The following is a 144,179-nucleotide window of genomic DNA, read 5'->3' as shown; positions in this document are numbered from 1 at the left end:
AGCCCAAATGCCCATCAACTGGAGACTGGATAAAGAAAATGTGTTTTTTTTTAATAAAATGGAGTACTACTCTGCCATAAAAAATGAGAAGTTAGAGACATGTATAGTTAAGTGGATGCACATTGAGGTGATACTCTTAAGTGAAATAAATAGGACACACGTGTAAATTCCGAATAGTTTCTCTGGTGTGAGAAACTGAAAGTGTGAATAAGGACTAAATGTATAACAGGTAATTTGAAATAGGAAGCAAAGGGGCAAAGGGGAAGGAAGTGGGAGGGCTAGGGGAAAGGATAGTAGGGAATGGGATTAATATGAGAAAATGGAAAAATAGGAACAAAATCTTTGTAAATAGGGAGGACTGGAGGGGTTGAAGGGAGGGCTGGGCAAGGGTGAAAAATAAGAACCAAGAGAGACTATGTAAAGGTGCAAATTTCCAATGATGAATGTCATTATATTGTATACCTAAAATGTACCAATGATTAGAATGAATAATCGATAATGTAAAATAGGAAGAAAAGGTCCAAAGGGGTAGGGGTAGTGGGAGGGGCAGGGGAAAGGAAAGAAGGGAAAGGAAAAATGCTGAGAAATGGAAAAAATGGAAATAAAGTCTTTGTAAATAGGGAAGGGTGGAGAGGGTGAAGGGAGGGCTAGGAATGGGGAAAAAATAAGAACCAAGATGTATTATGTAAAGGTACAATTCCCAATGAGAAATGTAATTGTGTTGTATACCTACAAAGTACCACTAAAAGCATTTAATACAAAAAAAAAAAAAAAAAGAATGTAGCACCATATGGCTTTTAGAGTGATTCCCATGTGTCCACCAAAAATGGCCATTATATCAAATCTGTGGCCTGGCTGAGGGTAATTATGAAAGATTATCAATTGTAAAAAGGCATCTTAATTCCAGAATTATTAAAATATATTTTATTTTTAAACTGATGAATTAACACAGTCTTACAAAATTTATTTTAGAGTAACACTTTCTTAACAATTGTTTGACACTTCTCTAACAAAACTCAGAAGTTAATAGTATAGAAAAAATGAAACTCCAGAAACTGACTCATTAAGAATATAACTTAAGAGAAATACAGAAGATGATATGGAGTAGGGCTAATGACTGGATCAGCCTGGAGAATAAAGTCTAGTAGATCCATTCTGGCGACGACCAGAAGTGATCAATCAATCACATGGACACACACAAGCACACACAGAAAACTAAGACTTTTAAAATATCAGACATTATACATACTTTATATAAAATATAAAATGCTTGTAAGAATATTTCATAAGAAAAAATAACTTTTATAATGACAGAAACATATCAATGAAATATTACTACAACATATCTCTTGGCTTTATAATTAATATTTGCTTAAGTATATAATAATAATTTTGGATTTATTTAAAATAATGCTATAATCATGTAGGAGGAATGGAAATAGACAGATAATATTTGTATAGAAGGACAACAAGAGCAAAGCAAGAGACATCACCACCCCAGCCTTATGTAATATTACAAAGCTACAGCGCTAAATAGAACATTGTGTGGACAGAAAAACTGACAAGTGGATCAATGAAACAGAATAGAGCCTGCCGAAGCAACCCCAGGCACATTCAGCTATTTGACTTTTGACAAAGATGCCAAAAACATAGGCTGGAAGAAGGACAGCCCTTTCAAAAATGGTGCTGAGAAAATTGTCTGTCCATACTCAGATTTAATCTAGACCCACATCTCCCACCACATACTAAATTAAAACTAACATAGATCAAAGATCTAAACATTAAAACAGAAATACTTACACTATTAGAAGAAAAAATAGATAAAATTCTTGAAGACACAGCCATAGGAAAAGAAATTCTGAACAGAATCCCAGTTGACTAAGAAATAATATCATTATTCAACAAATGGCATCATATCAATTTAAAACATTGCACTGCAAAAGAAACAATGAAAGGACCAATAGAGTAATGAGACAATCTACAGAATGGGAAAAATGTTTGCCAGTTTTTACTTGGACAGAAGATATATATATATGTGTATATATATATGTATATGTATATATGTATATATATGTATATGTATATATATATGTATATGTGTATATATATATATACATATATATATGAAATAATTTGTATTAGCCTAACCTGATTGATTCCTGCAATCTTAATTTTCTATCTGAGGCAGGAGGATCACAAATTTGAGGCCCCTCTGGGCTACATAGCAAGTTCATGGCCAACCTGCGATGTACTTTGAGACCCTGTCTCAAGAAATTTTATTTTACAAAGTACATCAATTAATTTTCATACTCTAAAACTTGTTTCAAAAATGCATCAAATTTTTGCATTATTAGCAGTAGTAAATGTTTACTCACAATCTATTCCACAATTATTGTAATCTAAGTTTAAGAATTTCTTATACATTCTATATTAGAAGCAAGTTTAGGAAATTCGCATACATTTCTTTTTCTTTTAGGCATTTGATCGAATTAAGATTTTTTGTTGTTTTTTATTTGCTATTAAGGTAGGGAAATATTCTAGGATTAATTATAGTATAATTTCTCTATGTCCTCTTGAATAAAAATGAGCAATAATGTAATAGGAAAGATGTTTTAATATTAATAGTATTTTATTGATATCTTTATGGTTTGTTACTTTTTCTAATAATGATTTGAGGGCTGTGGTGACAATATATTAATAGTTATATATGGATACACATTATAAAGGAATAGTACAAAATATTGTTTTTATAAAAGATTAAATTAAAAATTTCTGTGTTCTCTTCTCAAACTTGCTATTTTATTGCTTAGGGGAGGCTCTCCATGACAGTGACCATGGTTTGCAGCCATTCTTTGCTGTTGGATCATAAAATCCCTGTAGGGAAAGTACACATGTGCTTAGTGCCAATGTATTTTTGGCAGCTACAGTTTTGGCATGATAAATGTTGCAATTAAAGCTAGAGTTGTGCATATAATAACCTTTCTCAATTTTGCTTCAAATTTATCTGAAGGCCATTAAAATAATCAAAGAATATGGAGTAGAATTTTCAAAGGAGGAAGTGTATATATTTTATATAATTTAAAACATTAACATTATTAATAGCAATAACATTTCAAAAAGAAAACTTTCTTTGACTAAAAAGGGGATATTAGTTTGTAAAATTCTAAAAGTAATAAAATAAAAGATACATTAGAATAATTTTGCTTGATTGTTGATGAAACTATGTTATAAAGTGTATTTTGAATATAAAGATGTATTTGTCTATTATTTTATAAGTAGAGTGTAGCTGAATCTTTGGAAGGAAGAAATCACATAAAATGCTATTTTTCTTTATAATTTAAATCTTACTGTTTGAAATTCAATTCCAATACACACACATATACATACATATATATTTATATGTATGTATGATCAAATTTTCTGTTAATTAATATACAACTTTTCTTTTTTAATTTGTTCTACTTTTCTTGTATTCTCTTCTAGTAAAGTACATTTATGCTCCCCAAATTATACATCTATCATCATAAGATGAATCTTCTTTACATTTAATATTATATACATAAAATATTATGCATACATAATAATATTATACATGTCTAATATAATAATATATATACATACATATAGATAGATAAAAATGTACATATATCCATGCCCCCATACACCTATACATTGAGATTTGCAAGTGTTTCTTTATAAAAATGGAATCTTATTATACTTATTCTTTTGCGTTGCTCACCAACATTTTCTAAAAATTCTCTTTAAGTCAGTGTCACTTCCCTTTTAAAAGTAGTCCATGAGATCCCATGATTTAAACTCATAATAGTACATTACATGAATCCATTCTTTTGAATGGATACCTGATACCCCATATGGGATGTTCCATAATATTTCTTTTCCAAAGTCAATATGTTTTCATTTTGTGCCCATTTTAAACTACTAGGACTAATCCTGCAGTCAATGTCCTTGAGTATTCTATAGAAGACCTTTGACTTCTGCTAAATAAATTTCTAGGAATATCATTTCTGTATTTGTGTCTTTGTATTTATTTAATTTAAAAGGTATCACATATTTTCCAAAGATACAGCACAATTTTACATTTCCAACATTTGATAACATTCAAGTTTCTGTCACCAATATATGAGAATATTTTTCATCTTCCTACATCTTTAAAATTCTGTCTTGTTGATAAATATTAAATAATAACATTATGCTAATTTCAAATAAAATAAATAATAGTGTTATAAATTTCTTATCATGTGACTGGGAGTATGTATTCCCTAGATGAAGGTCTTTATCTGTTTCCTAATTTGGGAGGTGTTTCATAGAAATTAGGGTATATCTCTTTAAAAAAGTGTTTGGGAGAAATTAAAAAGATAACTTGCCTAAAAGAACATAAAATTTGAATCATTATTCAAATTAAATATGAACACACAATCCTACCAACTACAAAAGTAATGGGAAGTCTTGTGAATGTATAGAAAGAAAAATAAATCCATCCCATCTTGATTGCCTGGCAGCTATAAAAAACAAAAAGGAATTTAGAGTCTCAAGTTGAGCACAAATGCCTGAGCTTTTTTTTCGTATTATTTGGAAACATAACATTTCAAGCTTGTATTTATTGGCAAATCAGGTGGATCAAATTGTGGCTATATATGATCAGACATTTGTTTGGATGTAACTGCCAGTTTGCACTGAAAGGAAAGAGGAAAGGCAGAATGAAAGAAGGCTGACCTGTTGGATTCTATAGGACAAGATGACACAAATATTTGCTGAAAATGTGTGCTATCCTTCAACAAAAGGATAAATGATTGCAAGATCAACATTACTGCCACAGGCCTAGAGTTCACAGGTCCGGGGAGCAAGGCTCCCTCCACTTTGATTTCAAAGGGCAGTACAGGGTTCAGGATTTTCTTATGTGGTGGTCTCACAGAGAAAAGTGTCAGTGAAAACACTCTGCTACCGCATGTGGGTGATTCTACAACTCTAGTGATTCTGGAAAGTGGAGTATCAAGGTCAAGGGAGCATTTCTTGAGATTAGGAACTAATGCTTTTGAAACTACTTACTGTTTTCTTATTTCTTCATTTTGGAAGCTCAATATCTATGCTGTCCTCACCCCATACTTGCATTTTGGAAGCACTTTGCTGGCTTCTAAGGCTTCCAATCTGGCTTCATAGGTTCACAGTTAGACAGGAATTTGGCCTCAGAATTAATCATTTTTAATTTCATTTATATCTTATTTAGATAATAATTATATGATACTTTGAATTTCAGAGTTGATCCTGAAATTCTTTAAGGCAGAAATTGTTTGGTTGAAAGTAACGTGTTTGTATGTGAGCATATCATGAACTTGCGGGGCCAGAAACAAGTGGTGTAGACTGAATTGTTGCCTGCCAAAATGTATCACTGAAGCTCTAATTTCCAGGGAGAAAATATGTGGAGATGAGGCATTTGGGAGGTAATCAGGATTAGATGAGGTAATGAAAATAGGGCCTCCAGGATGGGGTTGGTGACTTTGTAAGCAGACACCAGAAATCTTGGACTTTTGTGCTCTTTCTCTGTCTTTCCTTCTCCCTCTCCTGAGGTGTGTAAGCATACAGTGAGCATGTAGTCACTAGCAAGGCGGGAAGAGCCCTCACCACAACTGAACGACACAGGGTGCCCCATTTTGGAAGTCTAGTCTCCAGAATTGTGAGAATATGCTTCTGCTGTTTAAATTATCCATTTTATGTTATCTTACAACAGTAACTGGCTTTGATAAATATATATATTTTAAAACTTCATGTCTTAATCTTGTGAAGTATCTGAAAATACTAAATTGAACTTCACCACATGTAATGTCCCACTGATATTGACTCTTTCAAGTAAAACTTTTCAATTTCCACACAAATCATAATATTAAAAAAAATCAAAACTCTCAAAAAATCTTGAAATGTTTTGGATAATGAGGAATTCTAAAATGTCATGATTAGTCATGATTAGTTTGATCTACAGCCCTTTGCATAGGGTGCTTTACTTCAAAATGCTCCCCTTTTCTGTTTACCTAACAAAATCACTCATATCAGACCGGGTTAAAAAAGTACTCCTGCACAGATATACGTCCTAATTTAAAGGCTAATCAATCTTTTCTTCATTCTAACTTTGTCATAATTACTATGTGGTGCTATGACTTATTTTTTGTGCCACTCATTTTTTGTGTCATTTCTTACATAGCTAACTAGGCTGGACTGATAATAAACTTATATCCATGCGTTACTATGAATGATTCAGCAAGCCATATTTACTATGACAGTTTTGTCTCTGTGTGTCTCTGTCTCTATCTTTGTCTTTCCCTCTCTTCCTCATGAATGCATATGCATATTTTGAGCTATTACACAACCTCTTATCTCTTATGTTGCCAATAACATTAGCTATTTCTTCTTCTTTCCACATATTTATCAGTACTTGTTCTAGTCACCAATAAAAAATAAATGAATTTCCATATAGACAAATATTAATGTGAGGAAAAGGAGAAAAAGAGAAAACTCTCCTAGAGGCATTAACCTTTGTTTAACTATTTCTAAAATACTCACTTGATCTTCCTGATTATGTAAACCCACTAATCCCCATTTACTCTGAAGCTGTTTGCAGTGGGTTTATATCACTTGCAACTGAAAAACTTCTGTTGAATATACATACTTATGTTAAGATTAAAATTTTGTTTATCACTGGCAAAATTTGGTTCAGCCAATTAAAACTATCTTAACAAGATTTTCTTTATGATCACTTTCTAAAATACTAAAGTAGAGGATGTTCTTTTAAAAGCTTTGACTATTAACTAGGGGGTACAAATATTCATATACTAGTGAAAGAAAAAAATTAGAAAAAGAGAGAAATATATAGTTGAGGATTTAACTCAGCATTTAACTTGGCTCAGTATTTAACTTGGGGATCAAGTTCATTGAGTCTAAACACCTAAAAGTAAAACAACAGGAGAGAAAGAGAGATCTTCATCTGCCTTTGGTGTACTTCCTCTCCCATTGTAAATGCACATAATAGGAAAATCCCATTTAAAAAAAAAAAAGCTAACAAAGAATGCATTAAAATTTTTGATGTTTTTATAGTTTCAATTAAAATGTCTTTGTTATTGTTATAGTGAGAAGAGTATTTTCAATTTCTTACATAATAATAATGAATAAGGATCTACAAATCAATTACACCATATGGAAAGCTAAGTATTTTAGAACGAGTCTTGCTTTCTTTCTGGCATATGTACCTTTGTATTTTATAAGGCATCAGGAGACTGCATTATACAGAAATTTAAAAAAGAGAGGAACTTACTTTTCATTCCCTGGTGCCTTGCCAATGTGTACTCTTAAGTGAACAGTATTTTCTTCTAAATGAATTAACTAATAATATGCTGCCACAAAATAGAAATCTATCACTAAAATGTACATTTCAATATAATTTTAGGTTGAATCTTTTGTTCTAACTTGAGGATGATTTGCAGCAATAATACTATGAATACTAATATATTGATACTCTGGGGAGCCAGCAAAGCAGGAACATATTGTGTATTCATATTTAGCAGGAGGAAACTAGGGAGACCTAGATACATAGAAACATATTCACAAGGAAGTACACATAAGCTGACTCAAACATTGTGTTTGTACATTAAAATGGATTTCTCATATGGTGGCATCTGGTTAACAGGCAAGGGATAACAGAACCATACAAGTAGTGCAAGTGAAGAATAGTACTCAATATACTATCAATTAAAATAACCTTGTGAACAGAATTGTAATGGAATAAGTTTGGCATCTATATTAAATAGTTTTCTCTCTTTCTTTTTCTCTTTTCATTTTTATTTTTTTGCAGTGCTAGAGATTGAATCCAGGTCCTCATGCATACAAAGCATGCACTCTACCACTGAGCTATGTCCGGGCAAATCCATTTATCTTTTTCAAGTTCATTCATTCTTTCCTTAGCTGATATAGCTCTAAACAGTGCTGATATGACTTGCCTTTCAATCAACCTGAGTGTGTTTTTATTTATAAAGTGAAAGGGAGTAGTTCACTTGAGGATTTATCTGTGACTCTTGTCCTGATACTTTCTGTATGCTATCAAAAGAGACAAAGTTCCTGATTTTCTGCTACCTCATAGGCTCTATTATCTTTGCTTATATATATTCAGGCACTTTTAAGTGATGAAAAAGGAATGTAAATGGGTTTTTTTTTTGTTCCATTTCACCATACTTCAGAACTTTTATTTACAATAAATAATTCATTGGGTACCTTTATATATACTTATAGTATTTTCATGTACTTTACTAAAGTCTTGGAATTGGGATATTTGTAATATTTGTTGTCCCTTTAACACTGCAATGAGTAGATTTTTAAAAAGAAAGAAAAAGCCTGAGAAGTTTGAAGCCCAATATATTCATACATTTTCTAGCACACTGTATTTTTAATCAAAAAGAGAAAAGATAACTACTTTCAAAAAGACATTATAACTACAAAATATAGAGCAGAGTTTGGAACTGGGAAAGATTTGACAGTTCAGGTTCTATAATTGAGATAAAACTATTATAACTATTGAATCAACCATAAAAATTTCAAGAGCTTTAAGTTTTAGAGTTTGATAGTTTTAATGTTGGCAGAGTACCAAACCTGCAATATGCGATGATAAACTATATGTGAAGTATTTTGTAGTTTGTGTACATCTGGACAAAGTTTTTCAGAGGAAAGAGCTTGACCTACAGCCACTTTAGATTTTATATTTTTGACACAAATTAATTAAATCAAAGAGTTTACTTTCATCATTAATTTTCTTGACCCTCTATAACCAAAATATCCTACAATTATTTCTCTGATGACTCTTCAATAAAACATAAAGACAAAAAACAAACTGACTTGGTGAATTTTTATCATATTGAACATACTTTCACAGAAAAACTTCAAATGGAAATTTCTTCCAGAGAAATAGAAAGCCTGACTAGTTTAAACAAGCTCTTATATGAATATTTTGGCAAGAAACATGATGCGATTGAATACACATGACTACCCTACAATGGGATACATGTTAATTGATATGATAAGCATGTGATAAATTTGAAAGTGTGTATCTTTTCCTGACATGATTTTGTGGGTGACTGAGTTCTTTCACTTTGTTTTACTGTGTCCTTCAGTCGATTGGATACTGTGATACAGAGTGTGGAAATACATTTTGTTAGTTCAAAAAGGTAATCTGAAAAAGTATAAGAATTTTTAACTTCGTCATCCTCATGTTATATAAGCTGAAACAAGTCTAAGTATTGAAATATTCCAAGGCAATTTTATATACCCATCACTCTCATTTTATGTAGTCCATTAAAAACTCTTATTATTTCTTATATGATTATAACATGGAAATATATTTCTAAAATATAGGAAAATATAAAAAATTATCCTGAGGAAAAAAAATTATCCTAAGTAGTTGTTTTAGTTTTCTGTTGCCGCAACAAAATATTTGAGACTGCAATTTACAAAAGAAAGTGGTTTATTATGACTCACAGTTTTGGAGACTGGAAAGTCTAGAAGGACGGTGCTGGTGTGGCAGAAGTTGGAGGGTAAGAGGGTATATTTGGAAGTGACAAAATACAAGGTGCAGCCTACTTGTGGTTTCTCTATATGTCTTGACCTTTGTTCTCATGGCATCATGACTGTCTATCAAAGAGAATGAAATTATTAATGAATATTCCTAGAACATGTAGTAACTACAAGAGTCTTAAAGCCTTAGATAAGAAAAGTATGTAGCATCCTTCTGACATTTTCTATTATTCTAAGAAGGCATACAGACTAAGGGTAATGAGACATAATATATCTCTCTTCTAAATGGGAAAATGTCAAAGAAATTAGAGGCCTTCTATCTTTAAACTATGACTGGTAAAATTTAATAAAGCTGAATATATACACATATTTTGTTACAATAAATTTTTATTTCAGTATATTCCACTAAATACAAATTACATGGGCTCCAAAAACACATAGATTGAAAAATTTAAAATATTACCCGAGATTGAATATAAAGGAAAATATCACATGCTCATCAAGAATAAAATTGATTTAAGAACTTTGGAATAGTCACACAAGGATATAGAGCATAGACTTGAACAATGAACAATCAACAACTATACAGATAAATATAAATTAAATTACTAATATAATAATAAATTACTAATATAATAAGAAGTGAAGGGTCAGAAAAAGATGGCATATTGTATAATTCCATTTCTATTAAGGGAAAAAAATAGACTGGCTATCTATTGGGGTGTATATTGATATAATAATTGAGTATGATCTTTTGGGTTAAGTTACCTCTTCCTTTTACTAAGTTCAGAGTTATGTTCAATTTGTAATTTTATATATATACATATATAATTTAAAAATTTTTCATTAGTATATGTTTGAAGTACATAATGATTGCATTCAATGTAGGAAGGTAGTACATATACATAATGCATCTTAATTATTTGTACTTCCCCTCTTCTCCCTACTCCTTTTTTATTTGTTTTATACTAAAGAAAGTCAAAAGTAAGAGTACAAAAAAATGATAACTTATTAGCTGCTATGACAAAGTACCATACAGTTAGTGGATCCTAACAACATAAATTTATTAGCTTACAGTTCTTGGGGGAAAAATATAAAATCAGTCTCACTGGGATAAAATAAAAGTGTTGCCCAGGCAAGATTCATTTCCTGGAAGCTCTAGCAGTATTTTGTTTTTTCATTTCTTCTTTTCTTTTTCTTTTTCTGTAGGTTATCTGCTTTCTTTGGCTCATGGCCATTTTCCTTCATCATTAATGATAGAAAATAAAGTCTTCAAATATCACTCTAACTGTGAAGGCCCTGCTTTTTAATTAAATCATCACTTCCCAGAAAATCTGGCATAAACTTCCCACCTCGTGGGTTGTAAATTAATCATATCTGGAAAGCCCTTTTGGATAAGTAAAGCAATATTACATTTGAGAGGTCATTATTCTGCCTACCAGTCATATTTTTACATCTAATTTATACCCATATTCTCTTTTTGGGTTCCTGTTACTTCCTGTTTGTACAGTAAAAGTTATGGTTACATTTCTCAAGTGGGTCCTTATTAGAACTTTTTCTTCAGAATATTATTTGTGTGTAAAAGATAATTATGAATGAATTAGTTATATAGTGGATGTTCAATAAATATCATGTTATTTTGTCAAATAACAATGAGTATTGTCAAAATATATGTCATGACAAAGTGACCCTGTGTTTCCCAGTATTCATCAAATAGAATAAACAAAAGTCCAACTATTGGAAGCAGGAAATAGTACAGTGTATACAGTGAGACACTCATATAACTATTTTAAGAATAGTGCAATCAGGCTCTTAACTGAATCTCATGAACATAATCCCATGAAAATAGAGACTGTACCCTGAGAGTTATAGGTATTTCTGAATTCTTCCTTAATGTTAAGCTGAATAGAAAGTGAAATTCTACTGCTGCCTCACTTCTTAGCTAGTAGCAACTGCCAATAAACATAAGAGAAGACATCTTTCTCACTTCTGCTTTCCATATCTTATGAAGAAATATATAATGGACAAGATAGCTACTAGTATGTCCAGGGAATGGACTTTTACTTCCACTACCTTCCAACAACAAAAAAAAAATAGAATGCATATTTATTTTAGAGTGTCAACCATATTATAAGATGATTTCAGTATATGTCTTCCCTACACTTTTTCCATCCATTATTTCTCTGAGTTTCTGCTGTCAACCTCAAAACATAACTCTGATTATGTACCTTTGCACCATTAAAATATTTGTTCTGTTTTGGGTTTTCACAGAAATTACATTTGTTACAAAGTCATTTTAATGAACCCATTGAGGAACAGACTATACTTTCCATTCTGATAACAAAAAAATCTATTTTTTAGCAAGTTGAATCTTTCAAAGGAAGGCTAATTTAAGTAACTGTGAGAGGGGCCTCTTAATAGTATTGTTATTGTTTTAATCTCAGGAAGAATTTAAACAAGTCTATATGATTGTCTACAGGGAAACTTCCATTAAAATTATACAAAGATATCATTCCTTTAGAGGAATATAAACACTGGATATCATATTATTGAGACAATGTTTACTTTTAGTTTAGAATGGTATGAATTTACATCATTGGTTTGCATTTAGTACTTGCTTTCTTTCTGTTAAACTTTACATAGGTTGTTACTTATCGCATCTCTGAAGCTCAAAAATAGCAATTTTAGGTGCAACTTTTCCTTTTGATTAAAATATTTGACTTAAAGAAAGAATTAATAATACTGCTTTTAAAGTGTTTAATATTGATTGTTTCTATTTATTGACTTTATTTTCTTGGTACAAATTCAAATGTAGAAACTTCTTGATAGGAAGAGAGTCAAAGTTAATTGCAAAGAGGAATGAGTACTAGAATACAAATATTCATCATAGTCATATTCAAGAAAACTTTACCCCATTCCTTTAATTCTAGAAACTCACCTGAAGAGCCACTATAAGATAATATGTAACTAAAAGGTCATATATGTTAATATAATCTAATATTTCCTGAAACAAATATGGAATTTTTAATTAAATGTACAACATGTAAATGGAAGCAATGTGCAACGTGAAAATTAGCATGCTTTTATTAATTTATAAGTTTTTATTGGTACACATGTGTAGTACATGTTTACATTCCTAGTGGAGATTGGTACAGATACATAATATATCTTAATTCCTTCTTTTCATCCTCTTTTCCTTCCATCCCCTTCCATCAATCTCTTGATCCCTATTAAATGTATATACATTTATCCTTTTGTCCAACCATTTCACTTACAAAATTTCTACCAAACAAGCACTGTCAAAACCAAGAAAAGACACGTACTCAAGGGTATTTCTTGTGACCTCATTTTTTTTTTTTTTTTTTGATACCGGGATCGAACTCAGGACCTCGCACTTCTGAGGCAGGCGCGATGCCACTGAGCTAAATCTCTGGCCCGTGCCCTCATTTGTAATGGCAAATATCTGGTAAAAACTGGAATCTTCATAAATAAGGAATAGCTTCGTGAACTATTAAAATCCTTAGGTGAGCATGGTGGCCCACTCCTGTAATTCCAGCACTAGAGAGGCAGAGGCAAGAGGATTGCCAGGGGTTCAAGGCCAGCCTGGGCTACACAGTGAGTTCAAGGCCAGCCTGAACTACATAGCAAGAAACCTGTCTCAAAAAAAAAAAAAAAAAAATCAAATCCTTACAGTGCTAAGCAACTAAGGAAGGAGAAGTTAAGAGAAGTTAATTTATATTTTATTAAGAAAAGAAAGCCAGTATTTTTTGTTTGCTTGCTTGTTTTTTTGGTCATACTAGGTATCAATGCCAAGGGTCTTGTGCATGCCAGACCAGAATTCTACCTTTAAGCTACATGTACAAGATTCATGATATTGAAGTTGCTTAAGAAGCTCCAATATATACATGTATGTGTTTCCTTGTTAAAATATCAAGGAAAGGTAATCATGGTTTTTAAATGTTTGCATATGGAGTAAAGAAGAGAATATATTGGAGAGGACAAGATTAAAACCTAGCTTTTTAGAAAAGTCTGTAACATTGTGAACATGACTTTGGAAGCACATAAACATTACACAAGACTATAAAACAAATTTAATCTAAGAGAAACAAGTCTTAGAAATTTAAATTGGAACAAATGAACCTGTTTAACCTAGTCACTATTGGGGTTTAACTTTCTGAAGTTTCACTTACCTGAAGTCAGTCTGAATCTTCAGTCAGAAAATATAAATGGAAGATTCCAGAAATGAATAATTCACAAGTTTTAAACTGCATGCCATTCTGAGCAACAAGATGAAATCTCACTCCATCGCTCTCCCTCTTGCAGTATATGGGAACCATCCTTTTACCCAGCTTATTCCCACTGTATACACAGTGGCTAGTCACTTAGTGGCCCTGTTCGTTATCAGATCAACTGTCACAGTGTCTGAATGGTGGCATTCAAGTAATTCTTATTCGCTTCACAATGCCCCTAACACTCAAGATTAGTGATATTTGCAATTTGGATACAGCAAAGAAAAGCTGTAAAGTGCTTACTTTAAGTGAAAAGCAGAAATGTTTCTAATAAAAAAAGCTTCATGTTGACCTTGCTAAGATATATAGTACAATAAGATTTTGAAAAAAAAAAGAGACTGAGAGATGTAGGCAGGGGGAACATAAATTTGAGCATGGCCTGGGCAGTTTAACAAGATCCATCTCAAAATTTAATAAGAATATAATAAAATAAGACTGGCCATGTAGCTCAGTGCAAAGATCCTGGGTTCAGTCCCCAGTACTGGAAAAAAAAAAGAGAACACATAGTATGACTTTTATTATATTGTTATAATTGATTGTAAAGGGTTTGTTTTATTATTTTTTAAGTCTCTTATTGTGCTCAATTTACAAATTGATTACACTGAGTATGTATGTAGAAAAATATATATATACACATATATGTATGCATGCATATATATTTGTGTGAATATATACATACACACACTCAGATAGAGCCAAGTACTATCTGAAATTTCAGCCGCCCAGTGATAGCCTTGAAATGTATCCTTCAAAGATAAATGTGAAATATTCTATGAAGTTATAAACCTGTGACATAACATTATTGTGAGATAGTCTAAATTACATTAAAGCATATATTTTGATTTTACACTCAAGACCAATTCACCATAAAGACATTCAAAACAATGTTTATATTAATATCATAGCTTGTCTTTAACTAGCTGCATTACTTTCAGTGCAATCAATTTTGAGACTGTTAAAGGAGACAGGAATTAGGTTTGCACAACAAATAATTACACTTTTGTTGTGGAATAATAGAGATGAAAGGTAAACACAATGAGATAAATTAGGATTCATATAATTTAGAAGTTCAATTAGAAATGTTATTTCATTTTGTTTAAATGTACATTTTTGCTAAGTCTCTTAGCTAAAAAACTAAGAAATAATAACTTCATGTGTGTCTATGAACACACCTATTGCAACTTGCTCTCCAAAAACTAATAACCCTGAGATGAAGAGGGTATCTTAGGAAAAGGCTTATGTATAGCAAGGGAGATGGATAGGCATCAGATGTGCAGGAGCTGAGTGTCATGGCACCAGAAGAGGCTGCTTGGGCCAAATCCAAAGAACTCAAGGGTCAATTTGATTAAGTTCCAGGAACAAATCTAGATGGTTTGACAGTTTTCAGGATAATAAGTCTAATATATTAAAATTAAATATATAAATCCATGATTATGAATGGTAAATAAAGGGAAAATAATCTAGGGATTTACCCTATCTTTCCTATACAAATTCTAAACTATGCTAATCAAAGCACACTGTTAAGAAATGTATAGGAATATTCCAGCTAATAAACAAAGCAAAATTAATTTTAATTTCGAGTTTTGCAACCTCAATAAACTAATCTCAATAGCAGACAGCTTTACCAAAAGTTAAGATGAGCAGACATGTAGTTTCTGAAAGTACAAACTTCACATCTTTATACATACTAAACTCATATAATGAAAAGACCTAATCTAATAACTAATTTTTGAGAAATACAAGGAAATGAGATACATGTTAATAATATCATTGGGAAGCGACTGGCAGAATTCAGGAAAAATGACAAGAGATTTAAAAAATTATAAAAATTCAAAAAAATGAAATTATGTAGGAAGAAATTAGAATGGAGATGTAGAAACAAAAAACTTACATTACTTTTATATTCTTATTCAGATATATAGAAAAGTGAGCACTGGCCGGATATTTGAAAATATAAAACAGTTTTTAACATTTGAGACCGATACTATTATTAAGGTTACATTTTAGGAAAGATATATTTATCTTTTAGGAATATGCGTAGTGAAATGTTAACAGACTAGATGATATTGTTTAATTTATTTTATAATATTCTGGAAACACCTGAAGTATAAAGGGATATACTATTGTAATCTTCATATGTTTAAAAATTTTAATGTTACAAATTTTTGTATCTCAAAATAAATCAAAGTGGAGGAGGACGATAATTTTAATGGACTACTGAACTTAGTAATAGCCAGATTATATTTTTATACAGGTAATTTTGGTAAATTTCTATTTTTAATATTTAACAAAATTGATAATTCCAAAACTTGGTTAAGAATTTATTTCCATTATGTTAAGAATGATCAGCAAAGGCTAAGTAGGTTGGAAATGTCAAAGAACAAGGTAGTGGTAAACATCAGCCTGGAGAGCAGAGACAGAAAACGTTACTTTGCCTATCTTCCAAAAACCTTAGACTTTGACACGTGCAGCTTCTTTCAAGGTGTCTGGCTGCTTTTCTGGGTCTTGATCATATAGGATATATTCATGAACATGTCTTTACCTAGCTAAAGTTTAGAATTATGACATATAAATGTGAAAATATAAATATATTATCTTGTATGGTGCATGAGATTTTCTTTAGACAGAATATCTGAAAAATATTAAAGTAATTGTAAGACTTTCCTAAGTATACTAATTTTTTTACTGTTATTAAATACATTGGTACATATATTGTTTTAAAAAGAAAATGGAAGAAGCATATAAAGCATGAATGATATCTTTCTTAACAGAAGAAAATGATTTTATATATTGATATTTAAGCAGTGTCTCTAGGTAAACTCAGTTGAAAGGAAAACTGAAAAGCTTGAGATACTTTACATGGAAGCATGATGTTATTCAAGTTATTGAAGCAAATATCAGAAACAGCTCAGGCAAACAGAGGCAAGGAGATTTCTCCTCTCAGCAAATAAGAAACAAATTTAGTGATATTCTCAGAGGATTTTTCTGCTAAATCTTTAGTACTTCAGTAATGCAAAATACTGCTAGATCCAAGATTGACTACAAACCTGAGAGTTCTGTTAATTTTAGTTGTCATAGTCTTTGAAGGTGTTGAATTATTATCAAAACTTTCAAAACAGCTTTAAAATAAGGTTCTAGTTGAGTAAGAGAGAACTTAGAAATATAAGTCCTATTCTAAACCTTTCGCCTAAACAATATCACCTCCAAAACTACAAATAAAGCTACTAAATTATTAGAACCCACTTTATTATGTATTTTCCCCACTGATTTTTTTGTTGTTGTTGATCTTACCTTGGTCATTTTACAAGAGTATTCATTACTTTTTAAAGATTTCTGTGAGAGGAATGGCTAGGTTAATATGATACTGTCAAATAGCTTCCTGAGAAAGTTATAAAGGATTGACTATGCGGGTTGGGTAGAAAGATTCTGCTTAACCGTAGTGTCTTGCCTTCTGCGGATGTTAGTGTTACAAATCAAAAAAATAGAAAAATGCTGTCAATATATTTATGGCCCCAGATTTCATATCATAAATGCTCACACCTGATGTGATAGGAGGTGTGAGTTTTGGATTTTACTTAGGCCATAAGAGTTGAGTCATGAGTGGCAGGTATGCTCTTACCAGAAAATGCAGAAGACTGATGCTTTCTTCATATCATGTGAAGAAATGAAGTGAAGAACTGAGTGAAAGCAATTTATATTTTTAAAGGTAACCAATCTATAGCAACACAAACTGACTTAAGACATTTACTAACTTAGATGTTATGATTATTTATTTTTTAAGAAAGGTCAGACTTATTTTGGAGGTAGAATGCTAAGGCCATTGAGGAGAAGGGAGGCTGCAGGACAAAATGAAAAAACCGCAGGAGGAGGTCAAAGTTACAGCTCCAAGGGAACTTTCTGTGAAAGTCCTACAAGGGTTTAGTGAATGCTATGTATACTCAAGAGAGTCACAACTAATTTGCAAGGGTGACAGAGGACTTTCTGTGATAGGATTACATGGACCTGCATCATTCCAGAAATATTTGTAAGCATGAGGTATGTGGCAGACTCCTTTTTAAATGATGGAGAAACAAAATGTTATTGTGCTTATTTTCAAATAGTTAAATAGCAGAGGGCCTAGAATGCAGTCATGGTTATTTGTTTGTTTTTGAAATTATACTCCTTTGAGTTGGTGAAAGCCCAGTTAATTCTCAAAGTGATGAAGAGTTCAAATTTGGCATTTTTCTGGTGCTGTTCTGTTTTTGGAGGATAAGAATTCCAGAGTTTTTTACTCTACCATTTTGTATATAGACAGTCAACATAATTTGTCTATTTCATTTAAAAACACTGACTCTTTCAATGATTGACCTTAAAAAATCCAACACTCTCTACCCCCAAATTTTTACTTTAAAGATTATAGAAGGAATGATTTACACATGAAACAGTGAATGAATTTCTGAAAGGTTATACTCAGCATATGTACATTTTTTCCAATAAAGGATTTCACCAAAAAAAAAAAAAAAAGATTTCTGAGAATAGTCTAAGTCTTCCACAGTGACCTGTGGACAATACAATAATAACATATTGTAGCTGCTGTATATCCCTTATACAAAATGCTTATGACAAATAGCGTTTTGGATTTTAGAGATTTTTTAAATTTTTTTTCAGACTTTGAAATATTTGCCTATATGTAATGAGACATTTTGGGATAAACCCACATTTAAATAAGAAATTCATTTATGCATCTTATACACTTCATGCACATAGTTGAAAGATAACTGTGTCCAAAAATATTACTGTCCTATGTTACACCAGCAACCTGTCACATGAGATCATGGATCAAACACATCGGTCTAAACAATTTTCAGATTTTTAAGCATTGTGGGTTTTAGGTTTTCAGATTAGGGATGCTCAACCATTATTTTACATGTTGGAATAAGCAGTCATGCAGAGCTTTGCCCACTGCACCACCAGGTCTCAGTGGACTTGGCCTGGGTTTGGCATATCACTTTGTAAGGGAATATGTTGCTGTGGTCTGAGCTTGATGTGCACGTATGTCTCTGTGTCTCTGTTTTGCATAAGTAACTATGTCAAGGCTCTTTGGAATGCATTTCAGACTCCACAAAGAAAGAGCTGGGGAAGTTTAGGTAGCAGCCAGAACTGGGTAGTGGAACCACAAGTCTCCCAGTAGCAGCTGACTGGACTCCCTGGAAATGAGAAAACCAAGGCATCAATGGAGGCCCATCCTGTGAGTGCTGTCACTACTCTTACTGTAAGTAAATATTGTTCTGTGGGAGCCTGATGTGCACATTATCTGTTCTCAGTGACCTGAAATTGTGTATTCACGTCTTCTTCAGGGACACTTAATCTGCCTTGTAACCTTGACCTTCCAACCTGACCAATCAGTGGAGAGTAAAACAATTTACATTTACTTATCACTCATTTATTTAATTTATTTAAAATAGCATATAGTGTATTAGATTTGATATCGTGGAGGTGGAATTTACAGTAAATTTCCAGTTCATATTAAATGATCATAAAACATTATTTTTATGTCCATTATTTTAGACAGAACATTCCTGAAATAATGGTAAAAGCTGATTAGAAGTAAACATAATATATTAGGGTGTTAGTTGAAGCTTTCAGATATTAGTAAATTACAATCTAAACTTTAATAATACCTATATCAAATCTTTGTAAAGTGATTTGTTCTCAGTTTCTTTTTGTGTAAATAAAATATAATTGGTAATGACCTCATCTGTTTATTATGAAAATAAATGTAATGATCACAATGAAGTGCCTTAATTTTGTGCTTAGCACAAATTAATCACTAAATATATTTTAGTTACTATTATCTGTACTCTGCTGCAATTCTTTTTTTTTTTTTTTTTTTTTTTTTGGTACCAGGGATTTAACTCCGGTCCTTGTGCTTGTGCAGCAGGCGGTGAAACCACTGAGCTAAATCCCCGGCCCTCCGCTGCAATTCTTTAAGCTTTCTGTATTGTCTGAATGCTTTCTACCACTATCATGATGGTTTTTGACTCTGCTCGCAACTAATCTGATTATTATATGGAATATATGAGCTACTGAGTTATTTTTAATTTTGTTGAAGAGATTATTCATAAACAATTTTGTGTTAAAGAGCTGAAATAGTACATAAATATCCTTGTTAACAAGAGAAACAAGCATATATAATATTTTGAACATATGCATGAAGGTAAAATCCTAAATACCATATATTTATAATGCAACATTAGAAGTTGATGGCACATAGTTTCAAGATCATTTGAAAGAATAATGAACGTAGTAAAATGAGAAGCAAAACTATGAGACAAGATAGAGCAGGACAAAGAGAAAAGCAATAACCGATAACAGAAATGCAAAAAAACAAGAGAAATTCCAGGAGGGACTTTGGTATAAACCACTAAACTTTAAAAATTTGCTAGCTAAGTTGTATGACAAGAAGAGGAGGTGCATGGGCCATATACTGAGTAAATATGGGCATATAGTGTGATATTCAAATAGGAATATTTATTGATTAGTCAAGTCAATGTAGAGAAAGTTCAGAGTCTACCTGATCTCACTCTCAAAAATCAGCTTTAATGAGACCTTAATGCGTACAAACAATGCACACGTAATTGAAGTCCAAGGAAAGTTTAGTCCAACATAAGGAAAATGCTTATTTTTACTAAGTACAAGAATAGCATTGTATATATGAGTCTCTGATATATGGACAACTTCAGTAAACCCTTAGGGCTCTCAAATAAGGTCTAATTTGATTTATCTAAACAAGCTCCAGTGTAGTCATTCAGAATGAGTTAAATTCAAGGATGAATGATTTACTCTTCTTTCTTTTAGTTTGTGGTAATAAATTCATAATCATATCTAATTTAATTTAATCTTTGAGATAGCTCAAGTTAAATTTTAGGTGCTATTTAGAGGTGAATAACATCAACTTTTAAACCTTAGAAAAAAATCTATATTCTCAGGGCCTTTGGTTTTCAATGAAGTCACTTTTGCTTTAAATTCAAATTCTTTAATTTTGACTCATTTTGACCTTTTGCACTTGAATGGTATTCTAGCTCTTTAATCAATTTTGTTCCTGTCTTTTGAGTCCTGAAATATAGTTATGATAAAAATAAATTAACTTCTGTTAAAGTAACTCTTTCTAATTCTGACAACTAATTAATGATCAAATAGACTAAGGAGGACATATCCTATGCCAAATGATGTGAAACTATGTCACGCAAATGTTTAAACCTGGCACAATTAAGCCTTTTCTCATTAGCTTCTTAGACAGCATAGTGAGCTGTAAGATTATATCCCCATCAAATCAGGTTGACCTTCATTCAGTAAGCAGCTTTCTTAAATTTTGAGTGGGTGATGAAGTTTTGTTGTTGAAGGAAGCAAAATACTTCTCAGGTCCAAATGAATTGAAAGTGGAAGTGTCTTTCAATTGGCCTCTAATGCAGAAACTACTCAATTGTGAGTTTAATATGAACTATAAATACTAAAACTCAAATCAGTATGGAAAGAAAGCAATAACCTGTAGCAATCTTAGCATCAGCTTACTTTTCTCCAGAGAAAAACACTTTTAAATTTTCATTATATATACAGTCTATTTTCTTTAATATTGCCATTCACTGAATTTCAGATTGACTTACCTGAGATACATCTAACAAAATAATTTTCAAGTTAAAAGAATTTTACCTACTTGATCTCTTATCTAGTACCCATGCATAAATATATCTATATCTAGCCATCTCTCTATAGGTAAGTAGATAAATAGGTAGCTAGATAATCAGTAACCTTTTTGTCATATCCAGGGGGAACAGAACTGCTGCTGCTACAGGGCAGGGCAGGAGCACAACTATTTTGTTTGGGGACAGCTCTCCTGTATTCATACCAATAAAAAATTAGAGATATAAAATTTAAGGAAAAGAAGACATTTTATTACATACTGTATTGGAAAGCAGGAGAGACAGCTACCATGCTAAAACAGAGTAGAGAGCTCAGAAAGATGGACATTTGAGTCTGGTCTGTTTTTTTTTTTTTTATTTTATTTTATTGGTACATTTTAAGTATACAATATAATGGTATTCATCATTGGAAATTTGCACTATTATATAATCTCTCTTGGTTCTTATTTTTCCCCCTTCCCCTGCCTTCCCTATTTACAAAGACTTCATTTCCATTTGTTCATTTTCTCATATTAATTCCATTCCCTTCTTTCCTTTCCCCTACCCCTCCCACTTCCTCTCCCCCTTTGCCCCTTTTCTTTCTACTTCATATTATCTATTATACCTTTTAGTCCTTATTTACACTTTCAGTTTCTCACACTAGAGATATGGTTTTGATGGATGTCCAATTCACAATTGTTCTTTGCTTGATTAAATTATTAATTAAGTTTAATTTGCCTGAAGATTTTCTTTTACATATATGCATCATCTACATGCAGGGAATAAGTTCAGGTTTTTTCATTAGATTGGAACTCAGTTAAATTTATATTTGTCTAAATGGAACAAATCTTTATTTCATCACTATTCTGTCTTATAGCTATAGAAATAGTTAAGTCTTCAATCTTAGACACAAAACTTGTTGTATCTGGAAGGTGATACAGATTAATTACTCACACTCTTCCCTAAGTATCATGATCCATATACATTTCAACATAAGGGCAAAGGCTCCTTTCTGCACAACTTGTTTCTTCTTAATTTTACGTGGTTAGAATATGAAGTTTAATGATACATCAGGCATAGATGATAGCAGCTAATGCAAAATAAATTTTTAGCTTATTAATCTTGATATAAATTGTGTTCTCCAACTCTTAATAACTCTGGTGTATTTATTGTATTTCTGCCTTGAAAGTAAAATACAGTTATAGCAGAGCCTAGTTGATTTAATAGAAATGGTTTGGACTGCATAGTAGTGAACAGCTGTGCATGCCTAGAAACAGATTGGTGTTTATTTCTCTACAAGTTAAAAAGTGCCCAGAGGTGCAAGCTGAATGGTTTTGCTATATCACCTCTTTACTCTCCCTTCACAGAATGGAGACTTTGCATTTGTGGATTGCTGCAGATCTATTTCATCAGGCCTTACTTGAATAAGCTCTAGTTCTAGTTCTTACATAATACATTAAAACTCACTATTGAACCAATTTTACTTATTTAAATTATTTTAAATATATGTTTGTTTAGCATTTGGTTTAGAATCTTGGTTGTATTTTTTTAGCTTTTCTTTTCATTGGTTTGTGATTATACCATTACATGATTTTATTCTTACACTTTTATTCTATAATTCCTTCTTTTTTTCAAAGAGCAAAGAGGTGTAAGGATAGCTTTTAATTATGGTTTTCCCCATACTTAAAGGATACTTCTCTGTAGTAGCCACTTCAGCCTGTAATTGCAGCCCTATACTTTGTAGATCTCCCTTATCACATTCACAAATAATAAATCCTATAATCTTAAGCTTTGAAAGAAGGCAGACTACACAAGTACATTACTATAATTTTGTTACTATCTGAGTTTCATGTAGGTAAAAGTTTTACCTTTTGTAAACTTCCATAACATATTTTAATAAATATATTAATTTATCTGTTTAATCTCTACAATATATTTTCTTTTCAAGGATAATTTTTTACTGTCCCTACTGTAGGCTCTAAACAGAAGAATTACTGGAGGATTTATATTTTCATATACATATTGACAGAGATAGCAACTTTAGTATTCGGTAAGTGCTAGATCACAGAAATGATGAAACATCATTTACTATAAACATAGAGCTTCAGAAGAATTTCCTTTCACATGTAGATTTTGCTAATTTATTTATCTTATATCAAAGTTACTGAGGACTTGGGCAATAAATTTCAAAACCCCTACTGTCCATTTTGATAGCTTCTTAACCTAACCTTTCAAATAATACAGTTAACCTATTTTATTGTCATTTATATTTATACACCTTTGAAGAAGTTTAATTAGTTGACCTTGTAACCTTTGTCTGCTAATGAGTCTTTTTATGCTCAACCATTTTCTTTTTTCTCCAAAATCTCCTTCTCCTTGAATCTTGCCCCCTCTCCTTGATTACTCTACTCTTGCAGTATGTCTCATGCCTTGGATTCTCATCAATTATATGCTCTCACTAGGCAAGATCCTGGAACAATAAGGAAAAGTAAGATCCCAAAGATTTATTCAGTTTGTCATTTTCTGTGACCTGGGTCCATGTTACCTTGGAAGGTAATTTAACAGCTATATTAATTGGATAAGAATTTTATAATTAATTAAAATCTGAGCTAAAAAAGGAAATGTTCATACATTTAAAGAATCTTGGAACATTCCAAAATGAGCTGAAATGTTTTTAAATATGACAACATAACAGCAATTGTAAAAATGTTAATCTATTCATTTTTCTTTTCTACCATACTTTGGCTTATTGTGACAGATAAAGAATTAAACAATTAACACTGGTCCAAAAGGTAATATAATTTACTGATAAAGTTATTTATCAAAAAGATCTTGAAGGAAGTAACAAGTTCCACATATATCATGATTAATGTTAGAAAAAAATATTCTATCCTCACTGTCATGCAACTGAAAATTTATATAGTTCAATTAATGATTTGGAATGTTTATTTCAATTTCATTTTGTAAGCATTCCTTTTGTTGATTTTAATAGATCCTGTTTGCTTTCAAGTGACAGCATTTAAAATCTACTGTATACTTTTCATTAATTACCATAAATATTGACTAAAATGATTACAGAATTTGAACTTCTCAGTTAATAGTAATTTCTTACAAAGTCTATAGAAAATATGAATTTGCAATTTGACTTTTTTAGATGTAAAATTTATTGTTAATTTGATGGTATTAGCATAGCATTTTCTTCTTCATGTCTAGTTTTTAAATCATATGGATGCTATGTAATCAAAGAAGTTAAAACTAAATATCAGTTCTCCAGAACACTCAGAAATACATTGCAAGTATATTGAAAATAATCATACAAATAGTAGTTTATATATTTGAGATTTTAAAAAGCATGTAGCATAAATAAAATGCATAGTATTGTACAGCATATATATCATAGAAAATATTTTTAATTTAAATCACATTTAACTCATTACAAAGGCTGAAGAATTATAGATTACATCATTTCTTATTTATGTGGGGAAGAACTTTTTTCAGTTTGGTATTATTCACAATATAAAACTTTATTAGAATTTATCATCAAGAAAATAGATTTCCTAAATATACCATATTTTGTTTTTGATAACACACATATATTCACATTTGTCCTGTGAGTTTAAGGAACTACAAAAGTTTTATAGTCCATTTGAAAATGAATTAGCTTGTTTTGTTACATAATTTTACATTAGCATTTTAAAATTTCCCTTGGCCCAGTATTTTATTCTAATGTTTTTACAGAAATAGATTTTGTAAGTTAAAGAAATAAGTACATAACTTTATGTAGTCAGGTTCATAGAGTAGCTTCTTTGTATCAGTGTCATAAAAGGAAAATCAGGCTATAATCCAAATAACAAATCGGGCATTTTCATCATAGCAAAAACATATAATTCAACATTTAGTAAAAATTTATGATGTGTCAGATACAGTCAAATACTGCATAATCCTTTATCTCAATGGACCTTGGGATTACAAATTTGCACCACAATACAAGAAAAATGATTTTTAGGATGAACATTATTGGCATAGGGTATCTAAGAAGAGACAAGTAATCCCTTCTCTGAGGAGGCTCCTTTAGCCACATTGTCTTTGTTGGTAAGAGCTTGGTGCGAGTGAATCACAGTGGGAGCATAGGAAACACTGGGGGTGAAGTATGCAACATCCAAAATAAAGAATCCTTGAATAAAATGATAAATGAACTCCTTCAGAATGTTTAGACCAAAAGTAGTATTTGAAGGAAGAACAGTGACTGAAGAGAGAAATGTACTTAAATACTGAATTGTCTTGTGTATATAGAAGACAAGCAAAGAGCATTTAAGACAGGACACCCTCAGCCTCGTATTACTTACCTGATATCCTCTGTCATGCAATCATTGACCCCAGGAACTCTCCTCCAAGCAACATTTTGCAAACTGTAATTAAGGGCATTAGTTGCTCTTTACCAAAAGGTTTCCTGTTCAAAGAGCTTTTCAGTAAATTATTTAATTTTCCAACACCAATCACCGGAGTTGTTAAATATTAAACCCAGGATAGATGAATCTCCTATACAATTTTATTGCTGATTATATTATTCCATAATAGTATCTATTAAAACAACTTTAGATTTCAGTTTCTTCAAACAAAACTTTATTTCTTGTTTATAGACCCGAGGATATGTGGCAATGGTTTTGGAGGGGTCCAAGGTATTCCCCTGGAAAAGTGTAGGAGTGTAAATGTTCACGGCAAACCTCCAAGAACTTGCAACTTATCTGCTTGCATGTGAGGTATGTCACTTCTTCCATCACATTCCACTGGCTAAAAATTATATTCAATATTAATTGGAATGAAAATTATATTACTTCCACAGAGTAAAACAATGGAAGTTTAGATATTTGCAGAAAAATAATAGAATGCATCACACTGATTTTGAATAATACGTAGAAATTTTAGGAAAATACTTAAGGACAACAAGCAGATAATATATTGTATACAGAATGATCCCATATGGTGTTAAATTAAAAAAAGTTCAGTAAGTACTAACGAAGAAAATAATAGATCGATCGAAATTCTCAGGGCCGAGATGAACATTGAAATTCCAATTGCTATCTCCTAGAATAAGAAGGTGACAGATGAAACATAAAAAGAAAAGAATATAAATCTTAGATGTGTTATATTTTCCCAAAATCAATATGGGTTAAGTAAGGAGGAATACAACAGTGAAGGAAATGGAAATGGTGGAATGAACAAGGTAAGGAAAAAGGAAGTCACTATGTGAAAAAGACATACTCACAGCATTAAGGCTTGATCTTCAGCTTTAAAACAGGTTGTGAACTTGATTTGAAAGTAAGGTCTCTCTACACAGCAAATATAAAAGCAAATACTATTCAAAGATTATTCTGAATTCTTAGAGAAAATTGCTGGCTGATTATGGAATCATAGTGAAACATACATACTTAACATTAAACAAAGTTCTGTGGAGGAATAAAACCAAAATCATATAGAGATATACAAAAGAGAATTTATTATCGGCATTGGCTTTTGTGACTATCAAGGACCAGAAATCATGTGAGATGCCACCTGTAGGCTAGTGAATAATTACACAGCAGTGATATAATTCAGTCTGAGCTGAAAGCCTAGGACTCAGAGAATGAATGATGTAACTAGTCCCAGGCTGAAGGCCCAAGAACCAGAAATTCTTGTTGTCCAAGTTCAAGAAAAGACAACAAATAAACTGTGTAAGCTTTTGCTTCCATCTCGGCCCTTAAAAGATTGGATGAGGCCGATCCACATTGCTAGTCGTAGGTCTTCTTTCCCAGTCTATTAATTGAAACGGTAATCTTTTCCAGAATCATTATCAGAGACATAACCCAAAGCATTATCTTTCTCGGCTATGTAGACATCTCTTAACTAAGACAAGTTGACACATAAAATTAGCCCTAATGAAGTTAGTAAGTTTTAATTTTATATTCACAAGTTCGTCCCTTGTATTCATTGACTCCATAGCTCCAGTTTACTAGTTTGAATACACTCACATTCTCTTAATGGTTTTTTGTTTTTGTTTTTGTTTTTTTGTGTATTTTTTTTTATTGGGGATCAAACTCAGGACCTTGCGCTTGCGAGGCAGGCAGCGGAACTGCAGAGCTAAATTCCTGGCCCCTTCTTTTAATGTTTAAGGAGACAAAATGTTTAAGTGACAAAATACTGAAAAAATCAGCAAAATAAAGAAAATCATTTATTTTGGGTCACAGTTTCAGAGGTTTCAGTCAATGGTCTCTTGCTCTTGTTACTTTGGGCTTGTGGTAGCACAGAACATCATGGCAGGAGCACATGGTATAGAAAGCAGCTTAATCCATTGCAGTAGGAAAATATTAAAGAAAGAGGAGAAGGGGTGATTCCTGATTTCTCCTTCAAAGAAATTTCGCCAACTTTTTGTTCACTGGGCCCCACTTCACATCTCCCAATAAAGCTACAGGCTGGTGACCAAGCCTTTGATACATGGCCTTGGGGCCAATCAAGACTTGAGGTATAGCAAACCTTAAAATTCTCCACTTATAACTGATATCATTTTCTAGACTCTTTAAAATTATTGAGGTAAAAATTGAAATATAGGAAGCAGTACATATCAAGTGTCAACAAGTTACATATCTTAGTGAGTTTGTGGACAAGTATACACCTTGGAATCATCTCCTCTTCTAGGCTGCAAATATGTCCATAATCTAGACTCTAAATATGTATATTTTTTTCTAAATATATTTTTAAAATGCATACTACTCATAGTCAAATATATCCATGTGCCTTTGATAGTAGTCCTTGTGAATAATTAATATTATTTTCTAAACTATGCATCAAATAATACAAAAATTTTCATAGTTTAAATCAATAATTTATCAAAAGTTTAAATCAACAATTCTGAATACAGTGCTACTATTCTGTGGTATATATTAACATACCTCTTGAACAAAGGGAGAGTTATAAGTATATTGCCAACATTTATAAAGACATGTTATTTTACCCACATTGAAAATAGTGAATGATTTGAATAATTCTGGAGTGTATCTTCTGAATTACTACTTAAAAGGCTGAAATAAGCCCTAATTTAGAATGCTTGTTCTACCAAATTACTAGGTATGCATCCTTCAGGAAGGAAACTTCCATCCTCTGAGCTTGGTTTTCTATGAAATAGCCACAGTGTTAGAATCTGCTTCATCATAAGACTCTTTGAAAAATTAATTGTGACAATCTATGGAAAGTGCTAATTGGTATTCTTAGCAGGTATTTTAAAAGAATATGATAAACAAGATAAACATTATAAGTCTTTTCAAAGTCCTTAATCTACAGTGGTACCAGAGATAGTTTGAAAAGTGTGTTCTCTACATTTCACACTGTAAGCTTTAATAATAGCTTTTATACCTACAAATTACATGGTATTTGTAAAATTTTGACAGGATTTTTCTCTCACATAACTTCCTATGATATAATACTGTCTCATTAGTGTCTACAAACTTGCCCCTCACTAATTTCATTTGTACTATCATATTTTCATGTTTGTATTTCTTCTTTTTATGTTTTGCTTTTATTTCTAATAGACAAGAAAGTCTGTGTATTTAAATTATACGATTTGCTTTGTATACTTGTATATTATGAATAATCACCACAATTAAGCTAATTAAAGTATTCTTCATATCACATTGTTAACATTTTATTGTTTTTTCTATATTTTAGACAGTAAGAACATTTCAGATCTACCCTCTCAGAAATTTCAAGCACATGATATAGTATTGTTTGTCACTGTCACAGTAGATTTCCAGAACTTATTAATCTCACAAAACTGAAACTTGATTTGATGTTTCACAATTTTTCTCTCCACCCCTTCCAGAGGCAACCAGTACTTTACTCTCTACTTCACTGAATTTGACTATTTTAGATTCCATATCTAAGAGAAATCACATTATATTTGCATTTGAGAGTTTGGTTTGTTTCCCTTAGCATAATGGCCTCCAAGTTCAACCATGTTGTCTCAAATGCAAGGGTTTCTTTTTTTAAAGTTAAAAATAATGTATTATATTCATATATGTTTGTTTCCTCTTTTCTCTGTGCATTCACCCATTGATGGGAATATAGTTTGTTTCCCTGTTTTTCCTATGGTGGATAATGAAACAATAAACATGGAGTGCAGATACTTCTGCAACATGCTGACATTGTTTCCTTTGGATGTACAGCCAGAAATAGGATAGCCTGACCATAAAGCAGTCCTATCTTTAATCTTTTGAGACTCTTTCATACTGTTCTTTATATGGCTACACAATTTATATTGCCCTCAACAATGTTAAATGATTTTGTGTTTTCCACACACTCAGCAACACTTACTTGTTTTCTATTTGACTTTTTGATAATATACATCTTAATAAGTGATATCTCATTGTGGTTTTGAATTTATATTCTTGCGATGATTTGTACACCTTTTCACTTCTCTGTTGACAAGTTGAATATCTTCTTTTCAAAAATACCTATTCTGCTCTTTTTGCCCAAATTTAATCTGATATTTCCTTGTTTTCCTTTTCCTATTGATTTTTATGAGTTCATGGGCCATTTTATATATTAATTCTTTATGAGATGTATGGCTTACGAATATTTTCTCCCATTCCTTAGATTTCTTTTCAGTTTTTTCATATTGATTTTTCAGTACAGAATCTTTTCAGTTTTCTGCAATCCACCTTCTCTAACTTGCTTTGTTTCCAGTGCTTTTGGTTTACATAAAAAAAAATGAGTCCTCAGACCAATGTCAAGAAACTTTTTCACTATACTTTTTTAGTTGTTTTAGAGTTACGGAATTATGTCAAAGTCTTTGAGGTATGTTGAGAAATATTTTATTTCTTAAACAGTTAATTTATCAATTAGTGCTCTTTATTTTTATTTCCTTTATAGGTCCAAAGTATTTCATAAAAATAATATAGGTAATTGGTTTCATAAGAACAATAGTGATATAAAAATAAGTTTACAATTTAATATTAAATTAAACATCTACAGTAATTCTATATAACAAGGAAAGCAATGAACTAAATATACAAATATAATGTAAAACTGATACAATTATTTATTATTTAATAGTCAGAAAAACCTCTTACAAAATGTGAGAGAGAAAATGAACTCAACAAGGCAATCCCAAGAGTTAACATAAATAGAGAAGTTAAAAGAGAGTGAACTTTGATAAACAATAAGAGAGAACAGACAAAGATAAGCACAGAGGAATAAGATAAGAAGGCCATGGTGGCACAAACCTGTAAACCCAACACTTGGGAGGCTGAGACAGAGGATTGCCATGAGTTCAAGGACATCCTTGGTTACATCGTGAGTTCAAGTGCACCCTGAACTATGTTGTGAGACTCTGTCTCAAATAAAGAGAAAGAAAATAAAACAAACAAACAAAAAACCATAAGATGAAACAAATATATAAGGCTGAAGCCATGAAGTAAAAATCAGTGCAGAGCCTATTTTGAACATTATTCCTGATATAATGCTTGGAAGCCACTGATTATTGATATTGCCTCACTCTTAGTCATTTTAGCTTTTGTCACCTGAGCTTTGATGTCATGTCTAAAACAGTCATACCCAAGACTACTGTCAAGCAATTTTTCCTCATATTTCTTCGAAGTGTTTTACAGTTCTCAAGTCTTACCTTTAGGTTTTAATCTATTGTGAGTTGATTTTGGTGTGTGGTCTAAAATAAAGATCCAGTTTCATCATATTGTATGAGATACTCTGTTTTGCCAAAAAACACTTTTGAAGAGATTATCCTTTCTCTGTGACTTTGTTCTTGGCAACGTTTTAATAAGCCAGTTGGCTGTAGATGCTTGGGTTTACTTCTCAGTTCTCTATTTTGTTCCATTTGTTTGTGTGTCTCTCTTTATGGCAGTGCCATTCTGTTTTGATTTTGTTTTGATTATTATAGCTTTGTAATATAATTTGAAGTCAGGAAAATTCATGTATACATATTTGTTCTTATTTTTCAAGACTGTTTGGACTATTCCTTTTAGTTGTGGTTCTATATAAATCTTAGAATTTTTTTAATCTATTTCTTTGAAGGGTATCATTGAGCCATTTAAGTATTAGAGTGACTTGGGATATTGTTTGGGTAATGAATATTTTAACAATATTGATTGTTATAATGCAGTAATATAGTATACCTTTCCAGGTATATGTGTCTTCAGTTTCTTCCATCAATACTTTATAATTTTCAACATGTTCCTTACTTGGCATTCCTTCCATGTATGAGATCTTAGTGCAAATTATTTCAGTATTTTGCTAATGATTTTAAGTTATCTACACATTTTTCATACATAGCCAATCCATTTGATTGAAAAATTTTCTTTCCTCTTTTAGTCATGAAAAGATAGTGAATGTTGCTAAGACTTTTGTATCACTGTTGATAATCATGTGGTGTTACATTAATAGTGTATTTTGAACCAATCTTGCATACTAGAGTTGAAACCAATTTGGTTACAGAGTATAACATTTTGATAGGTTGTTGAATTTGTTTGTGAAAATCTTATTGCAGATTTTGTATCTCTAGTGTGTGAGAAATATTACCATGTAGTTTTCATTTCTTGTGATTCCTTTCTCTTACTTTGGTATCTTGATGATCCTGATCACATAATGTGAGTTCTAGCTCTGTTTTATTGGCTTTGTCCAGATGTTTATTTTGATTCTGTTTTGGACATTTGGATGTTTCTAGAAACTAATCCATTTCCTCCAAGTTACCCAATTTTTTTTTTCTAAAGTTTCTCAGATTGTCTTCCTGCTTCTTTGGAGGCAAAGGGGGCTTAGATAATTTGAGTTATTTACCCATAGTCACAGATTTACCCAAAGCAAGGAATAAACAGTCTTATATTTTATGAAATATTTCAAAATAAAATTGTACATGATTTCTATGGCTGAATACCCAATAACAAATAGAGACACATAATTGCCATGAAATGATAGTAGTATCCTAACAGTTTCAAGATAAATCTGATAGTTGTTAATGTTCTTTTCCTCTCTTTTCAGTAATGTGTATCATTGTTCAAATCTTATCCAGTGGAGCAATTATTCTGACACAAAAATTATTCCCTGATGGCAATAAAAATCATAATATAATGATGAACTCATATAAAATTTAAAATATCCTTAAGCACAATGTGAAATTTAAAAGGCATGTACCTTTCTGGGTTGGCAATATTTTACATTTTTTCTCTAGTGGTGAAACATCCCTTTATATTTGTGACCAGAGCAAAAATCTTAACTGGTGGCCAATCTTGGAAGCACTTGTAGATATTTCAGAGAGTTTCCCCTAAGTTCTATTACATTGCAAGCTTTCAGAAACTATTTTTAGAGATCAAATGAGGACCACTTTGAAAAGCTCAGCTTGATTAAGAACAGGCAACATACATTTAGAGAATAAAAAGAATCACTCACTACTTTTGTGAAATTCTTCAGGGACTTCACTCCAGGTAGACAAATGTGGGAAGAGAGTTAAAGAGGATTTTATGCTTAGATGTTGGAAACCTTTTGACGAAATTCTTTACAGTCACACAAGATCAGTGGACAGGATCAATGGAAGTAATAGTAAATTGGCCCACTGTTCTGCACAATGATTTTTGGAGGGAAAAAAAGGTGCTAGAAATAGGTTTTTTTGTGGTATAATGTAATTTAAAAACTCTATGGTTTTCTAAATGGAAAACAAATGCACAATTTTCTAAATAGATAAATAAAATAAATGGAGTTTAATTTGATATATTACTGAAGTATATATCTTATAATAAATCAAAAACAATTTAAGTTTATGTGACTCTTAGGTAATGACAAACAGAATGTATGTATTTTTCCAAATATTTTGGATCTTTTGCTTTAAAATGGAAATAGATTTTAGGACAAAATAAGAATGCATTGATACAAATATAAAAATATTAAACCAGTGCTAAGAATTGATTTCTCAAACCACCTCTCTAAACATTACCTTAAGAATTGTTTTTACTGGGCTGGGGATTTAGCTCAGTGGTTTTGCCACCTGCTGCGCAAGTGCAAGGACCCGAGTTCGATCTCCGGTACCAAAAAAAGAATTGTTATTACTTACTTTACTGTAACTGCTGCATCAAAAATAGCTGTTTGTTGAGAAAAGTGAAGGCATTTGATCTGACAAATTATATGAAATTAAAAGCAAATCTAAATCTAATTTAATATATTTAGTCTAAAAATATAACAGTACTTAATAAAAGTATGAAAAGTGAATAAATGACCAAGCAAATGATATGTGTTGGCTCTAAAGTAGAAATGGATCCTTGAAGTATCAACTGGTTCTGCCGAAGAAAGGGTTTACTATTAAGTGTCTCCCTGTTTCATCTTCCCTAATCATTTATAAAGGAATGATTCAGTCATGAAAGTCAAAAGTGCATAAACTCATTAAAATACATACTCTTATTTTAAGAAGAGAAAAGAGTGTTCACTAGTCAAGGTGAATCTCACCAGTTAGTCAAAAAAATTGCAAGATCTTTAAAAATTGAATTTATATACATTAGATACGTTCTCCCAGATTTTGAAACTTAATTCCCAATACAATAGTGTTAAGAGGTGATATTTTTATAAGGCAGGTAGGGCAGGAGGGGTGCATCAGGATGAGTGAATTCAGACTGTGAAGAGCTTGAGGATAGGAGTTCTGTTTCACTCTTGCTCTTGCCCTCTGCTTCCCCCCATTCTTGGCCAAGATGGTCTTCATCAGATGCCTGCTCCAGAATCTTTAACTTCTTGGCCAACAGATTCATGGACAAATACATTTGGTTCACTATAAATTACTTAGTTCATGTATTCTATTATAGCAGCAAAAATGAAAGCCGGTGAATACATCCCAAATACCTTTCAAGAATGAATTTTTGATTGGCTGTGTAGGAAGCACCTCAGAATTCTTAGACAAAGATACAACATTCTGTCACTCAGTATTACATAAGAAAATAAAAATTTATATTGTAAGTAAGAAAATAAAGTGTTTATTTAAAGGAGTTTGAGTGAAATCAATTATGTTCCCAGTTCCTCTATATCCTTTATATGATCTATAAAAATATATTCTTTGTTGAGGGCAGTAAAAATTAAAGATCTTTAAAGGAATTTCAGTATCTGACCAGTAAGTGAACCATTACATTTTCCCGTTTTGTCAGTATTTTTATAATATTCCATTTTTAATGATGAGAACATGATTCCTGAAAATATGAAATAATGAAAGTCGTATTAAAAGTATTTGGAGATTAGCAGACCAGTTATTGTATAGAACATTTCATGTGCCTTGCATTATTACTCCTTAAAGTATTCTATGAACTAGGTCATTTGATTATCCACATGAAATAGTTGAGAAAAATGAGCTAATAGGAATTATAACTGGGATTTATTTCCAGTTCCTTTCTCATACTTATCCCATGTTTTTACACTCTTTGCTACCCTGCCTCAGCATTTTCTGTCAAGAAGGTACAGGAAATTAACACAAATAACATACTAGTTACATGTGGAATGGTCTGAATCACACATTTTACCTAACTATTAAAAGTCTTTAGTGAGGGATAGTATTGTTTTAAATAGGCAAAACTTTTAAATGACTCCAGGCCCATTGGCATATGGTGATAGTTAATTGTGGTGACAAATGTTATCTGCTATATTATTTCATTTTTTTGCGGCCTTCACAAAATCCCTGGTGCTTAATACTTGGTTATTTTCTTTTTTAAAACAGACTTATGGCACTCACAGTTCTGAAGGTTCAAGAGCATGCCTCTGGCTTGTATTCAGCAGCTATCTGGTGGCATAATGATAGGAGTGTATGTGAGAAGGAAAAGTCTCATGGTAAGACAGGAAGACATGTCCTGAGGCCTGGCTTGCTCTGTTTGTAACAACTTGCTTTGTGAGAACTAATCAGAGCTCCTCAAATTTACATCAGTCTTTTCCAAGGGCTAATGACCTCTACCACTTTCTACCAGGCCTGTTGAAAGTTTCCACCTCCTCCGCACTACTGCGCTCGGATCAAGCTTGCCACGCGTGAACCCTCAAATCTTACTCAAATCCTAGAACCCTCCACGATTTTTCTCCAAAGTTTCTCAACACAGAAATTCTTTCCATCTCAATTAAAATCAGGTAGAGATCTAAAATATTTTAGGGTTTTAGTAATTCACTCATTTTTGTTCCAAATATACTTTTGGGGTGATTTTTTATGCTTAACATTGTGTTAGTTGCTAGATATAAAATGATAGGCAAAAAGCTATATTGTCCAGCTTATTCATATTTCTAGATGCCTAAAATTACTACTAGGACTCCAGTAGCATAGTTGGCCTGATATTTGCTGATAGGCACAGTAGCATCTTTCGAAAGATCTAGTTTATAGTGAAATAATTCTTTTAGTATATACACAAAGATCCAGTTTCGTCATATCTATTTCCATTACCTATCGTACAACCTTCACAGAAATTTCTAGATAATCCAGGGTACAATTTTCTTGACTGTGAATTCAATATAATATTAATACCACTGAAATGTTAAGAAGAATTAAGGGAATACATTTATCAAATGTTTTACATTGATATTACACCAGAGGCAGAAAACGGATGGACTCATTCAACCCCTCATTCTCCTGTATAAGAAATATGACTCTCTACTGAGTGCAAAACTCTGACAGCTCTGAACATAGAAAGCACAGTTTAGAGATGGACTATCAGCTCTTCTGGACTCACAGTCAAGTTTAGGAATCAGATTCATCACAATAATTACACAATATGTCATTTTATTAAAATTCTTTTCATTGGTAGTGTTTTACTATGATGTTAAATGAGGAAATAGTCTATGAGAGAGAGAGAGAGGAATCAGAGGTTTTGTTCACCAAATGATGCTTAATCTGTGATCAGAAGATAAGAATTATAAATTATATAATTTACAATATACATGGAGAAAAGAATGTTAGAGAATTTGGCTCCTAGGGAGGATATTATTTTTCCTTTGCTGCTGTTTTGACAAATTGCAACAAATTTGGTTCCTTGAAAGAGACAAACTTTATTACTTTACAATTCTGAAACACTGGACCAAATGAAAGCATTGACAAGTATGTTTCCTCATGGAGGCTATAGGAGGAAATCCACTTCAATTTTTTTCCCAGTTTCTGACAGCTGCCCTGGACTTTCCTTGACATTCTTTAGCTCCTGGCTCCTTTCTTCTACTTTCAAAGCCAGCAGCACCAAACTTGGTCCTGATGCTTGATCTTTGATGCTCCCTTCTGACAACCTTTTCCTCTTGTAAAGACATATGTAACTATGTTGTGCTCTCTCACATAATCCAGAATGATCTTTGTATTTTAAGATCTGTTGAATATAAGCTTTTATTAGATATAATTTCCAGTGATTTAGGTAGGACTATCTGTAGGAGTACATTCTTCTTATATTTAATAAGATGTCAGTTGTCTGAATCAATTACAGGAAAGGCAGTATATACATGGAATAGCTGTTATGAGGCTCCTCTAGCAGGACACTTGATAGAAAGGTGTCCTGTTCTATGAGGTGGAAATGAAGTAAAGAAAACTAGATAAAAGAGATTCTTTTAGAGGAAGAATCATTTGGTTTTAAAAATTGATTTATTGGTGATTGCTGTCAATAGAAAATAGGTATGAATCCTATGTTTGTGGACCTAGAAGCTGAATAAGGGATAGTTTTTATCACTGAACCATTAACTACCACAATGAATCACATCATGGAAAGAATATTCAAGTTCAAACTTGCATGGGTTGAGTTTGACATGTTGATTAGACTAAAGGGTAATTTTATTTGTCAGTAGAATATGCATTGCTGGAACCAAAGATATTAATTTTGAAACTGTCCAAATGAAGACACAAAGGAAAGCTCAAAACTAAATCTGGTTCATTAAAAGAAGGTAGAGTTGAAAGCGAAGAAAGCTTTGAGTTTTCTAAATATATTTCATTCATTTAAAGCATTGTAGAAAAGTATGAGTTTTAAAAAAGACTAAATAAGTTTCAAGTTCATAGGAGAAATAAAAGAAGTAGAGAGAGAGAAGCAAAGATAGGGATAGAATTATGAAGAGTATGAAATATAAGTTTCAAGGAAGATAAACACAAAATCCTCTGGAAAGTATTTTTTTCTGTTAAATTCTATTTAACCTTCTATATGAACTAAATGTAGTGCTCAATGCTAGTTACAAAAATGAGAGAGACTTTAAAATTTTACCTAATGGATCACTATGCGTAATTTTATCTATATATTTTTTTCACCATAAGGTAACAAGGTAAAGTTGTACTCACAGGATGTAATGAGAACACAGAATAGGGACATATTGTCAAGACTAAAGAGAAAATGCAAGATTTTTTTTTGAAATATGATGATATACATTTTGGATGAGAAGAAAATAATTTCCAGGGAATGGAACTGGCATTGAAAAATACATGAAAGAATTGTGACTGAAATAAAATTGCCACAAATTAGCTTTCAGTTAGACAGAGGTAGGTATTAGTTCATCCATCTGTTAGTATAATGAAATTCTTGAGTATAGGTAATTTATAAAGAAAGAAGGTTTATTTAGCTCACAGTTCTCTAGGTCCAAGAGCATGGTACCAACTTCTGCTCTGCTATGGGAGAGGCTCCAGAGTAGAAGCCATCATGATGAATGGTGGGAATACCAACACAAAGAAAGGCCACATGGCCAGACAAGGAGACAAGCATGGGGAGGGACTAGGTTCACTCTGTTTTTGAGAATTAACTCTGGGGTCCCATAAAAACTTTATTGATCTATTCCTGGAGAAAAACTCCCAGTATTTTAAGATTTTCCAACTACCATACAACTCTTAAAGACCTCAGTACCTCAGTGCAAACACTGAGGACCAAGCCTCTAGCACATGATCACTGCTGGGATGCGTGCAAACCACAGGAGTCACAACGGGTAGAACTCTGTTTTTAAAGCTAAAGAGCTTAAAGTTCAACTTTGCATGATGGAGACCAATTGACAGATTATAAAAGTTGATATGAAATGCATTTGTTTTGCTCCTGTTTGCAGGTGACTGTCAGAAGGCCCACCATAATGAGGAGACATAAGAAGCCTAGTTATAATTTTTACACAATCATTTGAGATTTCTCAATTTCACTTCTTTTCTCAAAAAGAAGTATTAAAAAAAAACTTCTGTAACACAAAAATCAGAAGGATATGATTAACTGGATTTGAAAAAGGGGAATGAGTGGCTTCTATGACTGTCAATGTTCTGGATTGGGCAACAAAGTTGAAGACATTAATGTGAAACAATAGAAGATGGCAAGAGTAGAAGTGAAAAATGAGACCAATTATCTGAATTTTGGATTTCTGTGGAAAGACAAGTTATCAATATCTAGCAAACCAGTAGATACTTGTTACAAGGGAAAGAATAGGACTTGAAGCAGAGATACATGAGATGACCAGAGAATATATATTGAGGGAAACGAATAATGGATCCAGTTTGGAAGATCTGATGAATGCTAGTGTTTAAATAACTGTTGGGAGGGACAAGGAAGGAAAGGAATAAGGAGGAAAACTGGAAGAGTCTGGTGTGAAATGAGGTTTAAAAAAATGGTTCAGGCAGTTAGGACTTACAGAAAAAGATGGAAAACAGTGAGTAATGTGAGAAGAAAAGCAAAACTAGGGTGTGAAATTGTGAAGCATGTAACTTTATTCACTCCTCTTTGAACCTAAATAGAAAAATAAATATTTGTGTTAAAACAACTTCTAAAGGAGAATGAAAAGAACATCAAAATAAAAAATAACACTTCTTGAACTTGATATTGGGTAACTGCTTCAATTACAATAAACAAACATGCAAGCTTTTAAGAGAAGAGCACCAAGGGCATCATTTGAAAATATTGTATAAGTAAAATAAGGTTAAGGCATAAGAGGTCAGATCAAGTGTTTCCAGTGAGTAAAAAAGGAAATAAGATAAAGGCAGCAGGAGTCTTTTACCTACATCTCAGCAAGATAGTTGATAAATTCTTGTATAAGATGCAACTAACGAAAAATCAAGGACTTTGAGTCAATGGGGTAACAAGCTAAAAAAAAGATAAGTGGATGCAAAGATTTACAGAAAACGGCAGTTAGTTATAATTGAAGGAAGAAACAGCAGGATTCCTTTGTGCTCACTGTTATTATGCATTCTGTTTAGTACCCATAAATCAATTGTCAGAAAAGAAGGACAATCAATGTTGGCACTAATTTGAGCCCTTGTTGGCAGCATCAATAATTGTAATTGACTGACTAAATTAAGTCCGTTAGACTATGTTTCTGTGGACCAGTTCATCTTATATTATCATATTGTGCTTTTTATTTCAAATATTATTGTGGATCTGTAAAGTAACTTAGTTGATAGCTGTTCTGATTTAGTAAACAACTACAGAACAATGTAGTGGTTGTAAATATTATAGAAGAGCATTTTATAAGATGCTTGCCATGGCCCCGAAGTTTATTTCTGGACAAAGCAAAGGGACAAACTCAGAGGCTGTTGCTCAGAAAGTGAATTACAAAAAGGGAGGCCAATGATTTAAATAATTATTATCTTAAGACTTTAAGCCAGAAAGAATAATGCAAACAACAGCTAAAAGAATAAAGACTAGGGAAAATTAGATGAGAGAGGTTAGGGAATTTTCATGAGAATAAATGGAATTCAAAACTATGTACATTTTATATATAGAGAGATAGATAGATATAGATAGATAGATCAATGTAATTCCCAATAATTTGTCTGTAATCTGAAGTTACATCTTAAAACATTTTTAATTTTTTTCTATATTTTAACATTTAAAAAGAGGATGTGTTTTGACCTAGTGTAAATCAAATGGCATAAATTTTCTCTCAAATCTGTTCCTTCCATTGTCTTCATAATTCTACAAATGGCACTACATATATCAAACAGATTGACATATACCTTAGATCTGTCTTCATCTGATCTTTTCTCCAACCCAATTCCAACACCTCTACTCATATATTTATTTACTCATCTTTATGTAAGCCTACTTTATACTGGCCACTCTCCTAGATTTTGAGGAATCAGCAATGAAAAAAAAAAAATCTCTATCGTTCCTAGTTTATATTCTAATATGAAACCAACAGAAATTTACAAAGCAAGCAGATATATAAAACATGGCTAATAGCATTAAGCACTATGACATAAAGATTTTACACAATAATAGGTAGATATTGTTAACTGGGTGATTTTTGATAGTGGAAAGAAAAGGTGTGTTTCCTGAGATAACATGGAACAGGAATTGATTTGTAGTAGGTGAGTGTGTAATGTGGATGTATGAATTCCAAACTTTCCAGATAGAATTGAATGTGCAAAGATATTGAGGTAGAAAGTTGCCTTATCAGCCAGAAGAAAAGCAGAGACTATTGTGGCTGGAAAATAGTACGATGGAGCAGATCAGGAAGATTTTGGTGGGAATAGCAGGTACATTGTTCATATAAAATTTTGTAGGGCATGGAATGATGTAAAGACTTTAGATTTTGTAATTTTTTTTAAATTTTCAACCAAAATTTTGTAATTGTAATAATTCGAATTATTTGTTTGAAAAAAATTCTCTGGCAACTGTATTTCAAATAAATGCTAGATGGTAAAGGATGGAAATAGGGAGTCCAGTTAGGCATCTAGTGTCAGCAGTCTTGATAGCTTTCCATCAAGTCTTTACATTTATTAAGTTATTTGGCAGGAGGCACCAGTTTTCAGGTTCAAAGGACAAATCACAGAATACCTTGGCTCCATTTCCCTTTGTACCCATTACCCATGAGTCTGATATCACCTATTCACACAGGTGGAGATTGCACATCCCAAGGGCATTCTCAGATTATGCACCTATGAGCTTTATAGATGACTGGTTCATTGGTCTTTCCTGATCTGCAGAAAGAGGAAAAAAATACTTTGTTCTCCATTGTAAACAAATAACCTCTGAGAAAGAGGAAATGTTCATAACTCATCATCATGAAAGAAAAGCCTGTGACTCTGAGGAGAGAAATTTAATATCGTAACAGATGCCTCTCTCTTTGGAGTTGGAGTTGCTTTATAATAAATCTTTTAACTCATATTTCAGTGCTCTTTGCTCAGAAACACCTGATTTTGCAGGGATGTGAAAATATTCATGGAGCTTTGTTTTTACATCTTCCATTGTATTTTCTGCATATCTCCATTGCTCACTAGGCTGTGGCCACAACTGCTGTACCTTCCCTCCCATTTGAGTGACTTTGCTGTGGGTTTCCACTATTGAATGCCCTCTCTGCCAGACTTGCATGTGGTTGTCTCCTAGATTTCCCTTTGGTCTCTGCTTAAAGTCAGCCCTTCTAAGAAGGGTTTACCTAGTAAAACAAAGTCCTCTCAGAGCCCCTCTGCCCAACCTGCTGCATTTTATCTCTACTTAAAGTTTCATCATACATTTTTACTCTTGTCCACTCATATGATCCATATTCTAGTGATAAAAGATGTCATTATCTTAGGCATATCTGTAGTCTTATTGTACCGAAATATTTACTAATCAAATGATTAGCTTCAATGTTTGAATAACTGTCTTTTGTTAGACAATTTGGCAGGAGGGATAGTTCTGAATTTTTAAGCAAATTGTTACCACAACACTATCAATTAATGTTAAAAATGAGCAAATCAAAAAAATAAAAACCAAGAAAATAAATGCTTAAACTAACTCAAAATGGGTAGAATGCAAAATGGAGGCTATTACTTGGTTCTATTGGGCATTGCTCCTCTTAATTAACATTTGTATATAGGTCTCTAATAATATTCTCAAATAAATAACTAGACATCAGCTACCTTCATATTTTACATGTTGTCATATATAAATATAAAATATATATTTATATCTATCTGTATAGTGATGTAAAATATAATGTGACACTTTATAGATATTACTTTGAAACTTTATTTTATTTATGAACATTCCCTATATAATTATTGTTAAATATATGAAATAAAAGAGTTATATATTTAATTCTTTGTGGAATTTAATTCACAGATTTTTTTCTTTGATATTTAAACTACTTGATTTATTAAAATACAGTCCATTGTTTTGTGTCATCCAGTAACATGAAGGTCTGAAATAAGTAAAGTTGGCTATGAACTTGTGTTCTACACAAAGGTTGCATTTTGGCTTTTGTATATATTTGCCTTAGACTAATAGCATCAATCCACAATCATGAACATGCCAATCTACTTGCAGAATATTTCAAATTTAATTTAATAGGTATTATAACTTTATCCAGCCTTGATATAGTACTCAGCTTTGTACATATCTTGAGACTAAAGAGAGGAAAATGTCACTGTGATCAAGAATACTCAAGATGACATTAAAAAAGATAAATTGAGGGCTGGGGATTTAGCTTAGTGGTTCTGCTGCCTTCCTTGCAAGTGCAAGGTTCTGAGATCGATCTCTGGTACCAAAAACAAACAAACAAATAAACAAAAAAGATACATTGGACAGAGGCCATAGTAGCATTAGACTATGACGTGTGACTTCTGATATACCTATATTATACCAGACAAAGATGCACAGAAAATTCAGTTAGATACAATTCTAGATTTTACAGGAAAGCATGGCTAAAATATATGCTCATAGTGGTGTAGGAATTAACAATATGGTGATCTATAAAACTATCCAGAGTAGACAAAATAAACCAAAAGTTGTATTTCTGAATATTAAAAACATGTAATTTTTGTAGCATAAGCAGAGAAACACTCTCAAGATAAATAAGAGAAGAAAGGAGAGTGAGATTTTAAAAAAAGTGAACAGAATGATCAAATTCATTTGCAATGGGCCATCTGACAATGTAAAATACAAAGATTCAACTATCATACAGATTGAAATCTGTCTAATCATCTCACCTGTGAGTGCTCTCTTACTGAATGTGACCACAGCCCTTCCAGCAGACTGGTTGAGACATACGCCAGACCACAATTAGATGTGCAGTAAATTAGAGGTAAGAAATGATCATGGTCATTATAGGCAATTATTTCAAAAAGTTACCTGTGAAGAGAGGTACTCATTAACTGAGGAAAGGCCTTGGCATGTCAGAGGAAAAGAGATTCTAATGCAAGTGGATGGAACAGACTGAAATTAAAAAGAAATCTCATTCCTTGCATTCAAAGAAGGAAAAAGGAAAGAAGGAAAAAAACCACAGATACGTGAGACACTGAAAATTGAAGACAACTTAAAGATAATGTTATGTCTGCAAAGAGGAACACTATACTGTAAAGCATCTGGTGTGGATTCTGTTTCTATGTAAACTCAAAAATAATTGTGTAAACTTCTTCCTTAAGCTTCAGGCAAAAAAAACAATAAAACAAACAAAAAAAACACTACACATGCACATTTCAAACGTACAAATTTTACCATCCTATCCTTGTGTAGTTCATTTTCTGAATTTCTATATTGTGTAACATAAAAATATAATTATCTCTATTTGATCAAAATGGGTTTCTTCTCTTACACCTAAATTTCCAGTTGTGCTTATATACTGATAACTTTAACTTCGTTACAAATCAAAATCCTATTACCTATGTCTGTGTCTCTCAACCTTTTCTGTAAACAGCCAGATTGTAAATATATTAGGATTCACTATTCATATGGTAAGTTACACCTACTCAATTCTAATATCATAGCAGGAAGGCAGTAACAGAAATTGTAAATTAATGAACAGGGTAGTAGTCCAATAAACGTATATTCACTAGAATAGGTAGCAAGTGGAAGTTGGTGCCTGGGACACATTTTGTCAATCCTTAACCTACATGATAATAATTAAAATGAGATCAAATATACATAGCTTACAGAATGTGGCTTAATACATAATACCTCTGGAAATATTATATATTATATTATAAGAACCACTGGAAATATTAGATATTTTTAATATGCTTCACTATGTTTGGACTTTTCAATTTTTATGAAAGGAAGATAAAGGATGGGAATTACTATTTTATAGCTGATTATTTTCAGTGACATAATTCTGTATTTATACAGCAAATGTGTCTTAGGTGTGCTACAAATATTGCTCTGTGTTTTTATGCTCATTAAAATAATTTAATGTTTTTAGCAACTAATATTCATCTACAATAGTTGGAATTATATGTGAGAATGAAGAATGTAATATCATGTAAGTCTTTCACAGTTATTATTTCTTATATTCATGCACTGGTCTTTATTCATGGCACCAGCACCTGATAATTCTGTAATGGTTATACAATGCAGTGAGAACTATAATTTGGTGTTGATGCCTTACGTGTTCTGGTATGACTTCAACTGTTGTTGCTTGCACAAGTGAATGCTTTGTTTTTTCAGTAAGTTTAAAATAGGTTTTATTTTTTTCATTGAATAGACTTTAATTTTGTGCTCTGCATTCAGCAAAACAGGTGGAAAATGCTTCTTTATTTAAAATTTTTGTTAGTGTCATTTTAACGAGTCTTCATTTTTTGACAATTTTATCAAATTTATTCAATAATTTTTCTGTGTATGGTATATCTTAAAACATCCAATACACAATGCAATATTACAGTCTGGACAGTAGCATGCAGTTTCTTTGTGAATTCTTTTTGCATCGTTGTCTTTCTTTGAACAACACACTTCACATGTTGTGTTGGCCTTTCTTTTTTATTCTGTGGGTGGTATAATTTCAATAAAATATCTACTCACTAAATGTAATGGTGAAGATGGATGTCCTGGGTGGCATTTCGCTATCCTGTATTTTTCAATTATTCTGGTCTGTTAGCCTAATCTAAATTGTAAATGACTTTTTGAATTCACCTTTTTTGAATAAATAACAAACAAGTTTCATATTATTTGGACAAAAACATGTACAATATTTTATAATAACATTTTTTTCTTGCTTTTTGCTTTCAGGAAGATGTTGGTTAACTCTGTCTATACCACCTATAGAATTATTATAACCATCGACCACTATTAGAATTTTTTTTCCTTAAATTCTTTTATTGGTTCATTTTAGGTATACAACACATTTGCATTCATCATTGGGTGCTTGTACCTGTACATGATGTATCTTGGTTCTTATTTTTTCCCCAATTCCCTGTCTTCCCTTCACCCCTCCACCCTTCCCTATTTACAAAACCTTTGTTTCCATTTTTTTTCCTTTTCTCATACTTTTTCCTTTCCCTTCTTTCTTTTCCCTTTCCCCTTTCCCTCTCACATCCCTTACCCCTTTGGACCTTTTCTTCCTATTTCAAATTATCAATTATTCCATTTCTCACAGCATATTTAACTAGTATTCTGTGTTACAAAGTAAGAATACAATTTTTAAAATTTCATTATTTGCCACTTTTTGCATAATAGTTGATTGTAGATTTTTAGTTGTAACCACTAAAATGTAATATTTTATGAAATTTCACAATGGTAATTATTTAATCTCACTAATAATAATTGGTAATTTGTAAAAGCAAAAAACTGAATTCAATAGTTAAATCAAATGGGATGTAGTTGTTAAGTCAAATAAAGAAAATTTAATTCCTACACCTTGTCCCCCCAAACAAGATAAATATTATGCATTGAAAATATACACCAAATTAATTAATTAATTAAGAATTTGTTTATATATATGAACAAGATATAGATATTATGACCATACAGAAATATGTATATTTATTTTGTGAAATTTCAAATATTGCTGGAAAATTAAATTTTAAATTAAAGTTAATGATTTAATTAATTGCATTTTTATTTTTTTGTTGTTCAAGTTCTCTAATATTCACTTAGAAATGTTTCCATTTTTAAATGCTACACACAAATAAGTATTTGAAGATATAATTTTCAGTATTTTGTAGGTAAACATAATTTAATCTTAAAGATACTTATCTTCCAGCATAATGAAAAATGCTTTTGCTTAGTTAGGAAACTTTCTATGTAACCTTGAGGAAGAATACTGATAAAGAAATATTACAATACTGCCTCACATGTGGATAATTTTACTCCAATGATTGTTTTAATCCTCAGAACAATCTATTGGAATGGAAATGTTATGCAATGAAACATTAGTGTTAAGAGAACTACACCGGATGTGTATTTTGTAAGAAAAATGTTGAAAATATTTAGCTCCCATAATTATAAATAAGAAAAAATGCTGTTTAATAAGATCAATTAAAAAGGCATAAGTAATATTTGCTGTAATTTACCAATCATTTAAAAATATATAACATTATTTTGCAGGATTAGATTATTAAAAATAAAACTATAAAATATTCAAATAAATGTACGTAGAATCACATTTGCTATCAGGTGCTATATAAATCATATCAGATAATATGCAAATCAAAGCATTTGAAAATTATCATGGAATTTAATTACCTAAAATGGATACGTATTTTAAAAGCACTTCCTGATACATTATATTGGTTCTTGCTATCCTATTAAAAATCTATAATTTAAGTGCAACTGCTGGAGTACCATAATCATGTTAATAATGCCATATCTACAGCAACTGCTTTACCCAACTTCCTGAGGGAAAAGTCACGTGCTTAGTCCCAGATGTCTCTGCTATTTGAACAATTTAGGCCCATGATTTAACAGAAATACTTTAAAATTTGTTCAAATACTGTTGAAGAAAGAATTGGTAAATACAAGTTATTTTAAACACTTAATTCTGGAGCTATATTAGGGAGGTGGAGCACAAGGGAATATTAATGGCAGAGGCTGAGCTCATTTTAACTCAAGACTGTCTCAAATAAAAATGCAATAACTTTTTTATCCACTATCCATGTTGAACTTCCCTTCAACACAAAAATTTCTATTTAAAACAATTCTTTGAAAATCACTCACCTCAATGAATATTTTGGATGCAACTGTCTCTGCATTTAAAAATTTTTTCTCAATTTCATCTTAATTGTTCTCTGTGAAGCTTTTTAGAAGAGAACAACACAGGAACATATAACAACAACAAACATATACATAAGTAAAAGAACACATATTTCTGCAATCCTCTATGCCATGCTGGCCTTCAAACCTCGTGTCCCTCTCTATAAAATACAGTTCTTTGCTTCTGCAAATCACCTTTCTATTCCCTATTCTGAGGCAGTGATTTGGAACCCAGGCTGTGAATTATCCTCCTGTCTTGTAACCGGTTCAGGCTGAAAAGGTTGACTTGTGATTCAGGCAGGGGGAAGAAGAGACACAGAGTTGTGAAAATGCCTGGACCTGGCTTTATTCTGAGTGGCTCAGGCCAGCTCACCTGACCTATCCAGGAGTTCTTGGGGCTCGTAGCTGCTGCACATGCACAGCAGTCCTTAGTCCCCTAGCCTGCCTAAAGAGTCCTCAGCCAGAATACATTTATACCAAAATACACATGGTAATTATGTGCTGGACACTCCCCTTCATATCCTGAACCACAGTCTTGGCCATCTTGGGCTTTCCTGTTTCCTCGCACTTCCCATATGGCACCGGCCAATGTCTGAGTTTATCATTCGCTCCAGCTCGAACACTAATTGTATTAAGGTAAATTACCCATCTGATTGGCTTGAGATCTGCGAAAGGGATGAGTAAACCACACTACTGGTTGTATCTGCTTGGGTCACGAAGGCGTAACCTTGGGTTATATCTGTTCCCTAACCCCTTTCGCTTAGGGATACTTGCCCTGCTCTTCTTGTCTGTGGCAGTGAACTAATCGTCTTTCTTCCACCGACTTTTGCTATGATGATCTGCACTATGAAATAGGTATTTGGTCCCAGCAAGGAAAAGCTGACTAGTACACACGTGCTTTTAAAATTAGGTGAGTGTAAATCTAAATTGAGTAATGTGACAGTGAGGTCCCTGGAGCGGCTTGGAGCCATGCCATCATCTGGTGCTCCACTTAGCCTCACTGCCACTTGCAAGGCCCAATTCCATCCCCCCCGCAGCCCGTACCCTGCCTTCCAGCTCTTCTGCTACCTGGTTCCACACTACAGAGGCACAGGGGATTATACTTCACATAGTTAAATGTGATAGGTTAATAACTACCACAAAATGTCATTTTCTAAGCTGTGCTTGATGCTATGGTATTGCTGATTGTAACATTTGGCCTACCATGTTGTGATTGATCTAATCAGTTTTCCTTCCTGGTATAAGGAAAATAAAATAGCCTAAGAGTCATTAGAGCCTCAAAACCTAAACACAAGCCATATCTGGAAGACACCTCTGAAAAGCAACCATTCCACAAGGGTTTTAAACACAAGCAATAAAGATAGCTGCATTAAGTAATTTTGAAATATCAATCCAGGAATTAAATCAAGGACAGTACATAAAACAAAAATGAGAAGACATTTAAGCAAGGCACAAACGCAGGCTTCCATGCCACAAAAAGGAAATTCTGGGGGAAATGAGGTAGAAAAGTCTGATAATCAACCACCTGGACACCCTGAACTGATAGCACAGGAAGTAACAAAGCAGATACATGAGGCTCTAGAAAAATTCAAAGCAGAAATAATCTCCCAGATAAATACAGAGATGCTCAGTAGAGTGAAAGACATGATTAGAGGATCTGGAGCAGAAACAGACAAGAAAATAGATGATATCAGAAACATGTTGGAAGCCAGGAATGCCCAACATAAGAAAGAAATGGAATCCAAGAAACAGATTCAATCAGATATTCAGGAGACTAAAAACTCCATTGAAAGCATGCAGAGCAGACTAAGAGAATCTGAAGACAGAATATCAGATATAGAAGACAGGATTTCAGTTAAGGACCATGAAAACAGAGATTTCTTAAAGATAGTAAGGGACCATGAGAAATCAATCCAACAACTGCTAGATGATACAAAGAAGAATAACACAAGACTGATAGGAGTCCATGAAAAAACAGGAGAAAGTACAATTGACATAAACAAACTGTTTACAGAAGTAATAGTAGAAAACTTCCCAGACAGAGGTGGAGAATTGGACACACAGATAAGTGAGGCATATAGAAACTCCACCCAGCCACATTCAAAAGAAATCTACATCTAGACATATAACAGTCAAGATCCCAGAAGCCCAACAGAAGAACAAAATTCTATAGGCAGTTAGAGAACAGAAACAAATCACCTGCAAAGGAAAGCCCATCAGAATCACAGCAGATTTCTCAACACAAACTCTCAAATCAAGGAGAGCCTGGAGTGAAGTATTTCAAACCCTAAAAGAAAATAACTTGCAACCTAGACTGTTGTATCCTGAAAAATCATCTTTCAAAATCAATGGGGAAATTAGATACTTTCATGACAAAGAATACCTGAGAAATTTCATGAACACCAAACCAGCACTCCAAACAATTTTAAGTAATATCCTAGAAAAAGACAATGAAGTTCACAACTCCATGAGCGGCAACAGAGAGAAGACACCACGCAAGATAAGGCACTGAAGGGAAACAAGGAAAAATAAGAAAAGAGCCAACAACAATAAAACATCATGGCAAGAACGAGTCAATATCTCTCAATTATAACTATCAGTGTAAGTGGCCTCAATTCACCAACCAAAAGAAACAGACTGACAGAATGGATTAACAAGCAAAACCCAGCAATATACTGTATACAAGAAACACATCTAACTCAAGAAATTCATAGACTGAAAGTAAAAGGATGAAAAACATTTCTCCACAGGACAGGATCCCACAAAAATGCAGGGGTAGCAATCTTATTTGCAGACAATGTAGATTTCAAACCAGAACTAATTAAGATAGACAGAGATGGTCACTACATCCTTGTGAAGGGAACAATTCAAGAGGAAGAGATGAAAATCCTAAATATTTATGCACCAAATACATATGCTCCCAACTACACAAAACAAATATTAATGGACATGAAAAAACAAATAAACAATAACACAATTGTAGTGGGGGACCTCAACACCCCTCTATAACAAATAGATAGATCATCTAGGAAAAAAATTAACAATGAAATTCTAGAGCTGAACCAAGCTATTGAACAAATGGACTTAATAGATGTTTATAGATTGTTCCACCCCACAAAATCAGAATACACATTCTTTTCAGCTGCACATGGGTCATTCTCCAAAATAGATCACATGCTAGCTCATAGGGCAAATCTAAGTAAATGTAAAAGAATTCAAGTTATCCCCTGTATATTATCAGACCATAGTGCAATAAAATTGGAGACCAATAACATAAGAAACCACAAAACACCCACAAACACATGGAAATTGAACGACACCCTCTTGAACAACCAATGGGTCACAGAGGAAATTAAAGAAGAAATTGGACAGTTTCTACATGTAAATGATTATGCCAGTACAACATACAGGAATCTGTGGGGCACAATGAAAGCCGTTCTACACAAGAAATTCATAGCAGTGAATGCCCATATTAGGACAACAGAGAAAACTCAGTTAAATAACCTAATGCAGAACCTCAAGCTCCTAGAAAAAGAAGAGCATAACAAACCCAAAGCTCATACAAAAAAAGGAAATTATAAAGATCTGAGCAGAAATCAGTGCAATGGAGACTAAGAGAATGATACAAAAACATCAATGAATTGAAGAGCTGGTTTTTTGAAAGAATAATAAAATTGATAAACCTTTAGCCAACCTTATCAAAAAAAGAGAAAAAAAAGGCTCAAATACATGTAATTAAGAATGAAAAAGGTGAAGCCACAACAGATCCAGCAGAAATTCAGAGGATCATCAATACCTACTTTGAGAACCTGTACTCTAATAAAATGGAAAACACAGAAGAAATGGATAGATTCCTAGATACATACAAATTGCCAAAGTTAAATGAAGAAGATATACAAATTCTAAACACCCCAATTACAATGAGTGAAATTGAAAATGTAATAAAAAATTTACCAACAAAGAAAAGCCTAGGTCCTGATAGCGTCACTGCTGAATTCTACACGACATTTAAAGAAGAACTATTGCCATTACTCTTTAAACTCATCAAGGAAATTGAAAGGGAAGCAAGGCTTCCAAATTCTTTCTTGGAAGCAAGTGTTACTTTGATTCCAAAACCAGGGAAAGACCCAACCCAAAAAGAAAACTACAGACCAATCTCCCTAATGAACATAGATGCAAAAATCCTCAACAAGATACTGGCAAACAGAACACAGAGGATCATCAAAAAGATCATACACCCTGACCAAGTCAGATTTCTCCCAGGGATGCAAGGAGGGTTCAACATCTGTAAATCAATAAATGTAATACACTATATTAACAGAGTCAAAGATAAAAACCATATGATCATCTCAATAGATGCAGAAAAGGCATTTGACAAAATCCAGCACCCATTCATGATAAAAACGCTACATAAAATTGGAATAGAAGATCTTTATCTCAACCTGATTAAGGCTATCTATGAAAAATCAACAGCCAACATCATACTAAATGGTCAAAAACTGAAAACATTCATGCTAAAATAAGGAGCAAGACAAAGATGCCCACTATCACCACTCCTATTCAATATTGCTCTAGAAACATTAGCCATAGCAAATGGACAAGAGAAAGAAATAAATGGTATAAAGACAGGAAAGGAAGAAGTGAAACTGTCATTATTTGCTGATGATAAGATACCTTACATAGAAGACCCAAAAATCTCAGTCAATAGCCTTCTAGACCTAATTGACAGATTCAGTAGAGTAGCTGGATATAAGGTCAACACTCGAAAAACAATAGCCTTCTTATACGCAAATAGGAGACCCATTGAGAGAAAAATTTGGGAAATAAGCCCTTTTACAATAGCATCTAAAAAAATGAAATATCTGGGAATCAATCTAACAAAGGAAGCAAAAGACCTCTACACTGAAAACTACAGCACTCTGAAGAAGGAGATTGAAGAGGATATAAGAAAATGGAAAGATATCCCTTGTTCCTGGGTGGGAAGAATCAATATAGTGAAAATAGCCACACTTCCAAAACTGCTATATAGATTTAATGCAATACCAATTGAAATTCCAACAATATACTTCACAGAACTAGAGAAAACAATCCAAAAGTTCATTTGCAAGCAGAAGAAACCTAGAAGAGCAAAAGCAATTCTGGGCAACAGAGACATAGCAGGAGGTATCACAATCCCCAACTTGAAACTATACTACAAAGCTACTGTGATAAAAATGGCATGGTACTGGCAAGGAAACAGACCCGAGGATCAGTGGAATAGATTAGAAGATGCAGAAACAACTTGAGACATACTTTCCCACCTCATCTTTGACAAAGGAGCCAATCACCCTCACTGAAGAAAAGATAGCCTGTACAATAAATGGTGGTGGAAAACCTGGATTTCCACTTGCCAAAGATTAAAACTAGACCCATACCTATCACCATGCACTAAACTAAGATCGAAGTGGATGAAAGAGCTGAATATCAAGACAGAAACAGTAAACTTGCTGGAAGATAAGTTAGGTAGAACTCTTGATGACATTGGCAGAGGAGAAGACTTTATGAACAAAACTTCAGTAGCGCAGGAGCTAACACAAAGAATCAGCAATTGGGCTCTCATCTTATTATAAAGCTTCTGCACTGCAAGAGAAACTACCAACAGAGCTAAGAGGCAACCTACAATATGGGAAGAAATTTTTAGCAGCTGTACCTCAGACAAAGGTCTACTATCTAGAATATATAAAGAATTGAAAAAAATCAGACCCCCCAAATGCAAAGACCCAATTCAAAAATGGGCATCCAAAATGAATAGACATTTCTCAGGCAAGGGAGTAAAAACAGTAAATAAATATATGAAAAAATGTTCAACATCACTGGTCATTCTAGAGATGCAGATGAAAACAAAACTGAGATTCCACCTCACCCCACAAAGAATGGCTGCTATCAAGAAATCAACCAATAACAAATGCTGGCAGGGGTGTGGGGAGAAAGGAACCCTTCTCCATTGTTAGTGGGAATGCAGACTGGTGTGACCACTATGGAAATCCGTATGGAGATACCTCAAAGAACTAGGACTAGAGGTCCCATTTGACCCAGCTATTTCCCTACTGGGTATCTTCCCCAAAGAATTAGAGAATCATACCACAGTGATATACGTGCACCTATGTTTATAGTGGCACAGTTTGCAATAGCTAAGGTTTGGAAACAGCCCAAGTGCCCATCAACTGGAAACTGGATAAAGAAGATGTGTTTTTTTTATAAAATGGAATACTACTCAGCCATAAAGAATGAGAAACTAGAGTCATTTATAGCTAAATGGATGCATATTGAGGCCATACTCTTAAGTGAAATAAATAGGACACGAATGCGTAAATACCGAATAGTGTCTCTTATGTGAGAAACTGAAAGTGTAAATAAGGATGAAAATGATTAAAATGAATAATTGATGATTTGAAATAGGAAAAGGTCCAAAGGTGGAGGGGTGGCAGGAGTTGAAGCGGAAAGGGAAGAAAGGGAAGGAAAAATTATGTGAAAGAAAAAAAATGGAAACAAAGTCTATGTAAATAGGGAAGGATGGAGGGGGTGAAGGTGGCACAGGTAATGGGGAAAAAATAAGAACTAAGATACATCATGTTTAGGTACAAACTCCCAATGATAAATGTAAATGTATTGTATAACTAAAATGTACCAATTAATATATAAATTTTTAAAAATTGAGTAATGTGTTTTCTTTTATATTAAACGTGTCAAACATGCATAGCAGAATTTTTAGTGTTAAAATATTGATGAAAATAAGATTTTAAAAATTCAATTTTGAAATGGGCTAATTTTCAAAAATATATACACTTGCAGCACATTATATTTTAATGATACTGCAGCCAAATTCCTATTTTAAAGTTATTTCTTAATAAATTAAGAAATTTGACACTTTCCTATTGGTTTCATTATGATTTATTTTGTTTTGGCAACAGTAGTCTGACACCAGGTGTATAAAAAAACACCAAATCTGCAAGTTCCTATTTGTTCTTTTATGTGCATATTACTAGAATTGTGGCTGATATATAATTTCTTTGGCTTTTTTCATGTTTTTTTTTTCCATAGTGCAAGGTTTTTTTGTTTTTATTTAAAATTAGAATTAGTCATGATACCGGATATCCTAAAAATAAACGGGAAAAATAATAGAAACCTTTTCTATTCTCTTGTGCCTCAACTTTTTTTTGGTACTGGGGATCAAACTTGGGACCTTGCGCTTGTGAGGCAGGCGTTGGAACCACTGAGCTAAATCCCCGGCCCCCTTTTCTATTCTCTTAACTAACATAGGGCACCTTGCATGTTAATAGTAATACTTTATGGTTTTATTAAAAATATTATCATTTTTAGCAAATAACTATACAAGCACTTTGTATCATTTCCCATGGTTACTATGTTGTACTAGCCAGAATCTGAAAAACTTGCATAGTATTTTGCTTTTTATTTTTCTACCATTATACACATCTTAGGTATTTTATTAGGTTTTTTTACATGTGGGTGAGAAGTTGCAAAATGAATATTTCATCACTATCATTCTTAGAAATTTTATTTATTTGGAGGATTCATTAAAAAGCATCATAGATCAAATTGTAGACACGTGATAAATTACATTATATAATTTTATGATTTAAATTCTCATTTGTTTGTTTCAATTTTTCTTGTCTTAAGTAATATGAACATGTTTACTGGCAATCAAGGCTAGATGTTTACTCCTACATTTTATTAGCTGACTCAAACTTTTTTTTTCACTTTAGTTCCTGTCAGTGAGAGTTGTCTTAATCTTATTTTCTACCATAGATCTGAAAACAGACTTATCTTCAACTTCATGGTCTAGACTTCACCCCTATGATAGTTTAGCTATTTGGTAAAGCACATGGCTTTGTCATTAATGATCAGAGAGAATTATCTCACTTAACTTCTCATTTCACCAAGTACCCCCTTTAATCCAGTGCCACACAATACATATTGAAAGAAATGAAAGAAATAATGGGAAATGTGATTGGAATATACAGTCACTTTTTAAATTAAAAAGATTACACCAGCAAAAAGACACATTGCCATAATTTCCCTCAAAATATTTCAAACGAACTTTTCCCATCTTTCTTATCACATTCTGAAGCAGTTCTGAAAGTCTTCTTTCATGAGTGTCTTTTGTTGCCCTGTCATAGATATCTTGAGGTCCTGAATTGATTCAAAATATTTGCCTCTCATGATCATTTTGACTTCAGAGAAGAACCAGAAATCTTCAGGGTGCCAGATCAGGTTAAATAAAGGTTAAATCAAGTAGATGAGGACAAATTAACATATTTTTATGAGCCTGCCTTTCTAACATATGGCATCATTCAGCATGTGTTTTACCATACTTCATAAAGAGATTCTTGAAAGTGGATTTCCAGAACTGCTTCAAAAAGTGACAAGAACAATGGGACAAATGTGTTTGAAATGAGGGGGAATATTTTGGGTGGGATTAATTGCATTTGTCTTTTACTTTAATAAATATATTTAAACATCTATGTATATTTTGATCACCTTTGTATTTTTAGATGATCTATTACAAACAACTTATTATTTTATAAATAATAATAATCAATATTTCCTGTTTAGTTTACCATATTCATAGCTGAGTGTGTTATTTAATTCTTTGAACAACTCTAATAAGTATATCTTATTATTACTTCAACTTTAAAGATAAAAAACAAAAACAATAACAACAAAACACAATGAATCTGTTGTTTCTAACCTCCATTCCCTGAACTTGCTCAAGGGAGTTACTAAAGCTAAATTATGTGCTGGGATTTTCCTAATGAATATTTTCTTTAGGTAGTTTAAGAAACATTGCAGACTCATTTTATGTCATAAGTATTTTTTTAGATAATTTTCATGACATATATTTGATTGAATACATGTGCCCCAAAGAAAACTGAGTTTATTTTAGACTACTAGCAAGAGAGGAGTTGAGATTCTCTGAGTCCATAACTGATTTGTGTTGTTAATGTTATTGTTTTAATTTTACAGCATGTAATTATTTCACTTCTTCTTTCTTGTATTTTTTGCTAGAAATGTAAGGGTAACTTTACACCTCATACAAAATATAAATTTAATCTAAAATTATGTCCTTTTATATTGAAACCTACCTTCCGATTTTCACTTTGTTTTTTTAACCCTTTCTTTCTTCTAATTAATGTCACTCCCCCACTGTCTTATTTTGTCTTGCATTATGTGTATTTCTGAAAATAGCATCATAACATTGTTTGGAAAAATATTTGATATATTTCTGTGAAGATTTTGGAACAAAATCGTATTTTGACTCTGTATTAATATAGTCCTTTCATGTTTTCTATTTGCCTATGGAGATTGTACTCCAGAATATGGGATATAGCAGAAAACATTTAATTTTTAATATAATAAGCAATTGGTTATGTTAACTAAAGTTTCTAAATATATGTATGATACTGGTTCTAGTTGTCCTATTGTCAACACAAAACTTCTCTCCAAAACATAAATAAACCTTTATTGCTTTTGGATGATTATAAAACGAATGAATAATCGGGATAAATTAGATAAACAATGGAATGGATTAAGAATAACACAAACGTAATTTATAATACCAACATTTAAACTTATTTTTCTGTGCATTGCATGCATATATACATGTTACTATATGAGCTATTTTTCTCCATTTTCATTTTGTTCTTGGGACTTAATCAGCAGTTCCTGTGTTGTAAGATCTGTTACTGAGTGACACTTTTCTTTTCTTGTTTAAACACTAAGGTTTGGAATACAAATGCTACCACTTTGTTAACCAATAATTAATGTGAAGGTGTGAAGGAACATCAGTCTACTGTAAATAATGGGATATCCTCCCATCACATTTCTGCTTCAGTAGTGTCCAGCATGCACTCTGAAGAGAAAGGAAGGGTGAGGGCAGGGAGAATGTTAGACATTTTTAACAAGGATCTGCTATGCAATTTTCTCTGACGAAAACAACACTGTGTTCTCGAATTTTGCAAGAAAGACATTTAGCCCAGTCAGCACTGCTGTAAATTTCCAAACATCAGCTAGACAGAATTGAATTCAGTTGTTTTATGTGTCTTGGGATATATCCAACGCATTTCTGATTTTCCTCACAAATCCTGCTGACTTGGAGCAGGTGTGTATTAAAATAACAAGAACTCATCAAGGCACGATCGTTATCATACTGATGGCTTCATCTTAACTCCTTCCTGTTGTGCACACCTGGCCACATAAACACCATGCATTCTTTGGAGCATGCAACAGGCAACCACACAGAAAAAAAATTTTTTCATTGTTGTCCTTGGAGATGAAAAGGAATTGTATTAACCACCTATGATAGATGTTGACACTAAAACTGAACTAAAAGAAAAAATTTTCAAGGCCAAGAATCCACCTGTGCTTTTTTGTGACTGGTCTCCTCTGATAAGTGGGTTTTTTTAGAATAACAAGTGTTGATTTCTTTTGAGACATAAGTTTTTTTACATAACCCATAATGTAATTCCTTGCCTTTAATTAAAACATGCACAGATCTACTTAATATCAACATCAAAGTTGTTATTGTTTCTGTTTATTTTGACATTCTGATTTTGGCTTATGAAAACAGTTCTCTGTAACTTTCTAATCAGGATACAAAGTATGATAAAGTACTAAAAAAACTTTCAAAATAATATCCTTATGAATAGATATTATTCTTTTTCTCTGTATATGAATTGTATCTAATAAGCATAAAATACATTGAGATAATTTAATCTGTATATGTTATTTACTTTAGACCTATTTTGATTATTTTCTACTTTCTTAAAATTTAAATGAATTTGAGTTTCCATTTTATAAATACTAACAAAAATTATTCTTAATTACATTGTACTTAAGACTCAGTGTTCCTTATATTCCAGTCACTTAATCTCAACTTGCATTCATCCAAGCGTATGTGTTTGTGTGTGTGGGGAGAGGTGAGCATGTGTTTATAGTATTCACAGAGTGTGGTTATGCATTTTTATATGTATATTGACAACACACATAAAGTAAAAAGAAATTTTCAAACACAGTCTAACCACTTGGGACATTAACTAGCATAATTTAGGTAGCTAACAAATTATATAAAATGAAAAATTATTTTAATTTATACAAAAATGTTAAAAATATGGTTGTTTTGATGTTACTGATATTAAACAATGGCTCATTGAAATTTTTGTAATAGACGGGTTGAAGAGGCTGAGGAACATATGATAGCAGTAAGGAGGGAATAGTAGTAATTTGTAAGTGAGGTTCTACTTCTAATTATATAAAGATACAGTGTAAATGTATATATTACCTAAAACATGTTCAACACTTTCCTTCATACTCAAGATTGCAAATACAGTAAGATAACTCTAGAAAATATTAGAAAATTATGGAAAACAAAGTGTGTTAACCTTATTAACTGCATATGGTCAATGAGTTAATTTGTTTTATTAAAGATAGAGACTACAGTATTATATTGTTAGGTTGAATTCATACTTTGACAATGGAAATAAACTCTCTTTAATATCCTTAGAGGGTAGTACACCTACTCTGGGATGTACTATTATTTATTAAATGTTTACCTAATTTTGTGTAGCAAGAATCAACAAATGAGAGTATATCAAATTCTGCCAATTATATCTTGTATTCTTTATGTCACTTGAAGTTATCCACAGAAGGGGACCTTTTTAGTTTGAATTTTTAATATTAATTTAGCATGAATTTTGAATGTTACATTGGTTCATGTATCGGTAGTTCATTTCTGTTAATTACTGAACTGTATCCCATTTTTATATCCATATAAATACACTCATACAAAGATATATTTATCCTTTTATTTGTTGATGGACATTAGACTTCTCTCAGTCTGGGGATATTACAGAAGAGGTGATTTTAACATTTATACTCAAGCACTTTCTGTAGACACATGCTTTAATTTCTTTTAATAAGACACCTGGGGAAACTATTGCTGTGTTATGAAGTGCATATAGATTTAATTTTACATTAAACTGACAAAATCTTTTCCAGAGTGGTTATGCCATTTTACATTTCTCACCAACAATGGTTGAGAGTTCAATTACTCTACAAATTACCAACTCTTGTTATTGTCAAGAATTTTCATTTTAACCAACTTAATGGATATATTGTAACATATACATTTTCATTGGAACCTTTTACTCCTAACCTAACTTAGAAGGGCTAGTGAGTAATTTGCTTAATCTTTAGGAATTTTATGTAAGCAATAATGTTGTTTTTCACTAAATAGCTTTTATTATTTTGATTCCAAACCACACAGTAGATAGATAGATAGATAGATAGATAGATAGATAGATAGATAGATAGATTTTTTTTCTCTTGTCTTAGTGAAAAGAGTAAGAACTATAGCAGAAGGTTGAGCAGAACTGGAGAGTGCACGTATCGCTGAAAAATCAAGGAAAGCCATTTAGTTTATTATAACTAGGTATGAGTTAAACTGTAGGCTTTCAGAAAATGCTTTTTCCATTCTTAGGAGGTTAAATCTTGCTTCATGTTTCTTGAGATATTAATTTTGAAATCATGCAGAATACTTTTCTTACATCAACTGAGATTATATGATTTTTATTTTTAATCTCTTAAAATGATACATTATATTGCTTACTTTTAATGTTAAGTAATCTTTGGATAAATGTCTATTACTCAAAGTGTATAATTCTTTGTATATAACCACATATCTGATGAAGAAAATTTCAAGTAAATATAGATTTTTAAAATATTTACATTGAAAGAAAGTATTTTGTTTTCTTATATTTTTCCATAAGTATTTGAGGAAATTTACCAGGTAAATCACTTGGGACAGTTTTCTTGGTGAGAAGATATTTCACTTATATATACATTAAATACAGGACTTTTCAAATTATTTGAATAACCTCAATTTGTTTTGGTAATTTACATCACTTAAGATGTCTATTTATTTAGTCTTATTTGTTCAGAAAAAAATTTGAGTTTCGTCAACATTTTCTAGGTGTTCTTGACTTTCAGTTTTATTATATGAGTTTATTATTACTTCGTATGTAGTTTTAGTTTTATCTGTTTCATATTTTTCAGCTTATTCTGTATTCATTGATCATTTATTTTATTCTTCTAGCATAAAATTTCAAAGCTATACATTTTCCTGAAATCTCATTTAGCTACATCATGATAGTTTTGATGTTTTGTTATTTTATGTTATGATTTTTTTTCTTTGGCCTATAAGTTAAGTTAAAAGGTGTTGCTAATGTTTCAGATATCAGTATATTTCTGATATCTTTTGTTATTGATTTCAGATTTAATCACTTTTTACTTAAAAAAACACTGTATGATATTGATTTTTTAGAATAAATTTGTGAATTTTGCCATAATCTAGCATGTGGTCTATCATTTTCAATATCTTACAGACAATCTTCAAGAATATGACTGAGTAGAGTATTATATAAATGTCAGTTAAGACCAGTAGTCAATACTTTACTTTGTCATATATTTCAGGGCCAGGGATTTAGCTCAGTGGTTCTACTACCTGCCTTACAAGTGCAAGGTCCTGAGTTTGATCCCTGGTACCAAAAAAACCAAAACATGTATTTCATTATTCATTTTTTAACTTCTATTATTTAAAATGAGAAATTTAGAAAATATGCCAACATTGCACTTCTTACATGGATAAAGACAATTCACTGGAGATGTATAGATGTTTCATAGATGATCAGGTTTGTAAACTGTAGTGTTCCAGCAGAAATTTATATTTATGGTTCTTTGGATGCAGTATACTGACTTTCCTGATGGCTAGGAAAGATCTAATATGATAAATAAACCATTTTTCTTGCCATGTGTGTTGTTCTTTCCCAAGAAAGGAAGACTGACTCATCCCCACAAAACAATCTAGTTAGATATTGAGAATGGTACTGCCTCACATGTATTATAAACATTCAATATGCAAAGGAAAATTTCTCATATCATGAGCTTTGTATAAAGATTAGAGTAGACTCCTAAACTGGTCTTATAATGGCTTGAGTGAACACTGTGTGAAACTGTTGTGATGTTCTTCCTCCAGGCCAGAATTTATATGTTTAAACTTCCTTTCTCACCAAAAGAAAGAATGTGGGCAATCTCATCATCTTGTCCAGGTGGGGATTGGAAGGAGAGACACAAGGGGGCCAGAAGTCAATGAGATGTACATACATTACAACATCTGTTACAAATTGAACAAAAAAGTCCTAATTTTAATCCATTAACACTGTAAATATCAGATTGTGGTATTTAACATGTGGTGTATATTTAAGGAGAAAATAGAAGCCCTCTGTTAGTAACATGGTTTTCACACTTTAGAGGATATATTTGGACCAGGTAGTTATGCTTAACTCTATCTTTTGTCGGATGATTGAATAGAAAGCACATTATCATGATAAATAACCATGTTTCAAGCAGGGCATTTGTGTTATTACTGGAGACATAACACAAACAAATTATGTGACCTTGACTAAGATCAGTTTGTATGGAAGATGTATTATTTATATGAGAGAATAAAATATGAAGGACAGCTATACAATGTTAGAAAAAGTTTAGGTTTATTAAAATTTAACAATTAAATGTATAATTCACAGACATAAGGCTTTGAAATTTTCAGATATAAATTAATACCATATTTTTTTGTTATTTTTAGAAATACTCTAGTGAATAATTTCAGCAAATATAACCCAATTATTTAGAAAGTAGGACATATAATGCAGCAAGTAATTATAGGGAGGTTAAACTTTCATCATCCATGGGAGAAAATGGTAAAAATTATTTCCTAAATTACCTAGAAACATATCTCAAAAATATGATTTAATTAGAAAAAATCAAAATTAATTCATCGGAGAGCAAAGGTTATGCTTTAAGTATTGTTGAAATTATTTATATTAGAAGATGGCTATTTTCATTTTGAAGTATTTTTAAAAAGCTAAGAAAAAATCTGCTCAAATATAAATGCTAAAGAATAATGATATAACACCAGATTTTTCTATATTCTTCATTACTCCACAGAACATTTAGATCATTCAATTAGCAAACAATATGTGGAATACCAGAATTCTACTAAAACTATTAGAATTAAAAGTATCAGATTTAGGGCTTAAATCTTTTAGTTGATTTCATAGTACATACAAACTCAGAGTCCTAATAAAAATAGTAATTAACTTAGAGCAAGATACAAAACAGAAAGTGTTGCCAACCAAAAACAGATGTATTTACTTAGTGTTAGTATTTTGCACTTCAGACCATGGCTATACTTCATGCTCATAACCAGAGCAATAAAACTATGAACATAACTTGTTCACAAAGGGTATAGTGTAGGAATTATGATATTTTGCTATAAATTCTGTTATATGACTTTTTCTTACTAAGAAATATATTCTTTTTCTCTGTTTCTTCTTCCAGGATAGAAACTTTAAAAGTCACCAGTATACAAGATAATTTTTATGTTGCCTGGAAAAGGAGTATAAATTTATGCTGTCTCAATGAAATATTACAGGGTTGAAAATAAGCTACCACTTTTACAGGTTATTCTAGCCCAAATAAGGCTTGTTGTGAATTTATGATGGAAACCTTGATGCTAGGTCCTCTAACAAAATTTGTAAAAGTAATAATGATGACATTCCAGAGAGAGTAAGATGTCTTTTTTCAAGAAAAAACATAGATGCCAGTTATGGTTATTTTAATGGTTAAAGAAGCCTTTTTAATGTGACATTTCAGTGGAAATGAAATTAATGAGAGGCTAATTGCCCCAGTGAGAAAAATTGCTGTTCAATTCTCCCAAAGCAGAGAGAAAATCAGTGGATATAAATAAAGTGGAAAAACAATCACAACTCAGAAATGTTAAGAATAAGTTTCCTCCAGGGGCCTTTGTTTCTTACCTGGGAAGCTAGAGCTGCTGGTCTGGAGTTCACCTTGGGAACACCACCATAAAGTGTAATGAATACTCACTAATAGCTCTAATGGGAGACTCATCTGTTTAGGGTTTAAGAAAACAATGGAGGTAATCAGTAAAAATTCATGACAGATACAATGAATTTTCAATTCATTGCCCATCATTTCCTTCATATTTAAAAAATTATCTGTGCCATATACGTCACTGAAATGATCAGATAAAACACTAGAAAATTGAATGTATAGGCTTGAAAATTCAAGAGGAAATTTAATTTTCTTCTCCTTTTTGTGGCTTTTCATTATAGAATTTACACTTGGGATTACTTCACTATCTCAGAATCAAAATATTTATACAGCATTATCCTAAGGCTACTTGATTATTCATAATAATTATACAGTGGTACCTTGGGTCATGAATGCTTCTGTTTGAGATCAATTGAGTTCATGAACAATTTGGTTTGCAAACAGAAGCATTTGGCAAAATTTTTCTTCCTCTCCAAACTCTGCCAGAGGATGACGAACATGAACACTGCCCTCTTGGAACAAATTAAGTTTGTGAACCAAGGTACCAATTCAATAGGCTACATTTATTGGTTACTTGATCTATGGTTACATTTTTCTAAACTTTTAAGCCTCACAAAGGCTTAATGCAACAGTTCCTTTTTTACCTCCATTGTACTATTAAATAACTCAGTGTTTTATATAGGAAATTTAATATTATTAACAAAAAGCGCTAATGAACATTAACATCTAATGTTGCCATAAAAATATAGTAATATGAACTTGAAAGATTGAAAATAACTAATTATTTTGAATAAGTTGTTTGACTAAGTTGAATAAGTTATTTATAGAAATGATTGGAGATAGTCAATGATGCTGAAAATAATTTTGAAACAGAACCTTATATGTATTATATATGCAAATGATAGTGAAAATTTAAAAGTAGCGGCATAGTAAGAGACAAACCTTATTAAAACACATAAGTGATAAGAGCTCAGAATTTTTTTAAAAAATGTAACCATATTTGTCACATTTTTGTTGTTGGGACAAAGTAATTGACATAAATGGTGTGTTTGTGTGTGTGTGTGTGTGTGGTACTGGGGATCCAAACCAGGGTGACTTCTTACTGAGCCACATCCTCTCCCCTTTTTCATTTTTTTATTGAGACAGTCTCTCTAAATTACCCAGACAGAACTAAGAACTGAGATCCTCCTCCCTCATCCTCTGTCAGTGCTGGTATTACAGGCATGCATCACCATGGTCTGCCTTAAAAAATGGTTTTAGGTTTTTCAATCTGTGTTTGTCTCACCCCAATTCATTAACAGCATAGCAGCAAAGCCTAGTAGAGGAAAGCTCTTTACCTCATGGCAAACTGATCCATAAAAAGAGCCAGAGAGAGAGAAAGAAAAGGACTAGTGACAATAGTATGCCTTTGTAGGTCACAGGTTTAGTGACTTACTTTCTTTAATCAGGTGCTTCCTCCTAACACCACATTGAACTATGACCTTATCATTTCATGCCTTAGTTATTTTCTTGTTGCTGAGACAAAATACCTGACAAAGTTAAGAGAGAAAAGGTTTATATGACTCACAGTTTGTAGAAGTTTCAGTCCATAGTCAGCTATCTCTAAGGACAGGTGGCATGGCAGACAAACATTGCAGAGGAGAAACAGTTCATGGGAGGAAGATGGCAGCAAAGCAAGCAAACAAAGGACAACAAACACTTAGTAAAATCTGTTCTTTGTACAAGGATAATGTACTAAGAAATCTTTGGTAGTTTGAAAGCCTTTTTTTAGAGTAAATTAGTACAAATGCACGCATGTATAGATGTATATTTCTGAGTTATTTCTATAGATGCATGAGGTATTTGGATGGATGTGTAGATGCACACAGATGTCTGTGTGTGTGTGTGTGTGTGTGTGTTGTAATTCTATGCTGTTTAGCTCTCTTCAAGCCAGTATAATAAACAGACAGGCCAGATAAATAATTATCAGATTTCTTAGGAAAGAAATATACAAGAGTTGATACTTATCTTTAAAAGCTTTTTACTAAAGTTGTCTACCTCTGTGGGACATTAACAAATAAGAGTTTGATTAGCAGTTGATCTAATTTTGAGCAGCAGTGTTATTATCAAGAATTGCTGGGCCGGGAATTTAGCTCAGCGGCACAGCCCCTACCTGGCAAGCACGAAGTACTGAGTTTGATTCCCGGTAACAGCAACAACAAAAAAGAATTGCTATGGAACAAACATTTATGTTCCTTCAAAATGCATACCTAAAAACCAAAATTCTCATGGTGGTGGTATTTAGAGATGGAACTATTTGAAATCTATGAAGATATTTGGTGGAACCTTTGTGAACTGATTAGTGCCATTTTATATGAGTGAAGAGGCAAGAATTCCTTTTCTTTTTTTCCCCACTGAAATACAAGATGTCAATATTCTAGAAAGCAAAAGAGAGTAGCAGGAAATTGATCATGCCAGTATCATTATTTCATAATTCCAGTCTTTAAGACTGTGAGAAATAAAGTTTTTGTTTAAAACACCCATTCTATGCTATTTAGTTATGGCAATGTATTGACTAAAAGAGGTACGTGATAATTTTTTTATTTACAATGAGAGATTTTCAAACGAAGAATGCTAATATGACATTTTATCAAGATGTAGAATTGATAAGTATATTTTAAATGAAATAGACACATATTCATTATATGAATATTTTAAAAATTTACATGGCCAAATTTCAATATCACAATTAATAATTGGAATAAACATTAACTAAATTTCTCCTAGCTACTCTGTTCCTTCCTGAACTTCTAGAAATCAATTTAGAAGATAAAATATTTTCACTATTTCTTCTTTTTAATGCACTTTTTACATCTTTGGATGTACATCACTTTAATTCTACTCCCTACTTTTAACCTTTGATTTTTGAATGCTATTCACTTTGAAGTCATAGCAGCATCCAATAACAACAGTGAAGAGGTTTTGCTCAGGCATCAGTGGAGACCATCATGGTAATGAAAGGGATAATTGTGGCTCCCTGCCTTTGCTATAATTGAAAATCAAGTACAGAGCCTTTTCCATTTAACTTGATTTCCTAAGCTCAAACCATTGTATGAAAAAGAAAGCAACACTAGGATAATTCTTTTAATGTTGCTTTCCTGTCCATACAACTTGAAACTTAGCATTAAAGTTAAGCAGAAGAGGCAATTAGATTTATTCAATTACATCTGTGTGAAAGAAGTATAATTATCAGTTTCATTCTTACAAATGTCCTGCTTACCTAATATTTGCTTCCTAGCCTGGATACTATTTCATCTATCAGACTGACAAACTGATAAAGAGTTGATAGAATATTCTTGTTATGTAATTTAAACTGACTTCCAGTGAAAACAATTTTATGTCATGACGATTACAATAGATATATTAGTAAATTTTGAGAATAAATGAGCAGTCTGCCTCTCATAAATAATAGGCACATTTCAGCCAGTGACATTGAGAAATTTTTGTAATGTACATTGCATATCTGGGAAATGTTTTTATAGTATCAGTATGAGTATTAGTAACATTGTTTCAAGGAGTAAACATGATATAATACAGTGAAAAGAAAACCATGTGTGTTAGTTGTTGTTGGTCTCTCTGGAGGGAGACCTGGAACCCCAGAAAGCACCAACTTTTAAAGAAAAAAAAGGAAACAGCCTGGGGGACGAACAGCAGTTTAATTCCTCTGACACTGTTCGACAGTCACAAAGGAAAGAAGCAAGGCTTTTATACGTGTAGGAAAGCAGCTTAGTTATTCTGGCTATCATCTTTCTGATTTTAACCTCTGGTGACAAATGACTTTAAATGACTCATAAAAGCTACAGGCGAATTCAAAAGTCCCCTGTGTCTGTTCACCAATCCCATACATCAAAGGGCACACTGCAGCCTTCTTCTTATCAGATAGTATCAAGAAAGCAGGACAACTCTAGCCAAAATCAAGCCCACCCGCCCACCACAAACATCACAAATGTGCATAGTGAGTTGTATCTCTCTCGCTACCTGTAGAGTCATTGGGTCGCAGTCCTCTGAGCCCAGAAAATGATAAATAAGAAAACTAGGAAAACCTGTTTTTCTCCCATGAGACTTTTATAAAGTCTCTTAAAGTTTTCTGGCATTCTTTTAACAAACAGACTTGTGGAATTTCCCAGAAACTACTTAATTTTCTTAGTTAACAAACTTCTTGTGATCTATTCTTACAACTAGTTAGCTGAATTCTACAATTTCCCCACAGTTAGTAACCTTTGATTTTTAACAATACCTGTAAAACTTGTCACAGTCTTTCAAAAGAAAATATTACAAATTTGGATATTAATGATGTTCTAGATTTAAAATTCTTATTACCTAAGACTTATGATCTTAAGTAAGCTACATAACTAATTTTTGGCTCATCATTAAAATAAGTACCAAATTGTACACAAAAGTAAACATGAAACTGCAGAATTTTGTTTATAGTCAATATGAAATAACAAGGGCTGGATTAATTCTCCCACTAGAAAAAAAACTACAAAAAAGCCCCATAAATTGTACCAAATCCACATTTCAATATGCTGTATATTAGGCAACAAAAGATAATTTCCTCTAAATCATGCAAATAAAATGAAGTGAGCAATATAAATATTCAGCCATTCTGCTTAGAAAGTATCTCCTGAGTGTGGCATAGGGGAAAGAGGGTGTTCCTTCACTTTGACAAATTAAGCTTAGTTTGGGAGAATCCATGACTTCTAGGATTAGCAAAGTTGTGCAATAAAGTATAGAATTGCAAAAAAAAAAATTCTGGAAATGTGCATAGTGTCTTGAATCAGGTGGATATTGATTTGCAGTACTTTTCTTTGTATTACAAAGTACCTTTACTAGTTTCTGTTCCCTATAGTCAATATGAAAATCCTCATATGTTATGGAATACAGATTGATTACTCAAAAGCTTTTGCCTCAATAATGAGGTAAAATTATTCTACACTAAATGCTTCAGTGCTTTTGTACAACCTAACGAAGGCATATAAACAAGAAGTAAAATGCTCAAATTTATTCATAATAAAATTTCTGAATCCAAATCCAAAACTCAGTTGTTTGAATGCAAAATAACTAGTAACCAATAAGTCAAATTTCATTGTACAACATGAAAGCAAAATTTACTAGTCATCCAAAAAAGCAGAAATTATAATGTAATAAGAAAGAAAAAAATGAATTAAATTATTCCCAAAGTGAAATAGTTATTAGGTCATTGTTTATATTAGAGAAGTTAGAAGGAAAAAATATGATTATATAGAGAAAGGAGCACATAAAAAAGACCAAAGCAAAATTTTTAGAAATAAAAACTTCACTGTAGGAAATAAAAAATGAGCAGGGTGTAAGCAGACAATGAATAAAAAAAAGTAGTGAACTCAAATACATAGCAATTAAAAAGTATTATGAAATACAGTGAGAAAAACTATGTTAAAAACACAAGAATATTAATTATTTGTGTTATCATTCAACATACCTAACTTACATAACTTAGTCTAATTTGCTTTTAGGAGGTGGTGCCTGCTTCAAGATGGATAGATCCCTGGGGGCATGACCCAGAAGGATATATTTCCCTCCCCAGGTCCTCCCTTCTCTCTCTGCTTCCTGGTTGAGTTGACATGAGCAGTTTTCCTCTAGTAGGCCATTCTACCATGCCTTTCCAGTCTGTGTGGCACTGAGCAGAAAATGTGTGAAGCTGTGAGAATGAAGTCAAAAGTGCACTAGAAACCCTAGGAAGATGGAGAAACCAGAAATGTGGAACATCTGCTGAGAAATGCTGCAGGCAGTGAGCAAATACACCCTAAGAGGAAGCCATGAGGACAATATCTAGCAGTGTCTTGGGGTGGGCCTGCCCAAACACTTCGGAACTGACATCTTTGCCCAAAGTGTTGGGTGCAGACCTACAAAATATAATATTTGCAGTGGTGATTTTTGGTCTTAATTTGATTCCTTTTCTTTCTTCTCCCCTATTCCTCCATTTTGGAATGTTTACATTGAGCAACTATATATTGGATGAGTTTAAGTTTCTTTTTGATTTTTACAGGGAATAAAATAAGGGTTTATATTGACTCTGAAAAGACTTTTTAGACTGGAAATTTTCAGCAGTGCTGAAAGTATTAAGATTTGGTTACTCCTAGAGATGAACTAAATGCATGTTGTTTAAAGAGAGTTCAAATGTGTCTCTTGATCAGCATAGGTGGAATACTACAGTTTAGATCTGAAATGGCCACTCAAAGCCTCTTTCGCTCAAGAGATGGGACTTGTGGAAGTTGATTGGATTATAGGTGTGCTACATTTGACATGCTGTTAGGAAGTGGGACCTGGTTATATGTGTATTCTGAGCATGACCCAAAAGACTATTTTTCTCTCCCTAGCTCCTACTTTCACTCTCTGGTTTCTGGGTGCCATAACATGAGAAGTTTTTAGCAATGTTGCTAGGCGCTTCCACCATGCCTTTTCTAACATGGACTAGGCTAACCATAAAAGATTGAGACTTGTGAAAAAATAGGTCACAATAAACCTCTTCTCTTTTGAGTTGTGAGTGTCAGGTATTTTGTCCCAGTGATCAGGAAAGTGATTAAAATAGACAACAACTTTTTGTCAGAAACATGCAAATTGAAACAAGATCATTATAATGTTTAAGCACATTCTACCAAGTGTCCTCATTTCTGACACCTTTTACAAGTATAGGAGTCCTTTACATGACATTCAGCTTTTAATAATTTGTTAGAAGAACACACAAAACTCACTGATAGTTGTTATAATTTGTACATCGTGGATTATTACAACAAATAAAGAAAAGACACAGGTGAAAATCATCTAGAAAGAGATCTACTTGGAAATGCCCGCTCCTGGAGGACTTGAAATGCTAGATTCCCATCAATGAAATGCAGTAATATATGCATAGTATTGCTGACCAGGATTGCTGATTCAGCAGCCTTGTGCACAGAGACAGCTAGAATTTGTTCATGGGGACATGTGTAACTTTCCCTCAGCTTTTTCATTCTCCAGCCTTTCCACAGGTTAAGCAGATACTGCATGACTCAACACTCCCATAATAATAATATATTATTAGACTACTAAGCATGTCCCAAGGTCCTCACATCAACCAAATACTGTTATGAGCAGGACCTTCCAATTTACACATTACTTTCCAAGAGCTGAGGGCAAAGCCAATATCTCAAGATTTTAAAAATATGTCAAGCCTACATTTTTTTGAAAAATTGAAAGTAAGGATTTTGGATATATCACAACTGTACAAATTCACATATGACCAAAAATCTCGTATTACAATGAACAGCCAATCCAATCTTACAGGCAGAAAGATAAATAAACTCACATGAGAAATGTCCAAAATATTCCTATAGGTAAAAGTTCCTGATGCATGGTGGAAACCTAGATTTCAAAAAATAATGAGGGGCAACAGAAATAATAATCACATGAGTAAATTATACTGTTGTTAAAGTCAGGGTATCGATGAGGAGGTTCCCATAAAATTTTATCCTGGTCATTAGCAGAATAAAGAAAAACTTCCCTTTTGTTACATCTAGATTTCTTTCTGCTTGTGTTTTTGTCATTGTGCCTGATTTTTTGTTGGAACCAATCCCCTGAGATATGTAAATTAAAGAGACCAGAGACCCAAAAGAAACAGGTAGAATCTCAATTTTCAAATTTATAGTAATAATATTGTCTCTAGAAAGAGGCATTATTTTTTTCATCACTAAAGCTAACTCAACAATGACCTTAGATGGTGGTAGAGAATACAATAATGTTGAAAAGGAATAATTAGAGAAAAATCATGGAATGTATCACTGATGCTTTCTACAATTTGTGTTCTATATCCACATGTTTGGGATGTTGGTAAAGCTGTAGCAATTTGTTCAGCGCATGTAATTCATCTTGAACTGCATGTCAAACACTGAAGCAATCCCAAACAGAGTGTCCCATATAATTCATGAGTTAACTTCATCTGGGTCTCCTGAAATATAAAATAAGTAGTTTAATCCATGAGCATAACCTATCGCCTTACTTCTTTCATTGCAGTTACTTTCATTCTTTTCTTTCTTTTTGGAGAAAGGGTCTTGCTATGTAGTTCAGGCTGGGCTTGAACTCACTATGTAATCCAGGCTGCCCTCAAACTCATTGCAACCCTCCTGCCTCAGCCACCCAAATTCTGGGATTACAGGTGTGTGTCACCACCCCCAGCCCACTTTCTTTTTAAGTAGTACTGCAGTGTGCGATATCATCATAATGTGTCAAGTATCTCACATGATATGATAAAAATTTAAAATTTTTCATAGTTGTAATTGTCCAAAATGATCAATGTGTCACTGCCTTGTGGAGGAATATGGCACTGCATTACCTATTCTGATTTGTTCACTGCTGCTGTAGTGTTATTTACATGTAAAGGTCATAGCCACTTTCACCAGGCTCACCCTAGATGAGGAAGCAGAAATCTTTCAATTCATACAGTCCACGCCAGTGCACATTCTATTCATGCTGTTACTGACTTTACTGAGCAATACCATGATAATTGGCAGAAATCTGGTGAGCATCCACAGAGAGGTCATTTTGTTCCTCTTTGCTAAGGATCTTCTAGAAATAATTCATATATGTAAATATTGTCATACTCCACATTCATGCAGGAAGGTAATTTTGGGGTAGTTCTTCTCATAACTTTTTCTATCAACCAATCCAGAATCTTCTTCCTGCCTTGTCATTTACAAACAAACATTTTTAAAGGAATCAGGAAAATAAAAGCACAAACAATCCTTTGCTGGGGCTAAATATTCCAAACATGTATTTGAGAGTTATTAAAGCAAGGGTGATTAGGGCACCTGTAATCCAGCACTCTGAGAAGCTGAAGCAGAATTGCATGTTTGAGTCCAGGTCAAGCATCTTAGAGCCTTAGTGAGAACTGATCTCAAAGTATAAAATAAAAAAGCTGGGGATAAAGCTCAATGCAGTGGACATAGGTTCATTCCTCAGTACCAAGAAAAAAAAAAACAAACCTTGATTGATATTCCATTCAATTGGGCCCAACTGCCATAAACTTTCATTTTAACCAGTGGAATGTAGCAAGTACCAACATTTAATCCTCTAGATATCAATAAAAACATCCAAGAAATCTTGGGGGATTTTCGTTCCATAATTCACAATGAAACTAGTAAATAGCCCCAAGTAACCAGCATTGAAGTAATTTTTGATCAGTGAGTTATTATAAGATGTGGGAACTGTGTAGTAGTTAGTCATCATGATTTTCTGCCAGGCTGGCTTAAAGACAGATCTCATATTCATACCCAATTTTCAGAATAATTCAGTAGGACTATTAGAAGGTATTCAATTATATTTTCATTTACTTTATGAACAATTAGCCCAAAACAAAAAATAATGTCCATCATGTTTTGTATTAGACGTACTTACCTTTAGTTCCCATTACCTAGAGAGCTTCTCCATAAACTGTCATAATTACATGTTTCTCAGTGTTTTTCTTATGGTCTTGATAAAAGTTGCCCACTTTTCCCCTTGGTTTTGTCATCATTACCTTTATGAACATCAGCATGATTAAAGCCAATAATTTTATATATACAGCTAAATATGTATCAGACAATTTTCTTAATTCTTTGATGGCATTAATGCATTTAATTCTGTATTAGTCACTTTCCCATTGCTGGGACAAAATATTGGAGATTTCCAACTTAAAGGAGAAAAAGTTTATGTTGGCTCATAGTTTCAGTGTGTTCAATCCATGCTGGGCTGACTCCAGAATGGAAATGGCATGGTGGAAGACATGTTAGAGGAAAGCTGTGAAAAGACATGGCAATGACACAGAGAAGGAGAAGCTGTGGATGAGAATTCTATGCCTTTCCAAGTCACAACCCCAGTGGCCTTCTAAATAGTCCCGACCTCCAAATGTGAGACTTTGGAGGACATTTTAGTTCTAAAACATAACCAATTTTCTCAATAATCTTATGACAAAAGTAACCTTATTAATCAATTTTACAAGAGAACATCCAATGGCATGCAAAAAGTTAAAAATTTTAGTATCCATTGAACATGTCATATATGTTAGTCATTACAGCATTCCCATCCCCCCAGAATCTTTGGATTATTTTATTTGCTAATATCAAAGACTGTTTTGCATCTTGACTTAATTTACTTGGTGCCATAGGTGAATTCGTTTTCAGTCAGCCAAGCAAACAAGCAAGCAATTAAAATCACTCCCAGCTGTTCCAATTTGCTCATTAAGGAAAAAACAAAAACAAAAACAAAAACAGAAGCTCTCTCTGAGTCAGTATATCTCAATCCTAGCTGCAAATTATTACCTATGGAGCTTGTAAAGATTATTGATGCCAAGGATAAACTTCCAGCCAATTAAACAAAAGCCTTTTGTTTATGTAAACATAGATAAAAGAACTTCTAGAAAGGCAGAAATACCTGATCAACTAAGATTGGCTATCTATAAGTGATAAGAGAATGAGTTGTAGTATACAGTTGCACCATGTTTTCTGAATTTCTCATTTACATGATTCTAATTTTTAAAATCCCATTCTGTTTTGCTTTCTTTAAGAGTATGCCATATAACATTAAGCATGTAGTAAGGTGAGTAAAATTCATAATATTTACTCATGAGTAAGAACAAATCACACATTGGAGTCTAGGATAATATCTTTGCAGCTATAAATAATAGAGGTTTATTTCAGTGTTTACAGCACAAATATAAAATGTCTCCAGGCCTAAATCCATAATACTTTCAAAGTCTATATTTTTTAGAAGTGGCCAATCTGACCTAAATTCCTTGAGTTCCTGGTAGTTCCTATTCTCTATGGCAACAGCTTCCCCCAAATCTTTTCTTTAATGTATAATTTATTCGAGACATTCATTAGGAATAATTAATTTTCCTGTTTCATGACTTTAAGCCATGGCACCATACCCTTTAAAACTAATTCTACTCATACAGTCAATGGTACAGACTGAACCAGAAAAATGGATTCTTCTCTTCCCTGATTCTTGGAGTTGTTTTGCCTGCAGACCCACAGCATATATCTTTCTAATCATCTTCCAAAAAATTAGAAATTTTTAATAATTTAAAAATAGGTTTATTCTCAAGTATTATCTCTTCCTATCATATTTTCTTGATCAACTTCTGTAATGCAGCTCCTGGATTTTTAACTTCCATAACTTTACCCCATTTATGTATTCATTTGTTCTTGATTATAAACTATCTTCCCCTGGATTACTAATTAGCTCCTGAGGATAACATGCCTGAGTTGTTCCTATTCATATTTCAGATACCTAAAGCTATGTCTGGTGTTTGATCATGCCCAGTCATATTTTACTTATATACTAGCTAGAAAAGCAGATAGAGATATAAATAGTATGTTTGGATGTGTCTACCTAAACACATGTGTGTATACATTACTCTATTAGATGATATGACAGATGATATGTAAAGATAAGTGACCAACAATTCAATTTCGAACCAAGGGACTAATGGTGATGAACTCAGTGAATCATATGTGAATTGGTTTCTTCAAAATAAAGCAAGGTGGGGATGTTTTATAGTTGCTTCAGTATTTATTCAAAGCTAAGTATGCTGAGAATGAACTGATATCAAGGTACTAAATGAAGTAAATAGAAAAGTGGAAAATCCATGTGACAAAGAAAAATTAATAGAGTTTTATAGAAACAATGAATGTTGATAGACCATGTAGAACAATAATGGTGCAGCACCCAGTTAAGTGTAGTATGTTTATGAGCTATTGCTTAGAAGCAATTATGGGTTATTAAGAATATAAATGTCAATAACCTAGGCAAATGGCTACCAGATGAAATACTCAAAAAACTGTTGTTCTTCTGAGACTAGTTTTGTGGGACAATTTAGATTTTTTTTTTTTTTTTTTTTTTTTTTTTTTTTTTGCTGTGTAGCCCAGGCTGGCTTCTAACTCATGGCTATCATCCTGCCTCAGCCTCTGGAGTGCTGAATTACAGGTGTGAGTCATTCATTTATGTCTCATCTCTATCACTTCTTAGACAAACAATCTTACTCAAAACTGGTAATATTCACATTTCTTTTTTTCTCTTTCCATATCTCATTCTTTCCTATCATTTCCTTAACTTTTCTTTCCTTTCATTTCATCCATTCATTTCCTTGCATTTAACTGTATGTATATGTGCTTCTTTATCGTCTTTTTAAATTTACATTGAGGATTCACATTTTCTTTTGATGATTAAAATTTAGACCTAATTTTTAATAGTGACTGTTTTTAAGGACTCTAAAGGTAACCAGTTTTTGAAGAAACCAGATATTTCAGGAATAATATTTTTCTAATAAAACAAAGTTATTTCTTAGTCACTTAGGAAGATAGAAGCAATGCATAATAAGATTATCTTTAATGTGTGCTGTGAAATTGGAATTGAAAGTGTTTTAAGGGCACATAATTTGCACCTCTTTTTAGTTTAAAAGTAAAACAAAGTCACAAATATTACAATAATGATGGAAAGCAGCCAGACAGTTAACTATCATTTTATAGTTTGAGGAAAGTAGAACTTGTATCTAAATTAATCTGATGCTAAGTGACCAGAGGAGCACTTTGTAGGAGGCCTTAGGAATCCAGATTCTGGCTCTACCTTCACATTATGAAAGATTCATGGGTAGTGACTGATGATTTGCCCAAATAGCTTCTGAAGATCGCATACAGTTTGAGAATAGTTACAGGAAAAGAAAAACAGCTGATGATAATACTCCTAGAGTTTTGCTTATTATCTTGCCTGTGGAACAGTAGAACAGATACTATTTATTTTGATTCTTTTTCACTTAAGTAGAAAATAGTAGGAAAAAATTAAAATAATTGTGAATTTAATATATAATAATACAGTAATGTGTTTTGTATTCTCCAGTAAAGATAATACAAACAAAACCAAATGTAACATTTTAAAGGTAAGTATAACGAGGGTAAGAAAATAAACTATTTTGGGGGCTGCTTTTGGCTGTCTCTCCTCCATTTTGTAAATATTGTCCCCAATACTCTGTTTATTTTGCTTATACTTTATTCTTTGCCTAATCATTTTAATTGTTGTTTTTATATGACAACAATAAGCTTTAATTTATTAGGATATTATTCTTGCTTCCCATGTCATTAGAAAAATCTGTCTTTCATTTATTGTCATAATGTTTTGAGTCCAATTTGATCTGCAAACCATTTTCAGGTTAATTAGCCGTGATAATATTTCTATTGTGTTTTATATATATATTAAATATTTCTTGGGTGTCATAATACTCAAGATATTTTTCTTCAAAGATTTACAAATATTAACTCAATATCTAGAGATAATATGAATTTTAAGATAAATTTGATTTTCATTTGTTTAAAAAGATTTAATTTCTTTGTTTTTCTTTCATAATTCAAATTTGTATAAAAATTTTGTTTCTGTGATTCTGCAAAACTTGTATGTTAATATTTAAAATGTCTTATCTAATTTTTAAAAATATTTTTCCTTTGTTGAATCATCTGATTATATGCACATTACTTCTCAATGTATTTTTCTATATTTTCTGTCTGTTATTTATCTACAAAAATTACCACTGGAACTTTCTGATAATTTATTTTTCATCGATATCCATCCTGTAATTTTTCATATATCTATATCCATTCATCTATCCAACCAAATACTTAATTTCAAATACAATGCTATTTAAACATCATATTTTTACTTGATTCTTTTTTGTATTTTGGAATTCTATCCTATTTGCTAGTACTATTTTCTTAAATTCATTGATTTTCTGTTTGAATTCTGATCTATTGGTTTCAATATTTCTGCCTTTGATGGGAAGCATTGTTCTGTGTGTTACTCTTCAGGGATCATGGTTCTAGAATTCTATCATTTTGGCATGAATTTATAGGCCCCTTGGCAAAATTAACTGTTCTATAAGTGGGAAATACGTGTTTTGAATCAGTGACCTTCATCTTTGATTCCCCTCCTGAATGTAAAGACATGAAACCATCACACATGTAAGATAAACTGCTGCCATTCTACTGAGAAATTTATCAGGTTAGAGATGGACTTTTAACACTTACAGGTTCAAGATTCATGCATTGTCTACCAACCCTTAGAGTTTCCAGTAAGAACACTAGCAAGAGAATTCCTGAAGATATCTAAGCAATCCACACCCATTTTCATCAACACTTACCCCATATAGGTATGCCTGATATTATCTTTAGGCTAGTCAGTACTTGGGCTTTTATGGTGGAGCTTAGCTTTGAAGTTACATGGTGTGATTATCTGAAGCCAATGTGAAGGACTAGTACATCTCATAAAGCTTTTGATTTTGAGATCCTTCATCTCTGTGTACCTGGTGTTAAACTGTAAGAACTCACCTATGTAAAACATGCAGGTACAAGACAGTCTTAAGCCATCTTAGTGAGCTCTTGGTGTTTTTTCTTAATTATGGCCAAGAGCCTTGTTTCATCCTATGCTTTTAATTTTCTTTTGAAGAGTGTGTAGGCAGTCATTAGTAACTCAATATTCTGGAATGAGCCAGAAATATCCTATATATAAAGTCAGGAAATTTAGTGTTATGTGGGGAGTGGTCAACCATAGATGTGCCTTCCTGCCCATCTATTCCCCATGAAACCATCAAAGCATGATGTTCTGCAGACCTTAGCTACTCTCTCAGTTCCAGTTACAGACCAGCCCCTTTCACCTTCCCCTGCACTTCCCTTATTTCTACCACTGTAAATAAAATTACTGCAGTGCCCAGGCAGTCCTTTTCTCCCATCAGGAGAAAGGCTCCACTTGGTCTCACCTTTCTGTATCTCTTTGTCTGTCTTTTCTTCATCCCCCACTATTCTCCCTCCATGGACCCTCCAGCCATGCAGGCCATGACATTTGGTGCCTGACTAGACCAGAGAATGAGAAAAGAGAGGAGACCAGAGTACAAGACCAGAATATGAGACAAGTTGCATATTCAGGTGAGGGAACACCTCAGGGTGTGCACATATAAATTAGGGATGAGGCAAATTGGAAATTCACCAGTTGTGAATCATGGGACAATCAAGATCCCACAAACCAGCGCCTTGCTGGAAACCACATGACACAGACACCAGCTGCCCTTGTGCCCTGCCAGAGACCATGTGGCGTGAACAACACACACTGCATCTGCACGGCATCTGAATCTGCACAGCAGAGGCGCCAGGGGAAACAAAAAGGCCATGGTAATGAGCCCCAGAAGATAGAGCAGAAGTGAACAACAGAGAGGTCTTTCTGATGCTTCTCAATGAAAATTGAAGCCCACTGGGAAAGTGAACAAAAACTCTTCAATAAAAGCACACTGGACCATTGTGGTTGCTAAGTTGGTGGTATCAGCACCTCTCATAGAAACTCAGAGTGGAAAAGAGGGGGAGGACAGCTGGAACCTGCAGTCGAACCATGCAAAATTTTATCCTACAAAAAAAAAAATCCTGCAGGAGGTCAGGGACCTCAAGTTGGACCTTGCAGGGAGAAATCAGTATGAATTTCAGTAGACTACAGTTGGTTTGCTGAGACTAATCGACTGACACCTGCACACTGCTGCCCACATTACCTACCAGGACAGCTGAGACATATGCTGAGGGAGACTTTTGTTTGTTTGTTTGTTTTTATATATATATATATATATATATATATATATATATTTTTTTTTTTTTTTTTAAAATTTTATTTTTCTCTATATAACTTCTGGCTCTATATTTCTCTTCCTCTTTGTTTCTGTTTGATGGTTTGTTTGTATATATATATTTTTTTCTTTTCTTTTCCCTCTTTCTCTATAACTTCTGGCTGTATATTTCTCTTCCTCTTTGTACCTGTTCCTGTCCCATTCTGAATTTTTTCTCTCTCTCTATCCTCTCAACTATCACTTTTACAGGAAGATGAATACAATTCCTAGCTTTCCTATTGTTGCCAATTTGTTCTGTACTTGTCTCTGTTCTTTCACTCTGTCTTCTCCCATCTTCAATATATCCCCATAATTTGCTTGATCTTCCTGTGTCCTCTAGCTTCACCTCTAACTTTTCCCTCTCTCTCTATCTCTCTACCCCTCCATGCCAACCCCTGCTAAATCCTTATCCTGAAGGGTAAATATGCCATATTGAAAGGTTTACTTACTACAAACATATTTTGGGCTAGTGGTAGATTTTCATCTAGCTCCCACACTTAAAGGTGACAGATTAACTGCTACCACAAATTGTCATATTCTAAGCTGTGTTTGTTGCTGATTGCATCAACTGGGCTAAGGTGTTGTGATTGATCTAATCAGTTGTTTCCCCAGTATGCTGAAAACAAGATTGCCTAAGTGTCATTAGAGACTCAAAACCTAAAAAGTCTAGCTATCCCAGGAAGAGATCTCTGAGAAGCAATCACTCCACAGGGACTCTAAACACCAGTAATAAAAATACTCAAGCTAAGAAATATTGGAGTATCAGCCCAGAAATTAAGGGAAAAAACAGGACCAACAACAGAATTAAAAATGAGAAGACACCTTGGCAGGACACAAACACAGACCTCCAGCTCAACAAAGGCAAATTCTGCTGTAAATGAGGAGGAAAAATATGATAATCAATCAACCACCTGGACACCATGATCTGATATCACAGGAAGTAATGAAACAGATGAATGAGGCTCTAGAAAAATTCAAAACAGAAATAATTTCCCAGATAATTATAGAGATGGTGAACAGAATAAAAGACATGATTAGAGGCTCTAGAACAGAAACAGACAAAAAACATAGATGACCTCAAAATCACACTGGAAGCTATGAATGCCCAGGATAAGAAAGAAATGGAAACCATGATCATCCTACATAGGAAAGAAATGGAATCCATGAAACAGATTCAAACAGATATTCAGGATATTAAAAAATCCATTGAAAATATTCACAGCAGATTGAGTGAATGTGAAAATAAAATATCAGATATAGAAGACAGGATTGTGGTTAGTGACCATGAAAACAGAGAATTCCTCAAAATAGTAAAAGCCCACTAGAAATCAATCCATCAGCTGCTAGATGATGCAAAGAAGAATAACATAAGACTGATAGGAGTCCACAAAAAAGCAGGAGAAAGTACAAATGACATAAAAAGTCTGTTCACAGAAGTAATAGTAAAAAACTTCCCAGACAGAGGTAGAGAATTTGACATACAGATAAGTGAAGCCTATAGAACACCAAGTAGCCATAAAAAAAAAGCTACACCTAGACATATAATAGTCAAGCTCCTAGAAATACAACAGAAGAACAAAATCCTACAAGCAGAGAAAAGAAACAAACCACATACAAAGTAAAGCCCATCAGAATCACAGCAGATTTCTGAACCCAAACCCTCAAGTTAAGGAGACCATGAAGTGAAGTAATTCAAACCCTAAAAGAAAATAACTTCCAACATAGACTGTTGAATCCTGAAAAATTATCTTTCAAAATCAGTGTGTAAATTAGCTACTTCCACAACATAGAACACCTGAGAAATTTCATGAACACCAAACCAGCACTCCAAACAATTCTAAACAATATCCTAGAAAAAGGCAATGAAGGTCACAATTCCATGAGGCCTAACAGAGAGAAGTCACCAGGCAAGGGAAGAAACTAAAGGGAAAGGAGGGAAAAATAAAAAAAGTAAAAGAGCCAACAACAGTAAAACATCATGAAAAGGATGAGTCAATATTTATCAATTATAACCATTAATGTTAATAACCTCAATTCACAAATCAAAAGAAATAGACTGGCAGAACGGATTAAGAAGCATGATCCAACAATATGCTGTATTCAAGAAACACACCTAATTTAAAAAGACATTCATAAACTGAAAGTAAAAGGATGGAAAACTGTTCTCCATGCAACAGAAACCTGGAAAAAAGTAAGGAAAGCAATGTTATTTGCAGAAAAAATATATTTCAAAACAAAACTATTTAAGGAAGACAAAGACAGTCACTACATCTTTGTGAAGGGAACAGCCTAAGAGGAACAGATGACAATCATAAATATATATGCACCAAATGTGAATGCCCCCAAGTATACAAAACAAATATTAATGGATATGAAAAACCAAAGAAGCACTAATACAATTGTAGTGGGGGACCTCAATACCCCACTACCTCAAGTAGACAGATCATCTAGACAAAAAATTAACAAAAAATTCTAGAACGGAACCAAGCTATTGAACAAATGGACTTAATAGATGTTTAACTAGATACATATGATGTTCCTAGATACATATGAATTGCCAAAGTTAAATGAAGAAGACATAAAAATTCTAAACAGTCCAATTACAGTCAGTGAAATTGAAAATGTAATTAAAATTTTAATTAAGAATTTTACCAAGAAAGAAAAGCCCAGGTCCAGATGGCTTCACTGCTAAATTCTACAAGACATTTAGGAAAGAACTATTGCCATTACTCTTTAAACTCTTTAATGAAATTGAAAGGAATGCAATACTTTCAAATTCATTCCTGGAAGCAAGTGTTACTTTGATTCCAAAACCAGGGAAAGTCCCCAAAAAAAGGGAACTATGGGCTAATCTCCCTAATGAACATACATGCAAAAATCCTCAACAAGATACTGGCAAACAGAATACAGAGGATCATCAAAAAGATCATGTACCCTGCCCAAGTCAGATTTATCCTAGGAATGCAAGGATGGTTCAACATACATAAATAATTAAATGTAATACATTATATTAACAGAGTCAAGGACAAAAACCATATGATCATTTCAATTGATGCAGAGAAAGCATTTGACAAAATCCAACTACAATACATGATAAAAACCTTACAGAAAAGTGGAATAGAAGGTCTTTATCTCAACTTGATTAAGGCTATCTATGAAAAACCAACAGCCAACATCACACTAAATGGTCAAAAACTGAAAACCTTCATGCTAAAATCAGGAACTAGACAAGGATGTCCACTATCACAACTCCTAGTCAATATAGTTCTGGAAACATTAGCCAAATGAATTAAACAAGAGAAAGAAATGAAAGGAGTAAAGATAGGAAATGAAGTTAAACTGTGATTAGTTCCTGATGATATGATACTCTACATAGAAGACCAAAAAAACTGCTAAAAGACTTCTAGAATTAATTGACAGATTCAGTAGAGTAGCTGGATACAAGGTCAACACTCAAAAACAATAGCCTTCTTGTACACAATAACAGGCTCACTGAGAGAGAAACTAGGGAAACAATTCCATTCACAATAGCATCCAAAAAAATCAAATATCTGGGAATCAATCTAAGAAAGGAAGCAAAAGACCTCTACACTGAAAACTACAGCACTCTAAAAAAAGAGATCAAAGAAGATATAAGAAAATTGAAAGACATCCCTTGTCTCTGGGTAGGAAGAACAAATATAGTGAAAATTGCCATACTTCCAAAACTGCTATATAGATTTAATCCAATGCTGATTGAAATTTCAACAGTATATTTCACAGAACTAGAGAAAACAGTCCAAAAATTCATTTGGAACCAGATGAGACCTAGAATAGCAAGAGCAATTCTAGGCAACAGAAACATGGCAGGGGGTATCACAATCCCCAACTTGAAAATATAGTACAAAGCTACTGTGATAAAAACAGCATGGTACTGGCAAAGAAACAGACCTGAGGATTAGTGGAATAGATTAGAAGATCCAGACACTACTCCAGACATACTCAGCCACCTGATCTTTGACAAAGGAGTCAACCATCCTAACTGGAGGAAAGCTAGCCTTTTTAATAAATGGTGTTGGAAAAACTGGATTTCAACCTGCCAAAGATTAAATCTAGACTTATATCTGTCACCATGCACTAAACTAAGATTGATGGGGATTAAAGATCTAAATATTAAAAGAGAAATAGTAACTTTCTGGAAGAAAATCAGGTAGAACTCATGAAGACATTGGCATAGGAAAAGACTTTATGAAAATAACCTCAGTAGTAAGGGAAATAGCAAAAAGAATCAGCACCTGGGATCTCATCTTACTAAAAACCTTTTGCACTGCAACAGAAACCACCAACAGAGCTAAGGGACAACTTACAATGTGGGAAAAAAATTTTAGCAGCTGTACCTCAGACAAAGGACTACTACTATCTAGAATATACAAAGCACTGAAAAAAATCAGACCCCCCAAATTTATAGAGCCAATTCAAAAATGGACGTCTGAAATGAACAGACATTTCTCAGACAAAGAAGTAAAAGCAGCAAATAAACACATGAAAAAATGTTCAACGTCACTCTTCATTCAAGACATGCAAATAAAAAAACACTGAGATTCTAGCTCACGCCATAAATAATGGCTGCTATCAAGAAATCAACAACAAACATTGACAGGGTTGTGGGGAGAAAGGAACCTTTCTCCATTGTTGGTGGGGGTGTAGACTGCTGCAACCACTGTGGACATCAGTATGGATATACCTCAAAGAACTAGGGCTAGAGATCCCATTTGACCCAGGTATACTCCTGCTGGGTATCTTCCCCCCAAAATTAAAAGAATCATACCATAGCAATATATTTGCACCCACATTTATAGTGGCACAGTTTCTACTAGGGAAAGCTTTGAAACAGCTCATGTGCCCATCGACTGGAAACTGGATAAAGAAGATGTGTTTTATTTTTTTTTAATAAAATGAAGTACTACTCAGTCATAAAGAATGAGAAGCTAGAGACATTTATAGCTAAATGGATGCATATTTAGGACATACTCTAAAGTGAAATAAATAGGACACACAAATGTAAACATTGAATAGTTTCTCTGGTGTGAGAAACTGAATGTGTAAATAATGATTAAAATGAATAATTGATAATGGGAAATAGGAAGAAAAGGTCCAAAGGTGTAGGGGAAGTGGGAGGGGTAGGGGAAAGGAAAGAAGGGAAAGCAAACATGAGAAAAGGAAAAAAAGGAAACAAAGACTTTGTAAATAAGGAAGGGTGGAGGGGTTAAAGGGAGGACAGGAAATGGGGAAAAAATAAGAAACAAGATATATCATATAAAGGTACAAGTACCCAGTGATAAATATAAATATATTGTTAACCTAAAATGTGCCAATAAAAGAATCTAAGGAAAAAATGATCCCACAAACCACATTTGAATACACTAATGCTCATGACACATTTGAAAGGTAAAGGTTCTGATGTAAAGACATCCCAATTAGCAAATTTTTGAATTTCTTTCAAAAGACATATCCTTGGGTCCAGGGATGTAGCTCAGTGGCACAAGAGCAAGATCCTGAGTTTTATTCTTCATTCCACAAATAATGGTACAAATTATTGGTTATAAATAGTGAGTTAATTATTATAATCTGTTTTTTACAGGTCAATTTCAATAACTGCCAAATTAATTTAACAGAGACTTTTAGGTTTGGGGAGATGACTAAATGGGACTCTCCTTGGTGAATAAAGAAGCAGCTGCCCAGAAAACAGTTATTATGGTCTTTGTTCACTAATGGGAGCCTCAGTAATTTTCATAGTCTTATGAGAAGACATATCCCCAATAAACATTCCTTAAATACATTATTATAAAATGTTTGCATTGGTTATCATCATAGGGTTAAGTTCTAAATATGTTATTGTGATATTTTTATATTGGTCATCTTCAACATCTAAAATTTTCTGTCGGAAAAAGATTATTAAGATTCTTTTGGTACCAAGCTACATTACAGGACATAAGATTTCATGTAATTGTAATAATTATTATTGATGAGGCGGGGGATTTAGCTCAGTGGTTCTACCACCTGCCTTGCAAGTGCAAGGTCCTGAGTTCCATCCCTGGTACCAGAAAAACAAACAAAAAATTATTATTATCATTATTATTTTTAATGCTTTTATTGGTACATTTTAGGTATACAACACAATTACATTTCTCATTGGGAACCTTTACATGATGCATCTTGGTTCTTATTTTTTCCCCATTCCTAACGCTCCCTTCACCCCCTCTACTCTTCCCTATTTACAAAGAATTTATTTCCATTTTTTCCATTTCTCATCATTTTTCCTTTCCCTTCTTTCCTTTCTCCTGCCCCTCCCACTATCCCTACCCCTTTGGACATTTTCTTCCTATTTTACATTATCGATTATTCATTCTAATCATGGGTACATTTTAGGTATACAATATAATGACATTCAGCATTGGAAATTTGCACCTTTACATAATCTCTCTTGGTTCTTATTTTTCACCCTTGTCCAGCCCTCCCTTCAACCCCTCCATTCCTCCCTATTTACAAAGATTTTGTTCCTATTTTTCCATTTTCTCATATTAATCCCACTCCCTTCTATCCTTTCCCCTAGCCCTCCCACTTGCTTCCCCTTTGCCCCTTTTCTTCCTATTTCACATTACCTATTATACATTTAGTCTTTATTTACACTTTCAGTTTCTCATTCCACAGAAACTATTCAGTATTTACACATGTGTGTCCTATTTATTTCACTTAAGAGTATCTCCTCAATGTGCATCCATTTAGCTATAAATGTTGCTAATTTCTCATTTTTAATGGCTGAGTAGTACTTCATTTTATTAAAAAACCTACATTTTCTTTATCCAGTCTCCAGTTGATGGGCATTTGGGCTGTTTCCAGGTTTTAGCTATCACAAACTGTGCTGCTATGAACATGGGCATACATATATCACTGTGGTATGATTCTTTTAATTCTTTGGGGAAGATCCCCAGCAGGGGAATAGCAGGTTCAAATGGAACTTCAAGTCCTAGTCCTTTGAGGTATCTTCATACTGATTTCCACAGTGGTTGCAGTAGTCTACATTTCCACCAGCAGTAGAGCAGGATTCCTCTTTCCTCCCAGCCCCACCAGCATTTGTTATTGGTTGATTTCATGATAGCAGCCATACTTTCTGGTGTGAGGTGGAATCTCAGCATTGTTTTCATTTGCATCTCTCCAATGACCAGTGATGTTGAACATTTTTTCATGTATTTATTTGCTATTACTACTTCCTTGTCTGAGAAATGTCTGTTCATTTCAGATGCCCATTTATGGATTGGGTCTTTAAATTTGGGAGGTCTGATCTTTTTAAGTTCTTTATAGATTTCAGATAGTGGACCTTTGTCTGAGTAAAAGCAGGTGAAGATATTTTCCCACATTGTAGGTTGTCTTTTCACACTGCTGGTGGTTTCTCTTGCTGTGCAGAAGCTTTTGAATGAGAAGAGATCCCACTTGTTGATTGTTTGTGCTAGTTCATGGGCAACTGAGGTTTTGTTCATAAAATCTTTTCCTACACCGATGTCTTCAAGAGTTCTACCTAACCTCTGTTCCAACTGGTTCAGAGCTTCTATTTTAATATTTAGATCTTTAATCCATTTTGATCTTAGTTTAGTGCATGGTGAGAGATATAGGTCTAATTTTAATCTTTGGCAAGTTGAAACTCAATTTTTCCAGCACCATTTATTAAAGAGGCTATCTTTCCTCCAGTGAGGGTGTTTGGATTCTTTATCGAAGATAAGATGGCTGAGTGTGTCTGACATTTCTGCATCTTCTAATGTGTTCCACTGGTCCTCAGGTCTGTTTCTTTGCCAGTACCATGTTGTTTTTATCACAGTAGCTTTGTAGTAGAGTTGCAGGTTGGGGATTGGGATACCCCCTGCAATGTCTCTGTTACCTAGAATTGCTTTTGCTATTCTGGGTCTCTTCTTGTTCCAAATGAATTTTTGGATTGTTTTCTCAAGGTCTATGAAATATGCTGCTGGGATCTCAATTGGAATTGCATTGAATCTATATAGCAGTTTTGGAAGTACGACCAATTTCACTCTATTAATCCTTCCTACCCTGGAGCAGGTGATGTCTGTCCATTTTCTGATATCATCTTCAATCTCTCTTTTCAGAGTGCCATAGTTTTCAGAGAAAAGGTCTTTGATTTCTTTTGTTAGGTTGATTCCTAGGTATTTCAGTTTTTTGGATGCTATTGTGAAAGGAATTATTTGTCCTATTTCTCTCTCAGTGAGTCTGTCATTCATGTAGAGGAAAGATATTGATTTTCTGTGTGTTGATCTGATAACCAGCTACATGACTGAATTTGGTTATTAAGTCTAGAAGACTTTTGGTGGAGTTCTTGGGGTCTTCTATATACAGTATCATGTCTACTGCAAATAATGACAATTTGACTTCTTCATTTCCTACCTTTATTTCTTTTATTTCTTTCTCTTGTCTAATTGCCATGTCTAATGTTTCCAAAACTATATTGAACAAGAGTGGTGATAGTTGACATCCTTGTCTTGTTCTCGATTTTAGCATGAAGGATTTCAGTTTTTGACCATTTAGTATGATATTGGCTGTTGGTTTTTCATAGATGGCTTTTATCAGGTTGAGTTAGAGACCATCTATTCCAATTTTTGGAAGTTTTTTATCATAAATGCACGTTGGACTTTGTGAAATGCTTTTTCTGCATCTATGGAGATAATCATATGGTTTTTGTCCTTGGCTCTTTTGATATAGTGTATTACCTTGATTGATTTGTGTATGTTGAACCATCCCTGCATTCCTGGGATGAATCCCACTTGATCAGGGTGTATGATCTTCTTGATGATTTTCTGCATTCTATTTGCCAGTATCTTATTAAGGATTTTTGCATCTATGTTCATTAGTGAGATTGGCCTATGGTTCTCCTATTCGGTTGCGTCTATCTCTGCTTTGGGGATCAAGGTGATTCTTGCTTCCACGAATGAATTTGGGAGTATTGCTTCCCTTTCAATTTCATTGAAGAGTTGAAACAGTAGTAGTTCCTCTCTAAATGTCTTGTAGAATTCAGCAGTGAAGCCATCAGGGCCTGGGCTTTTCTCAGTTGGTAAGTTTTTAATTACATTTCCAATTTCATTGGTTGATATTGGGTTGTTTAGAATTTTTAGGTCTTCTTCATTCAACTTTGGTAATTCATATGTATCTAGGAATCTGTCCATTTCTTCTGTGTTGTCCATCTTATTGGCATATAGGTTCTGGAAGTAGGTATTGATGATCCTCTGGATTTCTACTGGGTCTGTTGTCATTTCACCCTTTTCATTACTAATTGCGTGGATTTAGGCTTATTCTTTCCTTTTTCTGATAAGGTTGGCTAAGGGTTTGTCAATTTTGTTGATACTTTCCAAGAACCAACTCTTGGCTTCATTGATTTTTTGAATCATTCTCCTAGTCCCCATTGCATTGATTTCTCCTCTGATCTTTATAATTTTCTCCCTTGTATGAGCTTTCAGTTTATCCTGCTCTTCTTTTTCTAGAAGCTTGAGGTTCAGCATCAGGTTGTTTAATTGGGCTCGTTCTGTTTTCCTAATATGCACATTCACTCCTATTAATTTCCCTTGTAAGACTGCTTTCATTGTGTCCCATAGGTTCCAATATGTTGTATTGTCATTGTCATTTAATTGAAGGAAATGTCTGATTTCTTCTTTAATTTCCTCTGTGACCCATTGGTTATTCAGAATTGTGCTGTTCAATTTCCATGTGTTTATCAAATTTTTCCAGTTCCTTTTGCAATTTCATCACACTATGGTCTGATAATATACAGGGGATAACTTCAATTCCTTTGCACTCACTTAAACATGTTCTAAGTGTGAGTATGTGGTCTATTTTGGAGAATGACCCATGTGCAGCTGAGAAGAATGTGTATTCTGATTTTGTGGGGTGGAAGACTCTGTAAACATCTGTTAAGTTCATTTGTTCAAGAGTTCGATTGAGTTCTAGTATTTCATTACTTATTATTTGTCTAGTTGATCTATCTATTTGTGACAGTGGGGTGTTGAGGTCCCCCACTACAATTGTATTAGTACATATATGACTTTTCATGTCCATTAGTATTTGTTTTATATAGTTGGGTGCACTAGTGTTTGGTGCATAGATATTTATGATTGTCATCTCTTCCTCTTGGATTCTTCCCTTAACAAGGATGTAGTGTCCTTCTTCCTCTCTCTTAATCAGTGTTGGTTTGAAATCTACTTGATCTGCCAAGAGGATAGCTACTCCTGCTTTTTTTCAGGTTCCTGTCACATGCAGTATTGTGTTCCACCCTTTAACTTTCAGTCTATGAGTTTCCTTTTGAATTAAGTGTTTCTTGTATGCAGCATATTGTTGGAGTTTGCTTCTTGAACCATTCTGCTAGTCTATTTCTTTTGATTGGTGAATTGTTATCATTAACATTGATGGTTATAACTGAAACATATGACTTATCATTGCCATGACTTTTTCTTTTTGTTGGGTTCTCCCCCTTTACATTTAATTTCTTGTCATGCCAGATGGGTTCATTCTGCTTTGCTTCCTGGGGTTGTGATCCTCAATGTCTGTTCCTAGGCTATTGTGTAAAATTCTTTGGAGTGCTGGTTTTGTATTCACAAAGTGCCTAAGGTGCTCTTTGTCATGAAAGTATCTTGTTTCTGCATCCATTTTGAAAGATAGTTTTGCAGGGTATATCAATCTGGACTGGAGGTTGTTTTCTTTGAGAGCTTGGAATATGTCACTCCAAGCTCTTCTTGCCTTGATGGTTTGTGTTGAGAAGTCTGCTGTGATTCTGATGGGCTTTCCTTTGTATGTGATTTGTTTCTTTTCTCTAACTACTTGTAGAACTTTGTTCTTCTGTTGAGTTTTTGGAATCTTAACAATTATATGCCTATGTGTAGATTTTTTTAAAACAAGGCACTTTAGAGTCCTTTATGCCTCACTTATCTGTATGTCAAGTTCTTTTCCTCTGCTTGGGAAATTTTCTGCCATTACTTCTGCAAAGAGTTTTTTATGTCATCTGCACTCTCTCCTGTTTCTTCATTGAGCCCAATCAGTCTTATGTTATTCTTCTTTGCATCGTCTAGCAGCTGCTGGATTGATTTCTCATGTTCCCTTATAATTTTGAAGCAATTTTTATTTTCCTGGTCATTAATTGCAATCTTATCTTCTATATCTGAAATTCTGTCCTCTAATTGGCTCATTCTGCTGCATAAACTTTCAATGCAGTTTTTCATGTCCTGGAAATCTATTTGCATCTGTTTTATGGATTCCATTTGTTTCCTATGTTGGGGTTACATCATGTTCCTCAGCTCCTCTCTAGTTTTATTAATCATGTCTTGCACTAGGAGCACAATTTCTCCTGTTATCTGAGAAATTATTTCCGATTTCATTTTTTCCAGATCCCCTTTTGTTGCCAGTTCAGTGGGTCCAGGTGGTTGAGCATCAGAGTGTTCCATCTCATTTCCCTTTGGGGTTGCTGTAGGTGATCTGGAAGTCTGGTTTTGAGACTTATGTGTTTTCTCATTTCAATTCGTGGGGTGGTGGATGGTGCTGTTGGCATCCACATGGCTCACCTCTCCTGAGCTGGGAGAGATGGGCCAGGGGCCAGGAGCAGCAGTAGGGATGGTGGTCTGAAAGCCCCTTCCTCTGGACCAGGAGAGGCAGGACATTTTACGGCCTGGAAGCCCCTTCCTCTGGACCAGAAGCAGTGGGACAGTGGCTCTGAAGCCCCTACCTCTGGGCAGGAATTCTTTAAATGCTGAGAATTTGATTAACTCCAGTACAGTGGTCTGCTGGTCTGGTGTCCTCTGCATCTTTGTAGTGTGGAACCAGGTGGCTGTACAGAGAAGAGGCCAAAGGAGTGTTTGGGGGGTCCAGTGGATTGCTGCTGGGTTGTGGGCTGATTCAGTGTTTTCCGTGTGGCTGGTGACCTCGGGACCGTGTCCACAGATTTGCCTGTCTGCAGCGGGCTGATTTGATGTTTTCTGTATGACTCCAAAAAAAATTATTATTGCTACTGGTGTATAAAATGTATTCATATCTTCTGAATGTACAGGTCTTCCAACATACTGTTTATGATACTAACCTCCTTTTGATCCAGGTATTCAACCTTCTCTTATACTCCAGCTACTTATGATAACAGGTACATTTATAGGCCCATACATTTTCTTTACATAGCATCCTATGAAAAGATAACAATTTAAGTAAGAGTTTCCCTTTTTATGTGTTTTTGGAGAGGAGTGAGTGGATTTAACAATGGCTATTTTATACTAAAATACACATTTAAGTGTGTTACAAAGATAATGTCATTGTGATTGTCATGCTAAAATATTATGTGTGGCTCCTGATTTAAAGTTTTTTTTCTATTAATATCCTACAGGAATTCAACTACTAGAACAAGCATGATTGATAAAAATAACAGTCTTCTAACCGTATTTAAAATTCCCAAATGCTTGCTATCCAGGTAAAATTATGATAGTCAAGTTCTTTACCACTATAGCAATGCTAATCTTATTGATTTTCTCTTCTGTGTGTTCAACCACTAAAGTCCAGAGACCAGCACTACACAGGTAACTGGTCTAAGAAGCCAGCCAATATTTTGGCCTTGGTCCTCCAAGGTCAACAAAGATCCAGGACATGAGGGAACCTTTTCCACAAACAAGATTCTACATTTTTGGTAAGTCACTCAACCTCCTGGCCAGGAGATTGTTGGACAACAAAGGAACAACTACAGTGTGCCAAAAGAAATGTCACCTGGAGCAAAAAATCTCCCATGCTTTCATGGAGAGCAACATAGTCAAGCTATGCCATGACACAACCTGATGGCTGACACTGACAGGAGCTGAGAGACTCTATGCATGGTTCCAAGATACTGCCTGAGGAGATTTAGATGACCTTAATTGATAACAACAAGTTAATTTCATTTAATATGTCTCACTGAAACTTGGTCTTAAACACCCAGTAGAAAAGTACAACTAAAGAAATGTAAAATCAAGAACACAGTAATATAGCTAGACTTAAAAAGAGGTTCCAAGTGAGGACCCCATCTGACAGTTTCCAGATACACTGGTAGCTAACCACTATTCGAGGTCATAGATAAAACCATGGTAAAATTTATATGAGCTCAACAAGAGTTTTTAAATTTTTTTAGCTCAAATTGTATTCTGAAGTTATAAAATTTTAGTACTTTTACACTACAATTAAAATAAATTATGCCAAAATATCAGACTTATACATAATCTCCATTAGTGGAGGGTTTACAGGTCAACAAGTTACATTCACTATTTCAGTTCCCTAAAAAGAGTTTCTAAACATGGCACTTTCCCCAAACTGCCCTTTTTATTTTAGTGCTTATACTCTGACTATACATGCTCTAATTTCATTAAAAATATTGTTTATTCTTGCCTATAGGCTGCCAAACTCAAGGTGATCGTACAGAAAATAATAAATGTGCTAAACATTTTACTAAAATCCACCAGATTGACCTCATAAAGAGAGTTTATAACTACTAAATTACCACATGATTTTTATTTAAGGCCTGTTAAATTAGCCCCCTAGAAGGGGCCCTAACACAGTCTTCCCTTCTCAGTCCAGCCTTCTCAGCTTAAATCAGTTAGATGAAACCTGCACCCCTTCTCCTCTAGCTACAGTTGGGGATAGCCCTTTCAAAAAGAGTTTATTATAGACAGCTAATCCAGTTAAACACATTGTAGGTCCTTATAACCCAAAGAGACAAGCCATTGTTGGATGTACTTGCTTTTTTCCTAAAAACACACTTACATAAACAAGAAAAGGGGAGTACAGCTACTTCTACAACCTCAGTTACATTTTGTCACCTTCTCTAGTTGCCTTCATTTAAAAATATTTTTTAAATCCACTTATGGAAAGTAAATATACTTCATCAAAACACCATTGATACTAAGATAAATCTACAGACATGTCCTAGACACAAATGTTGTCAAAGGATGTCCTAACTAAAAGGTAAAATGGCTCAATGCAATTAATAACATAGAGGCCAAAGAATGCTTGCATTCCACCTGAGGAAAAACTCACACCCGCCTTTGGCTCATCCCCTTCCTTGGGAAATTCTTGCTTTGGGAAGTATTTTAACCAATCAGCCCCACATCTTGGGGGGTCATTCTGATACTCATAACTCCCCTACATCTACCACCTATAATTACACTAGGAGAACAGTTGGTTTCTCCCTTTTGGCCAACCTTCCCTCTGTCTCTCACTTCGAGTAATTGAAAAGACAGCCGTTATCTGTAATGCATCAGGCACTGATCAAGATGAGTTGGTGCTAATAAACAGTTTCAAATTTACTGCAACAAATAATCCTCATAACCTATCATGCCCCCTTTCCTCTTGCCATAATGTCACTTGTTATGTTCTGCTCTCTTTGCTTCTTCAGAAAATCATTGCACCTATGAAGTAAATGAAATGGTTATGCAAAATATAACTTAAAAATATTACTCCAGAAGGAGACTCATTTTATGCCAGTTGCTAGAATTGTAATCTTACTGCCTGCCTTACTAACAATAATAAGTATAAAGATGTGCTAATATTATGTAGGCTGTCCTTTGTCATGATACCCACTGATGTTTCTGGCCCTTGGTATCATGACAGTGGACTGCAAGTACTGGAAGACATACACAGATGGCTCATTCACCTCTGTTGGACTGTAGGCCTTATTATCCTGGGAATTATGTCTCTAGTTACTCTGCTTGCCACCACTGTGGTTGCATCTGTGGCATTAGCAAAAAACGTACAGGATGCATAGTTTGTCATTCACCTAGTAAATAATACCTCTTATGCCCTTGAGACTGAGAAAGATGCTGATGTTAAATTGCAAGTACAGGTTGATGCCTTAGAAGCTATGGAGCTACAGATTGGTAATTGAGTTAAAGCCCTACAATACTGTCAAGGATTGTAGTGCCTCACTGAATACCCTCACCTTTGTGTCACTGCTCTTCCTTAAAATGACTCACAGTGGGACTGGAAAAAAGTTATTGCGCATTTAATGGGTATCTTTTATCATACCAGTCTCAGCCTAGATCTCCAAAAGCTTCACCAATAGATCTTGTCCATTCAGCATGCTCACACTAGTTTCCTGACCCTGATGATGTGGCAAAATCACTTGATTCATTAAATGGTTTCAATCCATTCAACCTAGCCAAACATAGTTTTGCTATGATCCTGGGAATTCTGATGTTCCTTTTGCTACTAATGATTTGTTTACTAGTCCACTAAGGAGTCTTCCAAGTACAACTCACTGAATTTGTCTTGAGACAACATAATAACAAGCTGCAGCTACAAAACAGAACAGGGGGAGATTCTGGGAGCACTGCACTGTAGACGTGTCTTCCTCCTTATCTATTATTCCCCGTGAAACCATCAAAGCATGATGTTCTTCAGACCTTAGCTATTCTCCCACTTCTGGTTACAGACCTGCCCATTCACTTTCCCCTACCCTTCCCTTAGCTCTACCACTATAAATAAACATAGTGCAGTTCCCAGGCAGTGCTTTCTTTATCTCTTTGTCTGTCTTTTCTTCATTCCCCACCATTCTCCCTCTGTGGTCTCTCCAGCCATGTAGGCCATGGCGCTATTATCTTATTTACTATTTGAATAATATTATTTGGTAGAAAAATCTTACATTAATACACACCATGGTGAAATGTTGGAGGCAAATACGAGAGGTTACACATGGAATAGCTTGCTGAACTATAAAAAATGTGAATTGCATTTTACATTGATAAGATTATTTTTAGATGTTAATAATTTCAAAAATACCTCCTTTGCCATTTTCTACCTTTTAGAAAACCACAAAATAATTAATATCATTCAAACTATGCTTTTTTATCTCCATGATTATGTACATGTTATTCCTTCTTCTAAAATATCTTTTACTCAACAGTTTTTATGGAGAGAAACCTTGCCCTATGTTGAAAAATCTTCACTGGTTATATGAGATGATTTTATAAGATACTCTTTATGCACACAATTCTTACCAAGTACTTAGCAAACTCAGTCAGAATTATTTGTTACTATTTTTAATATGTCTCCAAACTTCTTGAGAATGAAAAGCTTTTTTTTCTGATCTAAAATATTCTACTCGACCATGTCAATATTAGTATTTGTGCATCTTCTAAATTGATAGCAACATAACATAAACACTCTTATATATCTTATGTTTGTTTTGGTTTTTTGGTACCAGGGTTCGAACTCAGGTCCTTGTGCTTGCAAGGCAAGCGACAGAACCACTGAACTAAATCCCAGGCCCATCACTATTATATATTTTAGAACAGTCACTTACTCATTTTAGGATACTGAGTAAAGGATGGAAGGAACACATCCCTAAGGCCTTCTCGATGTTGATGATACAACGTGCTGTTTGGGGTTACAGGGTTTTTTCTGGATCAGAACTGAGCTACAGATTCCAAATGTTCTTTGATATATTTATTTGTACTTGATTGCAATATATGGGGATATCTAAGAGACTCAATCTTTTTGTCTGAATCTAAACATAACATCAAAAGAAAATGTTTAGCAAATAGCAATGCTTAGCAGATAATAGTGAATGAACATGTATTTTTTAAATTAATACTATTATCATCGTGTGATTTTAGGTAGAATGCCTAATGTAGAGGCTCATAATTCTGACATGAAATCAGAAATTTTTTTTTTCATGGAAAGTTATTCTCTAAGTAGTGAATGATTTAAGCAATCACAGTCAAGCAACATGGTAATTTGAGAAGTGTAGATTTTTAAAATGTGTTTAAACATGCTTTATATTTAATTGTAAAATCTTCCAACACACTTTAGAAGAAATAAAAGGTATGGGAACTTAGTCAAAAAGAGTAGTTATGTCATGCATAGCATCCATTAATGAAATGCATGGTATATGGGAGAAATGTAGAAAGTAAATAAAATCTTAAAGAATTTCAAGACAAACATCTTCATATCTGTCTTTTATTTAATATCCATATCCTTCTCTGAGACCAAAACTGTCCTAAATCAGAGAACATTTTCTCTCATTTGACTCTAGTGCTTGGTGCACTGCTTGATGTATAGTAGAAAATCTGATTGTATTATTCACTTGGTGGATAAGTCAGTTTCTCATTTCACTTCTTCTGGAGCAAATTATATTTATTGGTGTTGCAAGCAGAATTTTTATAGACTAATTTTAAGAAATAGTGTCAGTGAAATTGTGCAAATTTACCTCCATTATAAGTATTTGCGAGTTACTAGGTTGATTTTATATGACACTGTATAAGTCCACAGTCACTGTTAACTCTCATAAAGTATTGACTCTATGTTTTTGTCCATTACTCAATAATTACAAATGCATGGACAACAAATACAACTATTAGCTCTTATATTGTCCTTGCTCTAGAGATAAGAAAGATAATGTGAAGGTCAACAATTGATGACGAGCATAAGTACATTGTACATAACTAGAATTCATACTATATGAAAGAAATGACACAACGGTATGATTTTTCTTCTTGCCACCAAATGTCAGTGCTCCTTTCACTTCCACCAGTTAAAAAATTGGTGGAACATTTGCTGCAGATTACATAGCTTTTTTAGGATATGTTATTTTGACATAAGTTTCTTAAGTGCCTGGTTGAATTAATATTGAAGAAATATAAGTAATATGTTCTGATCTGGAAAGTTATCAAAATTACCAAATAGATTTGCACTGTGACCAAATTAAAGTTCCAAATTATGTGCTAAAATATGAAATGCAGAGGAAAAGGGAAGAATTTTTTTCAGCTACCCTAAGAAAATAAAACAAAAATTTAACCTTTCACTTAATCTTTACATGTATATATGTATCTTTAAATAGTATGTATGTACACTTTTATATTCAGCTATATCTATATATCTTTACACACATGTATATTTCAAGAATGACCAAATATCATAATACAGTGAAGATTGTAACTGAAGACCTTTGGCTGGCAACTTAATAGGGTTATATCTGTATCTTGTCATCTTGCATGTGGAACAGCACCAGTAAACCTGGATTTGACAACCATGATTCAAGGACCAAAATATGAGAATGTAACTGCCAGAGATGAAAGTTACCTTTTTTGAATAGCTCCTGTAAGGGAATGATGCCACTCTTAATGGTTGATTTTTCATCCATTGTTACGTCTTAGCTAAATCACTTGAATTCTCTAAACAAGTATTTGAGGTTTATTTTAGAATTTTCTAAAACACTTCAATTTCTATTGAACTTGCCATCTCCTGGCGAGGATGAGAAAGCAGTGAGGGCAAGGCAGGCCACTAGTAAAACTGGACTGCAAGGATCATGTATTATTGCTGCTCCTACTCTCACAGTTCCTACCCTCACAGGCTCCATGACATTTTAATGGCACGTGTTCTTCCATCTCCCATGGCACCTAGCACCCCAAATTACTGGGCTTATCTCATTTTCAAAACCTGCTATCAGCAGAGTTGTTAAAGAAATTCAATCATATTTAGGTATGCATGAAGACTAAGCTTTTATAGTGTTCCTTTCAGAATGCATATGCTGTTAGGAGATGTAGGTTTTAGGAATAAAGGAAGAATTGTATGATTTCAGATATTTATGAATTTATAAATTGCTGGCACAATCATGACTGAGTTTCCTTAAATCATTCATTTCTTAAAGAATAACTTTCCATGAAAAAAGGGCTAGTAGAAAATCATCCGATTAGATTTAGGAGAGAAAGCCCAGGTCTCAACCTCATCATCCATAACTCCATTTCATTTATGTAAGTCATTTGGTGACCTCGACTGGTTCAAACATAAGAGGCCAGGTTTTTAATCTATATATATGGTTTTAGCATAAATATTTCTATTTGAAGAGCTCAGATCTTGGACACTGGCTGAATAATATTTGAAAGTATAAATGTAATAGTGTTTGTTCTTTAAATATGTAAGAATAATATATAGAATTGCAGATAATTTTTAAAAATCCACGGAGTTGGATTGCCTCAGTGAAATTTTCATAGCACCAATTGGGACAAAGTGTGACCTTGAACATATTATTAATAAAATATCTGTGCCTCAGGTTCTCAATTATTGTCTAATAGATTGGGGGTAACAGTTTTTTAACTATATCATTGATGGTTGAGAATTCAATAGGCTAATCTACATGATATGTGTTACATGTGCTTTGTACAGTCTAATAAACTAAATATTAATTCTTACTTTTCTCTTGGGTGGGATACATTTAATACTGAGTAGAATGCTCCCCGTTGCTAGTTTCTACAAAATGCAGCTAATGAAATAAGACTAAATTGAAGAGTACAGTAGTTTTATATTTATAACCCTTTCAAAATCCTTCAAAATGTTATAAGATATAACTACCTTTCACAGATGTGCAGACAGCCTCATTGAACTTAGACGACTCAGACAAAATTGTGTCTAAGGTTCAGCTGAATTGTGATTTGACCTTGGAATTTTAGGCCAGGATGTGATGCCATCTTTTAAGTCACTGTTGCTTTCCTGAAGTTTCTGAGTCTGCCGCACAAGAAAGGGATGAGAACTTCTTATGATCCAGAGGCTTCTTTCCTTGCACACCAAGTGTTCCAATTCCTCAACACACGAGGATGACTTTAAGTGAGTGCTGTCTCCAACATCGATGAGATCACTGTGTAGCTTGCTGGCTGATTGTGAAGAACCTTCAGAAAGGCATGAGCCAGTTACACACCTTTCTGTGCCCTGTGCACTGCACTCATAAAGTCACATTTAGATTCCAGCTGCAGAGAAAACCAAGTTAATAAGACCTTACTAAGTGCAAAATGTTTCCATGAAATTGAATTAAACTTTGATGTGAAGGTTAAATTGACCTTTAACAGAACCGTTCTCTAATTTTTCTTCTTCCTCTTTTCTCTTTGTGCCTTGTCTCTATCTACCTTTCCATTTATCATTGTCTAAGACATTATTTCATCTTTTTTCTAAGCTTTTCTGTCTTTCATCCTCTTTCTTTCAACTTAGACTTCATATGTCTTATTTCCTTTTCAAACACGTATTCTATGAACTGTCTTTCAATATTTATATTATACTTTTAGTTTTATATTTCTATTATATCTCATAGCCTTTAGCAACTTAGTAGGTTTTTAGGAAGACTGGTTTAATTTTATTTTGTCTACAGTCTGAGTGATATTTGTAGATTTAGTTCATTGCTTTATTTAGTTCATTGCTTTACTTATGAGTCTAAAGTGGCTCAGTAATTTTATTAAGGATACACAGCCTTGTTAGGAGATTCCCTAGTTAATCTATTTCTATGGTTTTATTCACATTTTATTTCACTTGATTCTGTATCATGATCGTGAGCTTGAACTGCCTTTTTCAGTATCAGCCAATAACAATTATTTATTTTTTGTATATTTTGCAGATTAGGGACCATCTTATCAATATTTCTCATATGTTGCTCCTTATTAAGTACTTACAAAGTACCATTTGTTGGTTTTATTAAATAATATTATAGGCAATTTTTAAACAATAAATTTTATTTTTTAATCCCAAGAAAGCTGAGAGAATACAGAGAATTCTGTATAGCCTCTGCGCCTGCATCCATGTACAACTTCTCTCTATGTAAATTTGAAACCTAAATCATCTATGATGTCCCAATATTGACATCTCTCCCCACAGTGGTACATTTATTACACTGACTCTTTTTTTTTTCATTGACTCTTTACATCTCCCAAAGTGAATGCTTTACACTGGGTTCACTCTTGATATGGTGCATTCTATGGGCTTTGAAAGGAACATATAAATATTCGTATCTGTCATGCCCATATAACAGAGAAGAGGCTCACTGGTCTGTTCTCTGTTTCTTCGTCCGATCCTCCCACAGAACTCCAACAATTATTGAACTTTATACTCTCTCCATCAATTTTCCTCTTGAAGGCTATTAATTGAAAACATATAGCCTGCAACCTTTTCACATTGGTATATTTTACTTAGTAATATATGTTTAAGTTTCCATCATATTTTCTCATGCTTTGCTAGCTCACAGTATTAGCACTATTGTCTGGATGTTTTACAGTTTAACTATTCACATATTAAGAGACATCCTGATGGCATCTATGTTTTGGAAATTATGAATAATGCTGCATTAACAACTTGTATGGTGCAGTCTTAAGTATGGTAACCATATGTTAATTTTGTAAAGAATTGCCAAACATCTTTCAATGCTGCTTCATCTTTGTGTATTTACACAAGAAATAAATGAGAGCTGTAGTTGTTGCACATCCTTGCAATAATTTCATATTACCAGTGCCTGAATTTTGACCTTTCTAATAGATGTATGATCCTATTCTTTGTTTATTTACAAATGTCTTGTGACATATAATTTTGAACATATGCTTACTTAACATCTGAAAATCTGATTTGGTGAGTTATCTGTTCAGGACTTTTGGTCAGTTTTTAATTTAGCTTATGAGTCCCTTAGAAACATTTCTCCTATACTGTGGCTGATCTCATTCTCATCATACTGTCCTTCACAAAGCAGAAAACTATTTTCTTAATTTAAATGAAATCCAGACTCTCAATAACTTCTTTCATGAATCATACCTCTTCTGTTATAGGAAAAAAGGCAGTGTCATACCCAAGGTCACAAGACAATGTTTCGACATTATGTGCTGCCATTTCTATACTTTTGCATTTATTTTTATGTCTGTAAATACTTGGAGTCAATTTTGCTCTTTTAGAAGATTCTGCAAGCTTCCTAAAGACTAATTGTTTTTTCCCCCTCTGGATATAGATACTTTGTTGCTCCAGTGTCATTTGTTGAAAAAGCTATCTTTGCTCAATTACCTTTACTTTTTAAATCAAAGATTGATTTCATTTATGCCCATTTGTACATTTTTGTATTTTTGGCCTACTATAACATCATACTATGTTTGCTGTTGCTTTATAGCAAATTTTTAAGTCAGGAAGTACATAATGTCAGTACTCCGATTTTATATTTTTCTTTCAGTATTGACTAGATTATTCTGGGTGCTTTGATTTTCTCTATGATGTAGTTTATTGATTTGCCAAACTTACTTGGTGGGAATTTGATTGGAATTGCATTCAATCTACAGAAAAAGTTGGAAGAAACTTATATAAGAACAATACTGAGTTATCCTATTCATGAAAATGGCAAACACATTTATTTTGTTTTGGTTTTTTTCTTGGTTTTTTTTGGTACCGGGGATTGAACTCGGGACCTTGTGCTTGTGAGGCAGGCACCGGAACCACTGAGCTAAATCCCCAGCCCGAACACATTTATTTTGTTCTCTCATTTCTTTCATCAAGGATTTTTAACCTTTATCAAGAAGATTTGTGCATATTTTAGAAATTTATAGTTAAGTATTTTATTTTCAGAGAAACTAATTTAAATAATAGTGGTTTCAATTTCAAATCCTACTTTTTCGTTTCGAGTGTATAAGAAAGATATTGACTTATGCACTAACATTGCTTCTTTCAACCATATTAAATTCACTACTAATTTCTAAAATGTTTTGTTGTTATTGTTGGGTTTGATTCTTTTGAATTTTCTATGCAAATGATCATGTATTTTTAAACAATTATAGGTTTATTTTTTCTCCCTGATATGTACACTTATATTTCCTTTTTCCTGTCTTAATGTGTCAGCTAGGACTTCAAGTAGAGTATTGCAAAGCAGTGGGAAAGAGTTGTCTTTGCCTTTATCCATCTCAGTGTGAGGAAGTTTATAGTTTCTTACCATGGAGTAAAATCTTAGCTGTATTTTGTAGGTATCCTCTATCAAGCTGAGAAAGCTCCTCTATATTCCTACTTTTCTGAGATTTTTATTTTGAAAGGGAGTTATATTTTGCCAAATGCTTTTGTTGCATTGATTGAATTTATCATTTGAGTTTTCTCTTTTAGTCTGTTGATGTTGTAGATTACATTAACTGACTTTGATAACTAAAGGAACTAAATATGCATTGAATGAAATCTAATTAGCTGTGGTATATAATTTTAAATATATTATTGAATGTAATTTGCTTATATTTTGAGAATTTTTGTAATTATACTAATGTAAGATTCAGATCAGTAATTTACTTGTAATGTCCTTGCCTAGTTTTGTACTGGGATAATATTGGCTTTATAAAATCAGTTAGTATTTAATTCTAACTACTGACATCTGGAAAAATTTTTAATTGGTAAAACTTTTCATTAAATAATGTAATTTACCACTGAAATTACCATGACCTGGTATTTTCTGTTTTAGAAGATTATTAATTATTCATTTAATTTGTTTTAGAAAGTAATTAACAGATATAAATCTATTAGATTTAGCTTTTCTTAAGAATTTTGGTGAATGGTACTTTTCATTATTTTTATTCATTACATCAAATTTTTCACAATATTCTTCTTATCATTTTAATGTCCATTAAGTCCATAGTATTGCTCCCTTTTTTATTTTTGTATAATCAAAATTTGTGTCTTTGCTTTCCCCCCTCTTGTTTAGCTCAAGAAGATTATCAGTTTTGTTGATAGTTTCAAAAAACAAAATTTTGTTTGATTGATTTCTTTTTCTCTATTTTGAATTTTATTGATCACTTCTCTAATTTTTCCTGTTTATTTTCTTCTGCTTAGTTTAAATTTATTTCATTCTTTTTCGAGTTTTTTAAGGCAGAAGCCTATATTATTTATCTTAGATCTTTTCAATACACAAATTCAATATTATTAATTTTCCTTTAATGATTACATTGGTTGTATTGCACAAATTTTGATAACTTTTATTATAATTTTTAGTCAAAAATATTTTTAAATTTTATTCCAGAAATCTGCTTGAACATATGTATTACTGGAAATATATTTAATCTCCAACAATTGTGAAACTTTCTAGTAATCTTCCTGCCATTGATTTCTACTTTATTCCTTTGTAGTTTGAGAGAAAAAATGTATAAATACTATTATTTTTAATCTGTTAAGGTGTATTTTATGGCCTATGATGTGACATATTTTGGTAAATATTTCATGTGAGCTTAAGAAGAATACGTAATCTGCTCTCATTGGATAAATAATCTATGGATATTTATTATATTCACTTGATTGTGTAATTGAGTTGAACTATATCCTCATTGATTTTCTGCCTGGTAATTTTGCCCATTTCATACAGAAAGCTTTAAATTCTCCAACTATAATAGTGGGTTCATATACTTCCCCTTGAAGTTCTATCAGCATTTGTTTCTTTTTTTAGGCATAAAGAAATTAAGGATTATATGTCTTCCTGGAGTACTGATCTCTGTATCATTATGCAAAATTCTTCTTTATCCCCAATAAGTTTATTTATTCTTAAATCTTCTCTTAAAGTTATATAGATAGGAACACTTTCTTTTGATTAGTGTTAACATGATATATCTTTCTATAGTTTTTCACTTTTAATCTATAGGTTGTTATATTTCAAGATGCCTTCTTGTCCCTAACATTGTAGATAAAATTATTGACTATTGTTTTGGAAAGCTTTGTCTTAATGGACGTAGCTTTAGAATATTGGCATTTAAAGGATTAGTGATTGAATTAATGTTTCTCATATTGGTTACTATCTACTATTAGTTGAATCTGTTCGCTATTATTTTCATTTTCCATAGTCTTCTGACAAGTATGTTTTCCAATAACACAATATCAATTCATTTTTAATGTAAGCACCTTATAGTAACAAAATATTTCTAAATCTTCTTTTCTATATCTTTTATCATTGCTGGGTATTATTTCAGTTTTACATAAGCATTTCTATATTCAGTCTTGCGTGGTATAATGCATACATAGTAAGCATATCTGTATCCATTTTTCATAATTTTTGAACAAATTGGTACATATTAGATCAACAAGAATTAGCAAAATTAGCAGAATAAAACTTATTCTCTGATGCTTTTTTTATGTTGATCTTAGTTTTTCACCCATATTATTTTCTTGCCTTCTGAGAAACATCATTTAACATTTTTGAAGACAAAGTTTTTCAATTTGTTTTTGTCTGAGAAAGCATTTTTTCCTCTAACTTTTGAATGATAATATTGTAAGGTAAAAAGTTCAAAGTTTGTGATTACATTTTCCCTCTCAATACTATTCACTCAATTTATTTGTTCACGTTTGCTAAAGAGAAACCCATGTAACTTCTATCTTTGCTGCTTTATTAATTAGATATTTTTTCTCAATAATTTCTTCTTTTTTCTGCTGGTTTCTATCTACTTATATGTACATATTATGTAGTTGCAGACAAAATTTTGTAGATGCACCACAATCATTGGTTATTCTGCTTCAGATTCTTCTGTTTGATTTTATTATTCTGAAAAATTCTATTATATTCAGCTCTGAGTCTTTCTTCAGCCAGTTCAGTCTTCTAATGAGCACATCAGAAACAGTGTTAATATCTATTCCAGTGATTTTTCACTCAAGCATATCTTATTATTTTGCAAAATTTTCTTTCTTTTTTACATTATCTTTCTTGTATATTGTCTATTTTTTCTGTTAAAGTCCATAGAATTTTTATGAGTATTTAAAAAAATTATTCATTCAGATGGTTGTTTAGTGTCTTTATATTGAGTTGTTCCTTGTATTGGGGGGGGTCTTGTTTTGTTTTTTGCTAGTCGTGTTTGTAGCTTTTTATTCAAAAGTGAGCTTAAGGGGCCAGGGATTTAGCTCAGTGGTTCTGCCGCCTGCCCCGCAAGTGCAAGGGACCTGAGTTCAATCCCTGGTACAAAAAAAAAAAATAAGCTAAGGCACAAAAATGAACTTAATTCACTGGGTAAAAATAACAATATAAATGAGCCTTTAGTAATGTACTAGTAAGGTGTTGGGAGAGGGAAAGTATTTTACTCCCCTAGTTTTTTCAAGTTTTATATGTCCTTTTTTACTTTTTTACATTCTCTACTCTTATAATATTTATTAGATGATAAATCTACAACAAATAAAATACACAACAAATACCTAAATACATATACCTTTGCATGCATTTCTTTTTTTGTTTTGTTTTTGATGGAGGAAACATACACTACTCATTTTTCTGTCCTATAACAGAAAAACTCAACAGTGTTATGAAAGCATTTACAAGTATTTTAAAAAATAATAATGGTAATATTTAAGGTTGTGGTGGTGGATATGTTAGAAAAGGGAAGAATACCTTTGAATAAATATTAAACAGATCAAGACTAAGAGGTATGGGAAGAGAATTCAAAAATCCAAGTCAAGTAGATAAATAGTATATCTAAATGTCCTAACTTTCTAGAATTTTTCATAATTTAAAAAAACTACTATAGCTTTTAATTAGTGAGAAAATGAAGTCTGGGAGGAGCTAAAATATAGGCATGCAAAAGGGCATGTAGGCTATTGAGTATATATTATAACGATATTATATCACAAACAGTATCATTGCCCATTTCAAACTGTTTTGATTTGGCAGTGAACTAATCTGAATTACTAATCATAAAAAAGAGTAGTCTAGATGCTAGATGAAAAATGGGTGGATACATAAGTAAACCCTTTTGAAAGTATTTCTGTCTACAGAAGCAAAATAATTTCATATAGACCAGACTTGCCTGCAAAAATATATTTAAATTTTTTTGTTTTGTTTTTTACAATAATAAATCATTTTACTTTTAATTTCTCACAGCATGTATATATTTCATGTACAGAATATATATATGAAATTATTTGGCTTTATTTTAAGTGAGAAGAGCTAAATGAATAACTCTAGATGGGAAGTCACAGTAATATAAAGAATTTAATTTGTCAAAATTATCTTACATAGTCAAATCAATTATTATGAAAATCCTACACATTTGAAACTTGCAAAAGAAGAATACCTGGGAAATATACAGGTAATATAGTTATGAAAATTGAAAACTCTATCTTCCAACTGACACACAAAATAAATCCTAGGGGATTAACATGGTCAGTATCAAAAATGTTAAAGTGGGAACAAATGCTTATTGAGAAGTATATTTCTCTTTTCAGATTAGAAGGAACCTGTACAGATAATACTATAATTGTATGTGGTTGCAACTAAATTATGAAATAAAACTAGTATACAGCGTAAACACTTTGTTAATATGGAAAACAATTATGTTTTAAAAGCAGCATACAAAACCAAAGATCTAAACTTTATTAAACCCTTACAGCCTGTTCTCTCTGGAAGTTTGGAAAATTATTTGCACCTTCTTTTAATTCTAACAAATGATGCATGAAACTTTATTAGTTTCTTCTAAAAATCTTTATTGTTTAAAGAATAGAGATTTGTATAAATGAAATACATAATGCTAATGGCAGAATTTCAAGAATCCTTTTAATAGCTGAGAATACTTTTGAGGGGGCAAAGTCATCACTAGTAGGGTTCGAAGACTGTCTGAGAACTGAATTTCTACTTTCTGTACAGACTTAGGACACATATATTTTACATTTTAAAAAAATTAATAGGAAGCATTTGGACTAATTCTCAATCTGCTTAAATGGTGGGCTCTAGCTGTCATAAAAGTGATTATTGTTTATCCATGAATATATCAAGAGTTTCCTCATCAGCATGGGAGAAAACTGAATGAAAGGATAGCAAAGAGCAGGAAAAACATTTTCTGGATTAATTTTTGATATACTGTGCAATATAAAAGACTTTCATTTATAATATCTAGGTTTTTGCTTGTTGTAAAAAGAAACCTTGAAATATAGAAAAAGTTAATAGTTTCTATCACAGATAATTAATATCTGTTGCATTGCCCATTTTACTTAATATTCTTCAGAAATTTCAGAAAATACTATTTTGTGTGTGAAGAGTTCCTTTTATTATCCCAAACAGTAAACCAGTGTACAAATAAAAGAAATAGTCACACATGAAGTCCATTAGAAATTGAAAATCATAATTCAGTTAGCCTGAAAATCATCAAAATATGAAACATTTTATAAAACATGAGTAAATAAGTGGCTCAATTAAAAAATTAAGTAAAATTTCAAGAATTATCTTTAAAAAATCATATTGCATGTCACTAAACACTATCCTATGACTTTATATACATCTATCCAATGATTATATCATGCTCTTCTTACTTCAAGGAGAATTTTTCCTTGAATGAGAGTTTTTCTTGAATAGGAAAGAAGAAAGGAAGAAAGGAAAAAGGGGGAAAGAAAGAAAGAAAAAAAAAGAAAGAAATAAAGAAAGAGAAAGAGAGAGAGAAAGAAAGAAAGAAAAAAGAAGAAAAGAAAGAGTAATTAAGCATATTTTACTTATTTTCAAATCATAAAGATTATGGTTTAGCCTACATGAGGTGACAAAATATGTTTCTCAATTATTTTCTGGTAATTTTTAGTAAGAAATCTGGTTCCAGTGACTGGGATTTCTGGCACATATTATCTAAGGAAATCAATTATCTCTTATTTTTAGTAGTCATTAATTTACATTGTCAGAGATAGAGTAGTAGGGAATATGATTAAGTGGTCTTAACCTATTCTTTCTAATACTGTCGGTGATTTCAAGTTACTATGACCTGTTTTCTGAATCCAGTTTTTATAGAAGATGAAATAAATTGTTTGTGCAACATGAAGGACTTTTCTGTTTTTTACTCATTTAGATATAATACTATTTTTATTAATGTTACTTCTCAAATTGCTAAATTAAATCATTTTCAAAGGTTATTTCATTGCAGTTTTCATATGTGGCATATTTAAAATTGTAACATACCATGATTAATTTAAGTTTTTTTATACACTGAAAGAAAAGAAAAAGTTTAAAACCAACCCAACTATAAAAAGTAAGTGAAAGATGTTGTTTATAAATGAAACTTGCTGAATTTTGGTTTAGTTTGTGTCCTCATCCTATTTGAATTACATAATCTTCTTATTTAGTCACATGAACCTCAGAAATGACTGGTTTTACAGCATTGTCTTGCAGTTGAATATAAATTCATTTCAAAGTACATTAGTTTTGCTTTTAATTCAGTAAAATTTTCCCTCTGAGGCATTTGCAGTTTGTCACTTCTTCACTAAAGCAGATATATGTTGTGCAGTGTAATACAATTTCCTGACTAGATTTCAAATTAACCTTTTTCTATCTACTCTAAAATGCAATACTTGACCACTAAAAATATGTGACACTTCTCAAGTTCAGTGCATTATTAAACTTAAAGCAAATCAATGACACTGGTATTAAGATTAGATTAAAGATTTACACATGGCAAAAGGCTAAGCAAATCTCCATGCTTTTTGATATTTTTAATTTGCATCTTTAATAAGCTGTAGCATAAACAGAACTGTTAGTTTCATTTCTACATATTTAAAGTAGGAACACTTGTTTTTTTCTCACAGTGTCAAATTACTCTAGGTCAGAAATTAAAAGTTTTCAGAGTCCCAGCATGTTCAAGCCAGCAAATTTTAATATTTTAAAGAACAGTAGTCTTAAAGACAATGCTGGAAGCCACTTTTGCTACTGTTTCTCCTCATTTACATAATGCCCCCTAATTTACTATTACTGCCAGTCCCTGTGCATTTTTACCTGGAAGCAGAAGTTCTTATTTATATTTCACCATAAAGGAAGGGGCTGAAATTTAGCAGAAACTTGAGCATTGCCTCCCTCAAATCACGAGGGCATTGTTTTGTTAAGTTTTCTACTGACTTTATGCAGCTTTCAAAATTGTAGTTTGCCCCCAAGGATAGACAATGAAGTTCGTTCTGTAAATTTTCTTCACTGACTAAAATTTCTTTTTCCATCTCTGGGTGTAAAAATATACATTTGAACATGGATATTTTTGGGTTACTAGGGCATCCTAAAAGCAATTTGCAGCAGGAGGGTGTTAAGAGTGCATATTAACTCTGCAGGCTATTAGGGTGCCTGTTCATCAGCGCAAGTCAATGCATTCTCCATACTACCTAATTTTCCACCAGAGAGTTTTGCAATCAAGCTAGGATGAAGAGATAAGAGAGTATTTCGCTTTTAAAAGGATTCTGTGCCCCAAGTGACAAAGATGTGACTTCAAATGGAAGCGCTTAATACTTGTGTTGGGTAAATTAGAGGGTTTTATGTATATGCAGAATTACTGGGGTTTACTTAAATTGTTCTTCAAATTCAGCACTAGACTTCTAGTTTACATGACTTGTAGTTTACATATGGAGTGACAATCGCCTATTAAATAGAATTTGTAAATATGATTCAAGGCAAGGAAAAAATAATGATCCACATGGCTTCTTGTCTTCTATTACATTTGCAGTAATAAACTAACTGTAGCACTTGAAAGCAAAATCAGATAACTCTGTCAAGATATACAGTTAAGAGAGTCACCATAGAGGCTAAATATAAAGTGTGCTAGTAGCAAATAATCTATGAAAGGTGTCTGACTCTATGAATTCATTTAAAATATGAGTCACCATGTCAATTCTAATGTTAATTATTTTTAGTATCAAATCTACTTTAACTGGATATAAAGTGGTTACAATATTTGACTTTGCATGATAAACTGAAACAAATGATTGCTGAGATATCAATCTATGTTTTCAGAATAGGTGAACAAAGAAAAGATATCCATATCTAGGTCTATATATCTGTATGCATATATAGATATCAATTTATAGCCCAAACACTCAGGTAATGTCCTTGTGTTTATAACTTTACTGATTTTGCTATAAAAAATTGTAGTTTTAATTTGGTTTCAGATGTTTTTCAATGTTCAAATGCCCTACATGAAAAGATTTTTGTAAAAATGCTAACAAACCAACGATACTGTGTATCTTCAGTATGCAAAGTCATTGAGTTCATTGGAAAACAAATAACCCTTATGGAAATCATCATGAAGGAAATCCTCCATGTTGGAATTGGCCAGACCTTATTTGGTATGTGGAGATGGGTATGTGTGACATTGGAAATGAGAACACATTTTGAAATGGATAGGGTCTTCATCCCAGAAACCAAATTACCAGAACTTAGAATGTATCTCAATGATTCATTAGCCATTTGACTTGGTCAATATACTGCTGGCACTGTGTTTATACTTTCTTATATGAAAAGTGTTGATTAAAAATCTCAATAACTTCTTAGAATCGTTTTGAGAACTAGATGGAATTACTGTATGAAAAGCATGCAGAACAATGGCTGGCATAAATATTGTTCAAAATTATTAAGTGATGAAAAATGATAAATATTAGTACAAATTTTAAATATTTCCTCTTATTGTGTTTGTTCACTACTTATTTTTATTACAGAGACAAGTTTAGATAATCTTTAGCTATACAATTCCAGTCACACTTGACTGTCCAGAAAGTTTCTGCAGTTTGTTCCAATTCAAGAAATGTTTCTTTCATATACTTTGCTATCACATGCAATCTCTGTCACACTTAGTTATACAATGTCCCTTGGAACATATGTCAGATTTTAATACCTTCTCTCAATTCTTTCTGTCTTTAATGGAAACATAGATCTTTTTGCTCCAATGAAAATCCATTTCTTCTTCTACTGAAACTTGTGAAAATGATAAATGGTAAAGCACAGTCTTCTATAAAATAATATGCCTGAAACTTGAAGTAACTTACCTTGTGGTTTACTTTTCTATAAACTAAAGACAAGCCCATAAAGTGTTTACTAGCAATTTTTTATTTCAAAATACTTTTACTGCCTTCTTCCAATGCTCCCTCTCTCTTAAAATGACCACTCTTATTTTCTGTTTTCCTCTGAGAAAGCATCATCTATTCCTCTGCCAGTGCTGGAATAAACCATCAAGTATTGGTGTCCTCCTGCAGAAGCAGGACCTTTCTGAATTGCCTCTCAATAATGTGGGCAGATTAAGTAGTCACATAGTCATATTCTCATTTCTTTCACTGATTTAATTTTCATGAATATTTATAACACTTTTTTCAAGAATGCTCCATTTAACATTTTTAAGTCCTGGTAATGGTGGCTCATTTGTTATATTAGCCAATGAATATTCAGAAAATATAATGAAATATATTTTGGATACCTTTTGTTTTCCTTAGGAGAATTCTGTGGTCATTACAAAAGCCAATTTAATATTTTCAAAAATTATGGGCCCAAATGAGAGTACATTTTATCTCCTTAACCAAAATATTTGTAGCCATGATATTCTTCCTCTATGATCACACAAAAGAAAAACACACATTCAGGATTTATTACTGGGATCTCTCTTTAGTGATAATAACTAAATAACAAGGATATTCTAATCTATAGAACTGATTTGGTCTGCAAGTGTCTCCAAATAGAATAAATAATTTACAAAAAAAGATAATAAAGAAAATTCACAAATCAATACTTGATAACACACAGATATGTAATATCAAGGGATATGACAATAAACTGGAGATTTTTTTTGCCTATTGGGCTTTTGATTAAACTATTATCTTCATTATTCTATTAGAAAGGTTTTATCTTTGAATTTGAAAGGCATTTAGGACAAAGCTTATTTGCATATTTCTTTATGCAGTGCCCGAGGCACAGAATGTTATGGAATGGTCCAACATGTTTCATTTTTGGTGTGTTAGCACATGTGCTTCAAAGTGCAGTATTTCAAAAGGATAATAATTGTCAAAAACATCTAAGAATTTCTAGATTAAATACATTTCAACAGGTTTCTTCAGGAATATCTCAAAGCTCAGTACCTCTATCACATAAAAGAGGTTAAAATATAGATTTTCCTCTGAATATAGATGAAAATAACATTTCCTTTTAGAATATTCTGTAAAACCAACAAACGTTGGGAAACTAATAAATTAGGAAAATATTTTACATGGATTTTATCAGATTAAATATTTCTAGAGACTATATCAGTAACACTTACTGAAACTGAAAATAATGACAATAAATAAAAAGAACCATTTGATTTCATTTCTTGCATGTTAGTTTATTAATATAAATGTTTTTTATCCTTAAATAAACTAAAAATTTTTATGCTTTCTGATCTACTAGCAAACTTTTAAGATCCTTTATCTCATATATACAATTACACAAGTATGAAATGATATGTATAATCATGTTGGTTGCAGAATTTATTAATTGGAAAAATATTAGAACCAAGCTGAATATTCACCAATAAGGAATTTCTCTTGACCTATTAAAAATAATAAATAAAATGACCATACTTTCAAAACTACAATTCAATGCAATGCCAATTGAAATTCCAACAATATACTTTACAGAACTAGAGAAAACAATCCAAAAATTCATTTGGAACCAGAAGAGACCTAGAATAGCAAAAGCAATTCTAGGCAACAGAGACATGGCAGGGGGTATCACAATCCCCAACTTGAAACTATACTACAAAGCTACTGTGATAAAAACAGAGTGATACTAGAAAAGAAATAGACCCAAGGATCAGTAGAATAGATTAGAAGATGCAGAAACAACTCCAGACATACTCAGTCACCTTATCTTTGACAAAGGAGTCAGCTACCCTCATTGGAGGAAAGACAGCCTATTTAATAAATGGGGTTGGAAAAATTGGATTTCAACCTGTCAGAGATTAAAACTAGACCCATACCTATCACCGTACACTAAACTAAGATCAAAGTGGATTAAAGATCTAAATATTAAGTCAGAAACACTAAACTTGGAAGATAAGTTAGGTAGAGCTCTTGATGACATTGGCATAGGAAAAGACTTTATGAACAAATCTTCAGTAGCATGGGAGCTAGCACAAAGAATCAACAACTGGGATCTCATCATATTAAAAAGCTTCTGCACTGCAAGAGAAACTACGAACAGAGCTAAGACACAAGCTACAATGTGGGAAGAAATATTTAGCAGCTGTAGCTCAGACAAAGGTCTACTATAAAGAATATATAAAGAACTGAAAAAAATCAGACCTCCCAAATTCAAAGACCCAATTCAAAAATGGGGATCTGAAATGAACAGATATTTCTCAGACAAAGGAGTAAAAACAGCAAATGAACATATGAAAAAATGTTCAACATCACTGATCATTTGAGAGATGAAGATGAAAACAAAATGAGATTCCACCTCACCCCAGAAAGAATGGCTGCTATCAAGAAATCAACCAATAACAAATGCTGGCAGGGTGTGGAGAGAAAGAAACCCTCCTCCATTATTGGTGGGAGTGCAGACTGTTGCAACCACTATGGAAATCAGGGTGGAGATACTTCAAAGAACAAAGGCTAGAGGTCCCATTTGACCCAGCTATTGCCCCGCTGGGTATCTTCCCAAAAGAATTAAGAGAATCATACCACAGAGATATATGTGCACCCATGTTTATAGCAGCACAGTTTGTAATAGCTAAAGCTTAGAAACAGCCCAAGTGCCCATCAACTGGAAACTGGATAAAGAAGATGTGTTTTTTTTATAAAATGGAGTACTATTCAGCCATAAAGAATGAGAAACTAGAGACATTTATAGCTAAATGGATGCATATTGAGGCCATACTCTTAAGTGAAATAAATAGGACACATGTGTAAATACCCAATAGTTTCTCTAGTGTGAGAAATTCAAAGTGTAAATAAGGATGAAAATGATTAAAATGAATAATTAATAATTTGAAATAAGAAAAGGTCCAAGGGTTTGGGGATGGTGGAAGGTAAAGGGGAAAGGGAAGAATGGAAAGGAAAAATTATGAGAAAAAAAATGGAATCAAACTGTGTAAATAGGGAAGGGTGGAGGGGTTGAAGGGTGCACAGGCAATGGGAGAAAAAATAAAAACTAAGATGCATCATGTTCTGGTACAAACACCCAATGATAAATGTAAATGTATTTTATATGTAAAATGTACTGATAAATATATTTATTAAGAAAATTTAAAAAAAATTATAAATGAATTGAATAAAATTACTGGATACAAAACAACATACAAAATTAGTTTCATTTTTATACCCTACAAATAAATTCTTTAAAATGAAATTTAATAAACTAATTCCATATACAATTACATCAAAAATAATAGAAAATCTTCAGGCATATTTTAGCTAAGGAGATGATGTACTGGAATACTAATATAGTGTTTTGTGTATTAAAGACTATAAAACATTGATGAAAGAAATTTTAAAAGGCACAAAAAGAATGCTTATGAATTGGATGACAATATTGATAAAGATCCAAAATAAGGAAAACATATATAAATTTGGTACAATCTTTAACAAAATTAATATGGAATTTTCAGAAATAGTAAAAAATACAAAGTTTAAATGGTATCACAGAGTTGATTAATAACTAAATCAATGATGAGTAAGAGGAACAAAGTTGGAGCTAACCTAATTTTAGAGCATCATACAAAACTAATTGAGACTAAGTACTAGATTAATGATAGACATATAGAGAAATGACAAAGAATAGACAGCCAATAAATACATTATCACATATATAGTCATGTAATCTTCAGCAAGAAATCAAGAAAACAAAAATGGGGAAAGTAAATGATGTTTGTAAAATTGAATATTTACCTATAAAAGAATGAAATTGGACACTTGTCTTTTACACTCCCCACAAATCAAATCAAAATTGATTAAAGAAATATTTAAAATATTGTAAGATTTCTATAACAAAATATAGAGGGAAATATTCATTGCATTAGTCTTGAAAATGAGTTTATCCACATGAACTTATGACACCAAAGGAACAAGAATCAAAACTAATAATAAGCAAGTGAGACTTTATCAAGTACAAAAGCTATCCACAATGAAAGAAACAATGAACAGTGAAAAGAGTATCTTATCTAAGCAATGGGAGAACATATTTACAATATACAAATTTAACAAAGGATTAATTTCCAAAATATATAATAAATTTCAACTTACTAGTAAAGATGATGAAAAACAAAAACCACAACAAATCTGAATTGTAAAATGGTCAAAGGACTTGAATAACACTTCTTCATCAAATATATACAACTGATCAAAAATTTATGAAAATATGATATGTATCAATAATTATCAAGAAAATGCAAATTAAAGCTACAGTTACATTTACATTACATCTCTCATAATGACTATCATAAAAAATTGAACACCAATAAGTGTTGAGGAAGTTGTGGAAATTTTAAAATATTCACTCTTGCTCTTGGACCCATCAAATGGTTCATCTACTGTAAAAAAGTGTAACCTTGGGCTGGGGATTTAGCCCCATGGCATTGTGCCTGCCTGGCAAGTGCAAGGTTCTGATTTGACCCCCAGTACCGAAAAAAAAAAAAAAAAAAGAAAAGTGTAACCTTTACTGTTTATATTTAAAATGTAAATCTACATCTGCCATGCAAACTAGAAATTCCTTCTGAGTATTCAGCCAAAAGAATTGACATAAGGATTTAAAAAATATATAAGAATTCTTTTATTCAATATAGAACCATTCACAATAGCTAAGATGAGAAACAAAATGCTCACCAAGAGACAAGTGGACAAAGAAATGATACCCTTTCTATATAATGGGATAAGGAACAGGAACTCTGAAATCTGTTACACATGGATGTCGCTTGTGTACATTAGTTGTGTGAAATAAGCCAGTCACAAAAAGATAAATATTATATAATTTCACTTATATGAAATATTTCAAATAGTCAAATATATGCAATCAGAGGGTAGATTGGATATTGATGGGAATAAGAGGAGGGGAAGTTAAAGGATTACTAATCAGTGAGTGTAAATATTTAGCCAGGTGACATAAGTTCTGTAGATCTCCTGAATAACATTGTTTTTAGAATCAATAATAATATATAGTATACCTAAAATTTTGCTGAAAGAATCTCATGTTAAATGTTTTTTTACTATAAAATAAAGTAAGATATTTTTAAATGCCCAAGAATCTAAATAGATATTTATCTAAAGATTTATAAATGGCTAATAAGCATATGAAAATATTTTTATATTATTAACCATCCAGCAATTACAGATCAAATCCAGAATGAGAAATCATTTCATACCAAGCAAAATAATTGTAATACAAATGATATTACAGATGTTTCAGGACCTGAAGAAACTGGGATCCTTGTACACTGCTGATGGGTATGTAAATCTGTGCACACATATTGAAAAGTAGTCCCTTAGTTTGTTGGGCAGTTTAACATAGAATAACCACATGATCCAATAATTCATATGAGTTATATACCTGAGTAATGAGAAGACATATTCAGAGAAGAACCAAAAGTATGTTCACAGACCCATTATATAAAATAGATAAAAAATCAAAATAATCCAAGTAATCATCAACTATTACTGGATAAATAAAATATGGTATAACCATACAACAGAATATTATTTATCAATAAAATGAAGTATTGATATATGCTATACCATCAATGAACCTTAAAAAGTAGTACAAAGCTAAGAAAACCAATCCATTTATAGCTGATTACATTTATATGAACTGACGGGTGTTGGCCACTCAACAAAGACAAATAAAAGATGAGTGGATGTCTAGGGCATAGGAAGTTGTGGAGCCAAATGGAAGGTGGGGCTGATATCCAACATATGCAAGATTTTAGGGGGTAATGAAAATTCACTTTTTTTAACTCTGTGAAATAAAAAAAAAAACATAGAATTTAAATGAGTGCTTTGCATATGTGAAACATAGTTTACTCTATTTTATAAAGAGACTTCCACTATCTCCTTGAGGTATAGATTCACTAGAATGGATATTATGTATTTTGGTTTAGATATAAAATGTCCCCCAAAAGTCTTACATTTGGAGTTAGGGCCTGGTTGGTGTGTGTGAGTCACTGCGGGCTGATTTAGAAAGTTGTATTCTCATCTCAGCATCCAACTTTCCTTTTCTGCTTCCTAGAAAGAATAATATAAATACCTAATCTCTGATGCCATGCTGTTTCTTCCACGGAGCTAGACGAGAGTGAACTGAACTCATTGAAATAGTGAGGAAAAAAAAAATTACCTTCTCATCTGTTAATCTGCAAGTGTCAAGTATTTTGTTCCAGTAAGAGTCAAGTGACTGATACAAAAACTTGATGCCAAGAGTGGGGTAATTGTAGGGACTATATCTAACCATGCAATTTAGAATCTTTTGGAACTTGTTTCTTGGAGAATTTAAAAAGTTTTGAAGTTGCTGCCCAGAGAAGACTTAAATTGTTATAAGCAGGGTTTACTTCCAATATTAGTCAGAGCCCAGAAGACCAAGATGCTGAAGAAAATGTGGACAGTCAGGCTTGGGTGGTTTAAGTTAGGAACAAGGACTCCTTTTGCAACTGAGCTAGAGGCCAGCCACGTTACTCTCTGGATGAAAATTTTTCCAGAATTTGCTCATGATCTAAGATTTTGCAGGAAAGTGAGATTAAGGGCAATGGACTATTAATCTTGTGGAGAAATTTTCAAGGAAGCCCAAAGTTCATGTTTTGGGATATGTACTTTTACTCATATGTATAGTAAAATTCAGGAGAAAATGACAGAGCTGAATGATTTGAAAAGTTTGCAGTTTGGGCAAATGGGAAACACCTGTAAAGTTGGGAGAAAAGAAAGCAGAAGTTGCTGAAAGATTAGCATTAAAGGAAACCAATACTTTGCAGAGTAACCAGAAGAAAGATGCCATAAGGGTGTCTCAGAAATTTGTGAAGCTCTACCCTTCACAGGCTCAATATTGCAATATATAAAACTTTCTTTGAAAAGAGACCCCGAGTCACCTGCTCATTCTTGGCTGCATAGAGATTTGGTTCCCTGGGATTCATTTCACTGTTCTCAATCATTCATTCTGAGGCCACTGCAACTATGGTTTAAGGAGACCCAGCTAATACTCAAGTTACAGCTAACCTCAGTATCACTCATCTTTTCTAGCTTTTCAAGCATATAGTATATAAACATTTTGGGTTCTTAGGAGCTTCCACTCATATTTTAGAAGAAGGCCTAGGAGGCCAGGCAAAATTGTACAAAATTGTGCAAAATTGTATCTCAAGAATGCTAGGAGCCCCTGAGGGTGAAGTGAGTCAAAGGTGCCATGGAAACCTCAGAAGTTTGACAAGAAATGGTGACAAAAACATGGACTATCTGCTTAGGAAAGTCCTAGGCAATGAGCAAAACCACCCCAAGGGAGAAACCTTGTGTGCTGTAACAAGCAAAGCCATAGAAGTATGGTTGCCCAAGCCCATTGAAACTCCCATTTCATCACTACCTCCCTTGGCTGCCTGCTATGCAGCTGCAGAACTTAATATTTGTCTTTCTGGGTTTCAGTCTGGCTCATGATGACTTTTATCTTTTCTCCTAATCCTCCCTTTGAAAATGGGAATGTCTTTTTGTGTCACTGTGTATTGCAAGTACTTAACTTTGTTTTTGAGTTTCACAGAGGCTCACAGATGAAGTTAACCTTGAGTATCAGAGGAAACTTTGGACTTAGACTTTTTGGTAATGCTGGAACTGTTAAAACATTGGTGACTCTTAGAGATGGGCTAAATGCATTTCAAATAATAGGATAAACCAGAGCCTTTTGGGAGCCAGAGCAGAATGGTATGGCTTTGATCTAAAATATCTCCTAAAAGTTTCAAACTCAGCCATCCTGGAGCCTGGTCAAAGGAGGCAGGTCACTGGGACATGACTCAGAAGAGTGTACTCTTGTCTAAGATTCTTCCTTTCTCTATCTGTCTCCTGGCTCCTATGACACGACCTACTTTGTTCCACTACTTTCTTTCCCCATGCCATTCTTGCCTTGGAGCCAGCTGACCATAGACAGAAACTATTGAAAGTGTAAGCCAAAATGAATGTCTCCCTTTAAGTTGTGGGTGTTGGATATTTTGTCTCAGTGATGGCAATATAACTAATATACCATGTTTATTCAAAAGACGGACTTTTCTGCTATTATTAGGAAAAAAGTTTAACTTCATATATGGAGTCTTTAGTGAGTCTACAGACATGTTATTACACACCTTTTCTTATCCCTTGTATAATATTCTTAATCATTTTTTAGGCATTTCATCAGATGACCAAGGTCATTCCAGCAGTAAAGCCTCCTAATCATGCTATAGATATATCACTTCAGACTTGATCCATTTGTCTTATTTCATAATGTACATTCATACAATATATAATCAAAGAACCTATTAAATTTTTAAGGTTTACTTTCCCTATTTAAGTACATATAGGTATCCCTGTAACATGATACATTTTAAAAATGTATTATTTGCCTCAATGTGCATCCATTTAGCTATAAATGTCTCTAATTTCTCATTTTTTATGGCTAACTAGTACTCCATTTTATTAAAAAAAACACATTTTCTTTAACCAGTCTCCAATTGATGGGCATTTGGGCTGTTTCCAAGTTTTAGCTATTACAAACTGCGCTGCTATGAACATGGGTGCACATATAACACTGTGCTATGATTCTTTTAATTCTTGGGGGAAGATCCCCAGCAGTGGAATAGTGAGGTCAAATGGAACTTCCAGTCCTAGTTCTTTGAGGTATCTCCATACTGATTTCCACAGTGGTTGCACCAGTCTACACTCCCACCAGCAGTGGAGCAGGGTTCCTCTTTCCCCACAGCCCTGCCAGCATTTGTTATTGGTTGATTTCATGATAGCAGCCATTCTTTCTGGAGTGAGGTAGAATCTCAGCACTGTTTTCATTTGCATCTCTCAAAGGGGCAAAGGGGAAGAAAGTGGGAGGGCTAGGGGAAAGGATAGAAGGGAATGGGATTAATATGAGAAAATGGAAAAATAGGAACAAAATCTTTGTAAATAGGGAGGAATGGAGGGGTTGAAGGGAGGGCTGGGCAAGGGTGAAAAATAAGAACCAAGAGAGACTATCTAAAGATGCAAATTTCCAATGATGAATGTCATTATATTGTATACCTAAAATGTACCAATGATTAGAATGAATAATCGATAATGTAAAATAGGAAGAAAAGGTCCAAAGAGGTAGGGGTAGTGGGAGGGGCAGGGGAAAGGAAAGGAGGGAAAGGAAAAATGATGAGAAATGGAAAAAATGGAAATAGTCTTTGTAAATAGGGAAGGGTGGAGGGCGTGAAGGGAGGGCTAGGAATGGGGAAAACATATGAACCAAGATGCATTATGTAAAGGTACAATTCCCAATGAGAAATGTAATTGTGTTGTATACCTACAATGTACCAATAAAAGAATTTAATAAAAAAAAAAGAAAAAAAATGTATTATTTGTTTAGTGAATAAATACCAACTAACTCCTTACTTCACCATCAGCTGAAGCAACTAAATGTTATTAAGGCCTTTATTTTCTTTTCAAATTCTTACTGTCTGAATATCAGGGGACCCAAGATTTTGCAAAAACATGATAGCTTTGTGCATCAGTCAGTTCTTACTAGAGAAAGAGATTTAATGCAAGATATATAAATATATAAGAACTTACAATCTTGGCTTACAATGGCCATCCACAGAGTCAGATGTGGAAGAGTGCCAAAGGTCTCTCACCTGGAGATCTGAAGGATCCAGTCAAAGGCCTGCAGCTCACTGTAGTGGCCTGTGCAAGTCCGTATCAGATCACCAGAGGTCTGTGCTGGAGGCTGAAGAGTCTGGCCTGGAAGCCAGGAGAAGACATCCAAGTTTAAGATGAAAACTTGAGTTTCTGCAAAGAAACAGAAGCAATCCTTCCTTCTTTGTTTCTCCTTTATAACATTCTGGCAATAATCCTTGCAAGGGTGGATCATCCATACCCAGAACTATGCTTATCCAATTTAGTTGGGCATTTCTTGTGCAAGTTGACACAAATCAGTTAACTATTACACTCTTTTTCACAGCACTCTTCGGCTTATATTCTCTTATTAATTCAGTGATAGAACTTGAAGTTAACATCTTCTTATTAATATATGACTTAAAAAAGAAACGTCCTGGTAGGAAAATTTGGGGAAAAACTTGAAGGTCAGGAGAGAGTAGAAAAATCATACCATCAAGGAATGAAAGGAATAAATATAAATAAATAAGAAAAAATCAGAAATAAAAATGTACAGATTATGAGAAAGTTATTCAGAGTCCTATATCAGAAGTGAAAAAGGAAACATAAATGTAAAAAGATAAATTGAAGATAGTTTTATTCGGTATATTCTATCAGAAGTTGAGATTTGAAAAATAATATATTGTTAGTAAAATCAAAGTTAGTGTACTCTATACACATTTATAAAAGACTCATCAACATGTGTAAGCTCCACTTTAGCATTCTTTGACATATTTCAAAAAAATACTGCAGTTAGAAGATTGTTTTTACCTTTTGATTTTGAAAACTTAGAGAATAAAACCCATTATTAAGGCAAGATAATTCCAAATTAAAATTTTTATTTTGCATAGTATTTACTGTTTTAATTTCTACATATCTATATTGCATATGATATAAATATAAAACTTTAACCTATGTTCAGTAATGTTTCATTTTTAGTGTAAAGCATGAAAGCAGATATAATGAGTATATGATTCCAAATTTGCCTTCTGGGGTTTGTTTTTTTTTTTTTTTTTTGGTGCTGGGGATCAAACTCAGGTCCTTGAGCTCACGCAGCAGGTGGCAAATCCACTGAGCTAAATCCCCAGCCCTGGGATTTTATACCCCTGCATATTCTACGATTTTTAAATTATCAATACTCTCATCTTCATAATTTTTTTCAGTGAACTATGTTTAATTGATTATAAAGACACATTACATTTTTATTTTATTCTATTATATAGTCAGATAATTGATATAAAGCTTCTCAATGTTTAGAACAATAAATCTAGTAAGTTTTTAATTTATTCACTTGTTTTGTTGCTCACATTTGCTATGCACCTATACCTTCATTTTTGTTGTTTGTTATTTTGGTTTATTATTTTTTCAATTTTAACTAATACTTAGAAATGAAATTTACCCTTTTTTCTCCTTTCTATGAGGTAATATGTAAGTAGTTACTTGGAAGATTGTTAATCCATTTTTACTGTGTGAGAATGCATAACTTACAATTTACATTTATAAAAAGATAGCTGGTTTAATGTTTATACAAACAGAAATGTGCTCATTCATTAATTCCTAGGTATTGAAAAGCTGAGTGGAGATTTTGGGTCTTTTTTATGAGTCACTTCTCTAGTCCTTCGTTGTATTATGAAGTACAAAAATTGGCCTTGTGCCACTTGTGGCAGAAAATAGTCAGTATGATGACTCAGCCTGGAACTATAATTTAATTATTAATGCTGAATATGTAAACACTACTTCATTGAGAAGAATAAAACTTATGAGAAAAGCATTTTATGAACTTGCAATATGTGTAAAAATACTGCCAGTAATTAAATACATTATTATAGAAAAATCAGAAAAAACATGTCAGAAACAATTATTCAGATATTTGGGAAGAGGCAGATTTTTATTTGGCTTCCAAACAAGAGTAGAGTGCTTGATCAAAATATATTCCTTGTTCTCTGATACATGTCAATGACTGGCAGTAGTGAAGGATGGCACACAATGTGGCTCCTGTCACTTGGTGTGAACTAACTTGTGGTCAGAAGAGAATCACAAAGCATCTGGCTGGTATATAATTACCTTTTGATGATCACCCAAAAAAGTCAGTGAAGGGTATGTTTAGGCACCACAAAGAGAAGTGAAGGTTTTATATTTTTCAAGATTGTTAGATTGAAGAATAAATATTGAATTGCTCTGAATACAATTATCTTTTAAGAAACTGTGTAGTTTATCTAATCCATGCTCTATTACATATCATGCTCTTCCAAACAATGTTATTTGTTTATATAAAAATTGGGGAATGAAATTATTGTTATTATTACATTAATTCATTAATCAATAATGATGTATAACATATTTCCCCCCAAATTTAAGGTTTTACTAAAAAAGACATTCTAATTTTGAATTTTTTCTGATACCTAAGTAAAGTAAGGAACAAAAGCTTTTAACTTCTAAAATTTCTATTCTGAGTCTTCATATTACTTAGTATGTTGAACTAAAATAAATACATGAAGTAAACCAGTAAAATAAAGTTGATGTGATTAAATTTGACCCAGCGTTGTTTTAGTAACTTTCCCCTTGTTTGGTGCATAAAAGAACTGTGTGTTAAATTGAATATTCCCTTGTAACCAAGCAACTGAGTTTCAGGCAATCATTGAAGTCAGACTTCATACAGTCAGAAGCTGCTAACTGATCATACCATGTCCATATAAGGCAAATGGCAAGTGCTGCCAACAGTTTGTTTTTACATGTCACTTCCTTCTCTCAGAATACAGTAGAAATATAACTTGCACATATAGTGGAGTGAAGCATTCTGAGCCATCTTTCGTCTGGAATACTGCCTAATTTCAGAAACTTTTTCTCAATTAAACTTTGCCCAGTTGAAGAAGTTTCAGTATTTCTTTTTAAAATATGCTAAATAATGTACTTTCTGAATTTATAAATGAATTTATTACAAATATAATTTCCTAAACTTTTAGAATTTACTAAAACATGTTTTAAATATAGTTTATTTAGTAAAGGCTAAGATAGAGCAATTCACGATTAGCTTGTTTTTGCCTCATTTATTGGTTTAACATGAATTCTAGTTGTGATTAGAGAAACTGATTATGATCTGTCCTAAATTTTGTTGGGATTTGAAGCACATCATAACCTATTAGCTCCTACTTCCTGTAAAATTAGACGATGTATAGACACAAGCAACAGCATTCAAACAAATGCGACTCCTTGTTGTTGGTCTCCATTCTTGTGAAACAGTAGAATGGTGAACCTAATTAATCAAGGACACAAACAAAATGATAGAAAATAAGCTACAATAGTCAGTCATATAGGCATCATGGTAAAGTGACTGAGTCATTACTTTATATTAGGTGTCAGTTTTCTCTAAGGGTAAGAAACTACTATGTGAATATAACAGTGATCCAGTTAGGATTCATGCCCACATGCAGAAAGGCAACTTTTTTTAACAGAAAGAATTTAATGACAGGAATTGGTTGAACAAATATTGATGAATAATAGATATTAAAATCAGAAAGAAGACAGTAAGTATCATAGAATACATAATTTCAAGAAGCAGCTACTTCTCTTAAGGCTATGGGAGCCAGACATGTTGGTGCAGTCTTGAATCCCAGCACTCAGGAGGCTGAGGTAGGAGAATTGGGGTAAATTTGAGGCCAACCTGGGCTATGCAGTGAGACTCTGTCTTTTTTTTTTTTATTCTTAAGTTCTTTTATTTGTATATTTTAGGTACACAATACATTTACATTTATCATTGGGTGCTTGTACCTGAACATGATGTATCTTAGCTCTTATTTTTTCCCCATTCCCTGTGTGCCCTTCATCCCCTCCACCCTTTCCTATTTACATAGACATCATTTCCATTTTTTTTTCTTTTCCTATAATTTTTCCTTTCCCTTCCCCTCCCTTCACACAAACACATACACAGCTAGGAGAAACAACAGAAATAGTTGAATATTCAGAATTTGAAAACTTGGAGGAGGAACACATAAGGTTGACACCATTGAGGTGGAGGGACTGCATAGATGGTGCTGGTACCACAGGAGCTCGGAAGAATGAAGGTTTAGAGCTAGGATTCAGCCCTTAAAGGAGAGGGTGACTGTTGCTGATAACTCTGAAAAGAGTATTTTAGTTCTTTCTTTGTGTATAACAAAACAGCATAGACTTAGCGGTGCTAACAGCATTCACTTGTTACCTTACATTCCTATAGCCAGATGTCCATGCAGCTTAAACCATGTTTTCTGCTCAGGGTCTCACAAGGCCAAAATAAAACATTGTCCAGTCAGGTCCTCATATGGAGAGGAGTCCCTCCCATGCTCACCTAGGTTGTTGATGGAACCCAGTTCCTCTGATTGTAGGTCTGAGGCCACTGTCTTCTTGTTGGTTGTCACTTGTGTTAAGTGTAACTTCTAGACTCTCCATGCATCTCTTATCATTTGCCTCCTTCAATCCTGAAGATAACACTACCACACTAATCAATTCTTTTTAATCCTTGACTTCCCTTTCTGTCCTCTTCCTCTGTTAACACCCAAAGGAATTCTCTACTTTTAAGAGTTCCTGAGATTTGATTAGCCCATTCTAGATAATCGCTCCCTTTTAAGGTCAACTGTGTCATGGACCATAGCACAATCATAGGAATGGTATGTTTACAAGTTTTACAAGCAGGTACCAGAGGACGATAGGCCCTCTACTAGTTTTCAAGGGCTGTGTCCTACATACCAGAGTATAAAAACTGATCATTTAACAGAACCAACATTTTTCACTTGTAGTGGTGGAGACACAACATCCCCAATTGAGGAGCTGGCAATATTTGCGCCTTCAAGAAAGCTCTGAGTCTGCGGCCTGACTGCCTCTTCGTTTCTGGCACTTAGAAGTTACTTAGCTTGTATTTTCAAAGGTCCCATCTCTGCCTGTGTCATCCTTTACTGTCTTCTGTCTTTTTACCTGGTGTCTTTCCTCTGTGTGTATTTATATTTGTTTTCTTCCTTCCTCTTTTTATAAGGGCACAACTTAAATTTTATTAAAGTTCCAGTTACTCCAGTGTAACCTTATCACAATTACTTCTACAATTACTATGGTTTGAATGAGAAACCTACATATCAGATGAAGTAATAGGGATAGGGATGTGTCCTCAGTAGTGTCTGTAGAACCCCACTGATCTCCCGCTTTCTCTGTCTCTCCTCTCTCTCTCTCTCTCTGCCCCTGCCATGTGTGTGCTTAACTAATGAGGCAAATAGTTTGCTCTGTCACATGTTCTTATCATGATATTTTACCCTTATACCAGAGGTCCAAAGCAAGCAGTCCCTTGATCTTACACTAGAAACTTCAGAACAATGAGTCCAAAAATAATTGTTCTTTATAAGTTAATTACCTCAGATATCTGATTATGTTAACATCAAGCTAACTAATATAATAGATACATTACACAGGTACCCAAGGGTTTAGACTTCTGTATATTTTTTGAAGGATAAATTATTTACAGTTCAACACAGGAGGCCATTCCTAAAATTTCTGCCTATAGTATGAAGAGATTACATTGTGGATATGCAACAAGCTAAAAACTGCAGTGAAAAATAACAAAATCAAACAGATGCTTTATTGCTATGCTAAAACAGTAGTTGATACAAATGTTATCCAACAGTAAAAAAGATATTTCTTTTTCTAAGCCATTCTGAAAACCAGATAGTACTTGCTATTATTGAAAACACAATAGACAGAATGTCTTCCAAAGATCTATGTGTTAAAGACCTGCTCCCCAAGAAGTAGGGCTTTCACAAGTAGTTGCAGCCTTAAGAGATGTAGCCTAGTGGAATATCTTTGGATCATTTAGTTAGTTGCCCATGAAGGGATCTGTGAGATACTGGTCTTTTGAAAACAATGACTGTACTATTTCTATGGTACACTTTTCAAGATTAACACAAGTTTGCAAAATTGTACTTAGTAAAGTTTTTGTTGTTGTTGTTTTTCCTTTTGTCAAGAATTGTAACCTTCCCCCTTTAAATCTTTTTGATATTATCTATTTGAGTCAAGTACTTGAGGGAAAAGGAACAACATTGTCCCTAGACCTACTAATCAACAGTTGTTTCTTATTTTTTTAGAACCTGTAATACTTAGTGGTCTTCAAATAATCTTAAAGGGTGGATCAATGATTTGCTAATCTTATTCTCTAATTAAAAGAAGAAGAATATTTAATTTGCAGGGAGGTAATGTGTTTATCTACAGAATTGCAGGGAATGGCTCGCCCAGGAGACAAAAGTCACTTGCAATCACAGAATGTTTCAGCTGAAGGGAATAGGAAATATCCCCTGAATGACAAGAGGATTGTGGAGCCTAGATGCATCATTCAACACACTGTCTTCAGGTCAATTTCTCCAATATCCTTCTCCTCTCCTTATAAAAACTGTTCTTTCTACACAAATTCCTTGAAAAGATCATTTCAGTGATATTCTGGACAATTTAAAAATCAGTTAGCTCATCATATTAAACTTAATTTCCTTCCTACCAACTCTTGTCTCCCAAGTATTGAGTTTCTTATGGTAAGCAGCATAACTTGTGTCTGTTGACAAGGTCTTTTCATGTTTTCCTCTTGGCCATGAGTTGAACAGTTCTGTACTATCTGCTCCTTATCATAGTGTTCTCTCCCAATTGCCATGGATCTATGAGAATTGACCATAGATTGAAACTTTCAAAACTGTGAGCCAAAAAGGGGCAAAGGGGAAGGGGTAGGGGAAAGGAAAGAAGGGAATGGAATTAATATGAGAAAATGAAAAAAAAAGGAAACAAAGTCTCTGTAAATAGGGAGAGATGGAGGGGTTGAAGGGAGGGCAGGGGAAGGGGGAAATATAAAAACCAAGAGAGTATGTAAAGGTGCAAATTTCCAATGATGAATGTCATTATATTGTATACCTAAAATGTACCAATAAAAGGATATACAGTTAAAAAAAACCTGTGAGCCAAAATAGAACATTTTTTCTTTATAAGTTCGTTATTTCAAGTACTTGTTACAGTAGTAGAAATTTAGTAATCTATGATCAACTTACAAAATATGGCTTGCATTGACCCAGATCCATTATTACATAGAAAATATAGAGAAATATAGAAGAATATATATGGAGGGGAGGAAGAAGAATTTAATAATTGATAAAAGTCAAAAGAGGACTACTACGCAAGGTAACAGCTAATTTTAATGCCCAAGTATGGGGATACTGTGGTATATTTTAATATTTAAAAAAATAGTGCATAATGGGTGACTAGGCAACATATCATCAAGGACTTGCTAAACATGCATAAGAAGTTTGACTATTTCCCTTAATGTAGTAAGGAGTATTTGGAAGATATTAAGCATAAAATTGATCTAATCATATATATATTGATATAACCTTATTTGCACAACTATTTAATAATATAGGTAATTATTCTATTTATTCTTAAAGACAGATTCTAAGTAAAATATACATATTTATTTATTTACTTATCTTTATTATTTTATTAATTCATTGCCTATAATGAAAAAGAAGGCAAACATAAAGAAGTAAGATGTTTTAAAAGACTTTTCTGTAGTCCTGGCAAAGAACAGCAACTATACTCTTGCTTAGAATATTTATAGTGTTAGCTAAAATGACCCTAACTTCCTCAGTGCTTGACTAAACTTTAGACTGGTTCTTTTCTAACTATAGCCTCCTTCTTTTGTTTTCTTAGGAAACTTGCAATTGTTAATTCTTTTTATGCCTCTCTGAAATGGAATTTATCTAAAACCTAGAAAAGTCTTTCCAAAGGAGCCGGAGTCTATCCCTTTGAAATACAATCATGAAGAAAAATAAGACCCCCTACCTACTTGTGGGAGGATAGAAAGTAAACTTTGATAAAAGGCAATTAGCTAACACAGATAGCCTAGTCAGCTTGAACTTTTAAAGAATAGTATGAAGTAAAAGTAATGCAACCTTATCCCTAAGGTCTCAGAAAATACGTCTTTGCTTGGTTTACTGTCTGAGTACAATTTTTCTTTTACACTGTAGTTGAAGAAATATGACTGAATCAGAATATTCTTTGAAGTTGACACTATAATAAATTAGATATGGGGGACTGATGGAAAAGAAGAGTAAAAACTATAATTTTAAAACTTTTTTATTCATTAAGTTTATTGGTACATTTTGGTATACAGTATGATGACATTGATCTTTGGGAATTTGTACCTTTACATGATATATCTTGGTTCTTATTTTTTCCCCATTCCCCTGCCCTCCCTTCAACCCCTCTGCCCCTCCCTATTCAAAAAGACTTTGTTTCCATTTTTTTCCTTTTCTCATATTTTTTCCTTTTCCTTCTTCCCTTTCCCCTACCCCTCTTTCATCCCCTTTCCCTTCCCCTTTGGACCTTCCCATTTGACCCAGCTATTCCCCTGCTGGGTATCTTCCCCAAAGAATTAAAAGCATCATATCACAGCAATATATACATACACATATTTATAGCGGCACAGTTTGTAATAGCTAAATCTTGGAAACACCCCAAATGCCCATCAACTGGTGACTGGATAAGGAAAATGTGGGGTTTTTTTTAAATGGAGTACTACTCAGCCATGAAGAATGAGAAACTAGAGACATTTTTAGCTAAATGGATGCACATTGAGGTCATACTCAAGTGAAAACAATAGGACACACATGTGTAAATACAGAATAGTTTTTCTGGTGTGAGAAACTGAAAGTGTAAATGAGATCAAAATTTATAAATTATTGTGAAATAATTTAAAAATTTTAATTGGACAACTTGGAAACATTTTATCCATTTAGAATTTGAAGCAATTTCCATCATTTTTTGGCACCAGTTTCAATTGCTTTTTTTCCAAAGACAATAGGCAAGGATTGTCATTTAGGGATAACTCAAGAGCATTACCGTTATTGTGTACTACATTTCTATTTTTATTACATTGAATTATGTAACAAAATAATTATAAAGTTCACCATAAGTCAGAATCAGTGGGCTTGTTTTCCTACAATTTGAAAGACTTATTTGGATGTGATGGGAGACAGTGACACCCAAAGTGTGTTCCTTATGTAAAGTCTGCACCCTAATCTTATTTGGTTTGCTATTGAGAAAACTCTGCTTCAAAGAGATAGGATGTTAGAAAATGAAAGCAAACATTACTCTTCTGACAAACTCAGGATATTACAACTTGTGATTAATACAGAATGTACAAATATTTGAAGTTGTTTCAAATATACTTTTAAGGTAGCCATCATTTGGATTTTGAGCAGTTGATGTTCTTCTAACATGGCCAAAGACAATTTACCTGGCTTATCCACAAATTGCTCACAGTTCTATTTCATTCCAGTTTGAGGGTCATTTGTGCTTGGGAACTGTTTGTCCTCAAAAGTCTCATGTGCTTAAGACAAGGCTTTTGAAAGATGATTGGATTATAAGAGCACAATAACTGACTTGGAATTGCATCACTGGGAGGTATGATCTGCAAGACATATCTCTCTCCCTAGAGCATTGATTTCCCAGGATTTGTTTCATAACAGTTAGTCACCTGGGCATTGAAAGGACTCTGCAGCCAGGTTGCAAGGGGCTCTGGCTACTTGGTGTCATCCATTTGGTGCTGGTGTTACATACATGGAGAATGCAAGAGTTATGGAGTCAGGGAGATTTTCACCCAGATTTAAAAGGAAAGTTTAAAAGCACAAGTAGTGGGGCCCTGGAAGACCAGTGTATGAAGATATGAGTAAGGTGAAAGTCCAATGGAAACCCCAAGAATGTAGGATATTTGAGAAAAGTTGCAGGCAGTGAGTTGAGCCACTCAAACAAAAAAGCCAGGAGCTTGCCACTCTCGATAGAGGCAAGGCCACTCAAACCCTTTGGAGCTCACTTCTTATCACAACATTCCCTGGGTGCTGGACATAGATCTAAAGGATTTAATTGTTGTCTTGAGGAATTTTGGTCTTGCTTCAATCTCTATTTCTATCCCTTTATTTTTCCCTTTTAGGAGGGAAATGTTTACCCTGTTTCATTGTATGCTGGAAATGGTTGACTTTTAATTTTTACAGAACTCATACATAAGAGCTTGTATTGAGTCCTAGAGGAATTTTTTTTTAACTTAAACTTCTCAGCATGTTAGATTTGTCAAAATTTTGGGAACTCTTGGCAATGGACTAAATGGCGTTTGTGTAAAGAAATGGGTATGACTCTTATTGGAATCAGATGTTGAAGGTTATAATTTGGACCTGGAGGGTATCCCAACAGTCTAATACATTCACAAGTGGGGCTTTTGGAAGGTTATTGGATTACAGAAACACTATTGATGACTCAGTGTTAGGAGGTGGAATTTACTTGGAGACAGGTTTGGGGTGCATGATCTAGAAGTGTATATCTTCCTCCTAGCTCCTCCTTTCTTGTTCTGCCTTGTGTCTGCCATAACATGAGCATCTTTTCTCCAACTGCCCCTGACACCATATGTTTTCTGAGTTGGTTAGAACACTTGATCATAGACTGAAATTTCTGAAGCACTGAGACAAAATAAAACTCTCTTCCTTTAAATTTTGAATGTTGAGTATTGTGTCATAGCAATAAGGAAAGTGACTAAGACAGGAAGTAATGCTCAAATTCTTTTGAAAGCTGAGTAATCAGGTAGGAGAAAGAAGTCCGTGGTTCAGACTCTTTCAAAATTTCTGTTGCTAAACTTTTCAAAAATTCTAATGTTCACTAATAATACCCATAATTTCAGTTTGGCTTTGAAAGCAGCCATTTTATCTACTGACTTGCATATAGTTGTAATTTTCCCTGGAAAAGATTGAATTCATTGAGGAAGTTGAATATATCACATGAATAAGAAGGTTTTACAACCTATTCTGTCACTATAATCTGCTGTCAGTGGTGATTACTAATAAGGTCAGAAACACTGTCATCAATTATTTGTAGAGTCCAGAAGGTGTTATAATAGTTTTAGAACATAAAAGACTGTGATTGGTCTACACATCCATTTATGATGTTTTCCTTCAATGTGTGGTGCAGTATAATTTAGTGCCACAAATCAGAAAAGAAGTGGAAATTATAGTTCTTTAATTTATTGGATATTTTAACTTTCTATTTGGAATACATGTGTTCCCCATGTAATTCATTTTTCATTAAAAGAGTTCATCACCTGGTGTTTTATTTTTAATGATTTTATGTTAGATATGTAGATCCAATTGAATTATATCAACTTAAGATAGTAGTATTTCAATGAAGTAAGGAAGGCAGTATGATGGTTTAGAGTTCAGACTTAGTATCACATTATCTAATTTAAAGAATCTTTAGACAAGTTACTAAGTTTCTTGATTTTAAAGTGAGACTAGCAGTAAGACTGTTTCAAAATGTTATGAATTTTAAAGGTCTGACATTGAAGATCAAATATATTAGCTGCTATTATTGATTAAAAATATGTACTAAAATACAAGCACTTTAATTATAAACATATTTTAACTTTTTCCAGTAAAATATGAGTATTTAAAATATTTAAATGTAGGCAAGCAAAACTAATTTCTTCAACATAACAAGGATTCAATATATCATTTAACTGTCTCTATCATTGAGCTCAAAGGAAATTATATTCAACTGTATCTTTTTTTTGTACATTGATAAGTATCAACTACAACTTGGCATGGTTACCGAACATTGATTTTATTGTTCTTTTTGAAATTTATTGTTCATAAACTGCTTAATTCTGATAGCTCTTTTTTCTGATAACCTGAAAAGAATATTAATTTCTTATCTTCTATGTAGTAGAAACTATACTAGACTCTAGAAAACAGTCATGAACAAGATTTGCATAGGTAAATTGTGCAAAAGCTGAAGATATTGTTTAACCTACAATATCCTAAGGAGGAATTTCAAATGTGTTCTGGGAAATTCTGCAATGAGGAAAGTTCGGAAGGCTAAGTCACCAAGAATGTCACCTAATCACTAAGACAAATGAAACAAAAGGTAAAGAAACATCTGTATTTCCCTCATCTATTTTAAGTCTTTTGAAAAATCAGGAGAATATTTTGTGAGTTTCCCCTTTTTCAAATAACCACTCTCCAAAAATGTATGTCCTTTTTGTTTTCAAGATTGATCACAATTGCAGTGATATATTCACAGCATTCCATATTTATCAGTGTATTCTGATTTCAAATCCTCCAATTCTTCAAATATATTAAGATGTCTACTTACAATATAAATTTTAACAGTTCAAATTACTATATATATAATATATATATATAATTTTGAGTGAACATGAATATCTAAAAACAATATGGGATATATTGTTCCATTATATATATTATTATATATAATAATAATATATATAATTATATATAATAATAATATATAATAATATATATATATCTCATACTATGCTTACATAGCTCACAGTGAATTATTCATGACTATTATAAATACTGTCCTATAGCACCTCTTTAAATGTACAGAGTACTTAAACACTCTTCGTATTCTAGACAGGGGACCACAATTTATATGGACAGGAAGAAGGTCATGAATATTGTAAAAAGTACATGTTTTCTTCATGTTCAAATTCTAGGAAGCTTAATCTCAACCTGTAGAAAAAGAGGTTAATGCTTTTGCAGTCTTATTGTGACTCTAAGGGTAATTTTACTGTAGCATTTGCAGGTACTGTATCTTTAATATACAGGACATATAGGTAAGGGAAAGAGTGAAGGAATTTTTAGAAGGATTTTTCAACTGGTATGTATGTAATATGTAAATAAAAATAAAATCTATGGCAAAGGTAGAACAATCACATGAATGACTTGCCCTGTCACTTCATTGTCTCTTCCCACTCCATCACAGGGCTTGATCATGTGATTATCTTTGTGGAATGGAGTCTTCTCCAACATCATGGAAGCATAAAGAGCACATTCATATTTGTACTTTTCCTTTGGAAAAATTGAATTTACTCACATTTGCACTTTACTAAAGCAATGAGAACATAAGGGGCTTAGCTATCAGTTGAGATACAGACCCTGAAGTGAGTTTTCCCCACTGTTCCAGGCAATAACATTTGGATAATCTGACAACTTATTTTCTGAAAAATATCCAAAAGCACAGTGGACAGTGGATATCCTGGAGTTGTATTAGACATGCCCATTTTCCCATTCATGACCTAAGATGGTCTCTGATCAATTTTCAACAAGGCAGATGACAGTCTGTAATGAACTGTGTTATATGTGGGACACTGAATGAGTAAATAATTGTCACTGGCTTTCAGAAAGAATTTTAATACCAATTATGAAAAAGATAGTATTATTTCTTGCTCATCATTATTATTATCTGTTCCTCTGAGTCTATTTTATACTCTGAAAGAGAAAACTCACATTCAAATCCACTTTTCAACCCTAAAGGATATCTAGGACTATGATAGTGGAGTTTGCTCAAGTGAGAATCATGTGGAAATTGTCCCAGTAACAAAGAAAAGAGTGCTATGTGTAGGACATCATTCTACCTAAACTAAATCCTGGTTGCTACTGCTGGAGAAATAGCTAATATGACAAACTATTCTAGCTAAGCATATCATTTTCAAATTCTGGAGATTTGCTTGAAACAGCTACTATACAATGTATATCACAAATATATTGGAAAGGAAGCAGTGGCTTGTCACTGTATAAATTTGTAGTTACAATTTGGCCCTGAGATCTTTGTAGAGAAGGGAATCATTCTCTTTCATGACAAGCATGTGTTAGTCTTTGTACTCCTTTTCTAAAAATTTTTTAGTTAGGAGATCAAACTCAGGACCTTGCCCTTGCAAAGCAGGCGGTTGGAACCACTGAGCTAAATTCCTGGCCTTTGCTACTCCATTCTTACTCTTCTCATTTCCCAAAGGAACATTTAGCATTTTCCTAAAAAGCAGGAGAGGAAATAATTTAGTTAACATATGTAAATAATGACAAGGTGAAAAGAAGTTTTTATTCTCTAAAACCAAGATGACATTTGGCTAATGGATGCCACCATAGCAGGTGCTAATGTCAAGACATCATTGTAGAACTACAGCCTATTTTCTCCAACTTTTACATTTATCACATCTTTAGAGATTTATAGCCTCTGAATTTTCAGATTTTGGAAGTACAGTGGCTATAACTGTGAATAAAGTCTGCTGATGTACAAGTTATTAATCTCTCATGGTATCAAGACATTTGTGTGCTGTCTAGCTGAATTCAGATGATAGCATACTCCTTCTGTAACACTTCTATTTTAAACCCTTATTCTAAACTTTTGAAAATAAGCTCTTAGGTTTGCTAGCATAACTGTTCCAGTATTTTAGTAAGACCATTTTTTTTCTTGGTGATCTGAAAGACTGCAATGAGTAATGAGAGATGTTCCTTCTTGGGGAAGTATATATATTTTTTAAATGTTAAGAGACTGATATTCATCTGAGATGAGGGAAAGGATTAGTATCAAATCCAATAAAATACAGTAAGGTGAATTAAGTCAATATTAATATGCAGCAGATGAAGAGATATAAATTCTAAATTATTTTAGGCTCAATGTTTGAAACATAATATAATCATAGTTTTTCAAGATTCATTTTAATAGTATTTCTTTATCTGTATTCTAGGAACAAACTGATTTAGATTCTGGTACTATCACAAAGATAAGCTCAAATTTTCATTTTATCTTTAGTTATTATCATTTAAAAATCATATCTCTAAATTTTGGGGTATTTAATTCTCTATTTCAAGTGCTTTCATTTTGTCAAAGCAAATATATAGTTATAATATTATGAGTTAAATATGGAAACATGAAAATTTGTTGCATGTTTTCAAAATATGACATATGCTTTAATAGAGTTTTGTAAATAAGACATAATGGTATTTCTATGCCATTTTAATAAATTGAATAGTCTTAACTTTGTAGTCAACAGTAACTTCTAAGTAGAATAAAACCTATAGAAATATGTAAGATTTTATGAAAATGTTGATGTATATTTTTCTCTTGAAAAGAAATCAATTTATCAACTATTTTGGACAATTTTACTTTCATAATTGTATGTATTTTTAAATGGAAATTGGTCTTTCATTGGTTCAATATTATTTATATTCCTCTTGAAAAACTTCTGAGTAGACTCAATGAACATTTGGGGTAATCTTGCTCTATTTATTAAGAAAAACAAATCATTATATTGAAGTATTTTCTATTCTATTGATGCTTTATTTTTTTAATTAATTTTAGGTATACAATATAAAGATATTCATCTTTGGAAATTTGCACCTTTATATAATCTCTCTTGGTTCTTATTTTTCCCCCTTCCCCTGCCCTCCCTTCAACCCCTCCATCCCTCCCTATTTATAAAGACTTTGTTTCCATTTTTTCATTTTCTCCTATTTATTCCATTCTATTAAAGTTTAAAAATGTCATTATATGCAAACATCTAAATTATACACTTTGAAAAAATGATAAAATACTCTGTGCGCCCATGTCATAATTTTTGTTCTATTGTCTTTTATTTTCAAACCCACTCTGTTACATTTTATTTTGTAAGGTGGGTCTGGGGCTCTGAAAACTACATTATTCTTTGCCAGCTGTCAGATTCCATGAAGCAGAGGCAGTAGCAAGAAGTGGTAAGTGTGGAAGAAAGGATTTAGACCTTTCTATTTGCTTCATTTTCCTATAGCATGAGACCCGCTGTGCTTTTTCAACTCAGTAGTGTAGCTTTCTGTATTAACAGCAATTAGTCTTAGTTTGCAATTTGCCTCATGCTTCCGAAATCAGCTTTCTCATCTTCCTATTGAAGCTATCAGCTAGCCAGTTCCTCTACCTTGAGATTTGGCTGAATAATACCTCCCATATTCCTCATTTGAACACAGAAAATTTAAGTACTTGAGGTTGGATCACCAGCTGATCAGCACCCTACTTAGAAAGCCTTTATGTAACTTAATCACACAAGGGTTGATCTACATGGCAATCTGTGGAGCTGCCAAAGTGCAGCGAAGCCAGCTGGATGCTTCCTGTAGATGCCAAGGTGGCAGCACCTGATGGGCCCATGGCATGAAAGGTGGTGTGAAAATCCTTATGATCAGGATTTCATGGCTCTTTATCTCTGGAAAGGTCCAGAAACTATTATACTTACAGTGACCTCTGAGGAAGAGTCCCACCTGTCTCTCAGAGGATATGGGTCTCTCTCAACTGTTCAAGGAAAACAACCACACTGGAATGGAGTCCTCAACCTCATCTTTATAATCCTCAGGTCAGTAAATTAGTCCTTGTTACTTCAAGTGACTCAGTAACTCTCTCAGAGCCTAGCATCCCAGAGAGACTGAGTATTTACCAACCCCATTATGGTGCCCCCAGATATCACTAATCCCTGCAGGGCGTACTCAGACTGGAGCTTCTGTGTTCAACAATTGTAATGTAGATGTTAATGAAAAAAAAGGGCCAACACTATATCTGTCTCTATTTGCAATGCTTTAAATGCATCGAAGTCATCTAAGGAAAACCCAAAGACAATCCAGGAAAGAGTTTCTACTTTAAATCCAAGGACATTAGGCATACAACTGTACCAAGCCACCACCTTGACCTTGCAAGGAGGCCAATCTGCCTTACTCAGAACTGGAGAATTGATTTAAGAAACTTAAAGCTTAAAAAAGGAACCATTCTACAGTATATAGATGCTATTCTAATCTGCAGCCCAACTTGGGAGCTATCCAAACATGATACTACCAAAGCCCTCAATTTTCTAGCTACGCAGGCATATAAAATCTCAAAGGAAAAGGCTCAGATATCTCTCCAGAAAGTGCAATGCTTCAGATAGATTCTCATGCCTGGGGTACAATAGCTATCTAGCCACTGGATCCTGACTACATGTTATCTGGGGCCGCTAATCACCCAACAACTTTGCTCCTTCCTGGGAATGGCCAACTGTTGCAAGATCTGTAATTTTGGAATAATGGCAAAGCCTTTATATGAGACTATCAAAGGTCTTGAGTTTGTGCTGCTGGAATGAACAAATTGATGACAATACTTTTTAAGAAATAAAACATGCCTTACTCATTAGGAATACCTTGCAAAAATACTTCCCCCTCTACATATCAGAAAAGAGAGGAATTACTTTGGATGTCTTGGCCCAGTGGATGACACAAGAACTCCATCTAGTCATTTGCTTTGAAAAAAAGTAAGACAGAGTGAATGCTGGATGACCACCCTGCCTGAGGGCAATATCAACTACAGTTACACTAACAGAAGAACCTATGAAACTAACTTTGAGGCAAAAACAAGAAGTCTTGACTCCTCATCAGGTCAGAGCTATTGTTGCTGAAAAACATTACTTGGAGTTGATGTAGAACTGTTTACCAAGTATTAGGGCATGCTTTTAGACACCCCTGAGGTTACCACAAAGACTTGCACTGCCTTTAATCCTGCCTCATTGGTGCCTACAAGCTCCGAGATTAGCCACTTTTGTGAACAGGTGATTTTCCAGTCCTGCATATCGATATGCCTTTCCCAGTAGGTCCAACAACCACCTGCCCCTCCAAGTCAGGTTCTTTCATTCCCATGAAATTTCTCTTTAGTTAGTGTGTGGCAGTTAATCTTAATTGTTGTTATGGCTGAATCAAGAGGCTCTTGGAGACCACAGGGATTATCATCAGTGGATTAATCCAGTGTGCTATTAGCATGTGGGGTTCAGTTGAAGAAGAGCCGCTATCTTTGGAAGGTAACCCTTTCACTGATTCTCTTTCTCTATGTTCTGCTTCCTGGCTGCAATGAAGGAATCAGCTTTATTCCAGGATACTCTTTCACCATGTTGTTTCTGGCTTGGAGTCAGACAGGGATAGACAGAGCCATCCACATCCATGAGCCAAATTAAATTTCTTTTCCTTTAAATTGTTGGTATCTGGTATTTTGTACCAGCAAAGGGAAAGATATATGTCTTCGGTGATGTCTTAATTATCTTTTAAGATCAGCTGAGGCATCTTCTTTCAAAATCATTCTTTTATTTCCCTAAACTAAGACTAAAATCTTGTCTTTTTTGACCACCGGTGTATGTAGTACATAGCATGATTATCATATATGACAGCAATTATTTGCTTAAATATCTCTTCCCTTGACCAATCTTTCTATTGTTTTAGGGCGTAATCAGACTCAGCCCCAGCTATTTTCTCCAGCACCAAAGACACTGCCTTACATACTGAAAACACTTCAAACATCTCCTGAAAATAAAATTATACAAATAAAATTGAGTAATGAAATGTATACACATTAGCTTCGTAAGCTGATTTGGACTATCTTTTCAGTTTTTAAGAATCACCATTTCCTTTTAAAATATAACAGAAATATATGACAACATACACTTATAACTTCATAATGGTTTTATAACATTTCTGTTTAAGATGTTTTCACCTGTCAAAAAATTCAATTTACATACAACAGTTTTGCTTTGATTAATCCATTGTATGTGTCTAATTTGCAACTAATATCACTTAAAATCTCCTTGGAATAAATTTTTGTCATTTTTGATTTTTAGATGAATGAAAACAAGTTATTAGGATCTCTTTTTCCTAGATGACAAGAGAAAGAGACAGTCAAGGGCACATCTTCAGACCATAGTATGAAAGTGTAAAAAATGTACCATAAATGAAATTATTTGAGTCATAGTTGCAGTTTATTTCATCATAATAAGAAAATTTCTACTGATATCCACTTATGAATAGTTCTGTGCTGGCTTCACATGAAATTCTGTAAGATTAGATCCAACACTGATCTTTTCCAAAGCACACAAGGACACTTGCTGTGCCACAAATAATTTAACTGTGTAAGATTTTAGTTTTCCTGAAAATGCTGCAGTATATCATTTTCATGATTCCTGTTACCAGTGAAGAACAGTGGTAGCAGGCTAGGACTAAAAATTGGTATAGAACAATGATCTAGCTAAAATATTTCTTTTTGCGAGATCTACTCAAGTTAAAAAAGGTAGATTCACTGGTATCGATTTATCCTTCCCAACTACTTTCCTTCTCTCTCATCCATCTTTACTTTCAAATTATCTGCAGCCCACTTTGAAAACTAAACCATGTTACATTCAACTGCTGGCCTTTTCCATCAAAGTAGAAGTCTAAAAATAAAGACAACTTATAGGAGATATTCAATAAGAGCTCATTTTTTCCCTCTCCTTTTATTGGCCACTTAAATTAGATAAAGTCAATTTGAATTTGCTTTGCATGAAATTAGAAAGTAAGAAATAAAAGATGATGAAAAGGATTTTGGTGTTGGTCAGTTTTTGTGAGAGGTCTCTGATCCCAATCTTAGGCAGAGTAAGGGAAAGAACAAAGAATAACTCCACAGTTTTGGATCATGCAGCAGAAGGCAGACTGCATTCTTTGGAAAGTTCCCAGGAATTCAACAGACTTTCAGAATTTCTTCAACACAGTACTATAATGAAAGAAGTATCTTTGTTGGGCTTGGAGGCAGAGGAGATTTTCTCTATTTTAGTAGTAGGAAAACTAGGAAGAGGACAAGTTCAAAAGGTAACTCCCTTGATTCTCCCATCCAGGTAGTCACCAGTTCTATGTGGATGCTTTTGTCTCCGATCTTCCTCAGCATTGTTATTACCAATGCCATCATTAGGACCCAAGTAACTTTGAACATTTTCCTCTTCTGCCTCTCAACTTGCTAATAGTCTGACATATCCAAGTCATTCCCATCACTGTCAACACTGCATATCATTTCCACTACTAAAATTTCTGACTTGTTTATCCAGCATGGTATGGCACTATGTAAACTTTTTATCTGTATTTTAATTAAAACTCATGCTCTTAAGTATTATAATAGATATCTTTTATAGTGTAGACCTCACTGATTTTTCTGTTCCCTTCTTTAAATATTATCCTTTCAATCAATCTAGATTCTTTTTGTTTTGCTGTTATGTTGCTGCTTTAATTACATTGAACTATTATTATTTGAAACAATATTTATAGCTAATTATGAGGTGGAATGTGATGTTTGATTCATGTAGATATCAGATAGTGATAAATTCAGATAATTTATCATGATTAATATATTAATCACTTATCATTTCTTTATAGTACCTTCCAATTCATCTCTTTTATTTTGATACCAAGTATGCATTGTTATTAATCATGTCCACCCTGCTGTATTACAGAATACCAGAAATTATTCTTCCTATCAAATGATAATATTGTACCCATTGATGGACTTCTCCCTCTCCATCTTGTACCTTGCTATCTCAAGTCTCTAGTTGTCATTATTCTACTCCCAACTGCTATATGATCAATACTTTTAGATTTCCCTTATGAGAATGGTCAACATAGATCTTAACTAGATTTAATAAACCCTCGATAAAGCTACTTCATTTCTTCATTTTCTTTAACTACTAAACCATTTTCTCCTTTTTCTTTTGATATCCTTATTTTTCAATATCTATATCAAACTCAAAATTTTTATAATTTTCCCATGTACATATCTATACTCATTTCTCTTTTCTTTGAAATCTTATGCTTGCAACACTTCGTTTAGCCATTTAATCCTTGATCTTTCCTATGATAAGACTTTTCTCAGTAAAATCTTCATTTAACCAACTTTTAACAGATAATTCAGCTACAAAGGCCTTCTGTGTAAAGATATCATTCAATATGTTCACTGAATGAAAGTCAATTGACTTTTTCCTTTGCAGAACAAATTATGATTTAGAGCTCAGGAACTAATAGAAATATTTTTTCTTTGTACATGCCCTTAAATAAGTAGGCATATCATTTCCTTGCCTTTCTCCTTTGGTGGTCCTTCCACAGGCATCAGAGTTAGCAACAGTGCATCCAGCCCCAGCAGTCAGTTTGCTGTGTTCAGCATGTCAGGCAGCAGGTACAATCCTTGGCAAGAAGCAGACTCCAGTAGAGCTTAGAGTGGTGCTACTGTGCTGTGGAAACTGATTACCCATCAAAGTATCTTCCTCTTTTTTTTCCCATTTGGCTTTTGTCAGCATTTGGCAAAGCGCCACACAGTAAGGACATGCTAAAAGAAAAAGGAAAGTAATGAGAAATAATTAAAGGTGGCTCATTGCCAGTACGTCTCCACTTAAGGAGAGAAGAAATTGTTGGACAATATTCCATGCCCAAAATCTAAATGAATATTGCTGTGGAGGTCCATAAGATAATATACTAATATCATACATGTTCTCCAAATTACCATTTACTAATGACTAGAGTGTATTTTCCAGAAGCTATAATAAAGTGGGTTGGTAGCTGAAGGACTGACATATGGAACTAAGAACCATGAACTGTCTTTCTTTTCCTCTGACAATTCCCTCATTAATGCACAGCCAGGAAATCTGGAAAATGTGTGCTTTCATAGAATTGGAGAGAGATGACAGCACTGTCAGCTGCTGGGCTTTTGTTCCTTTGTTCACCCATATTAAAATGATGGAAAGGAGTGTAGCTGAGGCTCCTTTTTCCCAAGTCCAATGGTCTTGAGGATTTATTGGACATCTGCTTACCTACTGTTGGTTTTGAAAGGTTTCTTCTCATGTTTGAAAGCAGCAACACATTGGACTCTCATGTCAGCCATCAAGGATATTAGATGATCAGCAAGCAGCTTCTGTGGGTAAAAGATAACTAGTAATGAATGAGACATCAAGAAAAACAACAAATGCTTTTTTTTTTCCATTGGAGGTTTTTATTTCATAAGATTTCTCATACCTCAAGTTGTCTTTTCAGTACATATGAGGCCTTCATGCATAAAGACTGGGGTGGAAAACTCAGTTCTGTTTTAGGAATTTTAGGAGCACACTGAATTTTAGTGTAAACTGAAAGATGACAATATCAAGTGAATCACAGAAGCTGCAAATCATAGCTCGATATCTTGTAACTCAGACACTTTTATTTCATTGCTTTTTACTCTATTGATATGAAAATGAAATAGACATAATAGATGACATCTTTAAATGTCTTTGTCTCTGCAAGTTTTTTATAATCAATGAAAATATTGGGGAGTCATAAAACTGATGTATGTATATATAGGTGATATTTATATATGATATATATGATTTCTACATGACATATTACATATATACATTCTTCATCCATTTCTGCTTTTTAAAAAATTTTACTAGTATGCATATTAACACCAAAAAAGGAAAACAAGAATATTCCCGTTCTTATTCTTGTTCTAGGTTCCTGAGTGGGTAACCTTTATTAGAGCAGGATATATTCAAATGCTAATTTCTTTCCACAGTGTCACTACCTGGGTCATTGGCACAATCAAATACAATTTGTAATTAGCATCTCAAATGGTTTGAGAAATGAAAGCACCAGGTAAATGAGAGTGAGTCCTAAGGGATCCCCCCCCCCAGTGAATTACCTTTCTAATCAATTCCAAAATATTTAAGCAAAGAAAAATTAATTCATAACTTATTTCTAGTGTATCAGATGTGCCACATTGGAGGCCAGATTTAGCAAATAACCTGAGCCCCCATAACTCATGTACACACCGGCACATGTGAACACACACACACACACAAACACACACACACGCATGCCCATGCACTGTCTATAGATAGCAGTCAACCTTGGAATCTGAAAAGGAAGACAGCACGATGCAGGTGGAAAAACTTTGTAATTTTTTCTTAGTTTTAATAGTATGAATCAATGAAGCATACAATGCTCCCTGATGGGAATATAATAAGGGAGATAAAAAATTAAAAGATAAAAACAGCAGGTGAGAAGATGGGCAAATTGTGCAAGTAAAATTTTGAACTTTTAATTTTTTTTTCTATAGTTAAATGCTCCTGCCACTTGACAAGTGTACATTTTTGGGTAACAATCTTATATGAATTATGACATTACTAAGGCTGATTAAATACAGAGCCATCTGGGAAAACTGTTTATTTTCTTCTGATTATTTCACCAAATACTACTTTGATTTCAATGATTGATTTGATTTCAATCCAGAAGCCAGAATGAATCATAGTAGAAATCAAGATCACAATTCTATTTTAAAATTGGATATTAAAAGTAATCTCTTGGAAAGTTCCTGAGATTCACTGCCTTCTTGCTTAGAAAATAAACAAATATATGGAGGCACATAGATTATTCATTGAGCACATTACTTTCTGACTATTCTTGTTACAGTTAATATAAAATTGCAATATTTCTATTAATAAAAAATTCAGTTCAATAAGCAAGTTGACACTAGCAATAATGTATTCAAAATTTATGTACTACAGATGAGTTGATTCTGATGGTACATTAATTTTAAAATATGTGGGACAAGTTGAAACTTGAGAGGAGTGATAACTTTGGCAGAATATTTGTGGCCATTTATCATAAAAATATATTTTTCTTCCAGTAAACTTCATATCTTTTATCTAACCTACAAAATGACATAAACATATTTCAAAAGGGTGTTCTGAAGATCTAAATATCTAATAGATAAAAAGTGGTAACCATACATAGATGTATAGCAAACCCTATTCATGGTAGATTTATTATTATGGATTTAGCGCAAGAGCATAGTACACAGGATGTACTTCCTAAAATATTCATGTTAAATTGTTACCAGAGGAAATACACTGATCAAAAAGCTTGACTTCCTGTGTGTCCAAATATACTTCAGGTGCGTGTGCATATAACAAACAGATGCATAGAAATGAAAATTTTAATAGATTCAAGGTGTGTTAAAAGAGACTCTCAATTTATGTTTGTGGTTTGTCTTCTACGATGCTTAAACACATTTCAAATTTGATTTACCGTACCATGTAAAGTTGGATGAAACATAGGTTTTTCTACCTGTTTGTCTAAAAACTACAATGGACCCTAGAGTTCTG

This window comes from Heterocephalus glaber, unplaced genomic scaffold, assembly GCF_053883595.1.
Source record: "Heterocephalus glaber isolate CG9 unplaced genomic scaffold, H.glaber_assembly_v1.0 deba00001509, whole genome shotgun sequence".
Lineage (NCBI taxonomy): Eukaryota > Metazoa > Chordata > Mammalia > Rodentia > Bathyergidae > Heterocephalus > Heterocephalus glaber.
This window is presented reverse-complemented; position numbering follows the sequence as displayed.